The sequence below is a fragment of the Aethalodelphis obliquidens genome, unplaced genomic scaffold, assembly GCF_003676395.1.
Source record: "Aethalodelphis obliquidens isolate GAN/ISIS:26980383/991018 unplaced genomic scaffold, ASM367639v1 scaffold43, whole genome shotgun sequence".
Classification (NCBI taxonomy): Eukaryota; Metazoa; Chordata; class Mammalia; order Artiodactyla; family Delphinidae; genus Aethalodelphis; species Aethalodelphis obliquidens.
In genome coordinates, this window is record NW_020837987.1 from 14,073,575 (window position 1) to 14,207,286 (window position 133,712).

The window sequence follows — 133,712 nt, forward strand, 5'->3', positions numbered from 1 at the left end:
CAAAAGACAACAGGATAGAAAATGTAGAGTGCATTGCACTGAGTATTGTTTGGTATGATTTTTGTTTTGTTTATATATATAATATGCAGCTAAATATAGATATTAGGTTGGTCTGAAACGTATGGTGGGTCCAGTGAAGAAAACGTGAGGATTCAGTGACTCAAGCAATGGCATGGGCACACTCAGGGATAGAGATGATAGAAAGATAATGGAAAGATAGCTAGTCATTTGACCTGGGCTTCCTCCATAAATGATATACAATTATACAGTGGTACCAACCTTGAGGAGTTGTTATGAAAACTAAGTGAACCGAGCATTTAATGTCTGATGTGTAGCCAAGGGCTCAGAAAATGTTTGCTTATGGATGGCCAATAAGCACATGGAAGAATGCTCCGCATCATTAGTCATTGGAGAAATGCAAGCCAAACCACCATGAGGGACCTCCCTAGTGGCGCAGTGGTTAAGAATCCGCCTGCCAATGCAGGGGACACAGGTTCGATCCCTGGTCCAGGAAGATCCCACATGCCGAGGAGCAACTAAGCCCGTGCGCCACAACTACTGAGCCCACACTCTAGAGCCCGCAAGCCACAACTACTGAAGCCCATGTACCTCGAGCCCGTGCTCTGCAACAAGAGAAGCCACCGCAATGAGAAGCCCGCACACCACAATGAAGAGTAGCCCCCGCTCTCTGCAACTAGAGAAAGCCCATGCACAGCAACGAAGACCCAGCACAGCCAAAAATAAATAAATAAATAAATTTAAAATAACACACACACACACACACAAACCTATAGGCTAGATTTCGAGACCTCTACACATATTAACTCATTCTATTTTAACAGCAAATCTCTGAGGTAGGCACTATTATTATCCTCATTTTAAAGATGGGAAACTGAGGCCCAGAGAGGTTAAGTAACTCACCCAAGGTCACACAGCTGATGTGAACCCAGCATCTGGCTCCAGAGTCTATGCTCTGAAATAACACCTGGTTTTATTATTTATGATTGGAGTTGTTATGGAGAAGCAAAGTTGGGGATGAGAGGAGAAAAAGGGTGGGTGATACATGAGACCAAAGGAGGGCAGTCAGGCTCCCCTGCCCCGCCATTGACCTCCTGCCTGTCCCTGCAGGTAGCAGGGCTGAAAGGCCCCGTGCTTCGGCTGCAGGAACCTCTGGGTGTGCTGGCTATTGTGTGCCCGGAAGAGTGGCCCCTGCTTGCCTTCGTGTCTCTGCTGGCCCCTGCTCTGGCCCACGGCAACACTGTGGTCTTGGTGCCCAGCGGGGCCTGTCCCATCCCTGCCTTGGAGGTCTGCCAGGTACAGTCGCCTGCCTGCCTGCTGCTGCTCCCAGCAGCCTGTGGAGCAGCAGATGGATGAAAGATGCCCCAAGACCTGCAGGAGCTCAGCTCTCACCCCACCCCCTTGGTAACCATGGTAACCTGCATCCTGGCACAAAACCTTCACTCCTCATAGACCCAGTGACGGTTCTCTCCAGACTGTGAGCCTTCACCAGTCATGACCCCAGTTCCATTCCTTCCAGGACCCCCATGGCCACTCCCCATTTGCCCATTCTTCACCCTCCCCGACAGCCCTGGGGGTCTCTGACTCCCTCCCAACCCTGGGTGACCCACTGTCCCATCCCCTAGGATATGGCCACCTTGTTGCCAGGGGGCCTGGTGAATGTGGTGACAGGAGACCGGGACCACCTGACCCGCTGCCTGGCCTTGCACCAGGACATCCAGGCCCTGTGGTATTTCGGATCTGCCCAGGTACCTTTTGTTTGCCATCTCCAGTGTCTTAAACTTCACCAACAAACTCTTCCTTTTCTGGGGACATGGCTGCACCCCCTTAGAACACCCATTGCTAAGGAGGAGAAACTCCTTGGCAACCACGTTTTGAGATCCTGCCCCTTTACAGCCCTGGTTGCTAAGGAAGAGGATCTCTTTAGCAGCAAGGGCCTGAGATCCTGCCTAGCCCAAAGACCTAATCTCATTGGACAACCCATTGCTAAGGACCACACCCTAGCAACAGTGTCAGAAGCCTACAGTCCACCCTCTTAAATCTCCTGATGGTAACAGATGGGAACTCCTTGTTAACGATAACTTCGGGCCCCATTCCTTTGAGTGTGGCCTGTTAAAGGGGAAGAAGTTCCATAGGCGTAAAGGTCAACCTTGTTTCCCTCAGCATCTGGAAGGTTTGCTTTCTAGGAGCTGAACATTCTAGCCACAGAGCCTAGGCAAGCCTTCAGGCCCCTCCTCAATAATAGTCCTTGTTGCCAAGGAAGCAGCTGCTTAGCAACCAAGCCAATGGAAATGCTGACCACGCCCCCCCATCTCCCCACGCCAGGGCTCCCAGTTTGTGGAATGGGCCTCAGCAGGAAACCTCAAGCCCGTGTGGGTGAACAGAGGCTGCCCGCGGGCCTGGGATCAGGACGCCGAGGGGGCAGGCCCAGAGCTGGGGCTGCGGGCAGCACGGACCAAGGCCCTGTGGCTGCCCATGGGGGACTGATTGCCCAAGTGCCACACACTCTATCCTGGACAGAGGACAGATGGACCCCAACCGATGCCAGACGTCTGGAACATTCCTCTTATTATGGTTCCAATAAACTCTGACCAATCTTGGCTGTGCCTCTGAGGGGAGGAAGGGAGGAAATAGCAACTTCTGGGCTATTGAGGCCACTTCAGTTCTGAGGCTCAGCAGCCGCATGGGCTGGCGCCAGGACAACTCAGTGTCTGTGAAATAGATACAAGGGACTCTAAGAACCTTTGGACAGGGCCGCAGCGACTCTTGTCTCTTCTGGTCTTTTCTATCCAGTGGCTCCTGCTCCCTGGTTTTCTCTGCCTCTGCATTGCCTCAGGATCTGTGGTGTGCTGGTGAAAATAAAATACAGTAGCTCTCTGGAATAAAATAAAATCCATGGTTAAGTAACTTTAGCCAGTTCCATGGTGCTCCTACCACCGTGTCCGTTTCAAGCTCCAGATGATTGAACAACCGGCTGAAAATTCCTGAATTTTTAACAGTTCCCACGAGCCACCCCAGCATACCACTGTTTGAGAATTCTTTCTGATGCAAGGAACCCACACACACTAGCTTAGGATAAAAGGACATTTTCTGGAAAGCTACAGAGATATGGAAAATAGGGCAAGATACACAGCCGAGAACCCCAGGTCCTGAGAACCCGAATGCAAGCAGGAGCTGTATTCAGGTCCCATCTCAGTGGGTCATGTCATTTCTTGGGTCTTGTATCTGCCTGTCTGCTTCATTCCAGATCCTTCTAGCCATGTGACTTTAGGAAAGCTTCTTCACTCTTTTTTTTTTTTTTTTTTTTAATTTTATTTTTGGCTGTGTTGGGTCTTTGTTGCTGCGTGTGGGCTTTCTCTAGTTGCGGCGAGCAGGGTTACCCTTCGTTGCGGCGCGTGGGCTTCCCACTGCAGCGGCTTCTCTTGTTGCGGAGCACGGGCTGTAGGTGCACGGGCTTCAGTAGTTGTGGCTCGTGGGACCCAGAGCGCAGGCTCAGTAGTTGTGGCACACGGACCCAGGTGCTCCGCGGCATGTGGGATCTTCCCGGACCAGGGCTTGAACCTGTGTCCCCTGCATTGGCAGGTGGATTCTTAACCACTGCGCCACTAGGGAAGCCCTTCACCACTCTTAAGCCTCAGTTTCCTCATCTATAAATTGGGGCTAATAATTCCAACCTCACTGGGTAGATTCTGTGATGGTTACACAAAACATGCTGTTAATTAGAGGTTGATTTTGTCCTGGGGCAAATGAGAGCAGACAACCTCCTGTCAGTATTTGACTAAAGCTGGGCAGAAGAGATAACCTCTCCCAGTATCTGGACGTTTGGACAGGAAAGACACGGGAACGTCTTGGAGGAAAGTCCCTGGAAGGCTCTACTTCCTCTGGGGTTTGATAACTTCCCCCCAGATTCCATGGGCTGCCTCAGTGACCTTCCTGTTAGTCCTGTTGCTTTAACCAGCCAAAGCCAGCTACAGGAGGTCTCTATAGCCCCAACCCAGACCACAGAGGACACTTAGTGCCACATCCACAGGAGAAGAAATCTGATTGGCCAGACTGGGGTAGATGTCCACTTCTGGTCCAGTCTTCTCTGGCTTAGGGGCAGGAGCTCCTAGTTAAGGCAGCCATCCAGTTGGTCAACAAAAATCGGTTGAGTGCCTGCTGTGAGTGGGGCACTGTTGTAGGTGCTGGGGATGGCCATGAACAAGACAGAACTTAGCCTTGTGAGCTTGTGCAGTGGATGAGGGGTATATTCATTTCTTGTCAGTGCTGTGACAATGACCACAAAGTTAGTGGCTTAAATAAAACAATGCAAACATATCATCTTACAACTCTGGAGGTCAGAAGTCTGAAATGGGTCTCACTGAGCTAAAATTAAGGTGTCAGCAGGGGTTGGGAATTTGTCCCAAGGGCACTAGGGAGCCATAGAGGATCTGTGAGCAGAGGAGAGGTAGGCTTAGCTCTGGCTGAAAGACGCTGATGTAACCTAAGGTGACAGGTACAGTACTATAGCAGTGGTAGAAGTTCAGGGCACTCTGGGGGCCTGAAGAAGACACCTTTCCCAACTTGAGTGTGTGTGTGTGTGTCTGTGTATGAGGTGAAGGCGACAGAGATGGCAGGAATCTTCCCAAGGCAGGTGCCACTTCACTGAGTTTTTTTTTCCCCAGCCTTATCGGGATATAATTGACAGTTAAAAGTTGTATATATTTCAGTTCTACAATGTTATTTCTTAAGGTGTGCAACATGATAATTTAACATACATATGCACTGTGAAATGATTACCACAATCAAGTTAATTAACACATCCGTCACCTCACATACTTACCTTTTTTATTTGTGGTGAGAACACTGGAGATACACTCTCACGGGACTTCCCTGGTGGCGCAGTGGTTAAGACTCCGCCTGCGAATGTAGGGGACATGGGTTCCAGCCCTGGTCTGGGAAGATCCCACATGCCGCGGAGCAACTAAGCCCGTGCATCACAACTACCGAGCCCACGTGCCACAACTACTGAGCCCGCGTGCCTCGAGCCCGTGCTCCACAACAAGAGAAACCACAGCAGTGAGAAGCCGCCCACGCACCGCAGCGAAGAGTAGCTCTCACTTGCCACAGCTAGAGAAAGCCCGCACGCAGCAATGAAGACCCAACACAGCCAAAAATAAATAAATTACTTAAAAAAAAAATCCACTCAGCCACTTCCAAGTATACCATACAGTCTTGTTAAATACAGTCACCATGCCATGCATTAGATCCTCAGAACTCACTCATAGCTAAAAGTTTGTCTTTTCTGACCAACAACTCTCTGTTTCCCTGACCTCCCAGCTGCTGGCAGCCACCATTTTACTCTCTGGGTCTATTAATTTGCCTTTTTTAGATTCCCCATATGTGACACCATACAGTATTAGTCTTTGACTAATTTCACTTAGCATAATGTCCTCCAGGTTAATGGCAGGTTTTCCTTCTTTTTGTGGCCAAATAATATTCCACTGTGTGTATATACACACATCTTCTTTATCCATTAGCCAATGGACACTTTTTTTGTTGTTCTTTTGTTCTTGGCCGCGCTGCGTGGCTTGTGGGTTCTTAGTTCCCAGACCAGGGATTGAACCCACGCCCTCGGCAGTGAAGGCAGTGAAAGCGTGGAGTCCTAACCACTGGACCACCAGGGAATTCCCTCTAGTTGTTATTTTGCTAGGGATCTTCACACCTTTTTCCATAGTGGCTGTACCAGTTTACATTCCTCCTCACCCTCTCCAACACTTATCTGTGTCTTTTTGATAATAGCCATCCTAATAGGTGTGTGAGGTGATACCTCATTGTGGTTCTGATTTGCATTTCCCTGGTGATTAGTGATTGCACTGGGTCTTGAAGGACAATGAGGACCTAATTAGGTTAGAAAAGTGGTGGTGGGAGAGCATCCCTGGCAGAGGAAACAGCCAGTGCGGCCTTTGCACATGCTGTTTCCAGAGGTGAGAAACAGCTTTGAGGGAACTAGTGGTTTCAGTCGTGGCCCCCAAAAGATAATGTCCTAACCCCGGAACCTATGAATGTAACCTTATTTGGAAAAAGTCTTTGCAGATGTAATTAAGTCAAGGATCTCGAGATATCCTGGGTTATCCAAGTAGACCCTACATCTAAATACAAGTTCCCTTATAAGAGGCAAAAGAGGAGAAGACAGAAGAGGAAAAAGCCATGTGAAGTTGGAGACAGAAATTGAACTCAATTTCTAGCCTCCCTCCCCTTCCCTCGAGGTTGGAGGTGAGAGGTCGGTAAGTTAGACTTCTTCCTGTGCCTCCAAGCCCCAACCCTCTAATCACATGACTGGTTTTTCTGGTCCTGACCAGCCCCCATCCTGAGTCCCTCATTAGTGTAAACTCAGGTGTGGTCAGGGAGCGCCCCTCATCTATGAATAACAAAGACAAGCCTATCACCTGGAAGTTCCAAGGACTTAGAGTTTGTCTCCCAGGAAACAGCCGGAGACCAGATGCATTCTCCAATATACCACAACAATGCCGAAGGGGCCAGGATCCACTTGTTCATTCATTTAACAAATGTTGACCGAGCACTTGCCATGAGCCATGCACAGTTCTTGGTGCTGGAGATCCAGCAGGGTAAGCGGACACTCACCGTGGTCCTCCCAGAGCTGACGTCCTCATGGGGACAACTGACAATAAAGAAGAAAAGTAAACGGCAATGGTGTGTCAGAAGGTCATGAGTGGCGAGGGAGAGAGCAAAGCAGGGATGAGTGGGAGTGCTGGGAGCGGGGTGCAACTTGAAAAAGGGTGGTTGGGGAAGGCTTTGCCTTGTGTAGTTGAGCGAAGACCTGAATGAGATCAGGTTGAGCCATGTGGGTATCTGGGGGAAGGGCATTCCAGGCTGAGAGAACCACCAGTGCAAAGGCCCTGGGCCAGGAGCATGCCTGCCTTAGGCCAGCTTGGCTGGATTTGAGCGAGGAGAGAGGAGACAGGGGACAGGGCCAGATCCTGCAAGTCTGTCTAGGCCACAGTGAGGACTTGGACTTTTGTGGCAGGTACGGGGTTGGGCGGTGGCATTGGAGCAGAGGAGGGACGTGAGGGGACTTAGGTCTTCACAGGCTCCCTCTGGCTGCATGTGGAGAACAGGCTGTGGCAGGTGAGGGCTGAGGCAGGGAAGCTGATAAAGTGAGTAGGGAACAGTGATATTCAGGCAGGTGATGGTGGTGGCAGTGGGAGTGATGAGAGGTGGTCGGATTCTGGATACATTTTGATGGTCAGCCAACAACTTTGCTGACGGACTGGACTGTCAGCGGATAGTGAGAGGCAAACAGTCACAAGTCCCCTCCATGCCTTTGGGCCTGAACACCTGGAATGATGGAGCTGTCATTTACCTCGATGTGGAAGGTGACCGGGGTTTGGGGGCTGGGGCTGAGGTTTCAAGGCAAAGATGAAGGGCTCAGGGTGACCGCCTCCTGGCCCTGTGTGATTAGCTCTAGCTAGAGGCAGATCCATGTTGGAACCGCAGCTCCCCATTCACTGTGTCCCCCCCACCAGGGAACAACCCAACCTCAGCCCGCTTGAGCGGGAGTCCCACTGAGGCGCCCTTTGCGGCGTCAGCTGCCACTGTCACCACCAGGTGGCGCCCCTTGCACCAGCCCGATTTCCCCCCCCTCCCTGCTCACTATCTCCCCCCAATATTTCCTTTCACTTTCGATCTCTGGCTGTCACCCGGCGTGGCCCCTTCCACACCCAGCTGGGGCAAGCCTGGTGCGTGAGGAGAAAGGGGATCCTGGTCCCCGAAGGGCGGGTCCGGGATCCCCCTCTTGGGGCTGAGCGGAGAGGGGTGGGGGTCGGATTCCTGGGTCCCTGGCCCGGGGAGGGCTGCGGGCACCGGACGTCGGGGTTCTTAGAAGGAGAGATGAGGAGTTTTCACCATAACCGTGCTTCACGCAGGAAGCTCTATAGAGTAGGAGGCGGAAACTTAGCCACATCAAAGGACCGAGGGAGGGGCGGAGGGGCGGGGAGGGGGAGGGGCGGGGAGGTGAAGGGGCGGGAGGGGCGGGCAAGGAAGGGGCTGGGGTGCGGGGGTCCGAGACTCGCTCTTCTGTCCCTTCCAAGATCCGGCCACAGGCATGAGGGGCCCCGGGCCGAAATGATAGTGCTGGCGCCAGCCTGGAGCCCAACTGTGCGTATCCCTGGGGGTTAAGGTGGGGGAAAGGAAGAGCGGTGTCAGGATGGGCAGAGCTGAGAGGGGAGATGGACAGAGTTGGGGTGGACAGGGTGTGGGGAGATGGACAGGGGTGGGGAAGATGGACAGAGTTGGCAGGAGATGGACAGAGTTGCGGGGAGATGGACAGGGGTGGGGAAAGATGGGTAAGGGTCGGGGGAAGAAACAGGGAGGTGGGTACAAATGGTAAAGCTGGGACCCAGATCTAGGGAGAAACAAGAGAGATGAGCATGGAGGGGCAGAGGGATGGACAGAGATGAGAAAATTCTGGGCAGAAGTGAGCAGAAGTGGAGAGAGATGGGTCGAGGTGGGGAGATGGGGGGCAAAACAGATGGGGCAGAGGAGGGTGAAAACTGGTCAGCGCCCGACCAGAGGCAGAAAGAGATACAGGAAAGATGGTCAGAGGTGGGCACACAGGAGCCAAGAGGAGGAGGAGCTGAGAAGTGGAAGAGCTGGAAAGGAGAAAGAGGGAAGAGAGAAAAGGGGGCCGGAGGGGGCAGCCTCGACAAGGGAGGGGGCGGGGCGGGGCCAATGGAGGCCTCACCCCGCGCCGCCCGCAGACCTCGCTGCTGCTGCTGCTGCTGCTGCTGCTCAGCCCCCGCCTCCGCGGGGCCCCGGACTGCTCCTTCCCGCACAGCCCCATCTCCTCCACCTTCACCAGCACCATCGGCAAGCTGGTGAGCGTCCCTGCTCCAAATCTGAGGCCCAGGTTCTGTCTCTAGGCCTGAGTTCCCCCTGTCTAGGTCTCGGTGGGTGGCTCCCAGTCTCCACACTCTGGGTCCCCGGCTCCCCTCCCCCAAGTCCCTGCTCCCTTCTCTCTGGGTCCCTGTCCCCCTCTCTCCGGGTCCCCGCCCCCTCCGGGTCTCTGTACCCCTCTCTCTGGGTCCCCATCTCCCCACCCTGGGTCCCGCCCCCTTCTCTCTGGGCCGCTGTCCCCCCGTCCCCAGGTCCCCATAGCTCTCTTTCCTCCTGTCTGCAGCCAGGCCTGACTTTGTTTTCTCCCGCAGTCTGACTACCTGCTTCAAGATTACCCAGTCACTGTTGCCTCCAACCTGCAGGACGTGAGTCACAGATGGGAGGGGCCCGGGATGGAGGTGGGAAGGAGAGATTCAAGACTCACCACCCCTCAGGGAGCCAGGCTAGTGTGCTGACCCGGCCCCCTCCTCCCCTGGGACCCTGGAGTCCCGGCCCCCAGCCCCACTAGTCTAAGCCCCCTGCCCCCTCCGTCCACGAGACCCAGAGCCTGGGTGGTCTCTCCCCAGGACGAGCTCTGTGGGGCTTTCTGGCGTCTGGTCCTGGCCCAGCGCTGGATGGGACGGCTCAAGACTGTGGCTGGGTCCCAGATGGGGAAACTGCTGGAGGCTGTCAACACCGAGATACACTTCGTCACCTCATGTGCCTTCCAGGTCAGCCCTGAACTTGGGGAACAAGTGAGGGGAGCGTGATGCTTTCCTAGGGATTGGAAGCAAAGGTCTGCTAGGACTTACTGGAGATTTCCTTTGACCTGATCAGCCTGAGGGAGGTGGAGCTGGAAGCCCAGTCCTGCTGGGGTCCCTCAGTGCTGGGAAGTGACAATTCTCTAAGTACTGGAGGATGGCCAGGGGTCTGAGCCCAATGCACCAATTCTAAGTTTGTTTCTCAGGCCCTGTTGAAGGATATTGCTAAGGGGTTCTCACCCCTAGCAACCCGGAGAAGGAGGGGATCTAAACTCCCTCCTGATCCAGGTCTGACCGCATTGCTAAGGAGGCTTCCCCCTAGCAACCTGGGGGAGCAAGGCTCCAAACTCTCTGTGAGACCCAGGGCTTGCCCTTGACCTGAGGTGATGCTAGGGGTGATGCCGTGGTGACGTCTCCCTCCCCTGCCCCCAGCCCCTCCCCAGCTGTCTTCGCTTCGTCCAGGCCAACATCTCCCACCTCCTGCAGGACACTTCCCAGCAGCTGGTGGCCTTGAAGCCCTGGATCACGCGGCGGAATTTCTCCAGGTGCCTGGAGCTGCAGTGTCAGCCGGGTAAAGGTGCCCAGCGCCCCATAGCGCACCGCCCCACCCCCTCCTCTCCCACCTTCACTAGGCCCTCATGCCTTCCACTCAGGGCTCCCCAGACCCCACCGTGTTCCTATGGGCTGTGTGACTTTGGGCCTGTCATCCCCCTCTGGGCCCCAGTTTACCCATCTCTGAGAAGGGATTAACCAATCCTGCCTGTTTCTCTGAGGTAGCTGTATGCCATAGAAATAGAATGAGAGTCACACATTTAAGTGTAAATTTTCTTGTAGCCATGTTTAAAAAAAGTTAAAAAGAAAAAAGGTTAATTCACTTATTTTTCAGGATTCTTTTTTTTTTTTTGCGGTACGCGGGCCTCTCACTGCTGTGGCCTCTCCCATTGTGGAGCACAGGCTCTGGACGTGCAGGCTCAGCGGCCATGGCTCACTGGCCCAGCCGCTCCGCGGCATGTGGGATCTTCCCAGACCGGGGCACGAACCCGTGTCCCCTGCATCGGCAGGCGGACTCTCAACCACTGAGCCACCAGGGAAGCCCAGGATTCTTAATGTTTGTTATTTTTTAGCATATTATTGGTGGATTTATTTTTAAAACTTTTTTATGTTGGGATAATTACAGATTCAAAGGAAAGGGGCATAGAAACTGTACAGGGAGGTCCTGCACACCCTTCACCCAGCCTCCCCAGTGGTACCTTTTGCTTGGTAACATTAATTCTAGCACAATGTCAAAACCAGGAAATTGACATGGCTGCAATCCACAGAGTTTATTCAGAGTTTACCAGTTATATATGAGTGCATGCATGTGTATGTGTATTAGTTTGTTACAGCTGCTGTAACAAAGTACCACCAACCAGGTGATTGAAGCAGCAGCAGTTTATCTTCTTACAGTTGGGAAATTGAGGGGTGAGCAGGACCAGCTTCTTCTGAGGGCTGTGAGGGAAGGATCTGTTTCAGGTCTCTCTCCTTGGCTTCTAGATGGCCATTTTCATGTTCACATGGCACTCTCCCCCTATGCATATCTCTGTGTCTAGATTTCCCCTTCTTATAAGGATACCAGTAATATTGTATTAGGGTCCACCATTAACAACCTCATTTTAACTTGATCACCTCTTTGCAGACCTGATCTCCAAATAAGGGCACATTCCGAGGTACTGTGGGCTAGGATTTCATCGTATGAATTTTGAGGGACACATTCAACCCCTAAAAGAGAGAGTGTGTGTGTGTATGTATGTGTATCTATGTAATTTTTTCACACATGTAGCTTTGTGTAACCACATGTGAGTTTGTGCAACTAGATCTCATCCTAAAACTCCCATCCTAACCCCTGTCAGCCAGTAATCTGTTCTCTATAATGATGTTATTGAATTTATTATTATTATTATTTTTTTTTTTTTGGCTGTGCTACATGGCTTGTGGGATCTTTGTTCCCCAACCAGGGATCAAAGCCGTGCCACCTGCAGTGGAAGCGCATAGTCCTAACCACTGGACCGCCCGGGAATTCTGTGATGTTATTGAATTTATTTATTTATTTAGCGGAGCCTTAACCACTGGACCACCAGGGAAGTTCCTTGAATTTAATTCTCATAATTTTATAAATTTTAAAATAATATTTAAATCACAAATTTTGGGAGGGTGCACGCCCCGCAACTTGTGGGATTTTAGTTCCCTGATCAGGGATCGAACCACGGCCCTCGGCAGTGAGAGCTCAGAGTCCTAACCACTGGACTGCCAGGGAAGTCCCTAAACCAGAAATTTTACTAACTCAATATTTTTTATTTAACCCAATATATTTTAACCCAAAATAATATCATTTCAACACATAATATTTTTAAAAATTACTTCATGAGGTATTTCACATCCTTTTTTCCCTACTAAGTCTTTAAGAAGTGGTGTGTATTTTACACGGACAGCACATCTCAGTTCAGATTGGCCGCAGGTCACATATTTATTCGCCACGTGAGGCAAGTGGCCGCCATATTGGATGGGCCAGCCCTAAAGTTTCAAAGTGGGGAATTCCCTAGAGGTCCAGTGGTTAGGACTCCGAGCTTTTGCCGCCAACGGCACAGGTTCAGTCCCTGGTCAGGGAGCTAAGATCCTGCAAGCCACGTGGTGCGGCCAAAAAAAAAAAAGTTTCAAAGTGAAGTAACTTTATTGGAATATGACGAGAGGCCACGCCCTGTGAAAACTTAACTTGTTCAGTTTATTAAGGTTTCCTTTACGGCCAAGTATATAATCAGTTTTGTAACTGAACAAGGTCTCAGGAAAATAATAGTTTGTTTTGTTTTTTGGTACGATCAGGGTTGAATCAGTGTGTATATATTCTATCAACCTTATCTTGGTATTATTCAGAGACTTTCTGTCTTCGTTATATTTGTCTACAAGATGTGTCAAGTTCTGAGAGGGATGGTTAAAAACCTCCCGCTCTAGGGACTTGCCTGGCGGTCCAATGGTTAGGACTCCATGCTTCCACTGCAGGGGGGCACAGGTTCCATCCCTGGTCAGATCCCGCAAGCTGTGCAGGGGGTGGGGGTGGGGGGACATAAGAAAACCTCCCTCTCTAATTATATTCTTCTCAGTTTCTTCCTGCATTTCCAATCATTTAGTCATTTATATATATTTTTTTAATTTATTTATTTATTTATTTTTGGCTGCGTTGGGTCTTCATTGCTGCGCGCGGGCTTTCTCTAGTTGCGGCGAGCGGGAGCTACTCTTTGTTGCAGTGCGCGGGCTTCTCATTGCGGTGGCTTCTCCTGTTGCGGAGCACGGGCTCTAGGCGCATGGGCTTCAGTAGCTGTGGTGAGTGGGGTCAGTAGTTGTGGTGCATGGGCTTAGTTGCTCTGCGGCATGTGGGATCTTCCCGGACCAGGGATCGAAGCCATGTCCCCTGCATTGGCAGGCGGATTCTTAACCACTGTGCCACCAGAGAAGTCCTAGTCATTTATATTTAACGTTGTCATTTGTATTTACATGTATCACTAATCATTCATTCAACCAACCTTTATTAACCATCTCCCTGGCGCCTGGCATTGGAGACACAGCACAGAACAAGATCAAGTCCATGTCCATGGGAGGCTGACCTGCTAATCAAGGAGACAGACGATAAACATGTAAACATATAATTAATCAGGAAAGTGAGTGTAATGAGCCCCATGCAGGCAAATTAAAACAGGGTGATGGAATCATGGGCTGAGGTGGTTAGCTGGAAAGTCACTGAAAGTTGTGAAAAAGGGAACAGCCAGTGCAAAGGCCCTGAGGCAGAAACCTGCCTACCTGTTTAAGGAATCATGAGGAGGCCCCAGTGGCTGAGGCCAAGTAAGCAAAGGGGAGAAGGTGGGTGGTGAGGGTACAGAAGGAACAAAGGGGCCCAGATCAAGTGGGGCCTTGTGAGACATCATAGCTTCACACTTTGTATCTTTCATTGTTCTATATCTGTCCATTCATCCACTCAGATATTTACTTTATGTAAATTAAACTATTATTTAGTAAGCACTAAGTAGTAGGTTCTGGCAATAAGGCTCCTGTCACCCTCGTGTAGCTCATAGACTATTGGGGGAAGAAGAGAAATAAGCAAATCGATACATAAGCACTAGACACACATTTGTCCCTTTATAAAATAAAATGTAGGGAATTCCCTGGAGGTCCACTGGTTAGGACTTCCACACTTCCACTGGCAGGGGCCTGGGTTTGATCCCTGGTCGGGGAACTAAAATTCCACATGCCGTGTGGGCAAAAAGAAAAAAAAAGTACAATGATATATTTGAAATAAAAAGTTATTAATGGCTTTAAAAAATAAATAAAATTCAACCTTACTACATGCTAGACACTGTTCTAAGCACTTTCGGTATATTCATGCATTTAATCTTTGTGACAACCTTATGAAGTCGATACAATAATTATCCCCATTTTATGGATGAGGCGACTGAGGCCCAGAGAAGTCAGCAGCCCACCTGAGGTCACACAGCAGGACCAGACAGGCCTTTTTTTCCTTCCCTGGCCTGCCCCTTCTTCTCAGTCACCCAGCCTCCTCTCTCCTGGCAGACTCCTCCACCCTGCTGCCCCCAAGGAGTCCTGGGGCCTTGGGGGCCACATCCCTGCCGGCCCCGCAGGCCCCTCTTCTGCTTCTCTTGCTGCTGCTGCTGCTGCCCGTGGCCCTCCTGCTGCTGGCTGCTGCCTGGTGCCTGCACTGGCGAAGGAAGAGACAGAGGATGCCTTACCGTGGGGAGCGGGTGAGCCAGTGGGGTGGGCAGAGGGCGTGGCCGGAGTCAGCTGATCCTTTGGGGGCCATAGGTGCCCTGCCTGGAGCACTGACTCCTCAACAACCTGAGGACCCCGGACTTGGTGTTGGCGTGGGTGGCATGTGTGGTGGGGGCTGGGTGGGGAACTTGAGTAGGGAAGGGGTGGGTCAGTCTGCATGCAAGAAGACCCTTCTGGGGCCATGGAGGGGGACAGACCGGAACAGACAGCAGACTGGAGGCCAAAGAGGAGGCTGCTGGGCGAGGGTTCAGGGAGAGAGGACAAGGCCTGAGCCAGGGCCGGACCATGGGGACGGAGAGGAGGGGACGGGCAGAGTCAGGGGTCAGGGATCATCGGGAGGGATGGGGCTGGAGACTGACAGGCTTGGTGGGGGGTGCGAGGAAGGAGGAAGGGGAGGTGGCACAAGCAGAGGACGCTGGGTCTGGCCCAGTGGGGAACCTGGGGGGAAGAGGGAGATTCGGGAAAGACAGTGAGCTCAGTGGGGACCTGCAAGCATGAGGACACCGCCCACCCCGACCTCCAGGGAGGTATACAGGAGTCTACAAGCCAGGAGAGAGCGGCCTCCTGGAGCAGGCAGAGGGGACCGCCTCTGCAAAGCCCTCCTGGTGTGAAAAAGGTCAGAGGGATCTAACAAGAAACATCTGGCATCAATGGCTCACACGTAGAGTGCCTCAGTGTCTCAGGTCTTGCGCTGGAGCTTTCTACAGATTAAGTCACTTAATTGAGAAGCTGGTGCCATTATTATCCCCATTTCACAGAGGCGGAAACCAAGGCCCAGAGAGGTAAGTCATTTGCCAAAAGTCACACAGCTCATGAGTGACAGAGCCAAGATTTGACTCTGGGCCTTCTGATTCCGGCTTCTGTGCCTTTCACTCTTTTGCCTCAGTTTCCTTATCTGTACAAAAGACTCTAATAATAATCCTTCTACCATAGAGTTGTTGAGAGGTTAAGGGAAGTGACCACAAAAAACCCTTTGAGCAATGCTGTCCAAGGAAATAGAATATAAGCCACACCACACATGTGATTTTAAATTTTCTAGTATTTTTCTTTTTTTAAAGTAAAAATAAGCAGGTCAGTATAAAGAATATATTTTAGGGAATCCCCTGGTTGTCCAGTGGTTAGGACTCTATGCTTCCACTGCAGGGGGCACGGGTTTGATTCTTGGTTGGGGAACTAATATCCCGTAAGCCCAGTGGCGTGGTCAAAAAAAAAAGAATATATTTTATTTCACCCTGTGTATCCAAAATGTTGTCATCTCAACATGTAATCAATACTTTAAAAAATTATCAATGAGATATTTTTACATTCTTTTTTTCATACCAGGTCTTCAGAATGTAGTGTGTATGCACCACTCACAGCACATCTCAATGCATATGCCAAATTATCAGAAATATTTGATCAGTATTTAGATTCCATGAAATTTACAGTTGCATAAGTAGATTCGTATACTCAAGTTCTTTGAAACCTACAGAAGTTTTCCAATGACTAGATCACGGAACAATTTCTAAATTAAATGATCTTTCATGTCAGCATTTGTTTTGGGGAGTACTTTTTTTTTTTTGGCTGCATTGGGTCTTCGTTGCTATGCACGGGCTTTCTCTAGTTGTGGTGAGCAAGGGCTACTCTTTGTTGTGGTGCTGTGGTGCAAGGTCTTCTCATTGCAGAACACAGGCTCTAGAGTGCAGGCTCAGTATTTGTAGTGCACGAGCTTAATAGCTCTGCAGCATATGGGATCTTCCCAGACCAGGGCTCGAACCCTTGTCCCTTGCATTGGCAGGCAGACTCCTAACCACTGCGCCACCAGGGAAGTCCCGGGCAGTAATTTTTATTACAATTCTTTTTGAGATACAATTTTTTTTTTTTTTTTTTTTTGGCCACGCCTCGCAGGAGCTTCCCTGACCAGGGATTGAACCTGTGCCCCCTGCAGTGGAAGCTCAGAGTTTTAACCACTGGACCGCCAGGGAAGTCTGAGATACAACTTTTTTTTTAAAAACACATTTTCTATCTTTTTTTTTTTAAGTCTTTATTGAATTTGTTACAATATTGCTTCTGTTTTATGTTTTGGTTTTTTGGCCAGGAGGCATGTGGGATCTTAGCTCCCCGACCAGGGACCAGGGACCAGGGATCGAACCCGCATGCACTGCATTGGAAGGTGAAGTCTTAATCACTGGACCACCAGGGAAGTCCCTGAGATACAATTTTCAGTTGAGAAGTTTTCCTCCTACCCTTGTCCCTGTTCACACCCTGTTTTCCCACTCTCCCAATAACCACACTATTAGTTTAAGTTTAAATTAGGTAAAATGAAAAACTCAAGTGTCTCAGTTTTGCTGGCCACATTTAGAGTGCACAGTATTCACATGTGGCTGGTATCACAGCTGTCCTGGAGAGCGCAGATCTCTCATGGTTGCAGAGAGTTAGTTCTCTTGGCCAGCAATGCCCAAACACACAGTGAGCATTCAGGGTGAATGGAGTTGTTTTTGGCATTGAGACTGTGCCAAGCCCTGAGCTTGTTGCTTTCCTCTCCTCTGTCCATGGAGCCTCAAACAGCCCAGTGAGTCATCTATCATCCCATTTTACAGAGGAGGACACTGAGGCCCAGAGAGAGGAGTCACCTGCCCGAGGACACAGAGTCGGAAGTTGGAGGAAGTCAGCTAGAAACTGGTCCTTTCCTTGGCCACGTTGCTCCTGTCACTGTCTCCCCAGGATGGAGGCAACGCCAGCACCCAGCAGCAGCCCCGGCCTCACCCTCCCCACTCTGTACAAAGCCCTTGTCCCCAGGAAATTGTATATAAATCATCCTTTTCTACCAGCTCTGGCCAGGCCTGTCTGTGGATGGGACAGGGTGAGTGGATGGGGCAGTTTGGGTTTGGGTCTTGGTTTTTCAGTTAATGCAGTGTTTCATTCAATACCTATTCTCTGAGGCCTCCTGGGCCCCACGGCCAGTGCAGGTCAGGGCTGGGACCCACACGTGAGTGAGAACCAGCCCCACCCTCTCAGGGTTCCTGGTCCATGGGGGAGAAGACAGGGGCCCCAGAGAGCCCCAGTACAGGATGACACACGCTCTAATGGAGGTAGCATAGGCACTGTGGGAGCCCCGAGGATGTACCTGAGCCAGCCTGAGATAACAGGGAAGCTCTCTAGAGAGAAGGACTCAAGCCAGATTTTAGAAGGTGGGGGTGGAGGGAAGGGCATCCCAGTCAAGGGGAACCGCCAAAGCAAAGGCTTTGTCCAGAAAGTCCAGAAAGTGAGAAGCTCCTTTGGGGAACACTCAGGCATCTATAAGTCATTCCTTCATGCGTTAGATCTCATGGGGAAGACTAGCTCCACCTTTTTGACAGGTGAGGACACTGAGGCCCATACACGGCCAGGGATTTAGCCAGATCACAAGGAAGCCGGACAGGCACCGGAATCCAGATCTCTAAGCCTAGACTGAGCGCAAAAGGGCATGCCTCGTTGCCCGCTGTGGGCCTACACGTATTATCGCTTTAGGGGGTAAGAGCGCTTCTCCTCCAGCCTTCTCGCCCCCGTCCCACCGCAAACACAGCGGACAACTCGCGCGAGGATTACCAGCCCCTCCTAAATACAGCAACGGAGGCTGAACAGCCCCGCCCCCGCAGAGCCCCCTCCTGCCCCACGTGATCTCGCCCGGCACAGCCATGGCCGCCTAGGTTCGATAGAAACGATACTGATTGGACAGTCAAAAGACGACCCGCCTTCCAGTGGGCCTTTCTGCGCACGCGCACGGCACTCTGGCCCGTGAAAAGACGGAAAGCGGCCGTGTTGCGTCACTTCCTCCGCCCCTGTTTCAAGGGATAAGAAACCCTGCGGTTAAGGTTCCTTCTTTCCCAGGCGGCTGCCGAAGATGGCGGAGGGGCAGGTACAGGCTCTGCGCGGGCCGGGGCGGTGTGGGGCCGGGGTGGGGTCGAGACCGGACCGGGGTTGGACCTCTTTTCTCTCGTAAGTGTACTGTGGAACTTAAGATCGATAACTGAGCAAAACAGAAAGCTTTCGGGGTAAGAGGAACCCTAAACGGGTATATAAAGCGGTTTTTACGCTCTGGGCTGGCTAGAATGCGGCATCATTTTTCCCCCAGGGGGCAGTGATCGGGGCTTCCAGCACAAGAAAAGTTATTTTAAAACTAGGCCTGATTTACCTTGATCTTGGCCGGGTCTTGGCCGAATTGGGCCCGTGTGTCCTCAGCGGTGGGGAAGCACGCGGAAGGCAGCTGCGCGGCCAGGGGACGAAGAGAAGCCGAGGATTGGTCAAAATGGAGGGTACTTTCGCCCTGCCCAAAGCGCGGGTTGTTTCGGCCTCGTGGGAGTGCGTATTAGGGGTCTCCTGCAGCTGTGGGTATTTTAGCGCGAAATCTTAGCAGCGGGTCGAGAGAGCTCCTGCCTACAGGGCATGCAGGCGCGAGTTGCTCTTTTCCTTTCTCCTGGGGGTCGAGGAACTCTTTAAAGGTCTGCTGGTGCTGGAAACAGGATTGTAATGAAATGTTTACAGCAGTGGGATATCCTTTGTTCTTAACGATCTGGAGGTCCTCAAGGACGGCAGCAGAAACTTAACTCTGACTTGGCCCAGTCGTCTTTGGTAACCAATTAGATATAAAGGAGGGGATGGCTCTGGAAGGGGTGTACCTGTGATGGGTCTATGATTCCGGAAGGAAAACCACGTTTGGGGCCAGGCAAGTGGTAGAGTTCTCCGAACCTGTGTCCCTGCATTTACGGCTCCTGGTATAGTTTGCCTGGTATTTTGTGTAATTCAGCTCATTTATCATAGTGTTCCTGAGGCAGGTATTGGAGATTTGGAGGGTTTTGACCAAAGTCACATTGTCAGGAAGTCTGGTTTTAGGTTCTGTAGCCTTTTACACTGGCCTCCAACAATCATAACATGTATAGGAAGCCCTTGGTAAAGAGTTGGGACTTTTATTCTTGACAAGAAGTTGAGGATTGGCGTTTGAGCAGTTCGCGGGAGGATGCAAATCTAGTCAGTACCAGAGCCAGCCAGGGCTTTTGACTACCCTTCCTAGTTTCATCTGCTCTGAACCTTCATGCTAGAAAAACATCTTTGAGACCAGGACAGAATCAGATTCTGTCGAGATGCTAAGGTTTGTATCCAGATCACAGGTTCTTCTGCCTGGAGGATCAGTATTGCCAGTCTGGATTCAGATGGTAGCTCATTCGCTGACTGTCAGGCATAATCTGGGCATAAAGATTCTTGCCCTTCAAGCAGCTGAGATGTGAGGGGAGTCCTTGGGTATCTTACCCCACTCACTGAAATCCTGAGTCATTTGCTCTCTTGGCCTTCTCTGTATAGTGAGGCTTAGTTCCTAGTTCTGTGTCTCTTACTTGGTTCGCAGGCACCCTGGGAGGTAGGTGAAATGATCAGGTAGGGAGGAATGATTGTTTGAGGCGGGGCGTCAAAGCTGTGGGTGCCTCTGAGCCCTCTCAACCTACCTCCAACAGGTCCTGGTTCTCGATGGCCGAGGCCATCTCCTGGGCCGTCTGGCGGCCATCGTGGCTAAGCAGGTGCTTCTGGGTAAGTCTGCCCCCTGCCCACAGCTTCCCCAGACATGAGCCTCGAGGTCAGTGATGAGCAAAAATCACCATCTTTCGTTTGAGTCTGACGACCATGAGATCAACCCCATGCACCGCTCTGAGACCTGCCAGGCTCCTCCCCTCCTAGGTTGGGGGCTCTGGGCTCTGTCAGACTAACAAATTGAACTTAAGCACGAGTCCAGCTCCGCCGATTGCTGCTCTGTGACACGGGGCAGGAGACTCCGTGCCTTCCTTGTTCATTGTGGTCGGTTTGAGACGGAAGGAGCCTCCTTTCTGGGTCCTTAGCAGTAATTGGGCCTGCTTCCTAACCTTTGACCTCCTTGATTGTCTCATTTTCCATTCCCTCTAGGTCGAAAGGTGGTGGTTGTGCGCTGTGAGGGCATCAACATTTCTGGCAATTTCTATAGAAACAAGTGTGAGTGAGGGCCTGGGAGGAGGGCTGGAGAGGGTGGACCTCTGTGGGGCTCACACTTCACGGGCTCCTAAGCAGTCCCACCAGTGGGGGGAGGTCCTAGTCTGAGTTCCCAAACACGCCCTCGGAAGAAAGGTTGTGTGCTGCGTTGGAAGGAGTTACCATCTGCCTGAGGACTCTTGAGGCCTCACACACTCTCCCCTCTTGCCAGTGAAGTACCTGGCATTCCTCCGCAAGCGGATGAACACCAACCCCTCCCGTGGCCCCTACCACTTCCGAGCCCCCAGCCGCATCTTCTGGCGGACAGTGCGAGGTGAGCTGGGCCTGAGGACCACAGGGGCTGATGGGGCGGGTGGCCGGTGATGAAGACTTTTCCCACTCTTGTTCGAGTTTCCCAACCATGAGATGACTCCACATGCACTACCATCTGAGGCCGCCTGCCTGCCCGCCCGCCCAGGTGGGGCAGCGGGGTCCTCGCATGCCCCGCTGAGCAGGTCTGTTGTCCTCTGCCCACAGGCATGCTGCCCCACAAGACCAAGCGAGGCCAGGCCGCTCTGGACCGCCTCAAGGTGTTTGATGGGATCCCGCCACCCTATGACAAGGTGAGCAAGACCCATCTCCCTCAGCAGCATCTTTGTGTCTGGCGTCTGTGATGTTCTGCAGTTACCTACATTGTTTGATCCTCGTGAAAACAGCACTGGCTGAGACGCCAGCCCCAGCCAGCCTTCTTCCCTGTCTGTCCCTCACTCCAGGTCTCTAAGTCCCTCTTCTTCTCTAACAGAAAAAGCGGATGGTGGTTCCTGCCGCCCTTAAGGTTGTGCGTCTGAAGCCTACACGGAAGGTGAGTTCCGGGGTCTGCTGAATGATGCCTTGGGGTCCCAGGCTTCCTGGGGGGTGCACCTAGGGCCCTAAGACTGGCAGATGATGGTTTTTTCTCACGATGGTCTGCGGATGCCACTGTGGGCAGTGCCGATAATGCCAATGGCTCAGCTGATGCCAGGAGGAGCAGAGAGCGCTGCCAGGGGTAGCCGTGTCTCTTGAGCATGGGCTTGCTGAAAAGTTGTATGGCTAGACTGGGATCCTCTAGGACCGGATGTCAGCTCCCTTCCCCTAGTCACCCTGGCCTCGTCTTCTTACAGCTTCGTTTCTCCCTCTCCCCTCCCAGTTTGCCTACCTAGGGCGCCTGGCTCATGAGGTTGGCTGGAAGTACCAGGCAGTAACGGCTACACTGGAGGAGAAGAGAAAGGAGAAGGCCAAGATCCACTACCGGAAAAAGAAGCAGCTCATGGTGAGGGTGGGGCTGTGGCTGGAGGGGCACCACGTTTTCTGGGGCAGGGTCTGGGAGCTGATTACTCTTAACTTGGGTCTTAGTTGTGCCCTCAGAAGGCTCTGCCTAAGGCCCAGTGTGGGTGGCCCCCTGGGATAAGGGCAGTCCTAGGGAGCAGCCACTAACCACCACCTGTCACCTTGACCCCACAGAGGCTACGGAAGCAGGCCGAAAAGAACATAGAGAAGAAAATCGACCGATTCACAGAGGTCCTCAAGACCCATGGATTCTTAGTCTGAGCCCAATAAAATTGACTGTTTCTTCTTCATGCTTGGCCTGGCCTGCCCTTCCTCCATCGCCACCCTAGGATGTGGGGGACCCCAGGGGCTGCCATCCAGGTGCCACAGGCAGCCTGGGGCTTAGAAGACTGGGTATAGCAAAGGCGCCTTAGCCACTGCTGTTTAAGAAAGGCCTTTTTAAAAGCGTAGACATTTGTAAGGGCTGTGCAGGCAGAATTTGCCTGTGACCTATTCATTCATGAGAGTTTTAGGACATGGACAGTTCGAACAACCAGTGCTGTTGCAATACTGGCAAAAGTGAGTTGGAAGACTTAATTGGAAGGGCCACTCACATCGCTTACAGGGAGTCTGTTTAAGCTTCCCACATGGTCAGGTACTATACTCTGCAGCTGTTAGGATGTGAGAGAATGCTTGGGCAGCACGAGTCTGGGGTTCTAAAAGGTGTTTATGGGGCTTCCCTGGTGGCGCAGAGGTTAAGAGTCCGCCTGCCGATGCAGGGGACACGGGTTCGTGCCCCGGGCTGGGCCCGTGAGCCATGGCCGCTGAGCCTGCACGTCTGGAGCCTGTGCTCCACAACAGGAGAGGCCACAACAGTGAGAGGCCCGTGTACCGCCAAAAAAAAAAAAAAACTTCTAAAAGGTGTTATGGAAGGGAAGTATGGCCCAAGGGGTCACAGGCATTGCCCTTGTGTCTTCCCTATATTTTGTGATCCAAAACTAATAAATTATTTTTAAAGAAGTTTGGCGTCTTTGCAGTGTGTGTCTGCCATAGAGGCAGGCCCAGGGGAGCAAGGCCCTCGGTGGATGGGAGGCTTTGAAGAATAAAACTGGCTGTGCTCTTTCTGCAGATGATGGATTAGAAACTGCCTTTCGTGGAGGAGTTGGCCTTTGTAGAGACTGACATGCCAAGGAATTTGAGGTGCCTATGAGATTGGTATTTACGACCTGTAGAGCCTGGTGTTGCCCAGTTTGCATAAAGTTGTCTTCCCTAATTCAGCTGCAAAGTATGGAATTGCCACCATTCTCTAAAACTGGTTCCTCACTGTGGGGCATGTGGTCTCTTCCAGTCTGCCACGCCAGGCCACGCTTAATGTGAAGAAATGGACAAGAAAAACACTCTGTAAATGGTGGTTAGGCATTAGAGAAAGTGGGATTTGAAAGCTCTTGGTGCTTTGTAAGATTAAAACTAGGCTGGTCAGATCTGCCAGGGTGAGTCCCTGAAAGGGTAAACATTAGGGTACCCAGCCCTGGACAGTCACCCTTGGTCACCTCTCAATACTTGACCCAGGTGGGCCCCCATCCCCATCTTACTGATGAGAGTTATATGCAGTCAGCAGTGTCAGCCAGGATGACACTCAGGGGTCTGGTGTGACGAAGGTACGCACATCTGTACTGGGAAGAAAGCTAGATTTGTGCTGCCCTTGGGACTGGTAGGCAATACTTGCTAGTTGGTTCACGGGGCAGATCATAACTTGGTGCACTGTGCCATTCTCTCTTGCTTAATCTCCAAAATGTCTAATATACCACAGTGGCTTAAATTTTCTCTAAGAAAATCATTTTGCAAGTGGGTGCCCTACCCCTCCTGGGGCTCCTGCTCACCAGCAGAGCTGCCTACAGAAGCAATTGAAAACCAGAGTTTAAGTCTTAAGTTTAACAGGACTGCATGTAAAAGCACAATATAATCCCCTGGAAACCACAATCCCTTATATTTGGCTTAAAAATGTAAAACTTGCCACTTCTAAAGACACCCACCATTAAAGAGATGAAGACAGGTCAGACTGGGAGAAGTTATTTGCATATCATCTCTTGCAGGACTTGAATGCCAAATATATAGAAAAACTCTTTAAAACTCAGTAACAAAGAGAGAACCAAATAAAACCGGCCAAAACATGAAAACACGTTTCACCAAAGAAGATACACAAATGCCAATAAATACACGAGAAGATGCTCCTCATTCCTCAGAATGCAAATGAAATCTCCAGGCATAACCTTAATCATTCCTGCGGAACAAGTACAGGGAATCAGAACCTCTGGGCCAACAGAATGAACGTTTCCAAAGCTCCAGTTCCATCTTGCCCAACTGCCCACAACCAAAGCACCCTCCAACAGAACGTGACGTGCCAGTCCCAGGTCAGCCTCATCTCCTGGTCTGTGGGTGGGGTGCAGGGATAACGTCTTGTTTTAATAGACATTTCTGTGCTCACTGGGGAGGGCGAGGGTCTCCAGGTCTCCTAGCTTTTGGATTTCTGTTGTGAAATGCTAGTAAATGTCTGAAATCTGGCAGAGACAGGGAAATACGCCCTCAAGTGGTAACTAGAGTTGGCTGAAGTTTATTATTGGGCACCAAAGCTGTTCACACTGCAGTTAAAAAAATCGATGTGGTGGGTTGTAAGTAGCCTTAAAATGATAATGAAATTGAGGGGCTTCCCTGGTGGTCCAGCGGTTAAGACTCCACGCTCCCAATGCAGGGGGCCGGGTTCGATCCCTGGTCAGGGAACTAGATTGCGCATGCCGCAACTAAAAAGAGAAGGATCCTGCATGTCACAACTAAGACCTGGCCAAGCCAAATAAATAATAATTTAAATAATAGTGATGATAATGAAACTGAATAGAAATGAAAAGGAAAAAAATCAGTGTATTACAGAAAGGAAAGGAGAGAGGTAAAAGACTTAAACATTAGAAAAGAGGCAGAGAGAAAGGCAGAGGAGGGTGAGAGAGAGGTGTGTGTGTTTGGTCACAATGCAAAATGCATTTCCTACTGTGGGTTGTGATCAAAAATGTCTAGGAAGCTAAGGACCTAAACACCTCCAGTTCGCCCTCACCCCTTCAGAGTGAAGCAGTATTTCTTTTCTTTACTCTTCCCTTATCAAAATCTCACCAGCTGCTCTGAGCAATTTGCAAAATATTGACCATTTAAGACACCAGACAGGAACTCATACCTAATCTCACCACCTGGAGATGTAAACCACCAGGGCAATATCATGCATTTCCTTCCAGGCTTTTTTCTAAGTTAGAAACTTTTATGCAGACTTTTATAGGTAACTTTTGTACATAGTTTAGCACACATTGTAGACAGCAACTCCGGGTCCTGCTTTTTTTTTTTTTTTTAACTAAATATCATAAATTCTTTCTAAGTCATTCAAAAACTCCAGAACTTACTTTTTCTTCAAAAAATAAATTATAAAGCTACTACAAGGTCACTGGGGGGAAGACATAGCAGGTTCTAAAATGAAAAGTCCCTCAATGCTACCCCAGAGGGACTGAAACAATGATAATTAAAAATGTATCATTCATCACCTATATGTGGAATCTAAAATATGACACAGATGAACTTATGAAACAGAAACAGACTCACAGATATAGAGAACAAATGTGGTTGCTATGCGGGGCTGGGGGGGAGGGATAGATTGGGAGTTTGGGATTAGCAGATGCCAACTATTACATATATAGCCTGGGAAAGCAAGGTCCTACTGTGTAGCACAGGGAACTATATTCAATATCCTGTGATAAACCATAATGGAAAAGAATGAAAATGTATATATATGTATAACCGAATCACTTTGCTGTACAGCAGAAATTAACAACATTGTAAATCAACTATACTTCCATAAAATAAATTTTAAAAAATGTTCAAAATTCACAAAGCTATTAAGTGTAAAAGAAATTTAAATAATTAAACTTCAAATGATTTTTTGTAAGTTTGTAGCATTTATATTTCTGAAGTTATTACAACTTAAAAGACATCATATATATTACATATACATATATATGCAACCAGCCTTTGCTGTCTAGAAGGGCATTTTTTTTTTTTTTTTTTTTGCGGTACGCGGGCCTCTCACTGTTGTGGCATCTCCCACCGTGGAGCACAGGCTCTGGATGCGCAGTCTCAGTGGCCATGGCTCACAGGCCCAGCCGCTCCGCGGCATGTGGGATCTTCCCAGACCGGGACACGAACCCGTGTCACCTGCATCGGCAGGCAGACTCAACCACTGTGCCACCAGGGAAGCCCTATAAGGGCATTTTTTATGTTGATAAAAAATATTCTAAATCTTCGCTGTTCAATATGCAAGCCACTAGCCACATGTGATTACTGAGCATTTGCAATAGGAATAGAATGAGTGAAAAATTGAATTTTAAATGTTATTCAATTTAAATAACCACATGTAACTAATGGCTGTTACTGGACAATGTAGTCTATAATACCTAAAAAGATAAGCCACAACTATATCATGTAATAAGCTTTAAAAAATGCATTAAACAACAAGGACCTACTGTATAGTACAGGGAACTGTATTCAATATCCTGTGATAAACCATAATGGAAAAGAATATGAAAAAGAAATATATATGTAAAAAAAATGCAGTCGTCCTATAGATTGTCCATAAACATTTGAATAAATGGGTCATGCCGTGCCTCTTGTTCTGCACTTTGCTTTGTCCACATACAAATTCAACAGAGGGTAGAATATTTTGGAAGACACATTGGCAGATGATAACAGGGTGACAGCAATTGCTTCTGCAGAGGGAAACTGGGTGCACGTGTCCGGGGAGAACAGTGAGGGAAAGAGTCATCTTTCACAATTTACTTTGTACTTTTAGAATTTTGCACCATGTGCATGAAATCCCTATTCAGAAGTCATCGCAAATTTAAAGATTAAAAAGTGAAACGTGTCTGGCAGCGTTTTCATTTCCGGATTGGTTGACTTACCTCATGTTTATTACGTGCTTGCAGAATGGTCCACGATCAAGCTATGCCAGGATTTACCCATCTGCCTATAAGTGGACATTTTGGTTTATCTAATTCTCCATTCATTTGGTCAGTTATTCAACAAGGACAAACTGAGCACCTACTATGTGACTATCACCAGAAGCCCTGGAGAACAAGGGCAACGAAAATTCCTGCCCTCATTTTAGTGAGGAAGAGGAAACAAAGGATAAATAAGAAAGCATGAAAGGGGAGGGGGCAAGGGGAGTTTGGAATTAACATATGCACACTACATAAAATAGGTAAATGACTAGGTCCTACAGTATAGCACAGGCAACTATACTCAATATCTTGTAATAACATAATGGAAAAGAATCTGAAAAAGAATATATATACATTTATATGTATAACTAAATCACTTTGCTGTACACCTGAAGCTAACACATTGTAAATCAACTATACTTCAATTTTTTTTTAAATTGGAGAAAAATCAAAAGAATAATATTTTGTGACCTGTGTAGAAGTTTGTTGGGAGCACACATTTTATGTTCTAAATGCAATGCTTAAAAAAGTCTTTACTAGGGAATTCCCTGGTTGTCCAGTGGTTAGGACTCTGTGCTTCCACTGCCATGGGAACTAAGATGACACAAGCTGCATGGTGTGGCCAAAAAAAAAAAAAAAAAAAAGTCTTTGCTAGACTCATAAGTGAAAAAGACAAAACTCATGTCTTCTTCTGGTACATTTATGGTTTCATTCCCCAAACCCACCTAAATTTTATCCTTACACATCAGAAATTTACTTTGGTATACAGTAGGTGGTAGAGATCCAACTTTATTTTTTTTTCAGATGGTTGCACACTTGTCCTAACACGAAATCACTGAATATTCTGTACATTCCCCAAAGGTTTTATTATTTATTTATTTATTGTGATAGGTAAGAAGTGGATTTATTTAGAGAGAACCACACTCTGTGGAGTTAAGAGCGCTGGGAAATTTTAGACCAAGACTTAACTAAGGAAAGAGGCATAAGACACCTATCCGTGCCAAGGTCTGGAGTTTGAAATCTCCCAACAAGGTGCAAGTCAGTTAGAGTGTGGACAGCTGCCAGGGTTGGTTTGAGACACCGGGTTCTTGCCACCACTGCCCAGAAGGGGGCCGGGTACCAAGTAGGTGCTCATTAAGTGTGAAGTGACTGTAAAAAGGACTCAAAGCTTCCTTCTTTAAAGGTTAGTGACTAAGAACGCTGGAGCCAGACTGCCCAGGTTCAATTCCCACCTCTGCCTCTCATTTTCTGCGAAACCTGGAGCAACTAATGCCTCAGTTTCCCCATCTGCAAAATGGGAATAGTAACCGAACCATCCTTAGATTGTTAGCACAATGCCAGGCACATGGCAACTGCTCTGTTAGATTTTGCTTGACAAGAATTTAAAAAACAATAAATTAGTATTCAGTTATAGACGTGCACTGACAAACGCAGCAGATACTAGCTCCATGTAGCTATTTATATTTAAATCGAATAAAATTAAAGTTAGGGCCTTTCTCACCTTCTGGGATGGCCCACACTCTGTCTGTGGAATATGTTTCTCTCTAAATAAATCCACTTCTTACCTAAAAAAAAAAAAAAAGTTAAAAATTCAGGTCCTCAGTCGCACGCACCCCACTTCCAGTGCCAGTGACTACTGTGTTGGACAGCGCAGACACAGAACATTTCATCACAGCGGAAACTACTATTAGACAGCGCTGTTACAATCAGCAGAAGGCCTTTTTATTTTTTTAATTTAATTTAATTTTTTCACGAAACCATTGTCTGGGGATGAAATGGCCCATAGAGGAAAACAACGTTCACTAAACTGCACAAAACTCGTGGGTAGTGCCCGCTCCTCACAAAGATGGCGGCGCCGCAGAGCATGCATGCTCCTAAGACTTTCCGGTCTCCGGTCCTGCAAAAAGATGGCCGCCGCCACAGCCCGTTTAAACCCTGAGCGGACACAGCCACACTGTCCGCAAACCCCACGTGGTCCCACTCCCCGCAGAAACAAGGCCGCCTCCCGCCAACTCTCGCGATAACAAGGCTGGCCACTCTTTCCCACCGTGACCTACCGCGACGGCGCGCAAAGATGGCCAAAGAGTCTCGCGAGACAGTGTCTGTCGCTTCCCGCCCCTCTGCCATGAACGTCATGGCAGCGTCCGTGCGGTCTCCGAATCGCGTGCTTGGGTAGGGCAGTCCGTCAATCAGAGTCTCGCCAAGGCTCCGCCTCAAATCGGGTTACCCTGCCCCTTTTTCGTCACTTCCTCTCTAGCTTCTGTGCAATCGATAAGGAAACCGGGACGCCGTCGCGGCTTTCCTTTTTTCAGGCGGCCGGGAAGATGGCGGACATTCAGGTTCGGGCTCGGGGCTGACGCAGACCTAGCGGGGCCCGGGCTTCAGGGGCGTGTCCTGGAGAGCGGGAGTCCGCGCCCCAGTTTGGGGGTTAATTCTGGGCGTCCTCGATTTCCCAGGGAAATTCGGGCAGAGGGCGCGTGTCTTGGCATTAATCTCGATTGGCGCCTCCTAAATCTTAGGAACTCCGCATTTAGGGTGTAATTAAGCCTCAAGCTTTTTAGGAGTTATCTTTTTTAAAACTCAAGGTTTACAGAGTGTTTTTCTGGAGGCCTTAGGCTGTAGGGTTAATCCTGTGAGAACTGAGTCCTAAGGGCTACTCCAGGGAGCCCATCGTTTTGGTATTTAATTTTGGAGCCCCATGTAATTAATAAGGAGTGACTCCTGGGTGGGTATCTTTGTGTCTTGGAGAATAATTCTTGCTGAAGGGTGTCCAGGGTGTTAGAGGGATGGTTCTGTATCTTTGGGTTTTAAGGGGTGAATTCTGCAGGCGGTGGAAGGTGTTTGACCGTAAATACCGACGTAACCCCGGGTTTAGAGTTGAGTCTGGGTTAGGGGTAAATTTGGGTGAGTGCAGCGTTTGGGGAGTTAAATACTGCAGAGGATGAGATCTGGGGGGTTTGTGAAGCTTTCCAGACCAGGTTGCTGCCTGCTGCAAGCTTACCAGCTTCCACCTCATCCCTGTAGACTGAGCGTGCGTACCAAAAGCAGCCGACCATCTTTCAAAATAAGAAGAGGGTTCTGCTTGGAGAAACTGGCAAGGAGAAGCTCCCGCGATACTACAAGAACATTGGTTTGGGCTTCAAGACACCGAAGGAGGTATGGGGATCCTCAGAAGAAAGGAGGAGATCCCTGTTTCCCTGCACGTGTGCCCAAACTGAGTTGCCCTATCCGCATCTGAGTGGCTGTTGCTGGGGCTGCTGGGAAACGTAGTTTTGTGTCTACAGGGAGGCCACACCCCTGTTCTTTTCAGGAACTACCATTTAGGGCTCGCTAATCCTCCTTATCCCTTCAGGCCATCGAGGGCACCTACATTGACAAGAAATGCCCTTTTACTGGTAATGTCTCCATCCGAGGGCGAATCCTGTCTGGTAAGTGAGGACCTCTGGGGGCTTGGGTTCAGATTCCCGGGTCTGAGGGAGGAGGGGCTGGGGACGCTGAGACCCCGGGGTCCTGGGTGAGGAAGGGGTTGGCAGACTCCTGGTTATGGCGGGCACTGGCAGGTGATGTCTGTTATTTTCACGATGGTCTTCAGATGCCCACCGCAGGCACTGCTGAGAAAGCAGTTGGCACAGCTGATGCCAGGAGCAGGGCTTCTTGGGAACCCTGCTCAGCGGCCCCCGATTCCCAGCATGCCCTGGGCTGCCCATGGCTCCCTTCCGTATGGGGCCTGACCCGGGATCTGCCACTTCCCCCCAGGTGTGGTGACCAAAATGAAGATGCAGAGGACCATTGTCATCCGCCGAGACTACCTGCACTACATCCGGAAGTACAACCGCTTCGAGAAGCGCCACAAGAACATGTCTGTGCACCTTTCCCCCTGCTTCAGGTGAGCACGGTGGCCCCAGGTAGCCCCGCTGAGCTGCCCTCCCAGGCAGAGAGGAGGGGGTGGGCTGCACAAGAATCTGGGTGGCTTGGGATGTGCTTTGGCCGTTAACAGGACGCCCTGGCTGCCGTGTGAAGGTAGTCAGCTGTTGGGGGCGGGGGCGGTTAGTGAGGGGACCCTGTATCACCATCTTTGGGAGCCTCCCGTTCTCTGCAAAATGGAGGTGCTAGTTGGAGGTCTTCTGTCCTGGAAGGGTAGGAGCATTCTCTGCATGGCATTGAGCTTGGCGCCTTTCATAGTTATTGCTCATTAAATAACGACAGGGCGGCGTGCAGTGCAGATGGAACTGGAAATAGCAGCTTGGTTGGGGTTTGGAGGAGCCAAAGGTGACAGGTCTCCACCTGGAGACAGTCAGGTACCTTTAGGGCCTGCTTGGGGCAGAGTCCCTCTGACATGGTGCTGCTCACCCCCACAGGGACGTCCAGATTGGTGACATTGTCACAGTGGGCGAGTGCCGGCCCCTGAGCAAGACGGTGCGCTTCAACGTGCTCAAGGTCACCAAGGCTGCCGGCACCAAGAAGCAGTTCCAGAAGTTCTGAGACCAGACCCCTGCCCACTGCCCCAAACAAAATAAAAGTTATTTTCCCAGTCACGGGCCAGGTTCCGTATCCATGCCCTTATCAGAGGGAGGGCGTGTCCCTGGGAATTAAGTGGGGTTGATGTAAAAGATGGGGCTGTTTTTCATTCTTTGGGGGCGTAAGGATGGGGACCAAATCCTGCTTCCTGCCCTCTCGTCTCTGGGTGAAGACAACCTGTAGCAAGATGCTGCCCCTCTCTGGTCTTTTGGTCCTGGTCAGCTTTTGGTGTCGGAGTACCTAATGCCTTCTACTTGGTGTTGAGCTCCTCCTGCAAGTCTCTGGGGAGGAAGTGAGTGAGGGTGGAGGTTCCTGGGTTCTCTAGACTCTGGGCCCTTTCTGGCCTCCGAGGGGACGGTAAGGAAGAAGTAGTGGCCCTCTGGGCTTTGCTGGGGGTCAGCATGTGTTGGGTGTGCTTGAGGAGTACACAGCTGCGCGGTTCGGAACTATGAGGGTCTTGACTTCAACCTGGGACTGTACCCTGACAGGGAAGGAGTGGGGCAGGGAAGCAAGGCACCCGCCCTCCTGCATGCTCCACAGTCCCCTCCTAGGTGGGCACCATGCCTGTTTGCAGATGAGCAAACTCATCTAAGGGGGCAAGTTCTCTGCCTGGGGTCCCCCAAGGAGTAGCTGAGCTCCACGTGTCAGATTATGGACATTTTCTTTGCCTAAGAATGCAAGTAAGGAAATTAGCCTTTAAGATAAGTCGCTTAGTAAGGCCAGCCAGCAGTGCGGGGCTGCAGGCTGCTCAGAAATGGATAGGAAGTCCGTGGAGGTGGGACTGATCTGGGACAGACCAAGTGGGGTGGCCTTGGGTGAGGAGAGAAATTGGAGATGGGGAGAAAGGGGACAGAGCCAGGCAAATGAAGGGGAAGGGATTTCTGACAGGGCAGGACATGGTGACCTTGACTGCCAGGGAAAAAACCTGGGAGATGGAGAGAGCTTAACAGCTGGTAATGGCAGGAAGGCTTTCTGTTAGAAGCAGAGAAAAATGGGGAAAGGAAGAGGGAACTTGAGTGTCAGATACAGAGATCAGGAGAGAGATTTGGGACAGAGCCCTCAGCTGGACACCGAACAGGGACAGAAACCACAGCCCAGGGACAGACTCAGATTCCAGAGGCAGAGATGGGCCTGGAGAACATGACAAAGAGGCACGCGTGGGGTGGGTGGCAGGTGCGGACAGAATGAGAAACACCACAGAGAGGGACCCAGGAACTTGGGGATCTGAAGCAGAGACCCTCACCAGAGCCACAGCTGGGCAGAGATGGAGGCATAGGCAGAAGGGAAGTGCCGGAGTCGCCCCGCTGCCTTCACCCCTGGGGGCCTGGCGCTGCTGGGTCCCCAGGTCCCTGACCCCCATGCCTGTACCAGGGACTGAGGCACACACTGGTACAAGGGTTGGGAGACAGGGCCGTGAGGAGAGAGGAGCCGCCGCTGCTGCCTCCCAGGACTTGGCCTCTGGACCGGCCCGGGGGCTCCTTTTTACCCAGGCCTGGCGAGGGCGGGGGTTCCTGCCAGAGGAAGCGGGGGCCGCGTCAAAGAGGGCAGGAAGGGGCAGGGACGGGTCAGAGGGGGGCACCGCCCTGAGGTTCAGCCTGCACGCCTGCCCCACCCAGTGCTGGAGGGATAGAGACCCTGAGGAGGGGGACTGGGACCCGGGGGCGGGGGGACAGAGCTGCGGAGAGGGAACAGAGACCCAGCGGGGGATCTGAGGCCACTCCAGGAGCCCACACCCACAGGTGTTTCCGTTTGGGGCGGGGCCGCCGTGTTTACAAAAACAACAGCCCAGCTCCCCTGCTTCCTCCCACGCGGCGGGTTCCTGGGCGTCTCCTCGGCACCCCATCATCAGGCTACCTAGTGTCGGTGACCGTGTGCCTGGTGGGGACACCCGACAGGCTTCCTGGTGGGTCAGCTCACAAACTCCAAGGAGAAGGCTCCCCGGGCTGTACCAGTTCTCTGGCCTGATGAGTGGGAGAGGACTTTACCTGCCTTTCTTAGAGAACTGTGACAGCTAGAGATTCAACTCCTAGGCCCAGGTCACAGCCTCAGAGCTTCCCCTCTGCCTACCTGCCCGCCCCCATCCTCACTCTGCCTGCACCCCTGACTTGCGCCCTCCTGCCTTTGCACTGGCTGTGCCCTCTGCCCCGAGGAACCTCTAACACCAGGCTTCCACCTGGCTCCCTCCCTCATCCCTTAATCTCTAATTCTCACCAACCTCTTTCCACTTGGAGAACCTCCAACCCTCCCAATCTCCCTTCCCTGCTTGAATGTCTTACATAGACAGGAAAACCCGTTTATGGCATATTTGCTGTACAAATCCTGTATGATATGGCACGTTTATTTGTTTACCTGTTGGCCCCTGGAATACAAACTCCAAGAAGACACGGAATCTCTGCAGCCCCAGCGCCTGGGACAGATTGCAGGTGCTCCAAACATGTTTAGTTGAGTGAATTGATTGATTTATTTGTTTGTTTAGTTTTGGCTGCACCATTCCCTGACCAGGGATCAAACCCAGGCCCTTGACAGTGAGAGCGCGGAGTCCTAGCCACTGGACCGCCAGGTAACTCCCGGAGTGAGTCCATTTAAAGTTAAATCCTCACGTTCTCACAGGCCAGGCCAGGACCGCCAGGTAACTCCCGGAGTGAGTCCATTTAAAGTTAAATCCTCACGTTCTCACAGGCCAGGCTTGACCAAAAACTGGGTTCACCTCTTGGTGGGTGTCGAGTCAAAAGACACACAGAGCGAAACATCAGGAGAACGAAGGATTTATTACCTGCGGCAAGTAAGGAGAACACCGGGGATCTTTCCCAAAGCAGTACCTCTCCAACAGCAAAACTGGGGAAGTTTTAAGCTAAGACGACATGCATATTCATGAGGGGGCTGGAGCAGAGAATTCAGCACAGAATTGGGGCAAAGGTCGCCAGGGTCCAAGCTTTAGTTGATTGAAGTCAGGAGGGTCAACGTTTTTCTGTCCTTCACCTGGCTGGGGGCCTTAGTTCCTGAAGAGCTCAAAAACTGTATCAGACTGTTCTGTACATCCCTTGAGGAGGAATTAGGACTCTGATTATTGTTGAACTATTGTTTCTTTGACTGCTTTTCCTTTTCTCTTTGTTCCCTAACTTCCCTTAAGATCAAGGATTACTGAGACCTGTTCAAGGGCAAGCATTGCAGCCAGGCTTAGATCACAAAACGGCTTAAGCCAGAATGGCTTCTCTTATGTCAAGAAAGCCACTCCTGGTTCTTTTTTTCCGGGGACCCCCTAACCTATCTGTTTACACTAGGTCTCAAGGCATGGAGTAACCGGAAGCAGTGAACATGCTGAGAAACCTCCAAATGTAAGCATTAAGCCTGCGGGCTCTGTTCCAGATTCTAGCCCTGCTGTCATTAGCTGCATGACCTTGGGACCTTGGGCTTGACTCCCCCGAGAACCACAGAGCTTCAGTTTCCTAATCTGTAAAATCTTGCCTCCCTGCCCCATTGGGAGGATGAAATATGCTCACCTGTGTTGTTTGCGGTAGAACTAGTTCCAGTAAGTGATACTTCTTAGGGAAGTGATTATGTCGCATTCCTGAGCCTATTGTTAGAACAAAGCCCAGTGATGTCTTGGTGTAGCAGGCCCTGAGTCCCTTTGGACAGGCCCAAGGACAAGAGTCTTTGGCAGGTAGCCCCAGAGGTATTAAATGGTTGTGGAACCCTGGGTCTACTATAGCAAATCCTAGTGGTTTGTCATGGGATCTTGAGACTATTTTAGCATGCTCCTGGAATATTCTATCGTATGCCTCTTACAGGAGGCCCCAGTGGCCATTTTGCAGGGAAATTAGCTCCAAGCGCAATTTCATAGCAGGGTCCTGGCTTATGATGACAGCGGGTGTCAGGCCTGTTACATGAAAACAGGGCAGATATTGGTTATATCATAATGTATCATGGCCTCACATCTGTCACAGCAGACCACAGGATTGTTCTACTGTAGTCATACTGGCGAGCGTCACTGCAGCCCCCTGCAGTATTACAGCAGGACGTAGTAATGATGAATTATAGTGGGACCTCAGGGTCTTGTAGCAGGTTCTGTTGGCGGTTGCGACACCCAGGTTGTATGAGAGCTGGCGCGTGAGTACTATGTGTGGAGCGGGCACCAGGATTCATTTAACTGGCCCTGAGGTCTGTGAGTGGAGTCTAGGGAAAGGGGATCGGAGCAGGTTCATATGTTTGAGCAGCCCTGCTGCTATATTTTAACACTGCCCTGAGCGCATCAAGGGAAAACCCTGGGGTCTCACATTATGGGAAGTCCCAGCTCCCAGACCCACGGATTGTTTCAGGGGTGAATATAGATTCAGATTCTGCTAGAACATTCTAACAGGATACCAAGGCCGTTCTAGAAAAGTTATAGGGACATATTAAACCAGCCCAGGGTCATTCATTGTTGGCTTCATTCATTCTGCTAATGTTTCCTGTGCTGGCCCCTGGGGATGCAAGAGTGAGCAAGACAGATCCAGGGCCTGGTGTCTGCGAGCCTACCATCAAGTGCACCGCTGGGGACCTTAACAGCATCCTGAGGTGGGGGGGCAGTATGGGGAACAGGTTATTACTATGCTCTACTATGTGCCTTGTGCCAAACCTGTGAGTCATTAAAGCCTCTCTACCAAAGTAGGTACGATTATTATCCCATTTCACAGATAAAGAAACTGAGGCTCAGAGAAGCCCACCTGGAAGAGGCAGGATTTGGTCTTGAACTCAGGTGTGATTGCTTCCTGGGGTCAGTAGGGGGCACTACAGTGCAGGTGCAGAGAGGAGGGGCGGATGTTAAGGTGGTGATTCAGGGAGAAAGCTTGGAGCTGCCAGGGGCAGTCCCCAGGGACCAAGGCGGCTTCATGGGTGAGCGCTCCACGCTGTTCAAGCAGTTGTTCCAAAGGGACCCGCGCTTGGTTAGTTTTGAAGTCGGAACAAAGGGCCCCACGTTTTCATTTATCACTGGGCCCTGCACATTAGTAATTGTCCTGCTGGGGCTTTCTATTGCTTTATGATGGGCCCCTGAGGACATGATAGTAGGCCCCCAGGGAATCTAAAGGGCATAGGCGGAGGGACTTCCCTGGTGGTCCAGTGGTTAGGACTCGGTGCTTTCACTGTCATGGCCCAGGTTCAATCCCTTCAAGCTGCATGGCGCGTGCCACACCTCCCAAAAGAAAAAAAGGGGGGAGGTGTAGGCAGGGATCATTAGAGCATAGGACCCTGGGGATAAGACAGGAGACAGCCAACAGATGCTGTAAATGGTCCCTGAAGACATAGCAGGACTCCAGGATACTTAGCAGGGATTCCCAGTGGGTATTAAGGGACCTTGAGGGCTTTTTCTTTTGTAGCAGGAAGGAGGGACATTATGGGGAATGTTCAGGCCGACCTCTGAGAGGCCTCATGGCTAAACCCTGAGACCGTTCTAACAGGAGGGAGAGGAGGTCAGAATGGGGACTTTACAGCAGGGGCACGGGAGGGCACCTTCCATGACCTTGACCGTGGTAGGCTGAATAAGGATCCCTCAAAGATGTCTGTGCCCTAATCCTCCAAAACCTGTGATTATGTGACCTTGTATGATAAAAGGGACTTTGCAGATGTGATTAAATTCAGGATGCAGAGATGATCTTGGATTATCCAGGTGGGACCAATGTCATCACAAGGGTCCTTATAAGAGGGAGGCAGAGGATCAGAGTCAGAGAGTTGTAAGGAGGACCACAGAAGTCAGAGAGGAGAGAAGGTGCTGGCTTTGAAGATGGAGGAAGGGGCCACAAGCCAAGGAATGCAGGCGACCTCTAGCAGCTGGAAAAGGCAAAGAAATGGATTCTTCCCTGGAGCCTCCAGAAGGAATAGTCTTGCGGACCCATTTTAGATGTCTGACCTCCAGAACTGTAAGAACATGTTTGTGTTATTTGAAGCCACTAAGTCTGTGGTGATGGGTTACAGCAGCCATAAGACACTAATACAACATTCTAGACCCACTGTGGATGGCCACTGATGCAGGATCCCAGGACGCATGGATAAAAGCCTGTGGGAATTTTCCCAGAGCGCCATAGAACACAGAATAGCAGGCCCTTGGTATGTTCTAGCAGGACCCTAAAGACTTCCTGGTGGGACTTCCCTGGCGGTCCAGTGGTTAAGACTCCAAGCTTCCACTGCAGGGGGCATGGGTTCAATCCCTGGTCGGGGAACTGAGATCTGGCATGCTGCACAGCGTGACCCCAAAAAACACACTTCATGGTAAGGCTAGAGGCATTCTAATAGGGTCCTGGCAGGGCCCCTAGGGCTTAGAGAGGACACCCCAAGTTCATTTTGGTGACCCTCAAGGCCACATGAGGGAAGACTAGACATATTTTAGCAGGATCCAGGGGACCTTCTGAGCATGCAGTGGGAGTATTGCAGGATCCTGGGGACGTGTTAACAGGAACCAAAGGACTTTTTGGCAGGACAGGTAGATTAGGGGTCCTGAGAGGTGTTGAAGTGACACCAATGGGACATTGTAGTAGGATTGAGGACACCTAGAGGAACTACCCAGGGCTGGGTAAAGCAGGAGCTGCAGAGGGATGTGAGCATCACAGATGGACCTGGGACCACTGGCAAGGCCCCCAGGGGCAATGTACTTGGGTCCTGGGAGCATAGTGACAGGAACCCAAGGGCTTGTCATCAGGGCTCTGGTGGCATTATTTTAGGGTCCTAGGCAATAGAGGAGAATCCTACAGGCTGTGTGAGCCATTGGAGTAGGACTCAGGGTATCAAAAGGGGATACACAGAGCGTGTAGCAGGACCTGAGGGCCCTTTTTTTAAAAACTATTTTTAAATTTTTATTTTATTTATTTATTTTTAATTTTATTTATTTATTTATTTACTTTGGCTGCATTGGGTCTTCGTTGCTGCGCACAGGCTTTCTCTAGTTGTGGTGAGCGGGGGCTACTCTCACTGCGGTGGCTTCTCTTGTTGCAGAGCACGGGCTCAGTAGTTGTGGCTTGCGGGCTGTATAGCGCAGGCTCAGTAGCTGTGGCACACGGGCTTAGTTGCTCCGCGGCATGTAGGATCTTCCTGCACCAGGGCTCAAACCCATGTCGCCTGCATTGGCAGGGGGATTCTTAACCACCGCGCCACCAGGGAAGTCCTTTTTTTTATTCTTAGGTCGCACCAGGCAGCTTGTGGGATTCCCCAACCAGGGATCCACCCCGGGCCACGGCAGTGAAAGCGCAGAGTCCTAACCACTGGACTGCCAGGGAATTCCCTGAGGGTCCTTTTTTAGTGGGGTCTCGGGATGAGGGAGCAGCAATCCATCTGGATGAGGGGCCGCAACAGCAAGTTCCTGGGAAATGCGGAAAGTTTCTTGCCTGGTAGGGATGTTATAGAATGTCCTAGAGCGTCTGTCTAATTGTTTCTGTTTTTCTTTTCTTTTCTTTTTTTTTTTTTTTTTTTGGTGGCATTGGGTCTTTGTTGCTCTGCCTGGACTTTCTCTAGTTGCGGAGAGGGGGGCTACTCTTCATTGAGGTGCACAGGCTTCTCACTGCGGTGGCTTCTCTTGTTGCGGAGCACGGGCTCTATGTATGTGGGCTTCAGTAGTTGTGGCACGTGGGCTCAGTAGTTGTGGCCCACGGGCTTATTTGCTCCACAGCATGTGGAATCTTCCCGGACCAGGGATGGAACCCGTGTCCCCTGCATTGTTGGGCGGATTCTTAACCACTGCACCACCAGGGAAGTCCCTGTTTCTATTTTTCTATCTGTCTGTCTATCTGTCTACCTGCCTACCTACCTATTTGTCCGTCTGTTTTGTCTGTCTGTCTCTATTTTTCTAGCATCCATCTGTCCGTCGGTCTGTCTGACTGCCTGCCTACCAACCTATCTGCCTATTTTTCTATCTATCATCTATCTACCTCCTTACCTACCTACCTATCTATCCATCTCTCTGTGTCTATCTGTCTTTCATGGGGAGGTTCTGGATAGGGCAGGGCCTGGTGAGAGATAGTAATAGAGAGAACCCAGGAGTGGGCCTGGGGAGCCCCGCTCAGCTTTCTGACAGAACCTGAAGGATTCGCTCAGGTTCGGCAGCAGGGAGCGAGCCTGGGGCTGAGGGCACTTTGTGGCCGTTCCTGAGTGGGTCACAGCAATTGTTCTGCGAGGGCTCAGGACTGATTTAGCAGGATTCAGGGATGGCGTGGCCAACTCTGTGGGATGTTGGTGTAGCCTCCTGAAGGCTCTATCACTGGGTCTCAGGATACTATCTGGGACCCAAGGAGCTTGGGGGTGGGAGCCTGAGATTTTCAGAGACCCAGGGGCATGGTAGTGGCCTCTGGTGATGGTCCAGGAGAACTCCAGGGACATCAGCGTTAAAATTAGTTATATCAATTAACAGAGGAATGGTTAAAGAAGATGCTGTACATATATACAATGGAATATTACACAGCCGTTAAAAAGAATGAAATAATGCCACATGCAACATGGATGGACCTAGAGATTGTCATACTGAGTGAAGTAAGTCAGACAGAGAAAGAGAAATATGGTATGATATCTCTTACAGGCAGAATCTAAAAATAAATGATACAAGTGAACTTATTTACAAAACAGAATCAGACTCACAGACTTAGGTTACCAGGGGGGAAGGGTGGGGGGAAGGGACAGTTAGGGAGTGTGGGATTGAAATGTACACACTGCTTTATTTAAAATGGATAACCAGGGACTTCTCTGGTGGCGAAGCGGTCCAAGGAACATCAGAGTAGGGTCCTGAGGGCCTTTAAAATGAGAGCCCAGGGGCTGGAATGGTGCTCCGGAGACAGCTGGATCCCAAGGGACGTAGAGGTGATGGTTGGGCATGGCAAGTTCCCCAAGGTATTTTAGGACTCATGGGACATGAAAGCGGGATCCTTCAGCATCAGGGTGGATCTTAGTGGATATTCTAGCAGGACCCAGGGAGAGTCATGAAATGAACAGAGGTCCCTCACTTAGTTGAACATAGATTTACCATCTGTCATCGTTTAACACATGTGTCAACTTGGCTGGGCCACAGTGCCCGGTTGTTTGGTCCAACATTACTCTGGATGTTTCTGTGAGGGTGTTTGGGATGAGATTTACACAGAAATCAGCGGGCTCTGAGTAAAGCCGACCACTCTTCAAAATGTGGGTGGGCCTCATCCAATCAGTTGAAGGTGGAAAACTCCCCTCCCCCCAGCAAGCAAAGGGGAACTCTGAGAGCAGACTGCCTTTGGATTTCATCTGCAAGATGAACTCTTCTTGGTTTTCCAGACTGCCTGCCTTTAGACTTGAAATGTAACTCTTTCCAGAGTCCCCAGCCTGCCGGCCATCCCTATCAGATTTTGAACTCACCAAGTCTCCACAATCACGTGCGCCAATTCCTTATACCAAGTCTCTTTATATATGTGTGTATATATATATATCCTGTTGATTCTGTTCCTCCAGAAAACCCTGACTAATACATCATATGACCACCTAGCAAGTCCACTCCTGGGTATATACCCAAAAGAATTGAATACAGCTATGCAAAAACAAAACAAAACAAAAAACTTGTACACAAATGTTCACAGCAGCATTATTCACAATAGCCAAACAGTGGAAATAACCTAAATGTCCGTCAGTTGATGAATGAATGAATGAAATGTGGTCAGTCCCTACAATAGAATACTATCCACCTGATGAATTGGGAGATTGGGATTGACATATATACACTAATATATACAAAATAGGTAACTAATAAGAACCTGCTGTATAAAAAATAAAGTAAAATTCAAAAAAAAAAAAAAAAAACTATCCCCCCATAAGAAGGAACGAAGTCCTGGTACAGGCTACCATGTGGATAAATCTTGAAAACAATCTTCTGGGGCATTCCCTGGCCATCCAGTGGTTAGGGCTCCGTGCTTTCACTGAGATCTTCCACAAGCCTTGCAGAGCGACCAAAAACAAACAAAAACAGTATGCTAAATGAAAAGCCAGACACAAAATGCCACAATATTGTAGGATTCCATTCATCTGAAACGTCCAGAATAGGCAAAATCCATAGAGAGAGAAAGTAAATTTGTGGTTGCCAGGGGCTGGGGGGAGCAGGGGCCCCTTAACGTCTCTAGGGTCCCCTTTGGGGTGATGAAAAAGTTCTGGAACTAGATAGCGGTGATGGTTGCACAACATTGTGAATGCACGAAATGTAACCAATAGTAACTCCTTTGTTTTGTGCACTTTACCACAGTAAAACAAATGAATGGGAGCATTATAGCAGGAGTGTGGGCTGCCGGTGGGTGGTTGGAGGGTGCCCCGAAGCATGATAGAGTATACTGGGTCTGTGCGTTATTAAGGTCATATCAGAAGATATTAAAGAACTGCAGGCGCACTTTAAGGGGCCCCTTGGGGGAGGGGTTGGAAGGAGGAAGTGTGGAAGTATCTGGAGGACTTTTATCACAGCAGGAGCTAGTGACGGGCGTTGGGGGTGGTGGGGATAGACAGCGACCTAAGAAGGGGACGCACACAGACCTCCCAGTTTGGGACTCCGATAATGTTGATTCCCAACTTCGTCATGAATTTGCTGGGTGGCTGACACCCTCAAGATAAGAAAAGCAACAGAGAGAGAGAAAAAAAAAAAAAAAGACACAAGTTTCTAGAGAGAGGCAGAGACCAACACTCAGGCTGGGCCCAGGGCCCGGGGTGTGCCCTGCAGCTGGGGGGCGGGGTTGGATATTCCTGGAGTCGAGGAGCCGTCTCCGGACAGGATGTGAGAGAGGAACTGGGGTCTCTAGTCACGGGAGCCAGCTGGGGCCGCAGGAGGGAAGGGATCGTGGCTGCCGTGAGCAGAGCTGGGGCCCAAGACCGAGGGTGGAGAGGGCCGGGCGCCCGGACTCCAGGGTCTCAGGGAGGAGGGAGCCGGGGATCTGGACTTTGGGGTTTGAGGGAGGAGGGGCGCGGGGGGGGGGGGCCGGGACCCGCGGGTCTGAGGGAGGAGGAGGAGGCGGGGCCGAACTCCGAGCGAGGACTCTCAGCCTATCCAGGCTCTGTAACTAATTAACCAGCTCGGATCCAATTACGGGGTGAAAGTTCATCGAGGAGGAGGGCCTTGTTGTCATCCTCCGGGATCGAACCCCTCCACCCGCAGTTGCTGGCGCGCGGGGTGGCCGAGGGGAGCCGAGCGGGAGCTGGGGGAGGGAGGGAGGGGCGGGGCGGGGGTCCGGAGGAGTCACGCGCCCGCTCCCGCCCCAGGTCTCCCATTGAGGATGCGGGTCCGCCGGCCTCAGCCCTGGGGGCTCGGTCTGCTGCTCGTCCTCCTGCCTGGGACGTTGAGTGCAGGTGAGGGGGCTCGGGGGGGCGCCGGGGCTGCCGCGGACGAGGGAGGTGACGCCCTCCGGGAAAAGAGCAAAGGAAGCGAAATCTGTGGTCCCACTCGAGCCAGGCGCTTCCTTCTTTGCCTCATTTGACTTCGTTTCTCACGATCTCCTCCCTCTGGCGGTGTGTCTGGGAAACACCTGTCCCCTTCTTACTGGGTCTCTGTCCCTCTCTCCGGGTCTGGCCCTCCTCTCAGGTTCCGACCCCTCTATCTGCGGTGGGGTCTTTTCTCTCTCGGGGTGTCTGTCCTGCTCCCATCTAGGTACCCCGGCCCATCTGCTCTCTTCACCTGTCTCTCCGGCAGAGAGCCATCGCTCCCTCCTGTACCACTTCACGGCCGTGTCCGCCCCCGCCTCGGGGACTCCTGCCTTCTGGGTGTCGGGCTGGCTGGGTCCACAGCAGTACCTGAGCTACAATAACCTGCGGGCTGAGGCTGAGCCCTACGGCGCTTGGGTCTGGGAAAGCCAGGTGTCCTGGTATTGGGAGAAAGAGACCACAGACCTGAGGAGCAAGGAGAAGCTCTTCCTCGAAGCTCTCCAAGTTTTAGGGGAAGGAGGTGAGCCTGGAACTCCTGAGTCTGAGGATGGACGGTGCTGGGGCCTGGATCCTGGGTCTGAGGGAGGAGGGGACCAAGGCCCCTGCTCCTGGGCCCTGCTCATCTGTGTTTGGGCATCCCAGGTCCCTACACCCTGCAGGGCCTGTTGGGCTGTGAGTTGGGCCCTGACAATGTCTCGGTGCCTGTGGCCAAGTTTGCCCTGAATGGCGAGGAGTTCATGATGTTTGACCCCAAGCTGGGCACCTGGGATGGGGACTGGCCTGAGTCCCAGACCATCAGTATCAAGTGGACGCAGCAGCCCGAGGCAGTCAACAAGGAGAAGACCTTCCTGCTCTACTCCTGCCCCCACCGGCTGCTGGGGCATCTGGAGAGGGGCCGAGGCAACCTGGAGTGGAAGGGTGAGCAACCCCGCTGAGAGTCCTGACGCCCACGGACCCCTTCATCCCCACAGCCCTGCCCAAGGCCTCATCTTCTTCCCCAGCCTCTCCTCCCCAGCCTCCAGGCTTCAGTCTACCCCGCTTTCCTGCAATCATGTCCCAGAGGGTCTTTCTCCACCCCAAGCTGCCCCTGCCCCTCTCCTGCACGCGGCCCTCCTGTGGCTCCTAGAGCCCTTGGGGCACAGCTCAGGCCCCTCAGCCGGGCATTGAGACGCCATGTGGCATGGCCTCTGTCCCTCTCCTCAGCCTCACGTTTCTCCATCTGCTCCATTTGGCCAGACAGAATCACCCGGAGCCCCTTCAGCTCACACCAGGCCTCCCATTTCTTCACCTTTGCCAGTTGCACTGGTGCCGGATGCCACCGGTGTCAGGTTCCACTCTGGCCCATGAGGCTTTCGCTTGCCTCTTTTGGACACCCACAAGATCTTGTGTGACCTCTGTTACACACAGCGTATGTCACTCTGAGCTATAATTACACACACGGCAGGGGAACTTAAGGGCTGTAGTTACAGCTGTCTTGTCCTCAGCCTCCCCCACAGTGCAATTCCTACTTCCATCTCGGCCCTCAATGTAGGCAGTCCTCCACCTAGCAGCCAGAATAATGTTTTAAAAACAAAAATGAACTCCCATCCCACCAGTGCTTAAAACTGTCCCATAGATCCCCACTAGTCTTAGACTAAAATCCAGATTCTGTTCCAAGGCCTGCAAGCTCCTCATGGTCTGGCTGCCTTCCACCACTGTAATTTCACAATACGCCCAACAACAGTGGCCTTCTCCCTTTCCTCCAATATGTCAGGTTCTTTCCTTCCTCAGGGCCTTTGCATCTGCTGTTCGCTCTGCTTTTGATTCTCTTCCTTGGGATCCAACCATGATTGGGTCCTTCTCATGCTTGAGGTTTGACCTTGGATGTCAGCTCTTCAGCAGGGCCCTCCCTGACCACCCTGGCTAGGAAGTACCATCCCACCCCCATTATTATCTCTCATGCCACTGTTTTGTCCATTCATTCATTATAGCATCTTTCTTTTTTTTGTTTTGTTTTGCTTTTTATTGAGGTGTGACTTACTTACCTAAAATACACGGCTCAATTAATTTTTTAACTTTAAAAAAAAACACATTTATTTATTTATTTGGCTGTGCTGGGTCTTAGTTGCGGCACGAGGGATCTTTAGTTGTGGCATGCGGGATCTAGTTCCCTGACCAGGGATCGAACCCGGGTCCCCTGCCTTGGGAGCATGGAGTCTTCACCACTGGACCACCAGGGTAGTCCCCTCAATTAATTAATTTTTTATTTTGGCCGTGCTGCACGGCCTGTGGGATTCTATTTCCCCAACCAGGTATCGAACCTGTGCTGGACGGCAAAGGAAGTCCCTCTCTTCCTTTCTTTCTTTTTTTTTTTGTCTCTCTCTTCTAGTCCACTGATTATTGGACTGAAATTCAGCCAATACCTCACTCTCTTGATTAATGTAGCTTTATAGAAAGTTTTGATATCTAGCAGTTAAGTTCTTCAGTTTTATTGCCTTGATTATGCCATGTCATTTGCATCTCCAGATACATTTCTGCTTGTCAATTTCTGCCAAAAATTCTGTTGGGATTTCAATAGTGATTGAGTTGTATCTATAGATTAGTTTGGGGAGAATTGACACCTTAACAATATTAAGTTTTCGAATCCATGAATACAGTATATCCCTCTACTTGTTTAGATATCCTTTATTTTCTCTCCGTAATATTTTGTAGTTTTCAGTGTAGAGGTCTTACACCCCTTTGGCTAGATTTTTTTCCCTAAGTATTAGACATTTTTTGATGCTTCTGTAAATGGTAATTCTAAAAATTTCATTTTCTTATAGTTTGTAGTTTATAGAAATACTATTGGTTTATAGAAATACTATTGAGTTTTATATATTTTCCTTGTATTTAGAAACTTTGCTGAATTCACTTACTGCTATTAATTTTTCCTAGATTCTTTCGGATCATGTCATATTTGACATGTTTTATTTATTTTCTTTTCTAGTTTTAGTAAATTTTATTTATTTTTCTTATCTTAGGATCCCCAGTACAATGTTGAATAGAGTGGTGATAATGAACATCTTGTAGTCTCAAACTCACAGGGAAAGCATTCAGCGTTTTACTATTAAGTATTATGTTAGTTATAGATTTTTATGTTGATGCCCTTTGATGAATTAAGGAAGTTTCCTCCAACTCCTAGTTTGCTAAGAGTTTTCTTTTCTTTCAGTTTAAAAAATATATAAATTTATTTATTTATTTGTTTTTATTTTTGGCTGTGTTGGGTCTTCGTTGCTGTGCGCGGGCTTTCTCTAGTTGCGGTGAGCGGAGGCTACTCTTCGTTGTGGTGCGTGGGCTTCTCATTGCGGTGGCTTCTCTTGTTGCAGAGCATGGCCTCTAGGCACATAGGCTTCAGTAGTTGTGGCTCACGGGCTCTAGAGCACAGGCTCAGGAGTTGTAGCGCAAGGGCTCAGTTGCTCCGTGGCATGTGGCATCTTCCCGGGCCAGGGATCGAACCCGTGTCACCTGCATTGGCAGGAGGATTCTTAACCACTGCGCCATCAGGGAAGCCCTCAGTATTTTTTTCTTTAATAGATCTTTATTGGAGTATAATTGCTTCACAATACTGTGTTAGTTCCTATTGCACAACAAAGTGAATCAGCCATATGCATACACATGTTCCCATATCCCCTCCCTCTTGAGCCTCCCTCCATCCTTCCTGTCCCACCCCTCTAGGTCATCGCAAAGCACTGAGCTGAGCCGATCTCCCTGTGCTATGCTGCTACTTCCCACCAGCCAACTATTTTACATTCGGTAGTGTATATATGTCATGTTACTCTCACTTTGCCCCAGTTTGCCCCTCCCACCCCAAGTCCTCAAGTTCATTTTCTATGTCTACCTCTTTATTCCTGCCCTGCAATTAGGTTCATCGCTACCATTTTTTTTTTTTTTTTAGATTCCATATATATGTGTTAGCATACGGTATTTGTTTTTCTCTTTCTGACTTACTTCACTCTGTATGCCGGACTCTAGGTCCATCCGCCTCACTTCAAATAACTCGATTTCGTTTCTTTCTATGGCTGAGTAATATTCCATTGTATACATGTGCCGCATCTTCTTTATCCATTCATCTGTCGATGGACATTTAGGTTGGTTCCATGTCCTGGCTACTGTAAGTAGTGCTGCAATGAACGTTGTGGTACATTGTCTCTTTTTGAATTATGGTTTTTTCAGGGTATATGCTCAGTAGTGGGATTGCTGGGTCATATGGTAGTTCTATTTTCAGTGTTTTAAGGAACCTCCATACTGTTCTCCATAGTGGCTGTATCAATTTACATTCCCACCCCAACAGTACAGGAGGGTTCCCTTTTCACCACACCCTCTCCAGCATTTATTGTTTCCAGATTTTTTAATAATGGCCATTCTGACTGGGCGTGAGGTGATACCTCACTGTAGTTTTGATTTGCATTTCTCTAATGATTGGTGATGTTGAGCATCTTTTCATGTGTCTCTTGGCCATCTGTATGTCTTCCTTGGTGAAATGTCTATTTAGGTCTTCTGCCCATTTTCTAAGAGTTTTTTTGTCTTATTTTTTTATTTTGAATGGTGCTGAATTTTATCAAGTGACCATTTGCTTTGTCCCTTTTATTCTAACGTAGTGAGTTGTATTAGCTGACTTTCAAATGTTAAACCAACCTTGAATTCCTGGAATAAACTTCACTTGATCATAATGTGTTATCCTTTATATAAGTTGCTTGATTCTATTTTCTAATATTTTTAGAGACTTTGAGTGTATTTACATGAGTGATATTGGCCTTAAATTCCCTTTCTTGTTATGTCCTTGTGAGGTTTTGTTATTAAGGTACATTGGCTTCATAAAATGTGCTGGGAATGGTTTCTTCTTTTGCTGTTCCCTGGAAAAATTTGTGTAAGAGTGGTATATTTCCGGCTTCCCTGGTGACGCAGCGGTTGAGAGTCCGCCTGCCGATGCAGGGGACACGGGTTCGTGCCCCAGTCCGGGAAGATCCCACATGCCACAGAGCGGGTAGGCCCGTGAGCCATGGCCGCTGAGCCTGCGCATCCGGAGCCTGTGCTCCGCAACGGGAGAGGCCACAACAGTGAGAGGCCCGCGACCGAAAAAAAAAAAAAAAAGTGGTATATTTCTTCCTTAGTTGTTTTGTATAGTTCATTAATTATGTCATCCAGACCTGGATTTTTTTTTTTAAAGAAGGTTGTTCTATTTATTTATTTATTTTTAAAATATTTATTTTATTTATTTATTTGGTTGTGCTGGGTCTTAGTTGGGAAGAACTCTTGGTTGTGGCATACATATGGGATCGATTTCCCTGACCAGGGATCAAACCCGGGGCCCCTGCATTGGGAGCGCAGAGTCTTAACCACTGCGCCACTAGGGAAGGCCTTGGACCTGGAATTTTATTTGTAGAAAAGTTTTAAATTATTGATTAAAAATTTTAAATAGTTACAGGATTACTATTCAATTGTAAAACTTCTTTTTGTGTCAGTTTGAGAAGGTTGTGTTTCTCAGGAATTTGTCCAGGTCATTTAAATTTCAAATGCGCTGGCATGAATTTTTTTTTTTTTTTTTTTTTTTGTGGTACACGGGCCTCTCACTGTTGTGGCCTCTCCTGCTGCGGAGCACAGGCTCTGGACGCGCAGGCTCAGCGGCCATGGCTCACGGGCCCAGCCGCTCCGTGGCATGTGGGATCCTCCCGGACCAGGGCACGAACCCGTGTCCCCAGCATCGGCAGGCAGACTCTCAACCACTGCGCCACCAGGGAAGCCCATGAAATTTTTCATATCCTCTTACTATCTTTTCTTTCTTTTTTTGGCTGTGTTGGGTTTTCGTTGCTGCACACGGGCTTTCTCCTGTTGTAGCAAGCGAGGGCTACTCTTCATTGTGGTGCGCGGGTTTCTCATTGCGGTGGCTCCTCTTGTTGCAGAGCATGGGCTCTAGGTACGTGGGCTTCAGTAGTTGCAACACGCGGGCTCAGTAGTTGAGGCACACGGGCCCAAGAGCGGGCAGGCTCAGTAGTTGTGGCTCGCGGGCTCTAGAATGCAGGCTCAGTAATTGTGGCACATGGGTTTAGTTGCTCCGTGGCATGCAGGATCTTCCCGGACCAGGGATCGAACCCATGTCCCATGCATTGGCAGATGGATTCTTAACCACTGCGCCACCAGGGAAGTCCCTCTCTTACTATCTTTTGAATGACTGTTGGGTCTGTCTTATTTTCCCTCATCACACTTTCATAAACTCTTTCCATTTTATTTACATGTACACAAATAATCGTCTCTCTCCCCTCATTAGAACACAAGCTCCATGAGTACAGGGACTTTTGTCTGTCTTGTTCACTGCTGTATCCCCAGTGCCTAGAAGAGTGCCGGGCACATCACATGGTAGATGCTCAGTATGTGTCATTGTAGGAAGGACTGGGTGAGAGATGGATACCCTCATGGTGGACAGGTTGGGTCTCTGTACCCCTGGGAAGGCCCTTCCCCCTTTACCATTATATTCTCTAGGCTCAGGAAGTCGCAGGTCACGTGGTGGGGCCTCCTGGATAGAGTGGAAGGAATCGAGTCCTCTCTATGTCCCTCTCCAACCCTGGGCCTGGCCTTGGGGGTTCATGGGCCTGGGACTTAGGCCTGTCTGCCTCTTTGTCTGCAGAGCCACCCTCCATGCGCCTGAAGGCCCGACCGGGCAGCCCTGGCTTTTCTGTGCTCACCTGCAGCGCCTTCTCCTTCTACCCACCTGAGCTGCAGCTGCGATTCTTACGGAATGGGATGGCAGCTGGCTCTGGTGAGGGTGACATTGGCCCCAACGGCGATGGCTCCTTCCACGCCTGGTCATCACTGACAGTCAAGAGTGGCGACGAGCACCACTACTGCTGCGTGGTGCAGCATGCAGGGCTGGCCCAGCCCCTCACTGTGGAGCTGGGTGAGGTCCCGCTGGGGGTGATGCTCCCTGCTTCTGGTTGCCTTTTCTCCCTCTACTGCAGCAGTCCTTCCTGAGTCTGACCACCTTCCACTCCACTGCTGCTAGTTCTTCTTGCGTCTGACTGTTTTCTGCCTCACCACTGCCAATTCTTCCAAAGCCTGACAGCCTTTTGTCCTGTGTTGCTTGCCTCCCCAAGTCTGAGTGCCTTTCATCCTGCTGCTGCTGGCCTCATTGAGTCGGGCCACCCATTAACCACTATGGAAAGTCCTCCCTAAGTCTGACCACCTTCCGTCCTGCTGCTGCTAGTCTTCATGGAGTCTGACCATTCGTTGTCTGCTGCTGCCAATCCTCTATGAGTCTGATGTTCTACTGCTCTGTGCCCACCCCTCCTCTCCAATTTGGAACACCACCCACCCTGCTGCTACAGGTCTCTTGACCAGAGTGACTGAGACCCCTCTTGCTATGGCTGGTTCTTACATACAACCTGGGGGCTTTCTAGACCTAGAACATCATGTGAGTGGCCTTTCCACTCCCCCAAAACTTGGTGCTGGGATCTCTGAGCTTGGGAGGGACTGAGAACCCCCAGTCCCCTGTCCTGACTCAGATGTGCTGGAGGGTCCATTAAATATATCACAACATTCTCTGGCTGCAGAATCACCAGCCAAGTCCTCGGTGCCAGTGGTTGGAATCGTCATCGGCTTCTTACTGCTCATGACAGTGGCTGCAGGAGGAGCTCTTCTGTGGAGGAGGATGAGGAAGGGGCTGCCAGGTGTGGGACAGGAAGAGGGAAGTGCCTCAGAGAGAGGGACAGAGATCCCCCAAAAAGAGGGAGACACATTCCTGGGGGGACAGAGGTCTAGACAGAGAGGGACAGAGACCCAGAGAGTGGTGGGGACAGAAAACTGGAGGGGTGAAACAGAGACTCAGAGCGTATAGAAACCCACAGGGTAAGACAGAGACTGAGAAACACATGCGCGCGCACACACACACACACACACACACACACACACACACACACACACACGGGGGAGGGGAAGTCAGAGACCCAGAGGATTTCAAAGATTCTAATCTCTCCCCCTTCCCTCTTTCCTCAGACCCTTGGATCTCTTTCCGTGGGGACGATGTAGGGGCCCTCCTACCCACTCCTGGCCTGTCCAAGGAAGCTGAATCTTAGGATATAAATGCATTCGCAGAGACTGCGGATCGTCCCCCATCCTGGCTGCTACCAGCTAATGTAGTCAGGTCCTTTTCATGCTGTGAGACCTCCTGGAATCCTGGTATTTCTGAGCCTCCAGAAGGAGCCCGATGTCTGCCCTCTGAATTTCTCCTTCTGTGGCCTGCCTCAGTTTCCCCTCCTGATATATATGGCTCTCTTCCACCTCCACATATAACATGGGTTTGGGCCCGAATCATTGTGTTCTCATCGTTTCAACTTTTTAGGAAATTGTGGGGGGAATAAATGGTGTAAGCCTTGGGCTTCAAATCTCTCCTGAGGCTAATTTGTTGCCATAGTGGAATCTACGAATTTTATATACCAAGTCATATATTTTTTTTTTTTTTCAAGTCATATATTTTTAATAAATTTCACAAATAATTACTGGATGTTTGTGCCCGGCATTTTGAGGAATTCTTGGCTTGGAGTCTGACCTGACTCCTTGGAGGAACGGAAGAGTTATTCCCTCCTTGAGGGAAAGGAAAGCCTCCTCAGGCTTCTTGCTTCCCTTCCTTCCTAAAACTTGCGGACAAAGGGGAAGATAAAACTACACCTCCCGTGAGGCTTTGGAGCTAGAACAACTGCAGGTGGTCGGGCACGGCGCCCCGACGCCTGCCGGGAGTTGTAGTTCCCCCGGCCGTGTCACTCCGGTGTTGCCCACCCCGCCAGCCCTGGGAAGGGGCGGGGCGAACCTCAAGGGGCTGCTCTTTCCTTTGTGGACGTGGCGAGGGGCGCCCTTGGCCCGCCCAGCTCTCATCGGCCCCGCCCCATGAGGCCCTCAAGAGCGCTCATTGGTAGGAGGGCGGGCCTCTGCGCTGCAGGAGGCGGGGCCTGGCTGGAGAGCAGCCAAATTGGGCATCTTTTTGGAGAACTCGGAGTGGAATTTAGAGAGCGAAGTGAAGCTGCCTGACCGGGTAAAGGGAGGCGGGGGCGGCTGCCCTGCCCAGCGAGGACGGTTCGGGTCCACTTGGGTGGAGGATTGGGGACCAAGCTGAAAGCGATGCCCGGGGGCCTGCATGATTTCTTTCTGGCCACGACCCCGCCCTGAACTATGCTTGGGAATTGCGCCACGTCTCCCGCTTGAATCCTCCCCACTTGCGGCCCTGGTACGCCTCTGGGACTTCCTCAGAGGATTCGGTCCCCACAGCTGGCTTAACCTCAGAGAACCCCGCCTCCCTTCTCCCCTTCCTGTCCCTTCTTGAGCTCAAAACTTTGCAGCCAGCTACCAACTCTCTGTCCTGTCCTAGGCTCCCCCATCCCCATCCTCCTGTCTCGTCTCTGTCCTGTTCTCTGTGACCCCTGACTCCTAGCCTCCACCACTCCTCAGGGACTGATGATGTGGCAACCGTCACTTCTGCTGCTGCTGTTGCTGCTCAGGCGCGGAGCCCAGGGAAAGCCATCCCCTGACGCCGGCCCTCATGGCCAGGGGAGGGTGCACCACGCGGCCCCCCTGAGCGAGGCCACTCATGATGACGCTCACGGGAACTTCCAATATGATCATGAGGCTTTTCTGGGACGAGAAGTGGCCAAGGAATTCGACCAACTCACCCCAGAGGAAAGCCAAGCCCGTCTGGGGTAGGAGAGAGATGGAGGGGGAGGAGAATTCAGGGTTGTAATTTTAAAGAGGGAGGAGGTCAGGGGAGGCCTCGATGAGAGGGTAATATATGAGACACGTGGGTGTATGGGGGAATAGCATTCCAGGCAGAGGGAACTGTAAGTGCAAAGGCCCTGAAGCAGAATCGGGCCTGATGTGCCTGATGTGTCTGAAGAACAGTGAGACCTATGTGACTGGAATCCAGTGAGTGGAGGGAGAGAGTAGAAGGTAGTGGCAGAGAGAACAAAGGGGTCAGGTTGTGCAGGGCCTTTGGGGCCACAGTGAAGTTTTAAGCTTTTCTCTGAGTGAGATAAGGGCTGTGGGATGGCTCTGAGCAGAAGGAGGACGTGAGCTGACTTAGGCTTTAACAGGATCCCTCTGGTTGCCATGCAGGGCACAGACTATAGCGAGCAAGAAGCAGGGAGCCCAGTGAGGAAGTGACTGCAGTCTTCCAGGTGGGAGAGAAGAGACTAGGGTCACCAGATTCAGGGTGGAGATAGCGGTGGTGGCCAGGTCTGCTGGCTGGGATATTGTGCACGGATGGGGTTGGGTGTAGAAAGGACGGGGGAGGAAAGGCAGTGATAGACTTACACATAATACAATGCCTGGAGCTGTTCAAAGTGTTTTACGAGACTTAAGTCGTTTAATCCCCACATGGATTATGAGGTATGTTCTGTTATTTATCCCCATTTTACAGAGGGGGAAACTAAGGCACAGACAGGGTAAGTGACTTGCCCACGGTCACACAGCCAGCAAGAAGAGGTGGCAGGATTTGAACCTAAATGTCTGGCTCTAGAGCCCAAACTCTTAACCACCGCTGGAACCTCAGGGTAGCCGGACCCCTACGAAACAGAGCAGAGACAGCCTAGCGCGGGAGGAAGGGATCAGCGACCTGGGCAGGGCCATCTCAAATTCAATGCTGGGGACTGGTTTGCGGGGATTTCGGGACGGTGACAGGAAGAAGGGCTCCACATGGCCTGTGTTAGCGCTCGGGCGAGAACACAGACCAATGACGGGGCATTGCCAGGGGAGAGGGATGGGACCTGGGAGCCGAGAGGCGTGGCTCGAGAGACGGGGCATGAGGTGGGGGCCTAAAAGGGCTTGACATGTGACATGGAGGTGTACAGGATCAGGCTGGAGCACGGGGAGGAACGGGTGGAAGCCGAGCCTGCAGTGTTGGGGCTGATGGTTGGGGCAAAGCCTGATAACGGCTGGGAAAGACTAGAGAAAAGGGGCGAGTCGCAGCATACCTCGGGGCTGCAGGGATACGGGCCTGAAATTGACGCTCGCAGCCCGGGAGGGGGCCGAGCAGAGGCCGGGGCTAGAGGGGCTAGAGGTTCTGAAGACTGGCAGAGCCAGGGGAAGGGGGCGGGGCCTGAGACGGCAAGAGGTCTGGAGAGTCTGTAGCCGTGGCAATCGGAGTTCAGAGTGAGTCTTGGGACAGGGAATCTGCGGGCGAGGCGCACGGTGTGACTCCCTGCCCCCTGCCCCCCTCCCCAGCTCGTTCAAGCTAGAGATGGAGCACGTGCAGGCCAGAGTGGAGAGTGGGACCCTGGATTGTCATAGGTCCTTTCCCCAAGCGAGCGTGTCGTGGACCGCAGTGCCAGCCACAGGCCCGCCGCGTCTCGGAAAGGGCGTTATTGCCTCTGGGAGCGGACCCTGGATTAAGGGGGGGCAGAGCCCTGAGGAGGGCGTGGTACCGGGATTGACAGGCGCCTCCTCCCAATTTGCTGGCGACTCAGGGACAACATTTTCAGCCCTATGTGGGGGGTGTGTCTCGAGTTCCTGGAAGAAGGCGGGACCCGGGGGTCGGCGGGGCCCGAGACTGACGTGTGCCCCGCCCCGGCTCGCAGGCGCATCGTGGACCGCATGGACCGCGCCGGGGACGGGGACGGCTGGGTGTCGCTGGCCGAGCTCCGCGCGTGGATCGCACACACGCAGCAGCGGCACATACGGGACTCAGTGAGCGCAGCCTGGAACACGTACGACACAGACCGCGACGGGCGTGTGGGTTGGGAGGAGCTGCGCAACGCCACCTACGGCCACTACGAGCCGGGTACGCGAACCGACCCCTGCTCCCCACACACACCATGACCCGGACCTTTTTGACACCTTCATACTGAGAACGTTAAGCCCGTTAACCAGATTCATGACCTTTGACCTCCGACCCTTGACCAGGGTCTACCCACTTCTAGAACCCCATCACCCTGAAACCCCCAACCCTTTATCTCTGGTTTCTCATTCTGACATCCACTGGGGATCTTCAGATCCTTGACCAGGGACATCTACCTCCTAAGCCCTATCGGCCTGACCTTTGATCTCTGACCTCTCATCCTGAGAGCCCCAAGCCATTTATTCCTCCTCTGCCTCTGGATTCCCTCCTCTCCAACCCCATGCCCCAGTCCTCGGCCCCCCACGGCTCTTATCCACTCCCTCCTGGACCCTCAACCCAGCCTCCGCCTCCAGCCTGTCCCTCGCATACACCCAGAGGGATCTTTCCACACTCAGAGCTGACCTTGACCTTCCCCTGCTCACAGCCCCCCATGGCTCCCCAGGGTCCCCAGGAGAGAGTCTTAGCTCCTCAGCCCAGTCTCACCCAACCATCCACCATCGTTTTTCTGCATTTTCTGCCCCAGCTAAATGGATCTTCTGCAGTTTCCCTGAACTCACAGTGCTCTTCAAACCTCTACTGCACATACTGTTCCCTTTGTTGAAAATGTCCTTCCCCTCCTCTGTGTCCAGCAAGCTGAGTCAGTATACTGCACCAGAGCGTGACTTCGGGGCCCAGTGGGCCAGTATCAACTCAAAGTCCATCCTTCCTGGCTGCGTGACCTTGGGCAAGTTATTTCCTCTCTCTGACAGTCAGCTTTCTCCTTCATAAAGTAAGAATAAATGAAAAAAAGGAATTCCCTGGAGGTCCAATGGTTAGGGCTTCGTGCTTTCACTGCCAACCGTGCGGGTTCAACTCCTGGTCGGGGAACTAAGATCCTACAAGCCGCTCGGTGCAGCCAAAAAAAAACCCCCAACAACAACTACTACAAAATAACTCATTTTGCTTGCTTTTTGTGAGAATTAATTGCAATTTTGTAGATAAAGAGCTTAGCACATAATAAGCTCTCACTACAAGGTAGCTACTATTAATTATTATTATTTCGGTGGAGGTCTCCCTGCCCTGACTCCCCAGAGTTAGATTCCTTTGTCTTTTTTTTTTTTTTTTTAAATTTTTGGCCACACCCTGCTTCATGTGGAACCTCAGTTCCCAGACCAGGGATTGAACCCGAGTCCCCTGCATTGGAAGGTGGAGTCTTAACCACTGGACCACCAGGGAAGTCTCAGATCCCTTTGTCTTAAAGCACATCCTACCAAGATCCCTCCTTCCCCAGGTGAAGAATTTCACGATGTGGAGGACGCAGAGACCTACAAGAAGATGCTGGCTCGGGACGAGCGGCGTTTCCGGGTGGCTGACCAGGATGGGGACTCAATGGCCACTCGGGAAGAGCTGACGGCCTTTTTGCATCCTGAGGAGTTCCCTCACATGCGGGACATCGTGATTGCTGTGAGTGGGGGCCTGAGGAACGCTGCTTCCCACCTCCCTCCCGGGACCCAGGCTTCTGATGCCAGGACTAGCCTCCCAGCACTTACCTTCGGGGCTCCAGTGCCCACCCTTCAACCCCCCAGTATCTAATCTCTCCTGATCTGGCCTCCCCCTTTCTGTGCTCACATCTGGGGTCCAGGCACCCAGCCTGCCTTCAGAAAACCACATCCCCCAGCAGTGCCTTAGATAGCCCCCATCCTGGCTGAACCCCAGGAAAATCCCAACCCCAGACATGGAGTGTCCACTCTGAGGCCATTCCTGCTGGCCCCCCATCTTCTGTTACTTTATATATATATATATATATATATATATATACTTTTTTTTTTTTGTCAACTCTGTCTCTATTTTAGAGTGGCAGGATTTTTTTCTCTTCTCTCTTTTCTTTTTTTTTCCATTAGACTTTAATTGCTAGAGCCATTTTAGGTTCACAGCAAAATTGAGTGGAAACTCCAGAGATTTCTCCTGTACCCCCTGCCCATGCCAGGTGTAGTTAACTTCTTCCACCCAGTGGGGTTTCAGTACCTATAAGACAGCTCAAAGGACATGGCTCAGAATATTATCTATAGCCCTTGAAGAGGAACTAAAGGGTCCGTGACTATGCTTAATGACTAAACTAATAATATTTTGTTCTGTTTGACTGTTTTCCTTTGTTTCTGCATTTTCTCAGCCCTGATGCCTCTTTCTCCCCAGGAAACCCTGGAGGATCTGGACAAGAACAAAGACGGCTATGTGCAAGTGGACGAGTACATCGGTGAGTGGGACCTGATTCTCTTCCCAAGGAGGCCTGTCCTCTCCCAAGCATGGGTGGCAGCTGATATATATCAGCCATTAGAGGGAAGGCTCTCTGAAGTGGGGCAGGGTTGCTGCCTGGGTCCATCCATCCACCCAACATTTACTGAGTATCCACTGTGGGCCAGGCCTAAGGAACATTTACTGAGCACATATATTTCCTGGGCCCAACAAATCTTTATCAAACACCCTTTGTGTGCCAGGCTCAGGAAACATTTATTGAGTCCCTTCTGTTTGCCAGACCGCAAAAGCATTTATCAAGCACCTACTGTGTGCCGGGCCAGGAAACATTTATCAAGCACCTACTGCATGTTGGTGGTCGAGGATAGAGCAGAGAATATCACAGAGAAGGTCCGTTCCTGGGAAAGTGTGGAGTTTCTACAAAATCAGGGCTCAGGAGCTGTGTTTGGTTGGGATAGGATGTCAGGGAAATTGTCTTGAGCCTGCATTTACACAGCAAATCCTGCATCTCCTGTTATTCAGGATGTCGGGGAGCCCTCAAGACACCCCCCAGTTCCCCATTGGTTCTGCCTCTGTCCCTGTCCTCAGGGGTACAAAGAATTTGGTTGAAGGGAGGCTATTAAACGTGGAAGTCTTTAAAGTTTGAAAACATTGCTTTATAGAATGCTTTTATGGAACAAACCCATAGGCAAGACATTTCAATTTAAGCATCATTTATTTTTTTCTGTCTTCGAGGAAGATAGAAGTCTCTCTCTCTCTTTTTGGTCAGAAAGAACTCCAGGGACTTCCCTGGCAGTCCAGTGGTTAGGACTCGGTGCCTTCACTGCCATGGCCACAGGTTCAGTTCCTGGTCGGGGAACTAAGATCTCGTAAGACGCACAGCATGGCAAAAAAAAAAAAAAAAAGACGTAAGACCATTAAAAAAAAAAAAAAAAGCAAGGCTGAAGGCTAAGTGGGTAATTGTGTGCCTGGCACACCTGTTCCATCTTTGAGGCCATCCCTCCCTGTGACAGCCCCCTGGCCTGGCCCCGGAGAAGAGGAAGGCATTCTGTTCTCATTATGGTGGCTTTGTGTCTGGTATAAAAAGACTTGTCAGGTTGTAATGTCTTCCAAATGTATCTGTGGGCCCTTGGGGTGAAGAGCTTTTCAAACATTTACAAATAATTGCAACAAAGGAGAGGCTCCTAGCATCTCCAGGGATGTTCTGGGTGTGGTGAGCTGTTCAAAGTGTGGCTATAGAGGATCTCCCACTATGGGTGCCTCCTATGTGCCAGGCACTGCACCACACAGAGCACACTCTGTCTCATGCGTGTGTCGATCAAATGGATGGATGATTCAATCAATCACGTGACCAATCAATGAAGCCAATTTCACCTGCAGCATAATGATCACCTGCAAGTCGGGTTTGTTATCAATTCCGTTTAACAGAAGAGGAAACTGAGGTGAAGGAAAGTGAAGTGGGTGGTCCAAGGTTCCGGGCTCCAGGAGTGTCAGGGCCAGGCTGGGAGGCCCCAGGAGCTGCCCCTGATGTCGCCCCCTCTCACCCCCCAACCCCAGCGGATCTGTACTCGGCAGAGCCCGGGGAGGAGGAGCCAGCCTGGGTGCAGACGGAGCGGGAACAGTTCCGGGACTTCCGCGATCTGAACAAGGACGGGAAGCTGGATGGGAGTGAGGTGGGCCACTGGGTGCTGCCCCCTGCCCAGGACCAGCCGCTGGTGGAGGCCAACCACTTGCTGCACGAGAGTGACACAGACAAGGTGCAGGGGCGCAGGGGGATGATGCTGGCCCGGTGGGCAGAAATGACCAAAACGTGGGCCTGGGACTTCGGGGTCCCTATTTGGCTGGAGAAAGAAAGAGGGACAAAGATGGAGGTGGGGAGGGAGAAAAGCAGGAACAGAGACCCAGGGAGAGGGGGACGGAGACCATGGGAGCCATACTTGGCTCCAGGGAGGAGTCTCACAGGCAGGGCCCCGTGGCATCCCGCTGACCTCTGACCCCCTCTCAGGACGGGCGTCTGAGCAAGGCTGAGATCCTGGACAACTGGAACATGTTCGTGGGCAGCCAGGCCACCAACTATGGCGAGGACCTGACACGTCACCACGATGAGCTCTGAGCCCCAGCGTGCCCACTGCAGCCTTGTCGCCCCATGGGCTGACCCGCAGAAGGGCCCCAGTGGCCAGGGCCCCCTGTCCAGCCCTGAAGGTTGTAGACACAGCCTCCGGTGTCCCCCTGCTCCTGGGCTCTCATGGACCCACAGGGTCAACTTCTCTCCCTGAGACATCGCAGCCCCCCCAGATCCCCCCAAGGGCTCACAGACCCAAAGTGAGGGACCATCCACTTCTCACTGGCAGAGTCTCCCCGCCCAGACCAAGGCCCCCTACGCCAAGCTCAGTCTGTAAGAGCCTCCACTAACCCCCAGCTCCGAATCTGAGCCTCACACCACAGAGACGAGAAACACTCCCCCAGGTGCCCCGAACTTGCCCCCAGCACTTGCCCAAAGGATGCCTCCTCTCTGCCAGGGAAGCAATAAAATCAGTGCTGGGGCCCCATCTGTGTGTCTCCCTGAGGGGGTAACAGGGGCCTTGGGGGCTGTGGCTGGGAGAGGAACATGCTGGGAGTTGGGGGGCTGTGGGCTGAAGGAGGGGACAAGGCATTTGAAGAGGGAGCTCTGGGGGTTGGGCAGGGTTTGAGGTCGTCCCTGGAAACAAAAAATAAAACTAGAGGGCAGAAGACCTAAATAGACATTTCTCCAAAGAAGACATTCAGTGGCCAACAGGCACATGAAAAGATGCTCAGCATCACTAATTATTGGAGAAATGCAAATCAAAACCACAATGAGGTACCACCTCATGCTACCAGTCAGAATGGCCATCATTAAAAAGTCCACAAATAATAAATGCTGGAGGGGGTGTGGAGAGAAGGGAACCTTCCTACACAGCTGGTGTGAATGCAAATTGGTGCAGCCAATGGAAAAGAGTATGGAGGTGCCTCAAAAAACTAAAAATAGAACTACCATATGATCCAGCAATCCCACTCCTGGGCATGTAACCGGAGAAAACTAATTCGAAAAGATACATGCACCCCAATGTTCATTACAGCACTATTTACAACAGCCAAGACATGGAAACAACCTAAATGTCCATCGACAGATGAATGGATAAAGAAGATGAGGTACATATATACAATGGAAGACTACCCAGTCATAAAAAAGAATGAAATAATGCCATTTGCAGCGACATGGATGGACCCAGAGATTATCATACTAAGTGATCTAAGCCAAAGACAAATATTATATTATCTCACTTATATGTGAAATCTAAAAAATTATACAAATGAACTTATTTACAAAACAGAAACAGACCCACAGACACAGAAAACAATCTTATGGTTACCAAAGGGGAAAGTGGGGGGAGGGATAAATTAGGAGTTTGGGATTAGCAGATACACAGTACTATATATAAAATAGATGAACAACAAGGACCTACTGTATAGCACAGGGAACTATAGTCAGTATCTTATAATGACCTATAATGGAAAAGAACCTGAAAAAGAATATATATACAGCTGGATCACTTTGCTGTACACCAGAAACTAACACAACATTGTAAACCAACTATACTTCCAAAAAAAAAAAGTGAACCCTAATATGTCTATACACTTTAGCTAATAATGATGTATCAATACTGATTTACCAATTATAACAGTGCCACACTAGTGCAAGATGTTAATAGTAGGGAAAACTGGGAACTCTCTACCTTCCACTCATTTTGTAATAGGGAAGAACTTTCGTATTCTATTACAAGTTAATCACTAAAGGGATTTTGCCTTTAAGCTTAAATCATACATAATAACCCATCTCGGGGAACCCTGCCTCCCAGGTGACGAGCATTAAGCTAAAACACCTTTGTTTAGCTCAAGGGAAACCTCCTGACCAGGCCCACCTGTGAATGGCTGAGGGAAGGAAGAAATTAACACCTCCGGAGTCTGACCCGGAACCAGGACTTTCTCTCTCCCCTTTTAGTATAAAAGGAGCCTGAATTCTAACTCGGGGAAGATGGTTCTTTGAGATGCTGGTGCACCATCTTCTCAGTATGCTGGCTTTGTGAATGAAGTCACTATTCTTTGCCCCAAGGACTCATCTCTGGATTTATTGGCCTGACGTGGGGCAAGTAGTACCAATTTTTGCAAAGCCTGCCGGGAGCCTTGCAGCAGCTCATGGCCAACCAGCCCCGGTTGGGGAATTTTCGGGTAAGGCCCTAGCAGCTGCCGGGACCGCTTGTCCTGAGGATCTTACCTTCAAAATTCCCCAAAGCAGCACCAGCTGACCCATCGCTTGGCAGTGGGAGCAAGAAATTGACCTGTGGGAGCCGACAGGCTCCATACAGCAGGGTAAGTAGTTCTGGTGTGTACAGCCGGAAACTTTTTCCTCCACTGGGGGCTTTTTCCTCCGGAATAAGCCCGTTTGTTTTGTATTTGAGCGGGGGTACCCTGTTGGAGAGAGGCAATAACAGCTGGACTTTTCCCCGATTTGTGAACGGGATCGTTTGTTTCTTTGGATGCTGGCGTTTGTGTGCACTGTTTGTGTTTTGTTTGTCTTGTATTTCTGTCTTTAAAAATTGGGGAATGGGGCTTCCCTGGTGGCGCAGTGGTTGAGAGTCCCCCTGCCGATGCAGGGGACACGGGTTCGTGCCCCAGTCCGGGAAGATCCCACATGCCGCGGAGCGGCTGGGCCCGTGAGCCATGGCCGCTGAGCCTGCGCGTCCGGAGCCTGTGCTCTGCAACGGGAGAGGCCACAGCAGTGAGAGGCCCGCGTACCGCAAAAAAAAAAAAAAAATTGGGGAATGTTTCTACTATCCCTAAAGAAAGTCCTCTGGGGTGTATTTTGGGTAGGTGATCTGATTACAGCTATTAATCCATGACTGAGAGGAAGATGATATTTCATGGTAACAATGTGTGGCCACAGTACCTGTTAAGATCTCCATGAGAGGGCTAGGGAGGGTTATCTTGGGACCCTGTGCCCCATGTAACGTCACCCTTGCTGTGGTGTTAATTCCGTTGCCTGCAGTCTCCTGTGTTGTTGGTCTGGATCCAACAGCTCTCCAAGGAGTCGCATTGCGTGAGGGTTGAGTTGATGGCTCTTGTGATATGTAAAATCCCGTGACCAAACTTGAGGGTTTATTTAGGTTTTTGTTTGTTGTTAGGGGTTTTTCATTTCATTTTGTTTTGGTACCATTTTTTCATTTACAGATTGATGTCAAATGAAGGAAAGGAACACAGACACACACACACACAAACACCTGTCTGTTCTTGTCCAGAAGTGGGACATTCCCAGGGAGAAGAGAAAGGTTCCACTTGGTTCCTAAAATCACTGAGAGGCCCATCCCAGAATTCAGCCTGGTTGGTGGAGGCCAAGGCCAACAGGCATCCTTTTAATGGTTAGAGATGCTTCCTCGCTATTTATGGTTTTATGGTTGCCTTTGAATGGCTCTGTGGTTATTCTGTGGAGAAACAGGGAAGAATGATGAAATCCTCTAGGTGCAAGTATTTGTGCTACTACATTAGGGGGGGAAAAGTCAGACAGTTGTCACTTTATGGTAATAATAAACCCAAGGGAACATCTGTCGTACAGCAAGAAAAGGAGTGAGGGGGACTCAACCCAAAGGAACCTGCCCTACCGAAGATCAGCAAATAGACTTTACTCAAATGCTTCAAGCTGCAGGAAATTTCAGATACCTGCTGATGTTTGTGGACACGTTCAGAATGGGTGGAAGCATATCCCACCTGGACAGAAAAAGCCTCTGCAGTGGTGAAAGCTCTCCTTAAGGATATTATTCCCCGATTAGATTGTCTTACACCCTTCAAAGTGACACTGGACCTGCTTTTGTCTCCAGTATAACCAAACAGGTATCTAAAGCCCTGCAAATTAATTGGAAAGTCCATTCCTCCTGGAGACCACAATAAACAGGGAAAAACCCAGAAAATGAATCATACATTAACAAGAAGCATTGCTAAAATATGTCAAGAGACTAATTTAACTTGGGATAAGACCTTGACAGTAACTGTTTTGTTTTATCCGGAGTTTATAATTGTTATCTGTGGGAGGGTTAGAATTTTAATCCAAGTGTGACTCAAAGCTTTTAATTATAAACATGATGACATACTGCCCCCTAGTGGCGGACTGTGGAGAATTGGTTTAGGAAGGAGTAGGGCAAATTTGTAGCTCTCTGAGGGCTGCATGTTTGAAAACATTTTTTTTTAAATCAAAATAATACTCATACATAGCAACAAATTATTTTTATGGAGAAACTTATGATAAATAGCTGCTCAGCACCCTGTCACTCTTAGTGTCTCTCCCCAGGTTTTTTTTTTTTTTTTAATCTTTTGCACATTTTAAATTTTGGCAATATACTCGTAGGATACAAAATTCTAAATACATATGATGATACTAAAACCAAAGCCTTCCTTCCACTAAGGTCGCCTCTTCTGGCAGCCAGTGTTTTTCTCAGGGAGAATTTACACAGAATTAAGCAAAAAATGCACAACTTGTTTTACTTTTAATGGAAATGATAGCAGATAATAACCTTTCTTGTTTCTCTTAATGCTTTTTTTTTTTTTTTTTTTTTTGCGGTACGCGGGCCTCTCACTGTTGTGGTCTCTCCCGTTGCGGAGCACAGGCTCCGGACGCGCAGGCTCAGCCGCCATGGCTCACGGGCCCAGCCGCTCCGCGGCATGTGGGATCTTCCCGGACCGGGGCACGAACCCATGTCCCCTGCATCGGCAGGCGGACTCTCAACCACTGTGCCACCAGGGAAGCCCTATTGCAGTGAATTTAAGGACATTTTTATGGGAGAATAACATATGAATAGAAAAGTGTACAACTCAAGTGTTCAGCAACATTAATTTTCAGACTGCATGCACACACTTGTAACTAGTACTCAGATGAAGAAAGAGAACACTATCAGCCCCCAGGAGGACGCAGACATCACCTCCCCAGGGATAACTACTACCCCGATTTCAAAGGATACTTTCGCCTATTTATTTAGAGAAGTAGAAGCACGCTGTGTGCACTCAGGTGTTGGGCAGAGTGGTCCTTTTCGTTGCTGTATAGCACTCCACTGGGAATGGCCCACAGGTCACGCATTCTGCTGTTGATAAAATTGGGTCATTTCCAGTAAGTGGCTATGACAAGCAGAGGTGCTGTGAACATTCTAGTTTGTGTTTTGTTGAGCCTGTTTGTATGTGTGTTGGTTGCAGAGGTCAGAGTAAGATTGCCAGGTCATGCAGTCACCATTCTTTAGTTTTACTACATGTTGCCAAATCGTTTCCCCAGTTTCCATGCCTACCAGCATAGTAAAGAAAATTCTAGTTTCTCCACGTGCTTATTGAGAACTTTGGGAACTTTGGAACTGTTTCTGCTTTTAGTTCTCTGGTGACCCCTGACACCTCCAGATCAGTGATGGAATCCACCGGCTTCTGAGAGCCAGCCTGGGAGCAGCAGTCAGGTGGGGTCTCTTGACGATGTCAGATCTTCTGATTTTTAAAACATTGAGTTATAACTCGTCTACTAGAAAATTATTAACCCTTTGAAATGTACGATTCAGTGATCTTTAAATTTACGAGGTTGTGTATCCATAACCATCATCTGATCCCGGAACATTTTCATCACCCCAACAACAAACCAGGACTGACTGACTTTCTTTTCCTTTCTTTCTCTTTCTCTTTCTTTTTTCTTTTCTTTCTTTCCTTCCTTCCTTCCTTCCTTCCTCTCTCTTTCTTTCTCTCTTTATTTATCTGGCTGCACCATGTGGCATGTGGAATGTTAGTTCCCTGACCAGGGATCAAACCCATGCCCCCACTGTAGTGGAAATGCAGAGTCCAGGGAAGTGTGGAGTCTTAACCACTGGACCGCCAGGGAAGTCCCAAACCAGGACTTTAATTAGTCACTCCCCAATTCCCTCCTCCCTCTGGCCCCTGACAACCAATAATTTACTTTTCATCTCTATGAACTTGTCTATTCTGGACATTTTATATAACAGGAGTCATACAATATGTGACCTTTCATCTGGCTTTTTTTTTTTTTTTTTTTGCGGTACGCGGGCCTCTCACTGCTGTGGCCTCTCCCGTTGCGGAGCACAGGCTCCGGACGCGCAGGCCCAGTGGCCATGGCTCATGGGCCCAGCCGCTCCGTGGCATGTGGGATCCTCCCAGACCAGGGCATGAACCCATGTCCCCTGCATCGGCAGGGGAACTCTCAACCGCTGCGCCACCAGGGAAGCCCCTCATCTGGCTTTTTACTTAGCATGATGTTTTCAAGGCCCACGTTTTAGCGTGGATCAGAATTCCATTCCTTTTTATGGCTGAATAATATTCCATTGTATGTCTCTAGCACATTTTGTTTATCCACTCATCAGTTGATGGACATCAACTGGGTTGATGGGTTGTTTCTACACCATTAGTGCTGCCAGGATCATTCATGTAGAAGTTTTTGCATGAACATGTTTTTAATTTTCTTGGGATCCCTAAGCTGATTTTTTTAAGAGAAATGGAAATCTACTCACACAAAATGCCCCGCCCCTTTTCTGCATTTTTAATTCATATAAAGTCCACTCTCTTTGGTGAATTTTCACAAATCATCTTCATACAACCATCACCACAGTTAAGATTAGAACAGATCCATCCCCCCTCCTCAAACTCTTGTTAACCCTCCTTGTAGTCAATCCCTCCCCCACCCCTGGACACCAAGGATTTGCTCCCTGTTTATATAGTTTTCGCTTTCCAGAAAAGTCTCCCCAATTTAAAAATCTCAACAAGTAATTACAGTTGTCCTAAAGTACTGTTGGTGGCTGGTTGAGGCTGGAGCCACCAGTGGGCACACCCCACCAAGCCCCACCAGGCCCATTTCTTGCTCTGAACATCATCTATTTTTAAATATTTATTTATTTATTTTTGGCTGCGTTGGGTCTTTGTTGCTGCGCACGGGCTTTCTCTAGTTGCAGAGAGCGGGGGCTACTCTTCGTTGCGGTGCGCAGGCTTCTCATTGCAATGGCTTTTCTTGTTGAGGAGCACGGGTTCTAGGCATGCGGGCTTTAGTAGTTGTGGCACGCAGGCTTAGCTGCTCCACGGCATGTGGGATCTTCCCGGGCCAGGGCTCGAACCCGTGTCCCCTGCATTGGCAGGCGGATTCCTAACCACTGCGCCACCAGGGAAGCCCCTTTGCTCTGAACTCTAGACCAGTGTCTAAGGAACCTCTGTTGAGAAAACACAAAATTTGTCTCCACTTCCCATCCCTCCCTTCTCCTGCCACAGCTTCAGCTGTGGTCTGACTCTTGCTTCCTCTCCTTGTTACCTTTGAAATCTTAGAGGAAACCTATGGCTTAGAGTGAGGACCTTGACTCACACCCCACCCCTCCCCGCAAAGAGTGTCTCAAAGGGCCTGTGAACTAAAGAGTGGCATTTAGGCTCCTTGTGGAAATCCAGAATTTCCCATCTTGCACCTTTAAATCTTTATTTGGGGTGGGGAGTGGTCTGTACCACACATAAACAGGATCCTTGGGGCGGGGGGACTGAGAGAAAAGACTCGGGGTGGTTGAGAGCTCTTAAGAGGACGGGGATTGGGGGTGTTTAGAGAAGGAGGGAAGATCTCTATCATTCTCGGTAAAGGGATGGGGTGGGAGCTTGCCAAGGTGGAGAGGTCTGTGGGTGGCAGTGTGGGAAACCTAGGGGAGGAAGGGTGCAAAGGATGTGGAGGAGGGCAAGACTGAATGAGGCGGGTGCAGGTATCTGGAGGTGGCTGACCTCTGGGGAACCTGGGCTCAGCTATGGCCTTGAGCAGTGTGACTTTGGGCAAGTTGTCTTCTCAGCCTTGGTGGGCTGTTCTGCAAAATGGGTACAAGCATCCTCCCAAGACAATGGGACTGGGAGCCCAAGAGTGGGGCGTGAAGGCTCTTAGGGACCAAGGGAAGGGTCTAGAAGCGTCTGAGGGAGGAACTGCTGGGTTTCCGGGGCTCCCCAGGGTGCAAGGATGACCCACCCTCCTGCTAACACCTTTCCCTGCGGCCGGATGCACCAACTGGTCCTGTACCAGACAGGGGCTTGCCCAGCACTCAAGGACACGCTGAATCTCGCCTGGGCATTGAATGAGAAGACCTCTTACCAAAATGAAAAGGTAGAGACTGTTCAATGAACAGAACAGTACTTGCATGGAAATCTCACTTTGGTTGAAAAAACTCATGTGAGAAAGACCTGGAAGGACAGGACCTGGGTATCGCTCAGAGAGTCAGGACTTTTAAGACCTTATTTTTGCAATCTTTGCTTGACTGTATGCTCTGGTTCTCCACACTGCACAGGGTCTGCTTTTGTGATTCAATGGTTATTAAAAACATAGCTTTAAAGCCCACCCCTGCCCTCCTAGTCAAGTCTGAGCTCCAGGCAGGTCCACTAGGCCTGGGTGCTCTGAACTCCTCCCTCGTCACACCTGCCAAGTGCTGCCTCCGGGACTTTGCACTTGCGGTTTCCTCTTCCTCTTCACCCTCCAGGTGGTGGGGGAGGGAGTGTTCCTGACTGCCTTCTCTAGACAGGGTGCCGGCTGTTCGCTTTCTCAGTCACACATAGCACTTCATTTCCTTTGCGTGTCTTATCCAACTTTACCACGGGAGACGCCGCGTTCCGGGTCGCCTCCTGGGCTTCAAATTTGGTTTAACTCAAAAGAAAGTGCGGGGATTTCTACAGTCCGTTAAAGTGGCGCCCTCCTGTGGTCGCGGCCCAGACTCCGACCTCTGGCCACTCAACCCATTTAAAGCTGTGCGTTTGCATTCGATTCAGATATTACTCTTAACGTGAGACCACAATCAAATATTTTTAGCCCACGCTTTCAAAGCGCAGTCATTCCTGAGCTCACGCTGTCACCGGGCTCTGGTGCGGTGAATGACGGCGCCACACGGCCTGTTGCGTCCAACAAGCCCATTTATTTGGTTTACCGCGCGCTCAGGCCTGCATCACCGGCCGGGACTTCTCGGCCTGCAGCTTCACTCCGGAGCCCGCGAAGCCCGTGCCGCCCTAGAGGAGGAGGAGGAGAGGCGGCGGGGAGCTGGGGTGCCGCGGGGGTTCCCTGGCCCGCGAGGTTAGGTTGGGCCCCGCTCCCTTAGTGGGGCGGGGCCTCGGTAAGGGGGCGGGCCCTCTGGAAGCAGGTCGGGGTTACCGGAAGGCTAGGGGACAGGGAGGAGGGGTGCCACTCACCCGCTGCAGCACGATGATGTCGCGGTCCGTGAGCTTCTCTCCGGTCACGGGGTCCACCATGTCCTTGCGAATCAGCTTCTCCACGCACTCCACGGTGACCACGGCCCCACTGCAGTGAGGGTGAGTGTGGGGCACGACGATCAGAGGCCCCGCCCCAAAGAGAGAGCAGAACCCCAAGCCCGCCCCGTCCCACAGGTCCCCAGGCTGTCCCCCAGGTGACTCACGAGGGCCGCAGGACGGCGCACGGTGTGGCGTTGCTCAGGCTGTCGCGGGTCACGGCACACACGTAGCGCTCGCTGCGTGTGATGAGCCCCACGCGGTCCACGGAGCTGTCAAGCGGCGTGAAGCGCACGGGCGTCAGGTCGGACATGCGCAGCGGCTTCCCGGACATGGGGCAGGTCACAACGCGCGACTGGGGAGCAGGAGGGGGGCCGAGTCAACAGGCGGGGCTCGAGCCAGGCGGAGGGAGGATGGGGGTCCCTGTGAGGGAAGATGGGGGCCCTCAGGACCCTGGCCCTCTCTGGCAAAGCGGGCACACACAGGCGCTTGCTGGAGTAGGGGGCTCACCGGCTTCTCCAGCTTGGTGGCCTTGGCCTCGGGGGTCAGCGATGGGATCCAGAAGCTGGGCAGCGCTTTGTCCTTGTCCTTGCCTGTGGGGCCCGCACTGGACCCGGGTCTGGCATCATCTGCAGGGGGGAGAGGGGTTCGGACGCAACCAGGGAGGCACCTGGCCCCGCGGGAGCCCCACCCACTTGCATGTCCACTTCTCTCTCACCTGGGCAGTCCCCGGAGGCGGCCTTGGGCGTGAAGGGGTTGAGGGGCCGGCTCACGATGGCCGCCTCCTTCTCCAGGAAGCCCCGCACCTGGTCCTGCGCGGCCGCCCGCCGCAGCCCCTTCTGCTCCTCACGCCGGGCGCCCCGCTGCTTCTCGTAGGCCTGCGGGCAGCCAGGCAGGAGCGAGCTAGGCATCCTCCTGTGGCTTGTGAGTTTGGGGCACCCTAGGTGGGGGCTGGGGTGCCTCCTTGAATTTAAAGGTGGGTGAACCGGAACCCATACAGGGGAGGTTCCTGGCAGAGGCTCTGTTTGGTGGAGGCTGGTGACTGCCTGGGTGTGAATGTTTAATCGGCTGCACAGTTATCCATGGTGTGCCTCTGCTGCCTTTCCCTGTCCCTTCACCAACTGTAGGACAGTTAAGCCATTTCCACTTTAGCTGGTTTGGGACTCGGTGGTCAACAGCTTGGCTGAAGCGGGACTGCCAGAGCTCAAACCCTGCCTTTGTCACTGATTAGCTCTGTGGCCTCCAGTAAGCACGGTGACCTATCCTGGCCTCAGTTTCTTCATCCGTAAAACGGGCTGACAATGGTGACCTACCTCGGAGGCTCACTGGGAGGGTTACACAGGAGGATTTTTTAAAACACTTAGCACCTGGCCTGGCACATAGTAAGTGCTCAATAAATGTAATTTGGGGCCATATGTTATTAATTATACAGTATATCTTATCACTTATCTATTATACAGTCCATACAGTGTAGACTCTGTCCCTGCCCTCAACGGCCCGAGTTCCAGGATAGCAGGGAGCAGAGAAGGTTTATGGAGCCATGAAGGCTCAGGCAGTGTGAGGGCAAGAGGAGACACTGCTCCGGCCACCGAGTGAGCAGGGAGGGAACGCTGACGCTGACTGATGCTCGGGAGGGCTTCCGATGTGGGCTGCATGATGAGGCGGCCACCAGGCTGGGTGGAGGACCTGGGCAGAGGGGAAGCCACGCACTCCAGACCAAAAGCTCAACAAGAACCTGGCCCCCAGTGCTTCCTGAGCTCTGGAAAAGCCGGCAGGACAAGGAGGGAGACAGGGTCCCTCCTAGCCACAAAATGAGCTCAGCAATGGAAGGTGGGCCTGGCTCCAAGAAAATGCCTAAGAAGTTCTTATCTGTGAGCATTTCCCGCATGCCCTGCAGTGCCCTCTAGTTTGGACCTGTCAGCCCATTTTAGAGACAATAAAACTGAGGCCCAAGGAGATGAGCTGGCATCCACTCATTTACCAAGTATGTCCCGAGAACCTAGGGCCTTGGGGTGGGTGAGAGCCCCGCTCCCTGCCCCTGGGGCCTGTATCAGACAGCCACAGGTAGAGTCACAACTGTGACAAGTGCCAAAGAAGAGGTGACAGGGGCAGGCCCTCAGGGCCCTGGACTAGCAAGAGGCCAGAGGAGGCAACACCTGGGCTGAAATCTGGAGAACGAGAAGAATTTAACCAGAAGTGGGAGGGGATGGTGTGCCCGGCAGAGGGAACAGCACAGGAGAGGCCTGGGCGGGGAGGAATTTAGATGGGAGGCCCAGCATCAAAACCACCTACCCACGCCTGCACCCCCTTCTCCCAGCCCAACCACCTTCATCTGCCGGGCGATCTCCTTCTTCTGGTGCAAAATGTACTCTAGGATTGCCTCCCGCTCATACAGGTAGCCATCGGGGCTGCAAAGAGAGGAGGGGATGAGAAAACACGGGCCTGGCCCAGGCCACATGGCCAGAGATTGACAGTCACCTGCTGAACATCAGCTCCCTGCCCAGGGCAACCACTAAGCGTCTTCTAGGCAACTGCTCACTCAGGGCTCGGCTCAGCTCTCTGAGGTGACCGCACTGTTTTAACTCTCCCGGCTTTATAATGTCCTCTGATGCGCAGGCAAAATCTCGCACTGTAAACGGTCAGCTCAGCAGGCCTGGGCTGTGCAAACCCTGCACATTCCAACCAAAGCACTGGCTCCTGGGAGGGCACCTCTAGGCCTTGGAATGTCCTGCCTGTTAAGAGTGTCTCTGTTTGCCTGGGAGGTTGGGACCATGTGGTGTGAGCTGGACCTCTGGAGGGGCTGAAGACCAAGGTCAGCCAGGCCTAGGTGACTAACCTCCAATAAAAACCCTGGACGCCAAGGCTGGAGCGAGCTTCCTGGTGGGTAGTAACTGCTGCTGCGAAAATTAAGCGCTTTCCTGCGACTCCACTGAGAGAGACAAAGGAAGCTTGTGCCTGGTCTCTCTGGGACTCTGCCCCGTGTGTCTTTTCCCACTGCTGATTTTATTTATTTAAAAAATTTTGGGGGGGCTTCCCTGGTGGCGCAGTGGTTAAGCATCTGCCTGCCAATGCAGGGGACACGGGTTCGAGCCCTGGTCCGGGAAGATCCCACAGGCCGTGGAGCAACTAAGCCCGTGCGCTACAACTACTGAGCCTGCGCTCTAGAGCCCACGAGCTACAACTACTGAGCCCGTGTGCCACTACTGAAACCCGTGCACCTAGAGCCCATGATCCACAACAAGAGAAGCCACCGCAGTGAGAAGCCTGCATACCACAACGAAGAGTAGCCCCCACTCGCCGCAACTAGAGAAAGCCCGCGCGCAGCAACAAAGACCCAATGCAGCCATAAATAAATAAATAAATTTATTTAAAAAAAAAATTTTTTTGGCCGTGCCACGCAGCATGTGGGATCTTTTATTTTATTTATTTTTGGCTGCGTTGGGTCTTCATTGCTGCGCACGGGCTTTCTCTAGTTGCGGCGAGCGGCGGCTACTCTTCGTTGCAGTGGGCGGGCTTCTCATTGCAGTGGCTTCTCTTGTTGCGGAGCATGGGCTCTAGGTGCGTGGGCTTCAGTAGTTGTGGCTCATGGGCTCTAGAGCACAGGCTCAGTAGTTGTGGCGCACGGGTTTAGTTGCTCTGTGCTATGTGGGATCTTCCCGGACTGGGGATCAAGCCCGTGTCCCCTGTATTGGCAGGCGGATTCTTAACCACTGTGCCACCAGGGAAGCCCGGCATGTGGGATCTTAGTTCCCCGACCAGGGATCAAACCCACGCCCCCTGCACTGGAAGCTCGGAGTCTTAACCACTGGACTGCCTGGGAAACCACCCCCATTGCTGGTTTTAATCTGTAACCTTTTGCTGTCATAAGCTGTCATTTGAGGATAACTGCTTTGCTGAGTTCTGTGTGTTCTTCTAGTGAACCACTGAACCTCCCGGTGGCCTCGGGGACCCTGAACCACGATCTACTTTCATCGCGATGTCTACAAAATGGACCAGTAATTGAGCACATATTTAGTCAGTGGACTAAGTACCTTCTACCCATTATCTCGCTGAAGCCTTTGCCAGACGCTAAGAGGTAGGTAACAGTAAGCACTCCACACGTGAGCTGTTATTATGGGCTAGCAACTTTCCAGGAGCCCTACCCTCTATTGTGAATGTATTCTTTTCCACACCCCATGAAGCGTACTAGGATCATGCCCATGTCTCAGAGGAGAACACTGAGGCTGCGGGAGGGTAGGTGGCTTGCCAGGGCGCCCTGGCTGTGCAGCCCCCTCCTGGCGATTCCCTTGCCCTCATCACCCTGACCCGCCCACCCGCGTTCCCAGCTTACGTAACAACAGGGTCGTGGCACGGCTGCAGAGAGAGGCAGCAGCAATCGAAGTCCTTGACGGCATCCCGGCTCAGTCGAATGTTCTGGGTGCCGTAGCCTGAGGCCGCTGGGGACAGAGAGAGGCAGAGGGATGGAGAGGCAGGAGATGTGCCCTTCTCCAAACCCGGAGAGAAAGGCACAGAGAGGACTCCGAGGTAGGGGGACTCAGAGAACAGGCAGTCAAGAGCTTGGGCTGTGTGTCTGCGTTGGGGACAGGGCTGCACAACCCACAGGAAGGCGTTCATCCCCAGAGGGTAAGTGACAGACAGGCCCTGTCCCTGAGGCAGCTCGGGGAAGAGGCTCGTAACTGACTCCCCTCGGGCCTTCTGGCTCTGTGACCAAGCTCAAGCGTCTGTACCTCTCTGGGCCTCAGTTTCCGCCTCTGGAATATGGCCTGACAACAGTGATTCCTTCCTCAGTGGGTGTTTGGGAGGCTTAGCAGGGAAGGCACTTAACGCAGTGCCCACGACAAGGCAGGGAGAAGGTTGCTGGCTCACGTGGGCTGTTACGTTTCCGGTCATGACCATCAGTCACGTGGCTGTTACTTACACGGTCGGGGGAAAGACACATGCCCAGAGAGCACAACCAGAGGAGCAAAGTAACATGGGGACTTCAGGGTCCATTTGCCCCCTCCCCCAAACCCAGTACCTGTGTCCTTCTTCTTCTCATGGTAGGTGTAGACGGCCCCCGCTGTGCAGTTCTTGCCGTGGCGTGTCATCCTGGGGGGTAAGGAAGGGGCAGCTGCAGGGCTGTGTGACCAGAGGGGGCCCACGCAGAGAGGACTGGACCTTTCTGGCCCCCGATCTGATCTGACGGGAAAGCTGGGAGTGGGGCAGGGGAAGAGAGTTTTGCACACGTTAAATGGTTAAGAAATGCCTATACCTCCCCAAAACAAATATGGCACTCAACCCTGAAAAAGACCTGAAGTTTGCTTGTGGAAGTGGTGTCGGAAGGGGTACACGTTGTGAGCTACGGTGAGGTGGTGGAAGGAGGGTTATCTGATGGAAAGTTCTAGCACCAGATGTGATCGGTGGGGCTCGTAACACGAATGGGGAACTGAAGCGCCCAGTAGATGTTCTGGATGTGTTGAGCGTGTGCTCTGTGTATGCCTACACGCTCATTTCAACCAAGCGCACCTGGCTTCATTTAGGTGCAACATGCCTTATGTTCAAATTGTTCCCTAATGTATCCATCGCACTGGAATAAATCTCGAGTTTTCAAAACAAGTGTTAGAGCAGAACTGACTGTACACGGAACGCTGGCAAGTCAACAAGAAAAACCCAGCTTACCCCAAGAGGAAAATGAGCTGAGGATACGAAGAGGCGATTTACAGAAACAGCTCAAAGACTAACAGGTAGATGGAGAGATGCCTCAAATTCTCCTCACAGGAAAACCACAGTGAGACATCATTTTAAATCTATCACTAGGCTGGCGGGCGAAGCTTTGAGAGCTGGATAAGATAGCTGGATAGGGTGAGGGTGGGTGATAGGAATCCCCTCAGGTGATGCTGGGGGAACACAGGCTGGTGGTACTTCAGCAAAGTGAGTGCAGGCGATTCTGCACTTGGGCGTATGTGCCCCAAAGGCGACAGCACTAGGGAGCATGTGTGAGGATGTTCATAGTGGTGTTATTTATACTGGAGGGGAGTCAAAGGCAACTGAATATCCCGCCCTCGTGGAATGGATAGTGACTGCCCCTCATGGAGACCACCCAGCAGTGAGATGCAACTGACCAGGTGTGTACAGAGCATCGTGGGTGACTTTTTTTCTTTTGGCAGTGCCATGCAGCTTGTGGGATCTTAGTTTCCCAACCAGGGATTGAACCCTCACCCTCGGCAGTGAAAGCGCGGAGTCCTAACCACCAGACCAACAGGGAATTCCTGTGGGTGGATCTTAAAAACACAATGCTGGGTGAAAAAAGTAAGAAATAAAACAATCTGCACATGAACAAAATGATACATTTTAAACACCTGCAAACAAAAGATGACGCCTATAAGAATGATTGCCCATGTAGCGGAGGGGACTGACTGGGGGATAAATAAGAATAAATGGAACAAGAAGGAGGGGGTTATATGGATCAAAGGAATAAGACCGGCCTGGGCCTGAGTCCGAGGTTGGCCCCCTGCTGGCTGTGACTCTGGACTTGTGATTTCCTCTCTGAGTCCTTTGGTAAGAAGTGGGGAGAACCACAGGATCGAGTTGACACGACTGGATTGCTGTGTGGACTAAATGAGGTCATACTCAGAGCATGGCACATGGAATGTTCAGGAAATACTCTCTCTGGCTCTGTGGCTGAAAGGAGGATCCAGAAGGTGGGGGAGGGAGGCACAACCAGGAGCACCCACAATGTAAAGGCAACTTCATCTTATTTCCCGGTTCCGGATGCTTTCAGAAACTTGCCTTTCACTTTCAAAACTCAAACACCTCTCCTTGAGCTACAGATCTCGCACTCCCCCTACTGGCATCTTCCTCCCAGAAACCCATTTTTTGTTTTGTAGGTATATTTACGTAGAATACATGCACAGACCTTAAGGATGCAGCTTGATACGTTTTGACAGTTGCATACACCCTCGTAACTACCCGCCCCAATCGAGATGCGGAACATTTCTATCACCCCAGCCGCGGCCACTGTGCTGATTGCAGAAGGTAACCTTAGTGAAACACCCCAACTCCACCCACCGCCCCTCCTCCAGCTTCCCCTCACCCCCAGCTTTGGAGCAAGTCCAGCACCTGCTGCCACCCAGCTCACCTGCCATCCCCCTCCTCCGCCCTGGCCCCATGGCTTCCGCCCCAGCTCCCCCTCCCCACTGGCACTCATGAAGGTCGAGTTCACCTCCTCAGGGACAAATTCCCCACTCTATTCTTAGTTGTCAACTGCTTTGACCCTCTGCGGTATTTGGCACTGGGCTGCTTGTCTTGTAGCCAAGTTCTTTGGCTTTGTGGACCGGGACATTTTCCCTCTGAGAGAGAGAGGAACCGCTATAGATGGAGCATTTCATTATTTTGCCAGGCGGTCATGGGAATAATCCCAAGGGACACTGCTTGACCCCTGACCCCCAGGCCAACTCTCAATCATCCAACCTCAGCCACCCTCTGAGGTCCGTCCCACCCCCATCTCCACTTTGGAGAGGGGCAAACTGAGGCACAGAAGTGAAGCCATTTGCCTAGGGCAGTGGTTCTCAAAGGAAGGTCCAGGGACCCCAGGGGTCCCTAAGATAGTTTCAGGGAGTCCACAAAACTATTTTTGTAATACTAAATCATGTTTGGGACTTCCCTGGTGGTCCAGTGGCTAAGACTCTGTGCTCTTGATGAAGGGGGCATGGGTTCGATCCCCGGTCAGGGAACTAGATCCCACACGCATGCCGCAACTAAGAGTTCGCATGCTCCAACCAAAGATCCTGCGTGCCGCAACGAAGACCCCACGTGCTCCAACTAAGACCCAGCGCAGCCAAATAAATAAATAAATAGAAAGAGAGCGCTCTAAAAATAAATAAATAAAACAAATGCGTTTGCCTTTGTTCCTCTCCTTCTCTCAAGTGTCTACTGGGGTTTTCCAGAGGCTGTGTGACTTGTGCTTGTGCACCCTTGGGTTTTAAAAATGTCTGTTATATTATGCGGAGTGAACAGAGCCAGGTAGAAAAGGCCACGTGTTGTTGATTCCATTTATATGAAAGGTCCAGAATGGGCAGATCCACAGAGACAGAAAGCAGATTGGTGGTTGCCACAGGCTGGGAGAAGGGGGGACCGGGGGCGGGGGCGTGCAGTGGCTGCTAAGGGGTATGGGGTTTCTTTCTGCAGTGATGAAAATGTCCTGAGATCAGAAAATGGTGATGGTTGCAAAAACAGTGATTGTACGGAAAACCACGAATTGTATACTTTAAATGGGTGAGTTTTGTGTCACGTGAATTATATCTCAATCAAGGCAGTTTCATGCCTGTTTTCCTTTCGCATATGGCAAATCGCTTTTTCTTTCGGCCATGCAGCGAGGCTTGCAGGATCTTACTTCCCTGACCAGGGATCGAACCCAGGCCCTCAGCAGTGAAAGTGCCGAGTCCTAACCACTGGACTGCCGGGGGAATTCCCCTGATATGGCAAATGCTGATAGACAGAACTCCCACAGACAAAAGCTTTTTGGAGTCCTTGATGACTTTTAAGGTGCTGAGACCAAAAAGCTTGAGAACTGCTGACTAGGGTTGACCAGGGGCCAGCAGCTCTATTGTCTCCCCAGTGAGGAAAACCTCAAAAGAGAAAACAGAACTACTACCATCTCACGTCACTAGCTTTTCAGAGAGGCCACGTCCAAAGTAACATCAGCTGTTATATATCCTCCTTCCCATTTTACAGAGGAGAAAACAGGCTCATGAAGTCCCCCAGCTGGGAAGCGGCAACAGAGCCAGACTCGAACCCAGGCAGCCGGGCTCTGGAGCCTCACCCTTAACCATGTGACAGCTGCAGTCCTCCTGGGGAGGTTACAATCCAAGAATAAAGGCCAACTCATTCCCGTTCTCCTACAAAGTCTTCAAAATCCAGAGTCTAGTCCACTCTCTCAACACATCTCAATTCAGACACGAAAGTTTCATTGCAGAAACTTGTCCTGTATTTCGGGTTCATAAAATTTACAGGAGCAAATGTACATTCACACGCCCTGCTTGTGCCAAACGTACTTAAAAGTTTTCCAGGAATTGAATCCAGTATCGGTGCTTGAATTTAAATTAATTTAAATGAAATGATTAAAAAACACAGTCCCTCGGGGGCACTAGCCACATATCAAAGTGCCCCACAGCTTCTGGGGACTCGTGGCTACTGTGTTTAAAAAACATGACCACAATACCATTAATGCATTAATAATCCCTTCACATCCTTTACTATCCAGCTGGTATTCAAGTCTCCCTTATTCTCTCCCGACTGTCTTTTTCTGCAGTTGATTCGTCTGAATCCCGAATCTCTTGGGATCAGAGAACCCTCTGAGAACTAAAGGATGCTACGAGCCCCCTCCCTTTAATAGCGAGGGTCACGCGGATGCTGCAGGCCGTCCCAGGCGGGCGGAGACCTGTGTTAAAGGAACCCAAAGGGTCGATTACACTCGAGGAAATCACAGACACAAACAGGATGTGTTGGAAGCAGGAAAGAGGGAGCTCCCTAAGAGCAAAAGCGAGGGTCTGAGATGTTCTATGAATAATGACTGGTATTTATTTAAGAGGTTTGGTGAACCTGGCCCTGTTCTAAGTATTTTATACATATTAACTCCACCAGACGCCACAACCCAAGCAGTTGCTACAAACAAGGAAACAGAGGCAGGGAGAAGGTGCCCAAGGTCATGCAGCCGGGGTCTGACCCAGGCATGAGTCTGTGGCCTTCACCACCCCTGATGCTGTAGCCTCAGGCACTGTGCTGACTTTCACGGTGGAGTGGGGCAGCTCCTGTAACCCTGGACCTTCCCCCTGGAAATCCCGTCCCCTTCCTCCTCCCAGGCTCCATCAGGAGTCGCCTCTTCTGGGAAGCCTGAGTTAGGCATTCCTGGTGCTCTGACAATGCCCTGATTTCCATCCATTATAGCTGCCACCGCTCAGAATTTCTCCCCCCAGACTAGAAGCCCCTAGAGGCGGGGGCTGGGTTGGACTCCAGGATGGGTCCTGGCACTGCATGGCACCTGGGGGGCACAGAGATGTCAGATAGGATGATAACCACTTCCAACCCTACGGCCGGGAGAGGTGTGTAATCAATGAATGAATCATCCATCCAATCAATATAAAAGCACTACAGGAATAGAAATGACCATCACATCCTTCCAACACTTATGCACCAGGCCCTGGGTGAAGCGCTTCACAGTTCTGAACGCATTCGGTCCTCGGGATAACCTGCGAGGTAGGTTCTCCCCATTTTAGAGGTGAGAAAACAGAGGCCCAGAGGGATTAACTGGTCTCTTCCTCAGTCTGTTCCTTGACAGAGGAGCCCTGGTGAGCTTTTCAAAAGGGAGTTTAGATCACGTCACTCTCTTCTACGGCTCCTTGGATGTGGCTCAAGGTGAAAAACAGCTTGGATAAAGAAATGTGGGAGGAATGAAAGAATTGGAAAGCCACCATTTTGCAACCCCTGATGACATAACTGATTCACTAAGGCACCTGATGGCAACTGGACATCCGCAGGGTGCTGATACTTGCTAGTAGAAAGGAGAAAAACATAGCTTTACAACGGCGTGTCTGTGCTGTTCCTACCTGTATCAGTCAGCTAGGACTGCCAAAACAAAATGCCATAGGCTGGGTGGCTTACACAACAGACGATGATTTTCTCACAGTTCTGGAGGCCAGGAGTCTGAGATCAGGGCGCCACCCTGGCTGGGTTTTGGTGAGGCCTCTCCTCCTGGCTTGCAGATGGCTGGCCACCTTCTGGCTGTGTCCTCACAGGGCGGAGAGAGTGCTTGCTCTCTGGTATCTCCTGCTCTTCTAAGGACACCAACCCCATGGATTAGGACCCCACTCTTATGACCTCATTTAACACTAATTACTTCGGGAAAGGTCCTATCTCCAGATAGTCATATTGGAGATATAAGATTTCGGGTGGGGTTGGGGACAAACGTTAAGTCTGTAAACACTACCTGAAGGCCCCATCAATCTCACCGTCCCTAAAAGTGGGACAGCCAGGTGTGCAGCTAGCAGCGCTGAAGCCCCCATGCCAAGATGCCTGAAGCTAAATTAATCAAGGCTTTCCATTTAATTTCCTGATTCCAGGAAGCCAGAGGCTAGAGCAGGGATCTGCCAGACAAGGCTAGAGAGTAACGATTTTCACCTCTGTGGGCCACCTGCCCCTGTCATAACTACTCAACTCTGCCCTTGTATGGCAAAGCATCCATGGACACTATGTAACTGAGTGGCCATGGCCGTGTTCCAATAAAACTTCTTGTATGGACACTGGTATCTGAATCACATATCACAAAATATTCTTCTTCTTTTGATTTTTTCCAATTTGTAAAATATTGAAGTATAGTTGATTTACAGGATTGTGTTAGTTTAAGGTGTACAGCAAAGTGATTCCTATATATATTCTTTTTCAGATTCTTTTCCCTTATAGGGTATTACAAAATATTGAGTATAGTTCTCTGTGAGATACAGTGGATCCTTGTTGGTTACGGTCTTTTCCAATTATTGAAAAATGTTAAAAACCATTCTTGGTTTGCAAGCTGTACCAAAACAGGTGGTGGTAGCCAATCATCTGTCTGACAAAGGAATTGTATCTAGAATATATAAGAAATTTACAACCCAATAATAAAAAGACAAATAACCCAATTTAAAAATGGGCAAAGGATCAAAACAGACATTTCTCCAAAGAGGATATATAAATGGCCAATAAGCACATGAAAAAAATGTTCCACATCATTAATCATGAAGGAAATGCGGTCAAAACAGCAGTGAGGGACTTCCCCGGTGGTCCAGCGATTAAGACTTCGCCTTCCAATGCAAGGGGTGCGGGTTTGTTCCCTGGTCCAGGAGCGAACATCCCACATGCCTCATGACTCGTGGCCAAAAGAACAAAACATAAAACAGAAGCGGGGCTTCCCTGGTGGCGCAGTGGTTAAGAATCCGCCTGCCAATGCAGTGGACATGGGTTCAAGCCCTGGTCCGGGAAGATCCCACGTGCCACGGAGCAACTAAGCCCATGCGCCACTACTACTGAGTGTATGCTCTAGAGCCGGCGAGCCACAACTACTGAGCCCGTGTGCCACAACTAATGAAGCCCACATGCCTAGAGCCCGTGCTCCGCAACAAGAGAAGCCACCACAATGAGAAGCCCGTACACCGCAATGAAGAGTAGCCCCTGCTCCCAGCAACCAGAGAAAGCCCGCGCACAGCAATGAAGACCCAACACAGCCAAAAATAAATAAATAAATTTAAAAGAAAAAGAAAAAAAGCAGAAGCAATACTGTAACAAATTAAATAAAGACTTTAAAAAGGGTCCCCATTGAAAAAATCTTAAAAAAAACAAAAACAAGAAAGAGCAGTGAGATACTACTTCACACCCACAGAATAACTACAGTCAAAAAGTCAGACGATGGACTTCCCTGGCAGTCCGGTGGTTAAGACTCCGCTCATCCACTGCAGGGGACACAGGTTCGATCCCCGGTCAGGGAAGATCTCGCATGCCACTCGGCATGGCCAAAAAAAAAAAAGTTGGATCATAACAAGTGTGGAGAAATTGAAACACTCAGACACTGAGGGTGGGAATGCAAAATGAAGTAGCCACTTTGGAAAACTCTGGCAGTTCCTCAGAAGGCTAAACACAGAGTTACCATTTGATTCAGCAATTCCACCGCCAAAAGAAATGAAAACTTATGTCCACACTAAATCTTGTACACAAGTGCAAGCAGCACATTCACAATAGCCAAAAAGTGGAAACAACACAAATGTCCATTGACTGACGCGTGGATAAACAAAATATGGTATATCTCATACAAAGGGATATTATTTAGCTTTAAAAAGAAGTACTGATACATGCTACAAAATGGAGGAACCTTGACAACATTATGCTAAGTGAAAGAAACCAGACAGGAAAAAGATTCCATTGATGTGAAAAGTCCACATTAGGTTAATCCATAGAGAGAGGGTGTGGCAATTGGGGAGGGGGGTGCAGCGGGAATAATGGAGGAATAAGTGAAAGGCCATCACCATTTCAAAGAAGCAAAAAGACAAGTTCAGATGGTGGGATGATAACGGAATAACTGATCCAGTTTCTTCAATGAATCAATTGCCAAGGAAAAAAACAGGGTGGGGTGGAGGTGAGGCTGTTTGAAATTAAGAGCAACTTAAGAGACATAACAATGACTTGAATGGATTCTGATTCAAAAAAGTGAAACTTCTTTTTTTAAAGGCATTTTTTCAGAAAGAGAATTTGCTTGTGGACCAAGTAATAGGTAATATTAGGGTTGCTCTTGTAAGTGTAATAGTATTGTGGTCATGGAGGAAAATGTCCCTGCTTTTTTGTGTGCGTGTGTGCTTTTTAAAAATTAAAATTTTTAAAAAAAGTTTAAGTATAGTTAATTTACAATGTTGTAAAAATGTCTCTGTTTTTTACACATGTATCCTGAGGTATTTACGGGTGAAATGTCACGATGGATAGAATTTGCCTTATATATTTAATCTTAAAAAAATACCCAGCCAATATGTCAAAAAATATTAATAATTGGTAACTCTGGGCGATAGGGATTCTTCTATTATTCTCTCACTTTTATATAAGTCGGAACATTTTCATAATAAAACATAATAAAATATTAAAGTGAAATTGCTCTAAGGACCCATCAAGACCCGAGTTCACACCGACTCAGCAACACCATCAGGAGGTGAACCCAGGACTGCCTGACCCCAAAGCTCCACACAGGAAAACGTTAACCCAACAGCTACTCCGAGAGGGAAGCGGCTGTCAAAAGGGTGCAGGGAGGCCGCGGCAGGCGACTGCACAATCCTTCTCCGCCCTCCGCATCACAGTCTGGGAAACGGAGGCCTGGAAAGGGGTGCTTCTTCCTCAACTCTCACTCATTAGACCCCTAGGAGTCCCAGTCTCCTCTTTCCCCTGGGATTCCCGGCCCATCCGTCTGCAGTGGAACTAAAACTCTACTGAGAACTGCCGGCTGAAGGTTTGGCTACCTCCAGGGAGGTAGTCCGGCTTCAAACCTGGGGCGCCTAGAGTGCTCTATTAAGGATTGCCAGGAAGTCAGGAATTCAAAATCCTGTCCTAGCTCCCTCAGGAGCCCAAGACTCTTGCCCACCGGAAGGCGATCTCACTAACACTAGCCTTCCACCGCCTGGAACTCACCTCACGAACGACTCCTCCCTCGTCGGTAGCTACTTCAACTGTACTCCTACACCGGAAAGGAGCGCTGTTTTCCCTCTCCGCTCCGCTCACTTCCGGCCGGCAGAAGAGACCGGAAGTAGATCTGCCCCTATTTGCGGAGGTATCTCTTCTGGCTTGGTAAGTGCTCCCTTCTTCTCTTCCTTCCTCCGGAAACGTGAGTGGCAAGTCGAAGGTTCCGGTCAGTGAAACTGGCGTGAATAGAGGGCGTGCTTAGTATATACTAGGCGTTTCCCTGGGCGGGCGCTTTGCATCTCCCTAAGCCTGTGTTTAAGGGCTAATCACTTCGCCCAGAGATTGTAAAGTCCGCTTACCAAAGCCTATCATCCACTTTTCTGCTGCAAAATAAGAGACAATAGAGAAGGGACAACTCCTCTGTCCCCACTTTATAAATGGAGCAGTTGAGAAATCGGAAGTCAGAGCCGTTCTCAGGAAGCAGGAATTTACTACGGCATACCCACCTACCCCCAGGGACCAACGCACAAGTTTCCCGCCAGTTTCTAGATACCTAGATATCTGGAGACCTAGCTGTTTATTTCCCTAGCTCTGTCTGGCGAGCTCTCTGGGGGGAAATTGGATAGGAGGGAAGGGGGCGCCTAACCAACTCCCTAAGTGCCCCACGGTGTCGGAGACCCTGGCCTCCCTGTGGGGCTCTGGACCTTAGACCCTTAATCATAAGGTCCCTTTAAATACTTTGTCCCTTACCTGAGTCCCGCCCAGGGCAGGTAATCGCAAACCCCGCCCCTCTGGCCAGAAACCGGGATTTTGCCGACTATAGTTAACAAGGTAACCCCTCCTTCCTCTCCCCTCCCTTCTCCCCTGTCCCCCTTCACAGCTGGCTGCAGCTGGCCGAGGAGGCCCTGATTAAGGAGGAGGGGACAGTGCTCACAAGTCTAGGCAGGTAAGTGAATGTCCCTGGAGGCAGAGCTTGGCTTGGGGACCCTGGCTACCTGGCTCCCTGCTCTTCTGGGACCCAGAGGTTGGGGCCCCCAAACCCAGGAGTCCAGGACCGCTGCCCCCTCCCCCAGCTCCTGGACCCCAGGATACAGGCCTCTGGTTTTACCTCTTCTGTAATCGTTGATTCTGTGGCTGAATGTGGCAATGGGCACAGAGAGGTGGATATACATGGAAATTACCAGGAAGAAGGAATCCCTATCAATGGACATGTTTATGAGCTCCTACTTTGTGCCAAAACCCATGCTGGGGGCTGCAGACACAGCAGAAAAAAAGATAAAACTCCTGGCTCTGGTTTCTGGAGGGACACTGCCTTTGCTGAAATCCTGCCTCTGAATCTTGCAAACTTTATGAACTTGGGCAAGTTCTTTTACTTCTCTGCGTCTCAGTTTCCTCCTGTATCAAACGGAGATAATAATAGCACCGTGGTGAAAATGAAACTGAGTTGATAGAGGTAAATGACCTTGAATAGTGCCTGGTCCAGGATACAGGCCACGTAAGTGTCTGCTATTATTATAATTCCTGGACCACAGGGTCTGGGCAGGGAGACCTGGCCTCATTCTCCAGGAGCTGAGGCACTTCTCACCTAACCACATTAGTGTCCACAAAATATGAGGAGCCACCGCTCTGTGCTGCTGCTGTACCTGGGACTGACCACCTGCCTGGACACCTCACCCAGTGGGGAGCAAGACCAAGGTGAGCGTTTGCAGGAAGAGCTGGAGTCCAGGCACAAACATCCACCTTCCTCTGGCCCAGGAAAAACCCTGCCTGCAGTTGCCTCCTCCCCCAGGACCCCATAGCTCTTCATCCCCTTAAGTTCTGGCTCCTTCATGTCCCCAGTCCTAGGAACCCTCCATTTTTCTGTCTCTTATGTCTTTTGGGTCCAGAAGTCTTCCTGGACTCCCCAGAGGCCCAGAGCTTCCTGGGCAGCCGTAGGCGGATTCCACGAGCCAATCACTGGGACCTGGAGCTGTTCACGCCAGGGAACCTGGAACGGGAGTGTCAAGAGGAGAGGTGTTCCTGGGAAGAGGCGCGGGAGTATTTTGAGGACAATACTCTGACGGTGAGGCCCTGGGGTCCCCGGAGTCCCTCTGTCTTCTCCAGGACCTGGGCTGGGGGGGAGGGTCCTGCCCCTCAGCTCCCTCTCCCCTCGTGCCTCAGAGATCATCAGGGCGGGCTGGTTTGGGGGTAGAATCTCCCAGCTGATGCCTCCTTTCTGCCTTCTCTCCTTCTGCCCATTCAAGGAGCGCTTTTGGGAGAACTACATCTACAATGGCAGAGGAGGTGAGTCGGGGGAGCCCTCATTCTGTGCAACTAAGGCAGCTCCTTTCTGTGGCGGCTGAACGAACATCCCCCAGCCCGATCTCACCCCCTCCATGTTCCATGCTCCTGAGTTCCTGGATGGGGTTGGTAAAGAAATCCCCTCCTCTGAGACTAGAGCCCTTGCCCGAGGAACCCACCACACCTTATTCGGAATAGGTCCCATGTCCCCAGGAAGGAGGACAGTTGGAAGGAGAAGCTACAGCCTCAGGCTCAGAGGCCCTGGCCCACCTGAGCCCCTCTTTGGAGTCCAGAGCCCCAGCCCCTTCTGCAGCTTGGTTGCTAGGGGGTTGCTCCCTAGCAACGGGTCTGGGCTAGGCCAATTGGTGGAAGCCTGTCTGTCCTCACCTGCCCGATCAGCCCAGCCCCAACCCCTCCTCTGAGTTCTGAGGCCCCATCGTGGCTGCAGCCTTGTTGCTAAGAGGGGGCTGCTCCTTAGCAACAAAGCCTGGCCAGGCTGGACCAAGGAAGACAGCAGCACTCACTACCTGGTTGGCTTCCCCTCCCCCACAACCCCATCCTGGCTTCAGCCTGGTTGCTAAGGAGGCCTTCTTCCTAGCAACCACACCTAGCCAAGCTCAGGACCCAAGGCCTCCTGCCCACAGGAGGACCCCCCTCCAGGCACAGGGCATCTCACCCCTGAGTGGCCTGGTTGCTAGGGGTGTTTCCACCTTAGCAACAGGCCCTAAGTCTGGGCTGAAGTCCTCACATTGGTTGCTAGGGGAGGTAACTGCTTTGCTACAGGCCTATCAAGGCCTGTTGGCTTCTCGAGTCCACCTGAAACATGTCGGAATCAGGAAGGCCGTCCCCCACCCCCCGCTTCTTCGTGCAGCTTTTTGCTAAGAGGGCTAAAAGCCTGAGGTTTACTGTTTGAGGAAAGTCCCCCCTGCCCAGTGCTAAAGGGAGTTTCCCCAGCAGCAAGACCTAGCAAGGCCTCACAAAGCCAGGGTCCTCCCTGTGCCCCACCCCCCTTTTCCTCAGACATGAAGCTTTGATTGCTAAAGCCGCTTCACCTTGGCCAAGGGTCCCCATGAGTTCTAAACACCAGCGGTCTGTTTTTGAGGGGATGTCCCTACATTCCTCCTTCATAGATAAATTGTTCCTTGCCTTCTGGTAAGGCCTTGCCCCTCCTTAGCCTGGTTGGTAAAAGGTATTGCATTCCAGAGGGCACGGGGTTGCTAGATAAAATACAAGACAGCTCCCCCCACAGCCCAGTTAAATGTGAATTTCAAATACACAGGAATAATTTTTTAGTATATCTCATATATTCCATGGGACATACTTATACTAAAAAATTAGAATTCCCTGGCAGTCCAGTGGTTAGGACTCCGTGCTTCCACTGCAGGGGGCATGGACGGGTCCGATCCCTGGTCGGGTAACTAAGATCCTGCATGACGTCTGCGGTGGCCAAAAAAAAAGAAATTCACTGTTTATGTCAAATTCACATTTAACTGGGTATCCTCATTATTATTTGCTAAATCTGGCAATGCTCAATATGGGGGTTCAGAGAGTTGGCTGTCTGAACTCCCTACCCTAAGTAAGCATGTCACCTGCAATCTTAGGAGGGTTCTCTCTCCTCTCAGAGAGACAATTGTCCTATTTTCTAGTCTCAGATGAGGTTATCCCAGGCCCTTTCTGCATTTAATTCATTGCATTTTTTGCAACCTATTAGGGGTTATTATTCCCATTTTACAGAGCAGGAAATGGAGGCTCACAGAAATGAGTGAGGTGAGTTGCCTGAGTTCACACAGCTAGGAAGTGGCCCCAGCTCTGCCTTCTTGGCCAGTCGTCTTCCCTCAGGGGAAATCTGGAAAGGTTTCCCCTACCTCAGGGGAAGGTATCTGGATGTTGGAGAGGGTGACAGCCCCTGACGCTGTGCCCTCCTCCCCCCCACAGGACGTGGACGAGGGGACGTAGCAAGCATGGCTGTGGGGCTGACAGTGGGCATCCTGCTCATGGTCCTGGCCAGCCTGGGAGCCTTTTGGTATCTGCATTGCCGTCAGAAACGAGGCCAGCAGCCCAGTCCTCAAGAGTAAGGGGGATTTGGGGAGGAGGGGCTGGGGAGCAGGGAAGGGAGGAAGGGTCAACCTAAGGAGATGGGCCAGATTGGGGGCGGTTGGGCGCTGCTGAAAGATCTGAGGAGACCGTCATGTGGAGAGTGAGTCTGCGAGATTCTGTGTCCAGTTGTGGCATCTCTCTGACTATATCCACAGCACCTGGCACAAAGTAGGAACTCATTCAATATTTGCTGCCTGGCTGTCTTTGCAGTACCCGTTTTATGTGTGATTATCATTCTGTGGGTATTATATCTGGTGAGGCTGCAGCCTGTGGTCTGTGGGTGTCTGTGGGATGTCAGTTTCCGTGGTGACAAGGTGTAGCTGTGTTTGTGTGTGCCTATGTCAGTTGTCTAGGTGTGTCTCTCTCAGTGGCAGGGTCGAAGAGAGGGCTTGAGCATAGTCTTGAAGTATAGTGGGTCTAAAGGTTTCTAGGAAGGGTTTATTGTTAAGAGTGGATCTGGCAAATTTGTGGCTGAGTGTATCTCTGTTGTTTCTGTCTGTTTCTTGTGTGTGTCTGCCTGCCTCTCTGCAGGGCTGCGTCTTTCTCCACGACTCTCTGCTTGTATCTGGAGCACATGTGTCTGTGAACGAGTCTGTCTCAGCAGTTGTTGATTTCTGTGGCTGCCTGTCCCTGTGCATCTATCTGCCTGTCACTTCGAAGTGCTTTTCTGTGTGTAGAGTCAGGTTGAAGGTGACTCTTTTTCCTTGGTCCATCTCCCTTCCACCTCTGTCTCCCCACCACCCTCAGTGTCTCTGTCTCCCTACCTCTTTCCTCCTTCTCCCAAGGCTCTCTATCCTGCTAACAGTGCACCTTCTTGTCCCCAGGGCCGAGCTCATCAGTCCCCTGAGCTCTCTGAGTCCGCCGACGCCCCTGCCTCCACCCCCACCCCCAGGCCTCCCCACCTACGAGCAGGCGCTGGCGGCCTCTGGGGTGCACGACGCACCACCGCCCCCCTACGCCAGGTATGGGGCTGGGCTTCTGCCTGGGGGCGGGGCGCAGAGGGGAGGGCACTGCCGGAGGAGGGGCGCGGGCTTAGGGGCGGGATTTGGAATTTTGAGCTTATTATCCGGGGCGAGGCTTGGAGGGCGGGGGCGTGGCCTGAAGAGTGTGAGTGTGTGTGTGTGTGTGTGTGTGTGTGTGTGTGTGTAGTATTATAGGTGTGTTTGTGTGTGTGTAGTATTATAGGGGTGTGTGTGTGTGTAGTATTATAGGGGTAGGGGTGTGTGTGTGTGTGTGTGTAGTATTATGGGGGGTGGGTCTTGTACCCAGAGGATAGGCTGAGACACCCAGGGTGGGTCGGAGTGGTCTTGGTTGAGGGGGCAAAAACAGCCGGGCCTTTGACTCCCCACTGTGCCCCTCTCCTTGCAGCCTCTGGAGGCCGCGCTGAAGAGCTGTTTCGAGCTGTTTCGGAGTCGGGGTTCTCCGAACCGTGCCCCAGATTCACACCGGATTCCGGAAACCCCCAGGCCTCTTAAACTCCGGAGCTGAGCTTGGAGGGGTGATGGCAGTAGGGATCGTCCAGCCCGAGGCCTACCCTAACACACGTGTTTCCGCCGCCTACGGATACACGCAAGTTCCCGGGCAACGTGTTCCCGCGTCCCGGCGCCTCGCAGGCCCCCACGCTCTCCTAATGGTGGGGGTACCCACCAGCCCCGCCCCCGGGATAGGCGTGCGTGGAAACTCCGACTCAGGCGCGCAGTGCCTCGCAGACTCGCGTGTGAGTAGGTGTGACACGGCCATCTCCCTCAGTGTCACGGGCCACGGACAGGCAGAGCCCCGCCTGTGTACACGCGTGTTTTCGTGTGCTCCCCGTGCGCGCACGGGGGCACTCTGCAATCCAGGGAAAGGGTGGGGGGCATATTTGCAAGCGTGCTTGGTTGGGGGCAGGCGCACACTGCACCTGGGGGACTGGAGTTGAGCTCTTTCCCTAAATAAAAACCCTTTGGAAAAGAGACCCAAAAGAGTGAAATAATGCAAAAAAAAAAAACAAATAAACTGAACCGCGTTCCCGGGCGCGACTGCGCACGGCAGAGCTGGCTTTCTGTACAAACGCTGCGCCCTACACCCTCAGGCCCTGCTAACGCTCTGTGTCTGCCTCGCTCTTTTTTTTTTTTTTTTCATTTGCACGGGATTGTGGGAGGAAGCGGAGCGCAGCCAGACACCCCGCCGCCCGCCCCCCCTTCCCCTCCCCCCTCCCCCAGCCGCCTTGTGCAAAGATGGCTGCACCGTGAGCGCAGAGGAGGAGGAGGCGGCGGCGGCGGCGGCGATAGAGCGAGCACCCAGCGCCCGCACCCACCCCGGGGCCGCCCGGGACGCCCCCTCCGGAGCGCGCGCCCCCCCTTCTCTCCTGCAAGCGCCGGGGCAAAGGCGGAGACAGCCGGGTCCCTCCTCCCCCCCTTTCCCTCCAGGGGGAACCCCCCTTCCCCCTTCGTTGGCTCGTCGGCTGCACCCCCTCCCTTGCCCGCCCCTCCGCCCCTCCGCCCTCCGCCCCTCCGCCCCTGTCCCCTCCCTCCCCCGCCCGGGGCCTTCCCGGGCCTTCGGCGGCTGCAAAGAGAAAGAGAGAGAGAGAGAGGGAGAGAGGGAGAGAGGGAAGGGAAAAAAAAGCAACAGCGGAGGGAGCGGCGGCGGAGGAGAGCGCGCGCGCGCCCCCCTCCCTCCCTCCCTCCCTCCCCCTCCCCCCAATTTCCACCGCGGCCAATTCATGGACAGGAACTACCCCAGCGCCGGCTTCGGGGACCCGCTCGGCGCCGGGGCGGGATGGAGTTACGAGAGGTCAGCGAAAGCTAGGTAAGGAGCCGGGGGTGGCCTGGAGGAAGGGGCCAAGAGGTGGGGGCCCAGCCCGGCCGGGCCCGCCCGGCTACGCTTGCATCGCAAACTCCCCTCCGGCTTGCAAGGGAGCGGCCTTCCTCGGTTTGCAACAACGCCGCCGCCCCAGTTTGCAAATTGCAAACTCCGCCAAAGCCAGCTCCGGCATGCAAAGGGAGAGATGCCGCGGAAAAATGAGGGTGCAAAACAATTTCAGACGGAAAGGCCTTGGGAAGGTGGGAGGGACTGGCGAAGCAAGGCCTGGATTTCCCCCCATCCTTGGATTCCCGGTTTGCTGACCCCTCCCCCTCGCGCCCTAGGTTCTGCTCTTGCAAAGGTGGGAAGGAAAAGAGAATTAGAACGCAGACCTGGGGGGCGCGGCCCCCCCTCAGGTCCTATTGTTCCGGGACTGCGCGAGGCCGCGCTACTCGGGGGGCCCCCCCAGAAATTCCGCGCGCTGAGTGGGCACGGGGCCCCGCCCCCTTCCTAAGCTGGGGTTTTGTGTAAGGTGGGGGTCCTGGCATCTGAGACACGCCCCCTTGAGCTCCCCCACCCTCAAAGACAGAATCCTAGTTGATGGCGAGGAGTGGAGTGTTTGACCTCTTGAGTCTGGGCCATGGATTGGGGCCGTTGCATAGGAAGATTAGGCTGTTTCCCGGGTGTGTGGTTGTGTGTGTGAGCGTGGGCCCAGTGCGTTATGTAGCTGGCAGCCTTTTCACCTGCGAACCTGCCCCTTTCCTGCTGTTTGTGTCACACCCTCACTCTTCACCTGCCCCCGAATCCCCCTCCCCCTATACACCTGGGTCTCCCAGCTTGGCTGGGCATGACCCCACGTGTGTTAGTATTCTCCATGTGGGACTCCTCGCTCTGTATCTTTCCACACAGTGAGTTGGATACTGGTTTGCACACAGACCTGGCTTTGCATGCCCCCATGCATTTGAACCTCAACCCGGGGGGATGGACGGTGTTCATGTGCACACTTGTGCCTGGTACTTTGCAGGAGTCCTATCCTCTGCCCACCTCCCATCCCTGCCCTTTGGGGAACAGTCTGTCTCCTGCTCCTGACTCGGTTTGCACCACCCCTGAGGTTCAGGGCCTCTGTGTTCCCATGTGTCTGAAGAAGAGGGGGCATCCCTTGGCCCCAGGGCCTTGTGTCACCTGCGGGGTGGGGGCTGTGGAAGCAGGTCCACATTTTCAACTTAAGGCACTTTCTCTGGCTCTTCACCCTCTCTGTGTCCTCCCTGTGCATGTCTGTGTTTGTAAATGTGAGGCTATCTGGGCTCTATTTACTGGGGCTCGAGTGGGGACCATTTCTGTGGCTCTTTAGTTGGGCACTCCGATTCCCTTGTCTTCTTTCCTTTAGGGCCCAAGGTTCCTTAGGATAGCCCCCAGTCAGCTGGAAGATTCTCCCCAACTCCCCAGGGGATTTGCTGAGTTCCCTTCTCCGAGGGTAGCTTCGGAGGATACCCTAACATCTCCTTCTTCCTCCCAGCTTGGTCTATGGCAGCTCCAGGACCTCGCACCCCGAGACGGACATCTTACACCGCCAGGCCTACGCGGCCCCCCACCCACTGCAAAGCTATGCCACCAACCACCACCCGGCAGGTACGGCCCCTGTCCCGCCCTGCCTGGCCCTCCCTCCGAAGCAAATGATTGGCTGCTGAAAGTTACAACCTTCCTAATTGGCTGTGCTCTCCGTTCTGGCCCGCCTCTTGCTACTTCTCCTCTGATTGGTTGTTCTGAGGCTGCTTAATTTCACGCCGGATTCGTCTGCCCCTGTTTCTGGCCCCGCCTCTTTTGTTCCAATTGGTCCCGTCGTCTCAGCCCCCAAATCCCACCTTCTCTTCCAGGCTTTTCCGCCTCTCCAGCCCACCCCAATCCCTTCCCTCTGGGTCTGCTCATCCTCTTGGTTCTCGGAACTCTTTCTTCCTGATTCCCTTTCTTCCTGATTGGCTCCGATTCTTTGGACCTCCCCTTTCTTCCTTAGATTTGCCCACTGCCTTATTCTTTTCCTGTGGCCCTGCCTCTAGTGCCTCGGATTGGTTCCCTTCCTTTGATCCTGCCGCTCTCCTTCCTAGATGGATCAGCAACGGGGCTGTTGTCCAATTTGACCCTTGACCCTCTTGGTTGGCTCCTTCCCTTTATTCCTCCCTCTCTGTCTCTTTTTTTTTTTTTTTTAAATCTGGATCCTCTCACTTTGACTCAACCCCTTTTGCCTTGTTCTCTGGTTCTTCTCAGTGGCTGCAGTCATCCCATCCCTTCCCCTTTCTTGCTAGAATTGCCTAATCCTTTGGCCTCCCTTGGACCATAAGGACGCTCTGTGTTTTGCTCCCATTTTCTTCATGTATGGATTTTTCTACTCCTTTGTCTACTTTTCCCCTCCTGGGCTCCCTGCCCTTATGATTGCATCGTACCCCATCCTGCTTATTGTTTCCTTAACTTGTCTTTGCCTCCTTTCTCCTCTTTGAATCTGCCCCTTCTCTCCAACCCCTTCTCCTGACCCAACTTGCCTTTGGCCTGCTCCTTTTCCTTTTCCACCTTGCCCTATCCCCCACCTAGCTGACTCTACCCCCCCAACCCTCACCAGGCCTCTCTGGACTCTTCGACACCGGCCTCCATCACGCAGGCTCAGCAGGGCCCGACGCCTCCGTCATGAACCTCATCTCGGCCCTGGAGTCCCGGGGCCCCCAGCCTGGTCCCTCTGCCTCTTCTCTCCTCTCCCAATTCCGCAGTCCTTCCTGGCAAACAGGTAAGGCCATTGCCAGTCCAGGAGGGCCAGGGTGGGGCTGGCTTGTGGTCAACTCTGACCTGTGGTCTCCTTCCTCATCCCCAGCCATGCACACGCCAGGCCCCACGGAGCTCTTCATCTCAGGCGCCCTGCCGGGTTCCAGCACCTTTCCATCCTCCTCTGCCCTGTCGGCCTATCAGCACCCGGCTTCCTTTGGCAGCCGTCCCTTCCCAGTACCCTCTTCCCTCAGCCTCCAGGACCCTCCATTTAGTCCCCCAGCTAATGGGCTCTTGTCCCCTCATGACGTGCTGCACCTGAAGCCCTCGCAGGCACCCACGGTGCCCTCCTCGCTAGGCTTTGAGCGCCTGGCGGGGGGTGGTGTCCTGGGGCCCGCTGGTCTCGGCCCAGCCCAAACCCCTCCTTACCGCCCAGGCCCCCCAGATCCACCCCCACCTCCCCGCCACCTCCCAACTCAGTTCAACCTGCTGGCCTCCTCTTCCGCTGCTGCTGCCGCTGCCGCCGAGCAATCCTCTCCCCAGCTCTACAACTTCTCGGGTGCCGCCCCCGGCCCACCGCCACCCGAGCGGGCCCTGCCCCGCCAGGACACCGTCATCAAGCACTACCAGCGGCCAGCCAGTGCCCAGCCCCCCCCACCACCAGCCCACGCCCTCCAGCACTACCTGAGCTGCGGAGGCAGCTACGCCTCCATGGGCCACCGGGCCAACTTGGCCTGCAGCCCCCTGGGCGGTGGGGAGCCCTCCCCGGGCGCTGGCGAGCCTAGCAAGGCTGGGCCCAGTGGAGCCACGGCCGGGGCATCGGGCCGGGCTGCGGGCCCCGAGGCAGCTGGAGGAGGTGGGGCGGCGGGTGGCGGTGGAGGTTACCGCCCCATCATTCAGTCGCCTGGTTACAAGACGGGCAAAGGTGGTTATGGGGCAGCTGCGGGCGGTGCCAACAGGCCCCCACCACCCCGTTCGACTGCCACGCCCAAATGCCAGAGCCTGGGTGGGCCAGCAGCAGCCTACGCCACTGGCAAGGCCTCTGGGGCTGGGGGGGCGGGAGGCCAGGCCTATTCCCCTGGTCAGCCCCAAGGGCTTCTAGGACCCCAGGCCTATGGGCAAGGGTTTGGAGGGGGTCAAGCGCAGGACTTGAGCAAAGGCCCTAGCTACTCAGGTGGGCCCCAGCAGCCCCCTAGTGGTCCCCCGCCTCCTGGCCTAGCCACATGTCAGAGCTATTCCCCAGACCAGCTGCAGGGGCAGCTATATGGGGTGCAGGGTGAGCCGTACCCAGGGCCAGCTGCCCACTCCCAGGGGCTGCCCACAGCCAGCCCCTCGCTCAGCTACAGTACTGGCCATTCCCCAGCACTCTCGGGCCATGGAGGTGGTTGGGGGCCCAGCTCCCTGGGGGGCGGCGGAGAGGCCAGCCCTTCTCACATCATCCGCCCGCTGCAGTCGCCTCCGGCCCCCGGCCGCCCGCCTGGAGTTGGCTCTCCAGGAGCTCCTGGCAAATACCTGAGCTCTGTCCTGGCCTCAGCCCCATTCCTGGCACCCCCAGGAGCCGGCAGCTATGCCGCCGGAGCAGGTGGCTACAAGGGCAAGGGGGATGGCTCAGAGCTGCTGGCGGGCCCCGGCGGGCCTCCCGCTGAGCGCACCGAGGATGAAGAATTCCTCATCCAGCACCTCCTGCAGGCGCCCAGCCCCCCGAGGACCTCAGGGGCAGATGGCCTGGTGGGCGAAGATGGGGCGGCGGATGCCTCCAAGGGACTTGGGAGTGGCGGGGCTGGGGGTCCCCCGGGCACACCCTACGAGCTGGCCAAGGAAGACCCACAGAGGTACCATCTGCAGAGCGTCATCCGCACCAGCGCCAGCCTTGATGAGGGTGCCACGGCGGCCCTGGAGCTGGGCCTGGGGAGGCTGAAGGAGAAGAAGAAAGGGCCAGAACGGGGTGGCGAGACCCCCGAGGGGCTGGCCACCTCAGTTGTCCACTATGGGGCAGGTGCCAAGGAGCTGGGGGCCTTCCTCCAAAAGAGCCCTCCACCCCCAGCTCCCACGGCCCAGTCTGCCCAGCCTGCCCCCCACGGCCTCCTCCTAGAGGCCGGGGGCCCTGACCTCCCACTGGTGCTGCCTCCCCCTCCCCCCCAGCTGCTCCCCTCGGTCCTCAGCCATGCTCCCAGCCCCTCTTCCAGTGCTCCCAAAGTTGGCGTCCATCTCCTTGAGCCGGCCGCCCGTGATGGGGCACCCCAGCCTCCCCCCCCGCCCCCCCCCACCTCCACCACCCATGCCCCTCCAGCTCGAGGCCCACCTCCGCGGCCATGGCCTGGAGCCGGGTGCCCCCAGCCCCCGCCTGCGACCCGAGGAGAGCCTGGAGCCACCCGGCACCATGCAAGAATTGCTTGGGGCCCTGGAGCCGCTGCCACCTGGGCCTGGTGACACTGGTGTGGGCCCACCTAACGCCGAGGGCAAGGATCCCTCGGGGGCCTACCGCAGCCCTAGCCCACAAGGCACCAAGGCCCCCCGCTTTGTGCCACTCACCTCCATCTGCTTCCCTGACTCCCTGCTGCAAGACGAGGAGCGCAGCTTCTTCCCCACCATGGAGGAGATGTTTGGCGGCGGCCCCGCAGATGACTATGGAAAGGCTGGGCCACCCGAGGACGAGGGCGATCCCAAGGCGGGGCCTGGGCCGCCTCCGGGCCCCCCTGCCTATGATCCCTATGGGCCCTACTGCCCCAGTCGGGCGTCCGGAGCCGGTCCCGAGACTCCAGGCCTGGGCCTGGATCCCAGCAAGCCGCCTGAGCTGCCCTCCACCGTCAACGCCGAGCCTCTGGGCCTGATCCAGAGTGGGCCCCACCAGGCGGCCCCCCCGCCCCCGCCTCCCCCCCCGCCGCCGCCACCCCCTGCCTCGGAGCCCAAGGGAGGCCTGACCTCGCCCATCTTCTGCTCTACCAAGCCAAAGAAGCTGCTTAAGACGTCCTCCTTCCACCTGCTGCGGCGCCGTGACCCGCCTTTCCAGACGCCCAAGAAGCTGTACGCCCAGGAGTACGAGTTCGAGGCCGACGAGGACAAGGCCGATGTGCCTGCTGACATCCGCCTCAACCCCCGGCGCCTGCCTGACCTGGTGTCCAGCTGCCGCTCCCGTCCGGCGCTCTCACCGCTGGGCGACATTGACTTCTGTCCACCCAACCCTGGCCCCGATGGCCCCCGGCGCCGTGGCCGCAAGCCCACCAAGGCCAAGCGTGATGGGCCGCCCCGGCCCCGGGGGAGACCCCGGATTCGCCCACTGGAGGTCCCCACCACCGCCGGGCCAGCCTTGGCCTCCACACCTACTGATGGGGCCAAGAAACCCCGGGGCCGGGGCCGGGGTCGAGGCAGGAAGGCTGAGGAGGGCCCTCGGCTGGAGCCCCTGAAACCACTGAAGGTGAGGGGGAGCGAAACCCTGACGCTGGAGGGTTGGGACCACGTTTGAGGTTCTTGGGCACGGTAGGGGATGTGGTTCATCTTCCTAACACCCACGAGGAAATGAATCCGAGGGCTGGAATTTCAGGGTTCCACTGTTGCAGGGGTCTGAGAATTGAAACTTTTGTCTACAGGGAGGCGGGGGTTAGTGCTTGTATTCTTAGGTTCTAGATCCTGCAGGACTATTGATCAGGGGTCCTGGATTCCTGGGTCTTGTGGGAGGAGGGTCCGTGAGTAATGAGGGAGGGACCCCAGTCCTGTCATTCTGGAATCTGAGCAGAGGGGTCCGCAGGCATGAATTCTAGGATTCTACAGGCTGACGCTCTGAGAATTTGAACTTTAGGGTCTTAACTGGGGAGAGGGCTGGGGCCCCAGACCCCTGGGTCTGAGGGAGGAGGGGGCTTGGGGCCCTGGGCTTGTGGGCCCTGACTCCCCACTGCCCCCATATCTAGATCAAGCTATCTGTGCCCAAGGCCGGCGAGGGTCTGGGAGCGTCATCGGGCGATGCCGTGTCAGGAGTTGACCACAACAGCCTGGACTCCAGCCTCACTCGGGAGAAGATCGAGGCCAAGATCAAGGAGGTGGAGGAGAAGCAGCCCGAGATGAAGTCCGGCTTCATGGCCTCGTTCCTGGACTTTCTCAAGTCAGGCAAGCGCCATCCGCCGCTCTACCAGGCTGGCCTGACACCCCCGCTCAGCCCCCCGAAGAGCGCGCCGCCCTCCGTGCCGGCCCGGGGCCTGCCTCCCCAGCCCCCCGCCGCGCCTGCCGTGCCACAGCCCCCACCCGCCGGCGCCTTCGGGCTGGGGGGTGCGCTGGAGGCCGCCGAGAGCGAGGGCTTGGGGCTCGGCTGCCCTTCGCCCTGCAAGCGGCTGGACGAGGAGCTAAAACGGAACCTCGAGACCCTGCCCTCCTTCTCGTCGGACGAGGAAGACTCTGTCGCCAAGAACCGGGACCTGCAGGAGAGCATCTCCTCGGCCATCTCCGCCCTCGATGACCCGCCACTGGCCGGGCCTAAGGACACCTCCACTGCGGACGGGCCCCCCCTGGCTACTGAGGCTGCAGTCCCCGGGCCACCCCCTCTCCCGGGGCTCCCTAGTGCCAGCAGCAGTGGCACGCCTGGTGAGCTCTGGGAAGGTGGTCTGGGGGCGGGGCAGGGGTTTCCCGACATTCAGGTCACCAGGTCTGGTTGTGTAGATCAGGCACTGTTCACAGTGCAGGTGATTGACAGAGATATGCCTGTTTATGGAGGGTAACCTCTTACTTAAGGGCAAGCCTTTTGAGAAAGGGGCGTCTTTTTCTAATCCGCCCACAGGTGCTAAGTGGACTGGCGGGGGCCCGAAGGTGGGCAGTGGAGAACACTGGGGGACAGGGCAGGCTATAAGTGATGGGGACAGGTGGGTGACAGGGATGGAGAGAGCTTTTAAAACTGATGGGGGACACGGGACCTGAGAAGGGCTCTAGGAGTTAGGGATGTGTAATAAAGGACAGAAAAGGGTCTGGGGGGCAGAGAGAGACTTGGGAGGGTTGTTTAAAGAGAAACGTGACTAGTTTCAGCAATGACTAGTCAGATCTCGTGGGGGGCCATCGGGAAAGGCTGGGGGTACAGTCAGGTCTGGATGGTGTTCTGTCCTGAGAGGAGGGTTGGACAAAATTTGAGGGGCTTTGATGGGGGGGGAACAGAGGCATTGGGGGAAGAAAGAGGTGGCATTTGGAGGAAGGCATTTGGAGCAGTTAATGAGGAGGCTTGGGAGCTCACAGGAGTCTTAAGGGATGAAGTCTTCTGGAAGGTGGTAGAAAGATGGGCAGTGGGGAGCGAGACAGTGAGAGGCCGAAGGGAAGCACCAGGGAAGAGAGGAGAAACAGTGGAGGGTGCTAAGCAGAGTGCCTGGATCTGCCGTAACGGGAGAGAGCATGGGGGGGCGAGGGAGCCTTGGAAGGGTCAGGAAGGCTCATATCTTGGAAAGACCCAGGGATGGAGCAAAAGCAGTCTGGGGAGTCAGAAGATCTCAAGGCGTTAGAGGAGGAATGTTACAAAATCTCGCGGGGAGTTAGCGTAGCAGGAAGGAGAGGGTGTTGCCGATCCCGAGAGTGGAGAGCAGGCTGAGGAAAGGAAAGGGGAGAGCTTGGGTGGAGGAGTCTGAGACCTCTGAGCGGGAAAAGAGGAGGTGGAAGCACAGGAGCGGTTGAGGAACTGGGAGGAACATTGAGGAATGGGAGGTAAGCGTCAGGCTGGGGCTCCAAAGCAACAAAGAGACATTTCAGGACTAAAATGGACATTGTGGTTGGGAGACAGTTTCAGGGGCTCAGAGTAGCCACTGGGGCTGGGAAGGGGTCTCAGGGAGGGAGTCAGGTGTGGCACAGTGGCGACTGGGGAGCTGAGTGGCAATAAGGGGCAGAGGGCTTGTTGGCTCAGGGAGGGACATTCAGGGACAAGAGAAGAGGTGATGGGATGGTGAATGGTATTTGGGGACTAGGAGGTAGGGCAGGGCCAGGAGCTTTGTAGGCACTAGACTGGGGAGCAGAGCGGGGGTTGTTGATGGGACCATAGAGGCCTCCTGGCCATTGTGGTGGGGACACGGAGCAATGATACTGGGATGCAGAGTTGCACTAAGACACAAAGGGGGTCTTTGGAGGCTGGGGAAAGATGGGGAGGACCAGAGCGGCATGTCTGGGTAGGAAAGTTTATTAGGACCTTGGAGAGAGAAGTTAAAGGGTCCTGGGCTTCTGGTAGGTGTCTGGGGACAGGGGTGGGTATTGAAGGTCAGGGAGGGGTCAGACAGGAGCTTTGCAGGAGGAGGAAGGTCAGCAGAAGAGGAATAAAAAGTGGAGTTGGAGGGGGATTGGGGGCAGAAATGGATGCTAGGTGAAGACCTCAGTTTGGTCAGGAGGGATGTTGGGGTGCAGGACGGGAAGAGGGCTGTGTTGAGACCCCCCAGAATGGGCTGGGAGGCCTTTCACTGGAAGCAGATAAACAGGTCTGGGGGGTCGGGGTTGAGCGGGGCTCCAGCCCTGATGCCCGTCTCGCCCCCAGAGCCCCCGCTGCTGGAGGAGAAGCCCCCGCCCTCGCCGCCCCCTGCCCCGACACCCCAGCCGCCGCCCCCACCGCCGGCCCTGCCCTCGCCACCCCCTCTGGTGGCCCCCACGCCCAGCTCGCCGCCCCCACCGCCCGTGCCAGTCCCACCGGCCCTGCCCTCGCCGCCTGCCCCGCCGCCCCTGCCCACCGCAACCCCTGCGCCCCCTCTGGAGGAGCCTGCCGCCCCGTCCCCCGATGACCCCGAGCCGCCGGACGCCCGGCCCCTGCACCTGGCCAAGAAGCAGGAGACCGCGGCCGTGTGCGGGGAAACGGACGAGGAGGCTGGCGAGAGCGGCGGGGAGGGCATCTTCCGGGAGCGCGACGAGTTCGTCATCCGCGCCGAGGACATCCCTTCCCTCAAGGTGAGTATCCTGTCGTGTCGGACAACTGGGCCCAATGCTTTGGTCACTGGAGCGTTTATCGAGCGCCTGTTGGATGACAGGCCCAGTGCTGGGGGCTGCAGGTACAGTGATGGCTGAGGCAGCCCATCTCATCCTCCTGAGTTGACAATCATGGGGCTGATAGAGGAGGCCAGCTGGACCCCCGCAGAGGACTTGCACGCTTCTGAGATGCTATTTGGGTGTGTGTGTGTGTCACCGATAAATAAGGTAAACCCATTGTTAGCATTTATTGCAGGTATTTTTGCTGTGGGTGCTAGAGTTATACTAAGGGGCAAAGCCGGTGAGGAGGGTCTGATCTTAGGGAACTTCTAACACGAGCCAAGGGGTGCTTTAAAGGCAACTTGTGCCTTGTAGGTGGAAAGCTGAGGTATTGACGTGACATACCTACGAAAAGGCACACATACAACGTGCAGATGTAGTAGCCAGTGGTTTGGGAATGCTTGTGTGTCAGGCCACATCTTAAACACTTTATGTTGGGACCTCCCTAGCGGTCCAGTGGTTAAGAATCCGCCCTTCCACTGCAGGGGACACGGGTTCAATCCCTGGTCAGGGAACTAAGATCCTTCATGCCATGCGGTGTGGCCGAAAAAAAACAAGCACATTATGTGCACCAGCGCATTTACTACTTCAGTTATTCTACACAGGGGTGGACACACTATGCCCCCCCCGCCCCCCCTCCAGCCCCCTGCCTGTTCTTATAAATAAAGTTTTATTGGCACATAGCCCCACCCACTCATTTACATACCAGCTATGGCTGCTTTCTCCGTCCACTAGCAGAGTGGAGTAGTTGCAACAGAGCTTAGCTGATCCACAAAGCCAAAAATATTTCTTGTCTGTCCTTTTACGGAAAAAGCGTACTGATCTTCGCTGTACTTTGTTCATTGGACAGGTAGTTGGATCAGAGGATTGATATAAGTGCTTGACAAGGGTAGGTGACATCAGACGCCCGTGTAGTGTTTCTCACAGGGCATGAGGTAGAGCGAGTACTCGGTAGGGCTCACAGGGCATGAGGTAGAGCGAGTACTCAGTAGGTCAGCAAGCCATTATCACCTTGATGGTGACGCCAAGGGCTAAGGCCATTCTTCGTGTTAGTTACTGTCACTGACTGGGTAGCAACTAGGGGGCAGGAACCATGTTTGGTCCTGGATGTATGTTAACACATTTAATTTCTTTCTTTTTTTTTAAAGATTTTGCTTTTCTTTTTTGATGTGGACCATTTTAAATTTTTTTATTTATTTTTGGCTGCGTTGGGTCTCTGCTGCTGCGTGCGGGCTTCCTCTAGTTGTGGTGAGCGGGGGCTGCTCTTCGTAGCGGTGCGCGGGCTTCTCATTGCGGTGGCTTCTCAACTGTTGAGCACAGGCTCAACAGTTGTGGCGCACAGGCTTAGTTGCTCTGCGGCATGTGGGATCTTCCTGGACCAGGGCTCAAACCCGTGTCCCCTGCATTGGCAGGCAGATTCTTAACCATTGCGGCACCAGGGAAGCCCTAACGTGTTTAATTTCATCTTGGGTGTTGTTTCTTCTAAGTTACAGATGAAAACATTGTGGGGTGAATTCATTATAAGGATAGTGCATATTATTATACTTTTATTTTGTCTGTAGCTCGCAGCTCGTGGGATCTTAGTTCTCCAATCAGGGATTGAACCCAGGACCATGGCAGTGAGAGTGCCAAGTCCTAACCACTGGACTGCCAGGAAATTCCCTATCATACTTCATTATTAAGTGTGTTTTGCGAGAGGAACTTAGTGTGCTTTTTCCTATGTTACTTTCAATCTATTTTTTAAAAAATACTTTATTTATCTATTATTTGGCTGCGCCAGGTCTTAGTTGCGGCATGCAGGATCTTCGTTGTGGCACGCGGGATCCTTTTTTTAGTTGCGGCATGTGAGCTCTTAGTTGCGGCATGTGGGATCTAGTTCCCTGACCCGGGATCGAACCTGGGCCCCCTGCGTTGGGAGCACGAAGTCTTAACCACTGGACCGCCTGGGAAGTCCCTTCAATCTATTTTATTGTGGGAAAAGTAGAGCAAATACAGTAACAGGGCTGTGTGTATCCATCACTCAGCTTTCGCCATTATCACCTCCTGGTTGGTTCTCCTTGCTTTCCACCCTGTCACATTCTGTGCTGTCCGCCCCAGCTCACCAATCCCAGACTGTATCTTTTCATTGTTACTTTGTCATCTTCGCAGTATGATATGATAGAAGAGAACATTCACAAGAGATATGTAAGTTGTCAAAGCAGAATGGTAGAGTGAAGGCTTACTTCTCCACTCCTCATCCAGCTACCAGAACAATCCCAATGCCTTGAGTCTCAGTATCCCTCCCTGGCTAATCCTCCCTTCTCCCTCATAGTTGTACTCACTCTACTAGTGCCCTGTGTACGTTATTTCATTTTAACTTCAAGACTTCTGAGGCTCTTTGGCCATCAGTCTGGAACAGGCGAGGGAGGTGTCAAACGAACAGCAGTGACAGGAACGGCTACCAGCTCTCAGGGGATAGGATTTGGGGCACATCATATTCAGAATTTAGTTTAATCGTGGTAACCGATACATGTCACGAAGTTTATCATTTTAACTATTTTTAAGTGTACAGTTCAGTGGCATTAAGTACATTCACGTTGTTGAGCAAACCTTCGCCACCACCTGTAAGTTTTATCTTTGTAATCTCCTTTCTTTATAGGGATTACTATCCCCCTTTTACAGAGAAGGGAACTGAGGCTCAGAGGATTAAAGTAGGCTTTCCAGGCTTTCACAGCTTGGGACCCACACCCAGTTCTACTGGCCCTGGGAGCCCACGCTCTCAGCACCAGAGTCAGCCACTCTGTGTATATTCCACCAAACATCGATAGTGCTGCTGGGCGCCCAGTACTGGGCCAAATGAACAGGGCTCTGGGGTGGGGACCCTGACTGTCCCCAGTTTACAGATGAGGAAGTTCACGTTCAGGGAGAGGGAATCATTTGGCTGATGGGTGCCAAGCCGGGATTAGAGCCAGGGCCATCTGATACCACCTCCCAGCTGGCATGGGGCAGGGGAGGGGGCCAGGCAAGGACTCAGATGCTTAAAATACAACACGGGTATGTGTTCTGATAGGGGACTCACAGCCCCAGGATTGAGCCACTCAGGCAGATGAGGACTCATTCGTGTGTCAGGAGTCAGGGCAGGCTGGCAGCATGGTTATTATGGGCCCAGCTTTGGCGTTAATCTGATTGGCTTGAATCTCTGCCACTTCCGAGCTGGACTAGTGTTGACCCTTCCTGAGCCTCAGTTTCCTCATCTGTAAAATGGGGGCTGATGCCGTTAGTACCCCCTTCGTACAACGTGAGCACTCAGGCTTTACGGCTTGTCCAGTACTCTGACTGTGGGTGGCATGCAGAAAGTGCTCTATAAACTTTGTTTCTATTATTCAGTGATCTTGGGCAGATCTCTAGCGCAGAGTTTGGCAAACTTTTTTTTTTGTAAAGGGCCAGATGGTAAATATTTTAGGCTTTGCAAGCTCCGTAAGGTCTCTATCATGTATTCTTGGGTTTTTGTTTTTTGTTTTGTTTTGCTTTTTCACACTCCTTTAGAAATGTCGAAACCATTCTTAGTTCATAGCTCTATAAAAATGGGCCACAGGTCATAGTTTGTTCTAGAACAATGGCAGCCCGATAGAAGCATCATATGAGCCACGTACAGCATTTTAAACGTTCTTGCATCCACACTTTTGAAAAGTTAAAAAATGAGTGAGGTTAGTTGTAGGGATGTATTTTCTTTAACTTAGCATGTCTAAAATGTCATTTTAACATGTGGTCAATATAGAAAACGTTAATGAGATGTTTTATCTTCTCTCTTGCTTACCAAGTCTTTGAAATCCAGTGTGTATTTTACACTCATAGAACATGTTGATGCAAATGAGCTGCATTTTAAATGCTCAAGAGGCACATATGGGGAGGGGCTGCTGAATTGGACAGTGTAGGGTTAGCCCCCTCTCTGCTTCAGCCTCCCCACCTGGAAAATGGGAGTGATAATATTAACTCCCAGTCCTTGGAGATGTGGAAGGTTTATCAGGATGTAAATTCTGAGCATATAAGTTTGTTGGATGGAGAAAAGTATGGGGAGAGCAGGTCACGCAGAGAGAACAGTCTGTGCAAAAGCCCTGTGGTGAGGCAGGTTTATGTGATGGGTAGGGAGAGATGCAAGGGGTTGAGTGACTGGACAGTGAGCGCCGAGCCTGGGAAGGTGGGCAGGGTCCAGACCATCCTGTGGTGAGATCAGTGGGTGCCTGCTTGAGAATCTGCTCTGGGTTATCTGGCTGCTTCGAGGGCCCTGGCCAGCAGGGAGGTAGCTGGGGAAGTGTTCAGTCCTGATGACAGTCTGTCCACTGCCTTAGTTCTGTTACACTGACTCCCCTGTGTCTGATCCTGCAGCCTTCTCCTTAACACCAGGCTGGGTGCTTCTAGCTTACTTACTCACATCCTGCTACTTACTGCCCTTGTCTCAGCTTGTCACAATTCAGATTCCCAGAAGAGAATCTGATTGGCCCAGCACAGCATTTTGGGTCAGGATGGGGTTCGTATTATGCCTGTTGATTGGCTACCCCTTGTCAGGTCTCCTCCAATCAGCTGTGGCTTCCACTGAATGGGTGTTATGGGTGGGGCAACTTCCCACCAAGTGGAAGTGGGTGTGGTCAGTGACATGACTGACATGAGGAGAGGCAGGAAAGACGTGGCTTTGGGACTAAGTGACCCTGGTTGGGGAGCAGGCAAGGACGATGATGCCAGGGCCTGATGACTGGTGGATAGTGGGGATTCTGGGAGGAAGAGTGGTTTGGGGAAAGAAGCCAAGCCCAATTGGGATGTGGTGAGTCAAGGGCCCCACGTCCAGCTAGAGAAACAGCTGGATCCTTAGAGGAGGAAGATCGGCAGTGGGAAGAGACATAGGAGGGGGTGCCCTCCCCTGGCTGGGGGAGGGGGTGCTCTGATGGATTTTTCAGAAACTTCTGAGAACTGGAACAGGGAACATTATATCCACAGTGAGAGGGAAAAAGACACCCCTAGGGGGGCGCCCTGCATGTGCAGAAACCTGGAGGTCAGAAAGTCTGGGGCTTGTCTGCTGAGCTTTGAGGGTCTGGATGACCTGCTGGGCAGGGGTAGGAGAAAGGAAAGGAGACTGAGGCAAAGTCTCTATGCCAGGCTGTGGAATCTGCATTGGGGGCCCTGGAAGGTTTTGGAGCAGGGCAGGATATGTAAATGAGCTTTTCAGTCCTTGAAAAGGATTTGAAACGGACTTTTCAATCCTTGGGCCTCTGACCTGGTTCCCTGAGGAGCCAGGAGGGAGGATTGAGAACCATGGTATCCTGGAGGAAGGCACTTGGGATTGACATGCCCATATCCCTGTCTCATCCTGCCTCACTCTTGTCCAGTGAAATTTCAGCCAAGAACCTTTGTGGACCTCATGTTCATCAGGTTATTCTAACTCCTTTCTGTTCCCCTGGCTGATCTGCAGGATATGAAAAATTGTGGATGTAGAAGCATTTGACCAAAAACCAAGAATAGATAGCCGGTACTTGGCACTCAGGCTCCAGTGCTGCAGCTGCTGCCAGTGGCAGACATCACTAATCAATCCCAGCACTTGCTCCTGCTGAGCCTAGTGCTCAGGGCAGCCGTGATCAGTTAGCTGGAGTTACCTGAATCCTGTTTATCACTTGACTATGGATTCTTTATTTTACTTATTTATTTTTTAAAAATATTTAATTTACTTTTGGCTGCATCGGGTCTTAGTTGCGGCATGTAGGATCTTCCGTTACTGCGCTCAGGCTCCTCTCTAGTTGTGGCGTGCGGGCTCAGTAGTTGGGGCATGCGGGCTTAGTTGCCCCGCGGCATGTGGGATCTTAATTCCTCTACCAGGGATCGAACCTGCATCCCCTGCACTGGAAGGCGGATTCTTAACCACTGGACCACCAGGGAAGTCCCAACTATGGATTCTTTAAATGCAAGGGCTTGTCCCTCATTCATCTCTGGGTTATCACAAAGCTCGGTGCATATTTCCCACTATGTTCTTATTATTTACTTATCTGTGCCTGTCAGTTGCTTTTTTCTAGAGCCACAGCTGTCACACACTTTACCTGGCAGTCCCTGGTCATCACCCAACCCCCTCACGGAAGATACATTCCTTCCTGGACTCATTTAGGTATCACTTCTTCGAGGAAGCATTCTTGGATTCAGACTGAGTCCAGAGTCCTTCTTCTAGGCTTCTGGGGCACCTGCTGTTAGCACATTTATTACTTGTGCTGTTATTTTTTTGTGCCTGTGTCTGGTCCCCTGCTAGTCCCCTTACTCCCTGAGATCAGATGCTGGGTCTGACATCCTTTGGTTCCCGGTGCCTAGCTGGGGCACACAAGCCTTGGGGTGGGGATGGGGGTCTGAGTGTGCTGAGGGAAGTTGAGATCGGGGAGCCTTTGTGTCACTGTCCTTCCCTGCTGTGGACAGGCTGATGAAATAAATGGTCTCAGGTAACCCGTCACCTGTTTATTCTTAGCACAAGGCACAACCTCACCCTGTTCTGTTTATTTGCTTGTCTGTCTTATTACCTCTGTAATGAAATCCCCAAGAAAGGCTTTGTCGATCTCGTTCACCACCAAACTGTGGGGCCCAACACTGTATCTAGAAGATGGTGGGTGGATGAGTGCTCAGATTTTGTCATTTCTTGGAGTCATGCGGATGGCTTGTGCCATCACACTGTATAGCTATAATAACTAAAACTTTGTAGCCCAGAATGAATGGCCTATTTGCAGCAACATGGATGGACCTAGAGATTATCATACTAAGCGAAGTAAGTCAGAAAGAGAAAGATAAATGCCATATGATATCACTTATATCAGGAATCTAAAATACGACACAAATGAACATATCCACGAAACAGGAACAGACTCACAGACATAGAGAACAGACTTGTGGTTGCCAAGGGCGAGGAGCCGGTGGGGAGGGAAGGATTGGGAGTTTGGGATTAGCAGATGCAAATTAGTATATATAGGATGGATAAACAGCAAGGTCTATACTGTGTACTATACTATACATACTATACTATACTACACTATATAACACAGTGAACTATAGTGAATATTCTGAGATAAACAACACTGGAAAAGAATGTGAAAAAGAATATATATATGTATAACTGAGTCATTTTGCTGTACAGCAGAAATTAACACAACATTGTAAATCAACTATACTTCAGTAAAATTAAAAAAAAAAAACAAAAAAAAACAACCAACAGCATGAACAGCCTGATTGAGAGTATAGACGGTTCCCTGATGGTTCAGTTTAGGATTTTTAAACTTTATGATGGTGCAAAAGCGATACGCATTTGAAATTTGAGTTTTGTTCTTTTCCTGGGCTAGTGATATGCGCTACGATACTCTCTTGTGATGCTGGGCACTGGCAGCGAGCAGCAAGCCACCAGCTCCTGGTCAGCCACGCAGTTAATCGCAAGGGTAAACAACTGATACACTTACAACCCTCCTGTCCCCAGACAACTGTTCTGTTTTTTACTTTCAGTACAGTATTCAATAAATTACGTGAGATACTCCATACTTTATTTTTAAAGATGGGCTTTGTTTTAGATGACTTTGCCCAACTGCAGGCTAATGTAAGTGTTCTGAGCACGTTTAAGGTAGGCTGGACTAAGCTATGATGTCTTTAGGGGTATTCAATGCATTTTTGACTTAGGATATGTTCAACTTACGATGGGTTTATTGGGATGGAACCCCATGGTAAGTTGAGGAAGCTTTGCATCCCCAAATCTAAGAACCTCAGACAGCCAGAAGATACCTGTCAGCTGGAAGTTCGCTGATGCTTGTTAATGATGATGCCTTTTCTCTAAGGGAGTGTAGAGGGAGGACAGAGGGCCAGGAATTGGGATTGGGAAGGGCAGGCATGGGGGTTGACCCTGCGGGCCTTACTGTGCCCCTCCTCAGCTGGCGTTGCAGACGGGGCGCGAGCCTCCACCCATCTGGCGAGTCCAGAAGGCACTGCTGCAGAAATTCACTCCGGAGATCAAGGACGGGCAGCGGCAGTTTTGTGCCACCAGTAATGTGAGCCTGCAGAGGGGAGCGAGGGCTTGAGGGCCCCTGGGTGGGGTGTGTGGAAGCCACTGTCCCCCTCACACGATTCGGATTCACCTTGGGTCCAAGATGTGTCCAGAGCGGGGGGGTCTCCACCTCCTGGCAGGCTCTGGGTGGTTGCCATGGTGGGCCAGGGCAGGGGTGGGAGTCTTGGGTGTTGGGCTGCCTAGCTGGGGCGGAGGAAGGAGTTCCTCATGTGCTTCTTTTCCTCCATAGTATTTGGGGTATTTTGGGGACGCCAAAAACCGGTACCAGCGCCTTTACGTCAAGTTTCTGGAAAACGTCAACAAGAAGGATTACGTGAGGGTCTGTGCTCGGAAACCCTGGCACCGGCCCCCAGTGCCTGTCAGGTACCAGGGGGGCCGGGGGTCAGGTGGTGGGCAGGGCCAACAGGCATGGGGTGAATCATACAAGGAAATTTACGTAACACAAAATTAACCATTTTAAAGTACACAATGCTTAGAAACAGAGTCGGGGAGGGGGTGCAGAGACCCAGAGAGTGGGGCCCCCAGAGAGAGGGGGACAGAGACCAGCTCAGCAAAGTTCTGTGCTTAGAGCTACGGGCTAGGCGGTGGGGGCGGGGGTACCCCAAGGAGGAGAATTGGGGTTTCAGGGGGTGCTGACTGCAGTCCCATCTATGTCCCCTTCCAGACGCTCTGGTCAGGCCAAGGGCCCCGCATCTGCTGGGGGCAGCTCTGCACCTCCCCCCAAGGCCCTGGCACCGCCTCCTAAGCCTGAGACCCCTGACAAGACGACATCCGAGAAGCCCCCAGAGCAGACACCTGAGACGGCCGTGCCTGAGCCCCCTGCCCCTGAGAAGCCATCCCTGCCTCGGCCCATGGAGAAGGAGAAAGAGAAGGAGAAAGAGAGGGCCACGCGTGGGGAACGGCCACTGCGGGGTGAGCGGGGCACGGGCGGCCGGCAGATTCGGCCAGATCGGAGCCTCACCACGGGACAGCCCGCCACCTCCCGGCTGCCCAAGTCCCGGCCCACCAAGGTGAAGGCTGAGCCGCCCCCCAAGAAGAGGAAGAAGTGGCTGAAGGAGGCGGCAGGCAACGCCTCGGTGGGCGGGGGCCCACCAGGCAGCTCCTCGGACTCAGAGTCATCCCCCGGGGCTCCCAGTGAGGATGGTAAGGCCATCGGCAGCCGTAGGGCTGGTGGTAGGGAGGCGACTCTGTGGCTTTCAGAAGGAGGCATGGATGGGGGCTATCCAGAGGGCTCCAGGTAGCATCAGCAAACAGTCACAGTAGTAATAAGTAAGTTAAAAGTAATAGCAGTAGCTAACAGCTGTATAGCACCTAACCACGTGACAGGCTGTCTTGTAAGTGCTTCACAGATGTTAACTTGTTTGAGTTTTTCACTGTGGTCCTAGGAAGTAGATACCAATATTATCCTCAAATACAGGTGAGGAGACTGAGACACCAAGAGAGTGCAGCACAGCTGGGATGTGACATCCCACCTGAGTTGGAATGCAGCCGGTGGAGCATCGTGCTCTGTTCTTCAACACTGCACTGTTCTGTCTCAGAATAGGCAGTTTCTGAAGGCTGAGGAGGATTGGGGACCAGCATCTATCGTGGGGACCCAGACATAGTGGTGTTCCCTGTGACTCCCTGCGTGACTCCAGGAAAGGGGCAACACCTCTTTACACCACAGTGACCTCACCTGTAAAATGGGTTAATAATGAAGTAAAAATGGGTATTCACAGAAAAGCACATAGGAGGGTACTAGCCTGTAGTGGGCACCAGGTGGGAGCTCCATTGCTTAGAATGATGTCTGGTTTATGATGACAGTAACAACCATAACAATATATGTAACATATGTAAAATAAATATAACAGCTGACTTTTATTGAGTGCTTACTTAAGTACCAGGCATCATTTTAAGCATGTTACACATTGGCTTATTTTATCTTTACATAAACCCTGTGAGGTAGGTGCTGTAAAATGATCCTCATTTTATTTTTTATTATATTTTTCGGGGTTTTTTGTTTTTTTTTTGTTTTTTTTTAAATTTTATTTATTTTTTTATCCTCATTTTAAAGATGAGAGATCTGAGGCCCTGGGAGGTGACATGACTTGCTCAAGGTCACATACTCTTTCAGGTGTAGTGCAGGGATAGCTGTTGTAACAGAGGCTAGTCAAATGAGAGAGTCGGAATTATCTTTTCATCAAAGCCCTGATGAAGTTGGGGAGTTCTGATTAAGTGCCAGATCTGGGAATGGCCCACATCCTATCTTCTCTTATCCCATTGGCCGGAACTAGTCACTTGGCTACAGCTAACTGCAAGGGAGCCTGGGAAATGTAGTCTTTTAACTGGGCAGGTGGCTCAATCTGGCCAGGTGGAAGCAGTTAATGCTGAGTCAGGGGAAGGTGCTGGCAAGGGAGGAGCTTTACAAAAGGCCCAGGTTTGCAGGTTCTTTTTCTTTTTCTTCAACAAGTTTATAGCTCTAATTCACATACCACGTAGCTCACCTAATTAAAACCCATAGTCCTCTGGCTTTTAGTATAGTCAGCGTTGTGCATCTCCCTGGCAGTCAAGCTTAGAACATTTTCATCACCCCAAAAGGAGACCCTGCTTCCTTTGGCCACCACTCCCCTTTCTCCCCACCCTCATCCCTAAGCAGCCAGTAATTTACTATTTCTATAGATTTGACCATTGTGGACATTTCACCTAAGGGATATCATACGTACAGTGTGCAGTCCTTTGGGACTGGCATCTTTGCTTAGCATAATGTTTTTGAGGTTATCCATGTTGTGGTGTGTATCAGTACTTCATTCTTTTTATTTTCTAATTGAAGTATAGTTGATTTACAATATATTAGTTTCAGGTGTACACCATAGTGATTCAATATATTTATAGATTATACTCCATTTAAGGTTCTTATAAAATATTATCTATGTTTCCTATGCTGTACAATATATTCTTGTAGCTTACTTATTATTATACATAGTTGTTTGCAGTACCTCATTCCTTTTTTATGGCTGAATACTATTCCATTGCTTGGATATACCACATTTTGTTTATCCATGGACTAGCTTGATGGACATTTGGGTTGTCTCCACTTTTTTGGCTGATGCTGCTATGAACATATGTGGACAGCCCAGAATTTTCTGAGCCTATGAAATGGGAGAAACTAAACTCTGCACTCTTAGGGAAGCAATTCCCCCGCCAAGGGTCAGTATCTTTCTTTGGTCCTGGGTCTCTCTCTGTTCACCCCATTTGACCAGGAGCCCCTCCTGGGCAGGATGAGCCTGACTCAACGTCTGGATGCCCTGAAGGTTCCGCCCAGACCAGGAGGTCTCAGAACCAGCCCTCCTGCTGGTCCAAGACTGATGATCCTCCATGTGCTAGAACCTGATGTCTCTCCTTTCTTAGATGCACAATGAAAGTTCTAGAAAGAGGCTGCAGTGATGTTCCCTCTCCCCCTTCCTTTAGTTCACTCTCATCTGGCTTCCTCAGCCCCTTTCTGCAGGTGTTAATTGAGCACATACTATGTGCCATGAACTGAGGGTTCCAGCAGTAAACAGAAAAGACAAAAACATGTATCCTCGTGGGAGCTTACAGTCTCAGCGGGGGAGTTAATCAGATAAATATGTTATGTAATAGAACACAAAACAATATGAAAAGTCATCAGTGTAAGGCTGGGTCGGATTAAAGGCAGTAGAGAAAAATAAATCCAGTAAAGAGGATCCAGGCGGGATCCTGGGTGATATTTGCGGGGGAAGGGGGAGTTGCAGAAGGCTTCTGGAAGTGACATTGGAGCAGAGATCCGAATGCAACAGGGTTGGGGTGGTGTGACTTTGGGAGAGAGAACATTATGGACTGGGTATGTCTGAGGATCAGGAAAGAGGCCAGCAGCTGGAGGAAGTGAGGCCAGAGAAGGAACAGGAGCACAGCTTGGAGAGACAAGGGTCCTGGGGCTTTGTGGCCCCACTGGCAGGATTTTATCACGAGTGAGACAGGAGCCTTAGGAGGGTTCAGGCAGAGGCTTGATGGGGTCTGACTCCCACGGCTAAATGGTCACTCTGGCCTCTTGAAACAGCTGTCAGCAAGGACCGTCCATGTGGGTAAATCAAGTGGACATTTCTCATGCCTTTTCCTAAAGGATGTTTTGGGGTCTTCCCACACGTGGCCCTCCTGCTTCTCTTTTCTCCCTGATGCTCCTTCTTGAGTTTCTGGTGGCTGTCCCTCCAGTCCCATCCTTGGAGAATTCCCTGGTGGTCCAGTAGTTAGAACTCAGCGCTTTCACTGCCAGGGCCTGTGTTTGATCCCTGGTCAGGGTACTACGATCCCCCAAGCCACGTGGCACGGACCAAAAAAAAAAAAAAAAAGAGTCCCGTCCTTGGCCTCATTGTTTGGCGTTCCATATCTCTCACTTGGCAAGCTCCCACAAATTCCGTGAGCCTCAGACTCATTTCTTCTCCCTGCCACCTTCCAGGCCTACGCCCCAGCAACTCCCTCCTTCCAGACCCACCGAGCTGGTCCTAGCTTCTCTATCTCGGACACAGCCCCACTGGCAACCAAGTCACCAGGCCAGACCTTCCCTCACCTCTGCTGCAAGGAAGCCCCCAGCCCTACCCCTCCGGCCCTGACTGCCCCCATCCCCTCTGCTCCTTCCCACAGCCCTAGCTCAGATGCTGGCCCTCCTGCCCCTCAATCTATGTATCCTGATCCTCCAGTCCTGGCCCAGCCTCATCCTTTCTCATCTGGTCCATTGCCCTGGCCTCTGGTCTCATCCCTCTGATCCATCCCCTGGCCTTGGAGTGGTCTCTCTCCACTTACCTTCGCCCGTCCCTGCTCATAGCTCTCCCATGGCTCCCTAGTACCCCTCCCTAAAAAAGGCCCTCCCCTTTCTACCTCGTCTCAGAGGCCTCACATGGTCTGGCCTGCCCTGACTTGTGCAGTCTCAGCTCCCATCTCCTTCCTCAGTCTTGCCTTTTGTGACCTGATCTCTCAGACCTGATTCACTGGTTTGGAAACCAACTCTGCTGCTTCTTTAGACTTTACTGAAGCTACACTAAACTAATCAAACACAGTGGTCACCGGCCTGGAATACTCTTTCCTATCACTCAAGGCTCAGCGTGTGTGTGACCTTTAATAGCCTTCCCTGACTTGCCAGGCTGAGCTCATTACGGTACCTGTGATTCACCGTTAGAGTATATTGTCCTGGTGTTGGGGAGTCTTCCCCAGTGGACGTGGACCTCACTGAGGGTAGGGATTTCTCTCCTGGTCCCTGGAGCTTAGAATACTGTCTGCCACACAGGCGGCCTTGGAGAAAGTTGGAATGATGGGCCATGTCTCCCTTTCTTCCCCCAGAGCGGGCAGTACCTGGGCGTCTGCTGAAGACCCGGGCGATGCGGGAGATGTACCGGAGCTATGTGGAGATGCTGGTGAGCACGGCACTCGACCCGGATATGATCCAGGCCCTGGAGGACACACATGGTGAGCAGAGGCTTGGGGGCCCAGAGCCCCCTACCCCTCCTTTGCCTCCCATACATCGTGAGGCTGCATCTCTTCTGATACCCTGTCTTGCCTTTCAGACGAGCTGTACCTCCCGCCCATGCGGAAGATCGATGGCCTCCTGAATGAGCACAAGAAGAAAGTCCTAAAGCGGCTGTCGCTGAGCCCAGCCCTGCAGGTGCGTGGGGGGGCTTGGCCTGCGGCGTCTGGGGCCCAGAGCTCAGGCACAGAGGAGACATGTGCATGTCAGCCACTGCGCTGGTCCCCAGAGCATCAGGCCCTGGAAGGGCAATCGTTGGAAGGGTCGGGCTTGGCCAGGAGAGTAGTGGAGGCCGGGCTGTCTGGAGGGAGTCTCTGGGTTCCCAGCAGTCCTGCAAGCACAGATGGAGGCGAGCTGGGATCGCGTGGCGGGGTCATTGTCAAGGTCTGGGATGGGCTGCTAGGCAGGCCCAGCAGAGCGTGGTTGTGGAGTACAAGTTTGGGGACAAAAGGTGGACTAGGGCCTGGACCCAGGGCTCGCTCTGGGGCAGAGCGTTGAGTGGATTTTTTTTTTTTTTGTAGAATAGAGTTTTTATTTTTTTAATAAATTTATTTATTTTATTTATTTATTTTTGGCTGTGTTGGGTCTTCGTTGCTGCACGCGGGCTTTCTCTAGTTGCGGCGAGCTGGGACTACTCTTCGTTGTGGCTCGCGAGCTTCTCATTGCGGTGGCTTCTCTTGTTGCAGAGCACGGGCTCTAGGTGTACGGGCTTCAATAGTTGTGGTGCGCGGGCTCGGTAGTTGTGGCTCACGGGCTCTAGAGCGCAGGCTCAGTAGTTGTGGCGCACGGGCTTAGTTGCTCTGCGGCATGTGGGATCTTCCCGGACCAGGGCTCCAACCCGTGTCCCCTGCATTGGCAGGTGGATTCTTGTTTTGTTTTTTGTTTTTTTTTTTTTTTTTTTTTGCGGTACGCGGGCCTCTCACTGCTGTGGCCTCTCCCGTTGCGGACCACAGGCTCCGGACGCGCAGGCTCAGCGGCCATGGCTCACGGGCCCAGCCGCTCCGCGGCATGTGGGATCCTCCCGCACCGGGGCACGAACCCGTGTCTCCTGCATCGGCAGGTGGACTCTCAACCACTGCGCCACCAGGGAAGCCCGGCAGGTGGATTCTTAACCACTGCACCACCAGGGAAGTCCCCGTTGAGTGGATTCTGATGGCTTCTCTGTCGACGTAATTCAGGCTCTTCGAATCTCAGGCTCGAATCCGAAGTCATCTATGTAATTTCCCTTCTGGGATGGGATATCACGGTGGCTCCGAGAATTCTGGGAGAGAACATTAACTTGGTTTTGAGAATTCTGATGGAGATGTTAATGTGGTGCTGAGAACTGGGGCGGAAGGGGGGGTAAAATGTTAGGATGGCTCAGAATTCTGGAATGGATTTTAGGCCAGCTCTGAAAATTCTTGCTGGGATGTTAGTCTGACTATGAAAACATGGGATAAAACGTTAATCTGGTTCTGGAATTCTTCGTGGGATGTTAGGATGCCTCTGAGAATCTTGGGATTGACTGTTCATCTGGCTCTGAGAAGGGGGGTAGGATATTACGCTGGAGTTAGGAATTCCACTGTAATGGGAATTACCTGGTGGTCCAGTGATTAGGACTCCGCATTTTCAATGCCGAGGGCGCGGGTTTGATCCCTGGTCGGTGAACTAGGATCCCACAAGCCGCGTCGTGTGCCAACCCCCTCCCAAAAAAAAAAAAAAAAAAATTCCACTGTAGAACATTAGGATAGGTCTGAGCATTATGGGGTGGAATATGAGTCTGGTATTGTAATTCTGGGATGGACGTTAGCCTGGCTCTAGGGATTCTGGATTTCAGGTTGACTCTTAGAATTTTTGTAGGAGGTGATGGTGGCTCTGGAATCCTGGGCAGGATGTTAGGTGTCTCGGAGAATCTTGGGCCGAGCCACAAAACACATTATAAGGGTCACCAGACAGGCCTAGGCTTCCCCTGGCCTTTGAGGAAACCGAGACTCCCAAGTGTCTTTCCTGATCTGCAGTTTCCTGGGGGAAACTGAGGCGTCTGATCACATGGGATCTGAGAACTGGGGGGTGGGTCTGGGGTGTGCGGGTCCAGGGAGGTCCCCCTGACCCCTCGGATTCCCGCAGGACGCCCTGCACACGTTCCCCCAGCTGCAAGTGGAGCAGAGTGGGGAGGGTTCCCCAGAGGAGGGGGCCGTGCGTCTGCGGCCGGCCGGGGAGCCCTACAACCGCAAGACGCTCAGCAAGCTCAAGAGGAGCGTGGTCAGAGCCCAGGTGCGGCGGAGCCCGGGAGGGGCGGGGCGCGGGGGCGGGGCCGCCCGGCGCTGAGCGGGGAAGCTGAGGCTTCTCCGCTTCACCTGCCCAGGAGTTCAAGGTTGAGCTGGACAAGTCGGGATACTACACGCTCTACCATTCACTCCACCACTATAAGTACCACACCTTCCTGCGCTGCCGGGACCAGGTGAGCCCACCCACGCCCCGCACGGGTCACCCTGGGATTCAAGCCATCGCAGGCTCCCCCCTGGACCCAGGAGTCCAGCTCCCAGCCCCCCTCTCCCTGGGACACTGATCCCTAGGCCCCCAGCCTCCTCCCACCCCAGCTCCATGTTTAACCCCCCTGCAGACCCTGGCCATCGAGGGCGGCGCTGAGGACCTGGGCCAAGAGGAGGTGGTCCAGCAGTGCATGCGGAACCAGCCATGGCTGGAACAGCTGTTTGACTCCTTCAGCGACCTGCTGGCCCAAGCACAGGCCCACAGCCGCTGTGGGTGACCCCACCCTGGCTTGGGGGGGCCACCTCCTCCATAAACCGAGAATTGGGACAGAACTGTGCCCTCAGGAGCTAACCCCTGGGCCCCATCGCTGGGGTGGGGTGGGGGGGGTCATTGGTCAGGGTGTGTCCATGCTGCCCCCACAGGACAGGGTTCAAAGTTCGACTCCCCCCATCTCCCAAGCCCTCTCCACTCCCTCCCATTCCTCCCACTGTCCGGTGTACAGAGAAATTATTTATATATATGTATAAATGTCTATTTAGTAACAGTTTCCCTCCCCCACCTTGCCCCAATCCCCCCTCCCTGGCATAGCCCCAGCCCCCTCCACCTTGTACATAATGTATAGGAAAAGTCTATGTATGGTTGAGGGGGGCGGGGCGGCTTCGGAGAGCTGGGGGACCCCTTCCCCCCAATCCCCCCCTCACAGGCCAAGATCTTTGCTAAAGGCCATTCCCTCCCCAGGGCATTTGGTGTCGGGTGGGAGGGGGAAAACACATCTTGTTAATTATTTTTAATCTTATTTATTGTAGATACCTAGGGCAGGGGGCTGGGGAGGTGGAGGGGGGAGAAGGGTCCCCTCTCTTTGCCCCTCCCACTCCTTTTCTACTGCGATTTGTCTGTGTCTGCCCCCCTCCGCCCCCATCCCATTGTCATCTGGATGTGGTTCTATTTTTTATCGGTCTCTTCTCCCCTCCTCCCTCTCTCTAACCCCTCTGCTCCCGTCTCCCCACCACCCTTTGTCTCTTGCTCTTTCTTGGGCTTCTGTACAACTCAACTTGTATACACTGTGTACACACAACCAGCCAAACGAAAACCCGACGGCAAACACTTTATCGGCTGGCTGGAGTGCCTCTGTCCTGCGGCATGTTGGGGGGCCAGGGGGTGGCATGGGCAGAAGGTCTGGATTCTGGAGCCCTGGGATGTGGTTGGGCTGGGGTCATTGTATCCATTGTGTCTTGCTGTGTAACAAATCAGCCCACCCCAAAACTTAATAACTTGAAAACAACAAACAGTTACCATCATCGGGTTTCTGAGGGTCAGGAATTTGGGAGCAGGTTAGCTGGGTGGTACTGGCCTGAGGTCAGTCGTGAGGGTGCAGTCATCATGGATTTGACTGGGGTTGAAGGATGTACTTTTAAGGTGGCTGTTGGCTGGAGGCCTCAGTTACTTGCCATGTGGACCGTGCCATAGGTGGCGGTGGCTTGAGAGTCTTCCAGACATGGCAGCTGCTTCCCCCAGAGTGAGTGAGTGAGGGGAGAGAGCAAGGAGGAAGCCACTCAATCTTTATGTCCTAATCTCGGCCATTGTACACCATTGCTTCTGCCATACTCTTCATTAGAGGAGGGTCATTAAGCCCAGCATACACTCGAGGGGAATCAAGGTCTGCTTCGTGAAGGGAAAAGAATATGAATTTGGGGGTGTATTTTTAAACCAGTACAGGCAGTGATGGGTGTTGGGAGTTAAGCAGCTTTCTCTTGGCTCCCTGAGATAGGCTTGAGGGTGGGTCTCTGTTCTCAAACCGTGAAACTACCAGGTCACGAGTGGATTGGCATTTTAGAGGTCGGCCTGCAGAGTTGAATGTGGATTTCTGTCTTCTCATGCCTTCTTAGAGTCCTTGAAGAGCTTGTGGAGATGCAGACTCGTGGGCTGTTTCTCAGCTCTATTGAGTCAGAACCCATTTTTTAATAAAATCCTGGGAGGATTCTACCATACATTCAAGTTTGAGGAACAATGTTCTAGAATAAGGGTGTTAAAAATTTGGAGGTTGGGAATTACCTGGTGGTCCAATGGTTAGGACTTGGTGCTTTCACTGCAGTGGCCTGGGTTCAATCCCTGGTTGGGAAACTAAGATCCTCAAGCTACACAGTGCAGTCAAAAAAGAAAGTGTGGAGGTCAACTGGCAGTCTACTAGAACCCAGCCTGTAAGGTAGTGAGTAAGCCCTTGTTCTAGAGTCTGGACACATCCTCAAAGATAGACCATTGGTACTCTTTTTTTGCAGTACTCGGGCCTCACACTGTTGTGGCCTCTCCCGTTGCGGAGCACAGGCTCCAGACGCTCCGTGGCATGTGGGATGTGGGATCTTCCCGGACCGGGGCACGAACCCGTGTCCCCTGCATCGGCAGGCAGACTCTCAACTACTGCGCCACCGGGGAAGCCCACCATTGGTATTCTTGAACTCTGGACTTGGCATTGAAGATGGCTGGTCAGTAGGTAAAGACCAAACATGAGATTTAAGGGTGGATCATCAGGGACTTCCCTGGTGGTGCAGTGGTTAAGACTCCACACTCCCAATGCAGGGGGCTCAGGTTCGATCCCTGGTCAGGGAACTAGATCCCACATGCATGCCGCAACTGAGAGTTTGCATGCCACAACTAAGGAGCGGGCAAGTTGCACAACTAAGACCCAGTGCAACCAAGTAAATATTAAAAAAAAAAGGGAGTGGATCATCAGCGTTCTAGATTCTCTTCTGGGTGAAACTGAGGAAGAACCCCTGTTCTAGAACCTTGGATATTGGCTAGACCATGACCAATGTTATCAATTCTAGAGCCCTGGTTTTACAGGTCAGAGGAGTGATAGTAGCATTTGAGGACCACAAGAGAGTGAATGATGGGCCATTCACTTTCTAGAGTAAAGATGAGTCATTAACGTCCTTGAACTCTGGCTTGTAGCACATCACGAATGCATCCTCTGAGAGGGAGTGGCATGTTCAAGTCTCTGGACTGGGATGTTATATTGGAGCCAAAGATTCCAGGATTGTCCCAGGTTTGAGATCCAGGGCAGAAATTGGATAATGTGCTCAGGAAGTGACTTGTGGGGACAATATCATCCCTTTGGGGACAGAATAACCTTGTGGTTGGCCTTTGGAATTCAGTTTACCAAATTTGAATCTCAGCTCCAGCACTGACCAGACGAGTTGGATGACAGCTTCTGTCGTCAGCTTTGTCATCTGTAAAATGGGCTTTTGTCAAGACAAAGGAAAACAATTCGTTTGAAGTGCTGTTCAACGCTTAGCTGCTGTTACCCAGAGCAGGAGACCCTGGGGGGCTTGGTGGAGGTCCAAGAGATGGCAGGAGGGGGGAGAGGCAGAGGACGACAAAGATGGATAAAGAGAGGGACATTAAAATCCCAAGAGACTTGGAATTTTGACAAGCACTGCCAGGCCCAGGGGAGGGCAGGAACCAGAGACTCGCAGGCGTACACGTAACCTAGGGAGATGCCAACGGGGCCATCCCAGCCTTTTTGCTGTTGTCTGATGAGCTTTGGCATGGTGGTGACTGCAAACCTTCCAAAAATGGCCCGCCAGCTGTCATGTGGGTTTTGTATGTGTGCCTTTTTTAGGGGCAAGCGGTAGCTTTCGTCACCTCCTCAGAGTGCCTCTAGGTCCTCTGAGAAATGGGGTGTCCCGGCCAAGAACTTAGCCCCATTAGACAGTGCAGAAAAGACTCAGGCCTTCTGCTTGTGGCATGTCAGCGGTGGGACCCTGGGGAGAGAGAAGTTGGCCTGGGACTCGCTGGTTCCTGTTGAGAGCTCCTCACCCCTGGCTGGGGCTTAGGTAGAGATGTCAGATCTTATCTGGGAGCTGATAAAAAAAAACATCCCCATCCCACAGGGGAGGGCCCCCACTGTACAGAGCTTCTGGGGGCGGTGGGTGGAGGGTGAACACGGAGCACAATGTAGCTGAGCCACGCTTATTCCCAGGGCGGAAGGTTGAACCCAGGCCAAGGATTCTGCGATAATGAAACCCGGAAAGGGATATTTAGCTAATCATTGTTCTAATCTGGAATACAGAGGGACATTCATGGTTCTGGGGCAGGAGAACAGTGGGGCCTCCGTCATTGCTCCTGGGCATTTAGTATGTCCCAGGCGCTGCTTTCATTTTCTAGTTGCAGATCGGGCTCCTAAAGGCCTCTGGCTCTGGGAAGTGGCTCTGTGGTCAGCCCCTCTTTACAGATGAGAAGACTGAGACACACCTGCCCAAAGGCACTCAGATGGGAGGGGGCAGCGCCAGATTTGAACCCAGGCAGCCTGCTGCTGCGGCCACGCAGGGTCATTGTCTACCCTAGAACCAGAAAGCGGGTTCTGGGGTGGGTGTGAAGGGAATATTTTGGGATCGAGGCCCGGAGATTCTGTTGGGACTAAGCAGATGTAGGGGTGTGGGAGCAGATCATTGACTGATGACAGTTATAAGGTGGAGGCCAGAGTTCCGGGGCACGGGGACATCTTGGTTGAGATTTCTGGCCTGGTGTGTCGAGTAGGTGTTGGAGCTCAAAGGTGGCCTGTCAGATGGGCCTGGAAGATAGGGGAGTGGTGGTCTCCAGTTCCGGCTCCAGCCTTCCAGGTTAGCAACTAGAGTACAGAATTGGGGGCCCTGATTCTCAAATTGAAGTGTGTTGTCACCTTATCTGCGGTGGCCTTAAGATGCCCTACATTTCAGGCCCCCCCAGGAGAGAGGCTCAAATGGGGTGCGTCCACACCGGCCTCCAGTTAAATTCAGGGTTTAGACTCAGATGTCAGCCCAACTGAGAACTTTCTGGAACAGAACTTGCCGGTCGGCTGCTTGGATACCAGCCCACCTGTCCCTTCTCCCTCTTGCAGCCAAAACGTCTTTCTCAATATACATTGGAGGTGGGAAGCAGGTGGGCAGGGTTTGTAGCAGTTGCTGCCTGTCTCCAAGATCCCAAAACCTCCTAGAACACCACTGTCCCATAGACCTTTCGGCAATAATGAGAATGTTGTATACTTGCCCTGCCCATTCGGGGAGCTGCTAAGCCACATGTGAATACTGAGCTCTTGAAATGTGGCTAGTGTGATTCAGGAACCGAGTTTTAAAATTTTATTTAAGTTAAATTTAAATAGCCACATGTAGCTTCCGGCTGCCAGACTGAAAGGTGCAGTTCTAGAGCTTTCCGGGGGGGGGGGGGAGGGGAATGTTTTTTTCAGACGTTAGTACTTCGGGCTGCATGTGGAATCTTAAGTTTCCCCACCAGGGATCGAACCTGCGACCCCTGCAGTGGAAGCGCGGAGTCTTAACCGCTGGACTGTCAGGGAAGTCCTCCTCAAATGTTAATCTTCATCCCAACAAAATGCCCACAAAAACAGAAAAGGGTGCAGTCGTGCTGTTGGAGTGGAAGTGGGGGTTCAGACGCCTAGCTTGGCTTGTTCTGTATATCCCCCGTCCCTCCCCAAGCAAAGGGTCCAATGGTTCTCGGCGGATGGTGGTCCGTGGAGAGAGACTTTAGCGTGTCTGCGCAGCCCGAGTTCACCCACCTCCCCTGCCCTTTTCCCTTTTTAAAAAGCACCTCCTGACCTTGGCAGTGACGTTTATTTCTCTGGGGGAGGGGAGTTATATACAGCAGTGACCCGGATGCCCGGGAGCCCTCACCCTGGGGCTCGGGTGGGGGAAGGAGGCGGTGGCAGAAGGCACACAGTGGTGATGGCCCCTGGAGGAGGCCAGGAATCACGGGTGGGAGTGTAGTGTTCCTGGGAGACCCAGATGGGGAAAGAAGCTCGGCGAGGGCGGCTGGTCCCGAGAGCTCGTGCCGGTTGCTCCTCTCCCGTCCCTACAGGAGGACGCAGGGGCAACCCCCGTCCTTCTTCCTGGGGGCGCTGGGAGGGCAGGGCGGGAGCTCTTGTTCCTGGTACTTCCTGCGGGAAGAGGCTGGTGAGTTTGGGCCGCAGGGAGGGGGGTGGTGGAGGACGACGGCAAGGGCGCACTGCTCACCGGACGGCCCGCACCAGCTGCTCGAAGGCCTCGTCCACATTGAGGCGCAGTTTGGCTGAGGCCTCGAAGTAGGCCACGTGGTGGGAGGCGCTGAAGGTGGAGGCTTCAGATCGGGGGACCTGGGGCGTGGGACACGGAGGAGTCAGGTCCCTGCTTTCAAGGCTGGTCCCAGGGACTTCCCTGGTGGTCCAGTGGTTAAGGCTCCTCGCTCTCAATGCAGGGGGCCCAGGTTCCATCCCTGGTGGGGGAACTAAGGTCCCACATGCCGCCTGGTGCCACCCAAAAGGCTGGTCCCAGCTGGGGGAGGCAGAAAGACACACTGTGTGCTCTAACTGGGGTTACATACAGTGAGGGCCCAAGAGAAGAGGAAAACGTCCAGGAAGGTCCTGGCGGAGATGCCCAGGGGGTTAGCTGGGCGCCATCTAAGTAAGGAATCGGGGAAGGCTCCAGAGACCTTCTCCTGCAACCGAGTTGTCAGAGAAACAGAAAAGTCAGGGTGTTCCCAGCAGAGGCCCAAGCAAAGTCCCAAAGGGTGGAAATCCCCAAAGGCTTAATCGAAAAGACGAGTTCTGTGTGAAAATCACAGAGTCTGTGTGTATAGGGAAATGGTGAGAACAGAGAAAGGAAAGGACAAGATCATGGAGAGCATCAAAGGCCAGGTGGCAGAGCTGGGGTGCTGGGGAGCCATGGGAGGGCTGTGAGCAGGGGAGGGGCAGCCAGAGTGAGAGGTTGACTGGCGGGGAGAAACAGGAGGCTGAGGCCAGGGTCCAGGTAGGAACAAGAGGAGGGGACAGGACAGAACATTGGGGCTGGTTGACCCTGGGGGAGGTGCCCTTTTTTTCCATCCAGCTACCTCTCCTGAGAACGCCTGTGTGCAACGCTGTGGACTCAGAAGGTCCAAGGTGGGGCAACACGTCTAGTGGGGTGTGTGACGGTGGACCGAGGGAGCCAGAGGAGGATCCTGACATGAGGAGTCTCAGGAGGTGCACCAGAAGGAGCCTCCCAGACTGAGATGAGGTCCAGTCGTTCGCGGCGGGGGGTGGGGGGTGGGGGTGGGTGTCCCAGACCTGGCGCTGTGTCTCCAGATCTGCCTTGTTCCCGACCAACACGATGGGGAAGTCATCTCGGTCCTTGACTCGGAGGATCTGCGTGAAGAGCTTGCCCACCTCGTTGAAACTGCGGATGAAGCCAGAGGTCCAGACAGCTGCTCACCCCCAGTGCCCCCCCTGCTCCCTACCCCCCGTCACTCTCACCTCTGCCGGTCATTAATGGCAAACACCAGCAGGAAGCCATGGCCGGCGCGCATGTACTGTTCCCGCATAGCACCGAACTCCTCCTGGCCAGCAGTGTCCAGAACTGCAGGGAGGGGAGAGGGGCCTCTGTGGGGACGAGGGTCCCTCCAGCCACCCACCTCCCCCCAAGCCTTCAGCCCTGCCACTCCCCCTCCCACCATCTCCCCTGCCGTCCTCACTGTCTAGCCGGGCTGGGACGCCATCCACCATGCAGATCTTCGTGTAGGAGTCTTCAATAGTGGGGTCGTAGTCAGACACGAAGTAAGACTGGTGGGGTGGGAAGAGGACACCTTTACTGCAGTGTCCCAGCAGAGGTGATGTAGCCCTGCCTCTGAGCCCCGACTTTCTCGGCCCCCCTCCTTCTGGGTCTCTTCCCCTCTTTTGAGTCTGTCTCCCTCTCTCTGGGTTTCTGTCCCTTCCCATGGCCCTCCCCAGGCTCCTGTCTCTGTCTCGTGGTCCTGTTTTTCTGGTATAAAGTACATTCCCCACATCATGATTACAATCCTGGCTATGTGGCATTGAACGAATCACTTCCCCTCTCTGAACCTCAGTTTTCTCATTTGGAAAATGAGGATAAAAATAGCACTAGGCTTAATCCACTGTTTGTGAGATTCAGGGAAAATCCCTGTTCAGTATTTAATATATCCCCTGGGCATAGTAGTTGCTCAGTTATTGAGAGCCACTGTTGCCCAGAATACCTTGCTGTCTATAGCTCTCCCTCCTCCTCCTCCTCTTTCTCTTCCCTCTTTTTTTTTCTTCTTCTTCCTCCTTCTCCTCCTCCCCCTCCCCCTCCTCCTCTTCGGGCAGCTTCCAGTGTCTCCTCCCAGGGGAAGGTCCCGGTTCCAATCCGGCTGCGGAGAAGCTGCCCCGCCCGCAGGCCGGGCCCCTCCCTTCCTGCCCGCCTCCAGCCAGGCTTTGGGCCAGCTTTGGGTCTGCCCCTGGGTGCAAGGGGCCCAGGGCTGGGGCATTTCTTTACACAGACAGGGGCTCCCTTGCAGGTGCTGGCTGGGGTCTCTTGAGCGGGGGGGCCTCTGCGGTAGCATCTCAGTAGCGGACACCTTTCTAGGGTTTTTCTGAGGTGGGAGGATTTCCCTCGGGAATGGGGTGGAAGTTTCCTGGGCAGGGGTGGATTCTCAGGAGAGAAGTGATGACTTGGCAGCTGGGGGTCTGCAGGCTGCATCCTGCCTGTTAGCGGGGGTGCTTGGCCCTGGGGGGATTAGGGGTGTATCTGCAAAATACATCAGGAGAAGCTCAGGGGTGAAAACTGGGGCCTTGGGAGCATTTGGGAGGTTTGTCATAGACTATAGAGTCTAGAGAATCTTAAAGACCCTGAGATACATTTAAGATATCAGAGAAACTCCCAAGGAGCAGGTCTTTCTAGGGGTGTCAAGAATCTGGGGACTTACTCCATGGAGATGATTTGGGGGCTAGCCAGAGTTTCAGAGAGGGGCTCGGGGAATCGGAGTGGAGGAAAACTCAAGATGGAGGAGTGGTGGGTTTTCCTTGGGGAAGGGTGGGGGTCTGGGTCTGGTGAGATAGGGGAACCCCAGAACTTGGGGTCTTAGAGTTCTCTGGAATGGCCAAGGGGCAGGATCTTTTTGAAACCTCTCAGGTCTGAGGGTGCCTCTCTCTGGACTGGGTGGTCCTAGACGGGCCTCAGGGGCAAAGCCTGGGCATAATTTCCAGTTTCTGGGGGAGGTCCCTGGGGGAGATTCCAGACTGAGGGAATCTCAAGGGCATCGGGCACAGGCATGGTCTCAGGTTCTGGGTAGCTCAGAGGGGAAGTTTGGGTCTGCGATTTGGGGGAGATGGTGCTCAAGGTTGGGGGAAGGCGGCACCTAGGGGGGTGGGGGCCCATGAGAGTGCTTAGGGTCTGGATGGGGTGACTCTTCTGGATTTAGAGTGCTCCCAGGAGGCACCCACGGTCAGATCAGTAGGGAAGCGGGGTCTTGGGTACTGGGGGTAGGGGTGGTGGGTCTCAAGATACAAGTACAGGAGGAATGTCCCTCATGTAGTGGGTGGAGGCCCTGAGGGGCTCAGGGTCACATCTGAGGGGGACTTTTTTAAGATTAGAAGGCCTCACAGGAGGGTTTCAGTGATGGATCGAGGGGAAACCGGGGTCTCAGGGATCCCGCAAAGGGCTCAGTTCTGGGTCCCGGGGGCACCCCCCCGGGGTGAGGGCCCACTACCTGGATGAACTGGATGGTCAGCGCGCTCTTGCCCACGCCGCCGCCGCCCACGACCACCAGCTTGTGTGTCTCGCTGGGTGGGGGGTCCCCGGGCCCCGGCCCCCCGCCCCGGGGCCGCCCCCGCCCTGTCCCGGACGCCGCCCCGCTGCTCATGTCGCCACCGCTGCCGCTGCCGCCGCTACCGCCTGGGGGGGAGCCGGGCGGGGCCTAGGGGCGGGCCACGCTAATAAGGCTACTGCATAATCATGAACTCCAGCAAGAAGGGCTAGTATCTCGGGACACTTAAGAAGGAGGCAAGGCCAGGGAAAAGGAGGAGCTATGATAATAAGAGTAGGGGAACGGCGTTCGCTGAGAAGGGGAATTCCAAATGGGGCGGGGACACGCTAATAAGAGAACTGGGCTCACCCCGAGCGGCGCCACGCGCTCTCGGCTGGCCGGCCGTCTGGGGGCGGGGATATGCTAATAAGCTCTCATTCTCTCTTCCCGATGGGTCGGGAAGATAGCTCGGGGTGGGGCTATGCAAATGAGGAACCCCGTGATGCAGTTTCTCAGGGCACCATCTCCGAGGCCTTGTTCCAGTAGGCGGAGCTCGCGGACTCGCGCGCGGCCGTATATAGGCGCGCTCCGAGAAAGTAGCAAGTCCTGAGGGGTAGCTCAACCTCCGTCCTGGGATCCTAGCCAAGCTCCCAACGCGGGCGTCTGGGCTGGATGCTGCAGGCTCCGCCCGCTAAGGGACCCAGGTTTCCGGTTCCCGCTGTCCCAGCCAAGCGGAAGACAGACTGGGAGGGAAGATGGGGCCCTGGAGGGGGGACAGTGGGTAACTGGGCAGGGAGGGGCCGTGAGATCACTGCATTCCTAATCCATGAGCCAGTTCGCCCAAGCCGGGATGCCTGGATTATGCCTGGTCTAGGGTCAGGATTTCTGGGTCTTGAAGGAGGAGGAAGCTGAGAGCCCAGACCCCTAGGAATACCTAGGAGAGAATAGGGCTGGAAGCTTGGACTCCTGGGTCCCCAGAAGGAGGGGACCTGGAGGTCCTTACTACTAGGTTCGGTAAAGGAGGGAAGCTGAGGGCCCAGACTCTTGGATCCAGAGGTTGGAGAGGCTGGGGACCCAAAATTCTGGATCCGAGGGAGTTAGGATGGGGAACCCGAACACTCGGGTTAGTGTAAGGTAGTTTGTTTGAGACCAGGAATGGTCTGAGGATGGCTTGAGGGCCCGACTCCTGGATTTAACAGGAAGGAGGGCTCGGCTTCTGAGTCCCAGGGAGGAGGGAAATGTGAGTCCGGACTCCTCTGTTCTGAGTGAGAGGAATCGGAATTTGGACTTTTTCTGTCCTAAATGAGGAGGATGCTGTAGGGCTGCGCTCCTTGGTTCTAAATTTAGAGAGAAATTGGTATCGGGATTCTGGGATCCCTAGAATGTGGGCGGGGCAACTCCCAGCCTGTCCTGTGTTGTTTTTTTTTTTTTTCCTACGGCCCACTTCTTGGAACTACAACTCCCTCGCATCTGTCACGCTGACCGCTCTTTCCGTCACTTCCTTTTCCGCCGCTCTTTCCGCGCGCGTGCTGGGTACTTTGGGGCCTAATCGCGGCCTACCGCAACCCCGCCCACTTCACCCCTCACCCCGCTTGCTGTCCCCGCGCAGCGGAGGCGACGCGCGGACTACGCCTCCCGGCGTGCGTCGCGCGCACCCGGCCTATGTGTCCTATTGGTTGCTGGGAAACTGAGTCCGGAGCCTTCCCACCAGCCTTCACGGCACCGTGCTCGATACTTGAAGTCCCGGCAAGCTCGGCGGTGTTTTAGCTCCACCCCTCTCCTCCCTCTGCTCGCGAGCCCCGCCCCAGCCCGCCCCGCCCCGCGCCGGGGCCGGAGCCGCAGCCCGAGCGGCGGGGTAAGATGGCGGCGGCGGTCCGGGCCGCGGGGCTCGGGCCTATCGGGGTGGGCGGGGCGGAGTCGCGTCGCTAGTTGTCCCGGGGTCCTCCCGGCACGCCGCAGGGCCTAGAGGGCTTAGCGGGTCGGCCTCGGGCCTGGTAGCGGCGGCGGCGCCTGGCGCCGAGCGGAGGGCCTTCTGAAGGCCCCGGGACGCGTCTGTGGTCCCGGGGGGCATCTACGGGGCGTCCCCGAGAGGATTGGGGGCGTCCACAGGGCCTGGACTGAGACTGAAGCCTGCCTTCCATCATATAGCTGGCTTGGGTCATTTTTGTAGGCACTGTTGATCGTCTTTATGAGCTGACCGGAGGCTAGGGTCTGTTTAGAGGGTTCTGGGGCCATCTTGAGATCTTGAGATATGTCCCGGGGTGAAGGTGATCTGCAAGAGCTGGGGAGTATCTGCAGAGCCAACTATAGCGCCTAGGGTATGTCTGTTAGGGCTGGGAAGTGTCTACATGTGCTGACCTGAGGATGCGGTTCACCTACAGGGGTCTGGGGCCATATAGCTGGGCCTGGAAGAACTGTTCCAGGGATAGGAAGTCTTTTATAGATACCCAGAGGAGCGGGATGTACCCACGAAGGGAGAGAGGCAAATACTGAGATGTTCTGAGAGGCCTGGATGGGTCTCCAGCTGTCTGGGGAGTGTCTAGTCTGGGTGACAGGAGGCTGGGGGCAGTTAGAAGAACCTGGAACCATCTAGGTGGCTTTGAGTGTGACTGCAAATTCGAATGCCTTTGGGGGGGCCATATAATTGCATGGAGAATAAGACAATGAAGAGTATTGGAAAATTTGCCCAGCTGTATTGTACTTGCCCTTAGAAAGTAATTCAAATGCACAATGTTGAAAAATTCTGCGTGGCCCTGGGGCTACAGAGAGAGTTAGAATTAGTCCTCCTTGGTCTGGGAAAGTCTATAGGATCGTCTAGACTCCTCTAGTGCTGTGATTTTCAAACTCTTTTGACCTTGATCTACAGTGAGAAATACATTTTTTCATTGAGACCCAGTGTACACCGTCATATGAATTTCATACCCAAGTCCCATTAATTAGTATTTTCATTTACTTGTGATGTATTGTGAAGAATCTTCTACTGTGTTCGATTTGCTTTGATAACAAGCTATTTGTAAAGCACTGAACTGCTATCAAGTTTATAGTTTGGGAAACTGATCTAGAGGGACCTAGCAGCGTCTGCAGAGGCTTCTCAGGTATAAAAGACCTAAGGAGCCGGGGGTGTGTCTGCAAATCCCGGGGCATGTGTGAATGGGCAAGGGAGGATGTTCATTCTACAGAGGGTTTGGGGCTCTGTGGGTCTGTAGTCAGCACATCTTGATTAAGCTTCTCTTATGTGACAGCGCTGTTCTACATAGCGTGTGCTCCCCCCACCCCCACCCAGGTGCCGAAGAGCAGCGCCAGGGCTGGGAACTGTCCAGAGGGGCTTATCAGAGTGAGAGTTGTCTGTGGGAGTTCGGGAAGGAACTGCAGGCTCTTAGAGAGCCAGGAGGCAGCATGGGAGAGCTTTCTGAAAATCTGGTACGAGGGAGACCAGGGCCGAGATCTTTTTTTTTTTTTTTTGGCAGGTATGCAACCGAGGGTGTAGGGGAGACCGAAGTAGGGGAAACCTGGGCGTTAAAGGCCGATGATAGGGCTTCCCTGGTGGTGCAGTGGTTGAGAGTCCGCCTGCTGACGCAGGGGACACGGGTTCGTGCCCCGGTCCGGGAAGATCCCACGTGCCGCGGAGCGGCTGGGCCCGTGAGCCATGGCCGGTGAGCCTGCGCGTCCGGAGCCTGTGCTCCGAAACGGGAGAGGCCCGTGTACCGCAAAAAATATTGTTACTCTGTATATAGCCCATGATAATTATTGTTACTCTGTATTGTTACTCTGTGTCAGGAGTCTGTCTCCTTTCAATTCTCACAGGCTTTCTCTGACTTAGATACTCCTATTGGGCCCACTTAGAGCTAAGCACACGGCGTTGAGGGTTAGGGGTTTTGAAGCTTTCTAGGAACTGTGGGACCAGATATTTATTGTCTTCAGAGTAGGAGACTTGACAGTTGCAGGGAAGCCTATAGCTGAAATCTTCGTATTTTCTGAAGCCCTAATCAAAATCCCCATCAGTCTGAAGAGTGATTTTTCACCTTCTGTATAACCTAAGAATTTCTGTGACATGGCAAAGCCTTGCGCCGCACTTCCACACAAGGGGCAGACAGGTGATCGGAGGGTGCTCCCTGCGGCGTCTAGTGGACAGCATTCCTGAAGTTTGTGTTTTCGTTTTCAAAGTGGCGTACTGGTTTTGTAGCTCATTCTATTATAGCTCCATCCTCTGTGTGTAAATACATTTTGTTGGGTCCCTCACCATCGAGGAGAATCGATGCTTTAGGAAGTGGCGTGGTGTTTGAGGCGCACCCAGCACACTGGCACGTATCTCGGTTTGGGAAAGGTGGGTTTATGAGACATCGGGGCAGTGTTTGAAATCACAACTCAACAGAAAAGAGTCTTGGCTCCCATGAAGGCAGGCTCCCGTGAGGTCTTAAAGGGGGAAGGTGCGGGAACTGGGGAGGGGTGTGTGGAAATAGGCCGGGAAGGCCTCCCTTTGGCAGAGGAGGCAACAAATTCAGACAAGGGAAGAGGGTTGCTCCAGTCCCTCTAGTGTCTGCACTGGGCCTGGTACTTGCCCGGGCCTGGGATGCGGTGGAGGAGAGGAGGGATGCTGAAGGGGATACAGTGTTGGAGGCCCCTGAGGTCTTCATGTCCATCCTCTCCTTCCGCCACCTGGCACCACTGTGCCCTGCCCACCAGCCTCTACTCCAGACTCTCCCCCGCCTCCACCACCAGGTGACCATGGAGGAAGAAGATGAGTCTCGAGGGAAGACAGAGGAGTCAGGCGAGGATCGGGGTGACGGTCCGCCAGACAGAGACCCTACGCTTTCTCCTTCTGCTTTTATCTTGGTGAGGCAGCCAGACGCCTGGGGCCGAGGGAGGGAGGGGCTGGGAGTCCAGATTCCAGGGCCCTGACTCCTGGACCCTTGGGAAAGGAGGGGTTGGGGGGCCAGGACTCTTGGCCTGTCTGTAGGGTTTGAGTCTGGTTGTAGGGGTGTCTGGAATGGCTGTCTCCCAGCAGCAGAGCTTGTGACCTTCCGCATGCATCCCCTGACTGCTCTTTCTTTCCATCCCCTTCACCCTCACTTTTCCTTCAGCGGGCCATTCAGCAGGCTGTGGGAAGTTCCCTGCAGGGGGACCTGCCAAATGATAAAGGTATGACAGCTTCTGGTTCTTCCCAGCCCCCTGCCCCATCTCTGCATTCTTTCTCCTAATCTCATTCATATACGCTTTCCCGAGGCCTCCTGGGTGCCATCCTTGTGCTGGCACAGGGAGCCCAAGATGGGTTGGACTCTGTGGCCGTCTTGGAGGGGCTCACAGTCTGGCAGAGGGGAGACGCAGTCCCAGCACAGAGGTAGCCCGAGGCACCGTGAGAGGGCAGGAGGCCCAGCTAAGCTGGTGTGGAGGGAGATGGGGTCCAGGAAGGCTTCAGTGAGGAGGTGACAGGGGACCTGTGTCTCTAAGGCTGTTGAGCATTGTCTGGTGAAGAGGAAAGCCTGATAGGTGGGGGCGGCACCAGCAGGCACACAGCACAGGGACCACGTTGCTGGACCGAGTTGTGGGTCTTTGGGGCTGGTGGGCAGAGGATGTTGGTGGGAAGGGAAGCAGGATTGCTCCATGGGGACTGGGTCACAGCAAGGCTTAAAGGCCAAGCTGACTTGTCTGGACTTCATCCTGAGGGTGGCTGGGAGGACAAATGGGTGAGAGAGTTGGTGCCTCAAAAGGGTGTTGGGAAGTCCTTCTGGGACCCAGGTTGGGAAGCGGTTGGATGGAGGCCGGGAGAGTAGGCAGGAGCTTGGTTCCTTTGTCAAGAGCTAGGCAGGCTCTTTTTCCTCTGCCAAGCAAGGTCTCTGCAACTAGTCCCCTGTCTCCAAACCCCATGCAAATCTCTCTCCAGATGGTTCTCGGTGTCATGGCCTTCGATGGAGGCGCTGTCGGAGCCCACGTTCAGAGCCCCGTTCCCAGGAATCAGGGGGGACTGACACGGCTTCTGTGAGTAAGAAGAGGGGGCTAGGGACCTGGACTTCTGGGGCTGGGGGAGGAAGCTCACTGGGGCCTGGATCCCTGAAATGGGGAAATGGAGTTGGGGACCCAGGCTTCTGTGTCTGGGGTGCTGATTGGGGGCAGTGTTGGAGGCTCTGAGGCCTGGTCCCTTGGGTCCTGGAGGCAGTCAGGTTGAGGAGTCAGTTGGATCCTCGTGTTCTCATGGGGTCTCAGATGTCTGGGTTACTGAGAGCTTAGGGCCTGTGTGGGCCCTCACACAAGCAGGGACAGGGTGGAGCCCCTCCTGGCCTATTCCAGGTGTTGGACGTGGCTGCCGATGGCCTCCTCGCGGGGCTGGTGAGCATCCTGGATCCCCCGGATACCTGGGTTCCCAGCCACCTGGACCTGCGGCCTGGCGAGTGAGTATCTGGGCAGCTGGAGTGGGAGAGGCCCCTGTCGTGGGAGTCGGATGCACCTCTGAGGCTCACTCATCCCCTGTCTTGCAGAAGTGAGGACATGCTGGAGCTGGTGGCCGAGGTCCGAATTGGGGACAGGGATCCAGTCCCCCTTCCTGTACCCAGCCTGCTGCCCCGTGTCAGGGCCTGGAGGACGGGCAAAACGGGTATGTGGGACCAGGGCTGAGTTGGCAGGCAGTCAGCCTCGGCGTCGCGTGAGCGTTAGCTGTTGTTGGTAGTAGTAGCGGTGCTGAGTACGTCATTTAGACAAAATCTGTACTGTCATGTCTTTCTCCCGTTAGACTTAAGTAAAGGTTGTATGCACGTGCAGATGTAATTAAAGTTAAAACTGATGTGAGAGCTACCATGTGGGAGCAGTTAGCGTGCGTCCGGGGCTTCTGAATATCAGTGTAACTGCGTTAGGAATTCGTCTCCCCAGGACGGGGGACTGTCAGCATCTCCGACTCCAGGAAGAGAAGAGTCTGAAAGAGGGAAGTCTCTTGCTCGAGGTGGCACAGCCAGTTGCTTAGTGGTGGCCCTGAGCCCGGGGCCTTCTGTGTGTAAAGTGCAAGTTTTTGACTTCTGCGATGTGCACCTGCCCGAGGGAGAGTCTGCTCCCTAGCCCTGCTGCACACGGTGGTAAGCCCCTGAGCAGTGTAGAGCAGAGGGTCTCAAACTCGAAAGGGCATCAGAATCACCACGGAGGACTTGTTAATCCACAGGTCACTAGGCCCATCCCCAGGGTTTCTGATGCAGCAGGCCTGGAGTTGGTAGGGCCCGGGAATTTGCATTTCTAACTAACTCACCAGTGATGCTGCTGCAGATCCCCTGGGACCCTGATGAGAACCCTGGGTTTAGACTTCCCTTCTGCCACGTAATATCTGGGGAGGGGTGGAGGGGAGAGGAAGACGTAGCAGAAGGTCAGCGACGAGCAACTGTTCTGCCAGAGGCTTGCACACCCTCTGAACCAGTTCACGTTTTCCTTGTCCTTTTTTTTTTTTAAGATTTAACTTTATGTATTTTTGGCTGTGTCGGGTCTACACTGCTGCGCGTGGGCTTTCTCTAGCTGTGGCAAGCAGGGGGCCACTCTTCACTGCAGTGGTGGCTTCTCCTGTTGGTGGAGCACCGGCTCTAGGCGCGTGGGCTTCAGTAATTGTGGCTCACGGGCTCTAGAGCGCAGGCTCAGTAGCTGTGGTGCATGGGCTTAGTTGCTCTGCGGCATGTGGGATCTTCCTGTACCAGGGCTCGAACCCGTGTCCCCTGCATTGGCAGGAGGATTCTTAACCACTGCGCCACCAGGGAAGTCCCATCCTCGTCCTTTCTTTTTTCTCACAGATCTGGGGTGACTTACTTATTCTTTAGGCTCAGGGGACATGGTGCCTGGGGCCTACCATGCTCTTAGGGGGCCGCCACACTCTTAGGGGCCCACAAAAGTATTTTCATTTCTTTTATTATTTTTTTAAATTTTACTTATTTATTTGGCCGCACCGCATGGCTTGTGGGATCTCAGTTCCCCAACCAGGGATTGAACCGGGCCTCAACAGTGAAAGCCCAGAATCCTAACGACTAGGCCACCAGGGAACTCCCTCTTCATTTCTTTTAAAACCAGAAGCCATAGGGGATAAGTAAACAAGTGAGTGGGACAGGGTTCCAATCAAATGTTATTTACAAAAACAGGTGATGTGTGGGATTTGGCCCTTGGGCTTTAAGTGCTATCCGTAGCTGTGTCTGGAACCTAATAGCTGTTTTCAGCAGGACTCTGGGGTTATGTTTTGGGTTTTTGTTGTTGTTGTTGTTTTAAAATATTTATTTATTTTGGCTGTGCCAGGTCTTAGTTGTGGCGTGCGGGATTTTTTTTTTTTTTTTTTTTTTTTTTAGTTGCAGCATGAGGACTCTTAGTTGCGGCATGTATATGGGATATAGTTCCTCGACCAGGGATCAAACCCGGGCCCCCTGCATTGGGAGCACGGAGTCTTACCCACTGGACCACCAGGGAAGTCCCTGTGTTTTGTTTTCTTATTCCAAGTGTTTTTTGGTCTTCGTTTGGAAAATACTAAGAACGCAAGAAGAACTCACCCATAGTCCTTTAAAAAAAACTATTTATAAGGAAGCGGATGTCTCGAGTTTGCAGACTGCTACGATCTGCAGACGTGGTTTTTGCCTCAGGTGGTGGTAATAACAGCCCGGGTAGTCAGAGTTCGTGCTCAGCAAGTCCTTGAAGGCAGGGATTTTTGTCTCTTGTTTGCGGTTCTGTTCTATACCCCAAGCCGCGTCTGTCAGATTGATGATGAGAAAAAATGTGTTGAATGAATGAGCAAACTCCCCTTTTATAGATGAGGAAACCAAGGCAGACAGCAGTTGAGTTGCTTGCCCTCGGGCATATTGCGGGAGAGGGCTGGAGCCTGGGATCCGGGTGGGGAGGTGGCTCTGGTGCTGCCTTCTTAGCCCCGGGCTTCCCTGGCATTGTTCATGTGACCATGCCGGCGTCCTTGCTGGGGCAGGATCCTGGCAGTTACATGTGGTTGAGAGAGTGGCCTCCAGACTCTGATGTGTGTGTCTGAATCCTGGCCCCGTCATCCGCCCCGGGGGCAGCCTCGATCAGTTGTCTCCACATGTGTGACTTGTGGTGCTGAGACCGTGGAGTGCTTCGAAAGCAAGGTCTCGGGAGGGCGGACAAAATAACGGAGGACAGCACGATGCCTGGCCCGGTCAGTGAT

The 133,712-nt window shown here is 52.5% G+C and overlaps 11 protein-coding genes, 1 long non-coding RNA gene and 5 other non-coding genes across 51 annotated transcripts in view; 15 read left to right on the forward strand and 2 right to left on the reverse strand.

The window, feature by feature from the left end:
• The window catches only part of ALDH16A1 (aldehyde dehydrogenase 16 family member A1), a 13,438-nt gene extending 10,513 nt beyond the window's left edge, over nucleotides 1–2,925 (forward strand). Inside the window, exons 15-17 of the mRNA XM_027080197.1 lie at nucleotides 1,129–1,314; nucleotides 1,644–1,766; nucleotides 2,344–2,925. Of these exons, the coding sequence (XP_026935998.1) occupies nucleotides 1,129–1,314; nucleotides 1,644–1,766; nucleotides 2,344–2,505 (471 nt within the window). The 3' untranslated portion in view covers nucleotides 2,506–2,925. The remainder of the gene's footprint in view (nucleotides 1–1,128; nucleotides 1,315–1,643; nucleotides 1,767–2,343) is intronic.
• Nucleotides 2,926–5,606: 2,681 nt separating this feature from the next.
• FLT3LG (fms related receptor tyrosine kinase 3 ligand) lies at nucleotides 5,607–18,201 on the forward strand. 15 transcript variants are annotated; one of them, XM_027080208.1, is made up of 9 exons: nucleotides 7,678–7,956; nucleotides 8,109–8,175; nucleotides 8,778–8,894; nucleotides 9,225–9,278; nucleotides 9,480–9,623; nucleotides 10,086–10,198; nucleotides 14,250–14,437; nucleotides 14,989–15,247; nucleotides 17,045–17,172. In XM_027080208.1, exons 2-9 carry the CDS (start codon nucleotides 8,143–8,145, stop codon nucleotides 17,055–17,057), a joined length of 921 nt encoding a protein of 306 aa, XP_026936009.1. In that variant the 5' UTR covers nucleotides 7,678–7,956; nucleotides 8,109–8,142; the 3' UTR covers nucleotides 17,058–17,172. The 15 variants fall into 15 exon arrangements, with proteins under 15 accessions (XP_026936007.1, XP_026936006.1, XP_026936009.1 ...); XM_027080206.1 differs by lacking the exons at nucleotides 7,678–7,956; nucleotides 14,989–15,247 and adding an exon at nucleotides 5,607–6,626 and having other exon boundaries at nucleotides 17,045–18,185; XM_027080205.1 differs by lacking the exons at nucleotides 7,678–7,956; nucleotides 14,989–15,247 and adding an exon at nucleotides 6,673–7,394 and having other exon boundaries at nucleotides 17,045–18,185.
• Nucleotides 18,202–18,256: 55 nt separating this feature from the next.
• On the forward strand, nucleotides 18,257–22,030 carry RPL13A (ribosomal protein L13a). Its single transcript, XM_027080218.1, has 8 exons — nucleotides 18,257–18,342; nucleotides 19,931–20,003; nucleotides 20,373–20,438; nucleotides 20,647–20,748; nucleotides 20,952–21,037; nucleotides 21,217–21,276; nucleotides 21,601–21,723; nucleotides 21,915–22,030. The coding sequence occupies exons 1-8, from the start codon at nucleotides 18,328–18,330 to the stop codon at nucleotides 21,999–22,001; spliced, it is 612 nt and encodes a 203-aa protein (XP_026936019.1). The 5' UTR covers nucleotides 18,257–18,327; the 3' UTR covers nucleotides 22,002–22,030.
• LOC113606293 (small nucleolar RNA Z195/SNORD33/SNORD32 family) lies at nucleotides 20,047–20,130 on the forward strand. Its single transcript, XR_003427481.1, has one exon. It is a non-coding gene; the product is annotated as a small nucleolar RNA Z195/SNORD33/SNORD32 family (small nucleolar RNA).
• On the forward strand, nucleotides 20,788–20,872 carry LOC113606292 (small nucleolar RNA Z195/SNORD33/SNORD32 family). The gene has a single exon (XR_003427480.1). It is a non-coding gene; the product is annotated as a small nucleolar RNA Z195/SNORD33/SNORD32 family (small nucleolar RNA).
• On the forward strand, nucleotides 21,077–21,147 carry LOC113606295 (small nucleolar RNA SNORD34). The gene has a single exon (XR_003427482.1). It is a non-coding gene; the product is annotated as a small nucleolar RNA SNORD34 (small nucleolar RNA).
• LOC113606297 (small nucleolar RNA SNORD35) lies at nucleotides 21,352–21,438 on the forward strand. Its single transcript, XR_003427484.1, has one exon. It is a non-coding gene; the product is annotated as a small nucleolar RNA SNORD35 (small nucleolar RNA).
• Nucleotides 22,031–28,963: 6,933 nt separating the features above from the next.
• Nucleotides 28,964–31,281, forward strand: RPS11 (ribosomal protein S11). The gene is made up of 5 exons (XM_027080229.1): nucleotides 28,964–29,085; nucleotides 29,771–29,902; nucleotides 30,099–30,174; nucleotides 30,503–30,632; nucleotides 31,105–31,281. The coding sequence occupies exons 1-5, from the start codon at nucleotides 29,071–29,073 to the stop codon at nucleotides 31,226–31,228; spliced, it is 477 nt and encodes a 158-aa protein (XP_026936030.1). The 5' UTR covers nucleotides 28,964–29,070; the 3' UTR covers nucleotides 31,229–31,281.
• On the forward strand, nucleotides 30,302–30,391 carry LOC113606298 (small nucleolar RNA SNORD35). Its single transcript, XR_003427485.1, has one exon. It is a non-coding gene; the product is annotated as a small nucleolar RNA SNORD35 (small nucleolar RNA).
• A 10,519-nt stretch (nucleotides 31,282–41,800) lies between the features above and the next one.
• On the forward strand, nucleotides 41,801–51,149 carry FCGRT (Fc gamma receptor and transporter). Of its 7 annotated transcripts, none has more exons than XM_027080219.1 (7): nucleotides 41,801–42,068; nucleotides 42,479–42,565; nucleotides 42,798–43,157; nucleotides 43,280–43,555; nucleotides 49,278–49,547; nucleotides 50,200–50,316; nucleotides 50,642–51,149. In XM_027080219.1, exons 2-7 carry the CDS (start codon nucleotides 42,493–42,495, stop codon nucleotides 50,719–50,721), a joined length of 1,176 nt encoding a protein of 391 aa, XP_026936020.1. In that variant the 5' UTR covers nucleotides 41,801–42,068; nucleotides 42,479–42,492; the 3' UTR covers nucleotides 50,722–51,149. The 7 variants fall into 7 exon arrangements, with proteins under 7 accessions (XP_026936020.1, XP_026936022.1, XP_026936024.1 ...); XM_027080221.1 differs by having other exon boundaries at nucleotides 41,953–42,068; nucleotides 42,864–43,157; XM_027080223.1 differs by having other exon boundaries at nucleotides 41,958–42,068; nucleotides 42,906–43,157.
• A 118-nt stretch (nucleotides 51,150–51,267) lies between these two features.
• Nucleotides 51,268–59,248, forward strand: RCN3 (reticulocalbin 3). Of its 3 annotated transcripts, none has more exons than XM_027080228.1 (7): nucleotides 51,268–51,674; nucleotides 52,088–52,335; nucleotides 54,208–54,410; nucleotides 55,738–55,910; nucleotides 56,640–56,700; nucleotides 58,257–58,456; nucleotides 58,705–59,248. In XM_027080228.1, exons 2-7 carry the CDS (start codon nucleotides 52,094–52,096, stop codon nucleotides 58,810–58,812), a joined length of 987 nt encoding a protein of 328 aa, XP_026936029.1. In that variant the 5' UTR covers nucleotides 51,268–51,674; nucleotides 52,088–52,093; the 3' UTR covers nucleotides 58,813–59,248. The 3 variants fall into 3 exon arrangements, with proteins under 3 accessions (XP_026936029.1, XP_026936028.1, XP_026936027.1); XM_027080227.1 differs by lacking the exon at nucleotides 51,268–51,674 and adding an exon at nucleotides 51,710–51,866 and having other exon boundaries at nucleotides 58,275–58,456; XM_027080226.1 differs by lacking the exon at nucleotides 51,268–51,674 and adding an exon at nucleotides 51,714–51,866.
• A 7,727-nt stretch (nucleotides 59,249–66,975) lies between these two features.
• NOSIP (nitric oxide synthase interacting protein) lies at nucleotides 66,976–82,292 on the reverse strand. Of its 2 annotated transcripts, none has more exons than XM_027080251.1 (9): nucleotides 82,164–82,292; nucleotides 73,009–73,181; nucleotides 72,322–72,427; nucleotides 70,318–70,399; nucleotides 68,710–68,869; nucleotides 68,502–68,620; nucleotides 68,159–68,346; nucleotides 67,935–68,043; nucleotides 66,976–67,754 (listed from the first exon to the last, which is right to left on the reverse strand). In XM_027080251.1, the coding sequence occupies exons 2-9, from the start codon at nucleotides 73,076–73,078 to the stop codon at nucleotides 67,683–67,685; spliced, it is 906 nt and encodes a 301-aa protein (XP_026936052.1). In that variant the 5' UTR covers nucleotides 73,079–73,181; nucleotides 82,164–82,292; the 3' UTR covers nucleotides 66,976–67,682. The 2 variants fall into 2 exon arrangements, with proteins under 2 accessions (XP_026936052.1, XP_026936053.1); XM_027080252.1 differs by lacking the exon at nucleotides 82,164–82,292 and adding an exon at nucleotides 78,630–79,333.
• Nucleotides 82,293–82,508: 216 nt separating this feature from the next.
• On the forward strand, nucleotides 82,509–88,483 carry PRRG2 (proline rich and Gla domain 2). The gene is made up of 7 exons (XM_027080259.1): nucleotides 82,509–83,100; nucleotides 83,753–83,849; nucleotides 84,041–84,216; nucleotides 84,398–84,437; nucleotides 86,370–86,505; nucleotides 87,356–87,493; nucleotides 87,900–88,483. Exons 2-7 carry the CDS (start codon nucleotides 83,765–83,767, stop codon nucleotides 87,916–87,918), a joined length of 594 nt encoding a protein of 197 aa, XP_026936060.1. The 5' UTR covers nucleotides 82,509–83,100; nucleotides 83,753–83,764; the 3' UTR covers nucleotides 87,919–88,483.
• A 724-nt stretch (nucleotides 88,484–89,207) lies between these two features.
• PRR12 (proline rich 12) lies at nucleotides 89,208–116,166 on the forward strand. The gene is given in 15 exon segments (XM_027080230.1): nucleotides 89,208–89,318; nucleotides 90,829–90,941; nucleotides 91,924–92,085; nucleotides 92,170–94,316; nucleotides 94,318–95,475; nucleotides 95,966–96,632; nucleotides 98,545–98,948; nucleotides 106,940–107,056; nucleotides 107,303–107,436; nucleotides 107,738–108,216; nucleotides 112,402–112,527; nucleotides 112,626–112,723; nucleotides 114,692–114,838; nucleotides 114,930–115,025; nucleotides 115,188–116,166. Coding segments are annotated over 15 exon segments (6,081 nt in total). The 5' UTR covers nucleotides 89,208–89,232; the 3' UTR covers nucleotides 115,335–116,166.
• On the forward strand, nucleotides 113,390–114,032 carry LOC113606186 (uncharacterized). Its single transcript, XR_003427464.1, has 2 exons — nucleotides 113,390–113,444; nucleotides 113,686–114,032. It is a non-coding gene; the product is annotated as an uncharacterized LOC113606186 (long non-coding RNA).
• A 4,472-nt stretch (nucleotides 116,167–120,638) lies between the features above and the next one.
• On the reverse strand, nucleotides 120,639–124,705 carry RRAS (RAS related). Of its 2 annotated transcripts, none has more exons than XM_027080254.1 (6): nucleotides 124,538–124,705; nucleotides 122,528–122,615; nucleotides 122,310–122,412; nucleotides 122,124–122,232; nucleotides 121,057–121,175; nucleotides 120,639–120,980 (listed from the first exon to the last, which is right to left on the reverse strand). In XM_027080254.1, the coding sequence occupies exons 1-6, from the start codon at nucleotides 124,688–124,690 to the stop codon at nucleotides 120,896–120,898; spliced, it is 657 nt and encodes a 218-aa protein (XP_026936055.1). In that variant the 5' UTR covers nucleotides 124,691–124,705; the 3' UTR covers nucleotides 120,639–120,895. The 2 variants fall into 2 exon arrangements, with proteins under 2 accessions (XP_026936055.1, XP_026936054.1); XM_027080253.1 differs by lacking the exon at nucleotides 124,538–124,705 and adding an exon at nucleotides 123,047–123,068.
• Nucleotides 124,706–124,946: 241 nt separating this feature from the next.
• Nucleotides 124,947–133,712, forward strand: part of SCAF1 (SR-related CTD associated factor 1) — a 15,649-nt gene continuing 6,883 nt past the window's right edge. Inside the window, exons 1-6 of one of the 11 annotated variants that reach the window (XM_027080239.1) lie at nucleotides 124,947–126,428; nucleotides 129,293–129,406; nucleotides 129,655–129,712; nucleotides 130,455–130,549; nucleotides 130,859–130,959; nucleotides 131,047–131,162. In XM_027080239.1, coding sequence (XP_026936040.1) covers nucleotides 129,299–129,406; nucleotides 129,655–129,712; nucleotides 130,455–130,549; nucleotides 130,859–130,959; nucleotides 131,047–131,162 — 478 coding nt within the window. In that variant the 5' untranslated portion in view covers nucleotides 124,947–126,428; nucleotides 129,293–129,298. Of the gene's footprint in view, nucleotides 126,429–126,477; nucleotides 129,407–129,654; nucleotides 129,713–130,454; nucleotides 130,550–130,825; nucleotides 130,960–131,046; nucleotides 131,163–132,928 lie in introns of those variants that run through there. The other 10 variants (XM_027080235.1, XM_027080236.1, XM_027080237.1 and 7 more) reach the window with 10 other exon arrangements.

Excerpts from the sequence above, each read along its gene's own strand:
- RCN3 (XM_027080226.1), top strand. The coding sequence starts at position 51,777 with ATGATTTCTTTCTGGCCACGACCCCGCCCTGAACTATGCTTGGGAATT. Across the intron at positions 55,911-56,639 it reads TGCGGGACATCGTGATTGCT|GAAACCCTGGAGGATCTGGA; the intron begins GTGAGTGGGGGC and ends CTTTCTCCCCAG. Across the intron at positions 56,701-58,256 it reads GCAAGTGGACGAGTACATCG|CGGATCTGTACTCGGCAGAG; the intron begins GTGAGTGGGACC and ends CCCCAACCCCAG.
- RPL13A (XM_027080218.1), top strand. Across the intron at positions 21,277-21,600 it reads GTCTGAAGCCTACACGGAAG|TTTGCCTACCTAGGGCGCCT; the intron begins GTGAGTTCCGGG and ends CTCCCCTCCCAG. Across the intron at positions 21,724-21,914 it reads GGAAAAAGAAGCAGCTCATG|AGGCTACGGAAGCAGGCCGA; the intron begins GTGAGGGTGGGG and ends TTGACCCCACAG.
- PRRG2 (XM_027080259.1), top strand. The coding sequence starts at position 83,765 with ATGAGGAGCCACCGCTCTGTGCTGCTGCTGTACCTGGGACTGACCACC. Across the intron at positions 83,850-84,040 it reads CAGTGGGGAGCAAGACCAAG|AAGTCTTCCTGGACTCCCCA; the intron begins GTGAGCGTTTGC and ends TTTTGGGTCCAG. Across the intron at positions 84,217-84,397 it reads TTGAGGACAATACTCTGACG|GAGCGCTTTTGGGAGAACTA; the intron begins GTGAGGCCCTGG and ends TGCCCATTCAAG.
- RPS11 (XM_027080229.1), top strand. Across the intron at positions 29,903-30,098 it reads GCTTCAAGACACCGAAGGAG|GCCATCGAGGGCACCTACAT; the intron begins GTATGGGGATCC and ends TTATCCCTTCAG. Across the intron at positions 30,175-30,502 it reads CCGAGGGCGAATCCTGTCTG|GTGTGGTGACCAAAATGAAG; the intron begins GTAAGTGAGGAC and ends ACTTCCCCCCAG.
- FCGRT (XM_027080219.1), top strand. The coding sequence starts at position 42,493 with ATGCGGGTCCGCCGGCCTCAGCCCTGGGGGCTCGGTCTGCTGCTCGTC. Across the intron at positions 43,556-49,277 it reads AGGCAACCTGGAGTGGAAGG|AGCCACCCTCCATGCGCCTG; the intron begins GTGAGCAACCCC and ends CTTTGTCTGCAG. Across the intron at positions 49,548-50,199 it reads GCCCCTCACTGTGGAGCTGG|AATCACCAGCCAAGTCCTCG; the intron begins GTGAGGTCCCGC and ends CTCTGGCTGCAG.
- FLT3LG (XM_027080206.1), top strand. The coding sequence starts at position 8,143 with ATGATAGTGCTGGCGCCAGCCTGGAGCCCAACT. Across the intron at positions 10,199-14,249 it reads ACGCGGCGGAATTTCTCCAG|ACTCCTCCACCCTGCTGCCC; the intron begins GTGCCTGGAGCT and ends CTCTCCTGGCAG. Across the intron at positions 14,438-17,044 it reads TGCCTTACCGTGGGGAGCGG|AGGAGGACACTGAGGCCCAG; the intron begins GTGAGCCAGTGG and ends CCCATTTTACAG.
- RRAS (XM_027080254.1), bottom strand. The coding sequence starts at position 124,690 with ATGAGCAGCGGGGCGGCGTCCGGGACAGGGCGGGGGCGGCCCCGGGGC. Across the intron at positions 122,233-122,309 it reads GCCATTAATGACCGGCAGAG|TTTCAACGAGGTGGGCAAGC; the intron begins GTGAGAGTGACG and ends CTTCATCCGCAG. Across the intron at positions 121,176-122,123 it reads ATCTGGAGACACAGCGCCAG|GTCCCCCGATCTGAAGCCTC; the intron begins GTCTGGGACACC and ends CCCACGCCCCAG.
- NOSIP (XM_027080251.1), bottom strand. The coding sequence starts at position 73,078 with ATGACACGCCACGGCAAGAACTGCACAGCGGGGGCCGTCTACACCTAC. Across the intron at positions 70,400-72,321 it reads TGCCACGACCCTGTTGTTAC|CCCCGATGGCTACCTGTATG; the intron begins GTAAGCTGGGAA and ends CTCTCTTTGCAG. Across the intron at positions 68,044-68,158 it reads TGCGCCGTCCTGCGGCCCTC|TGGGGCCGTGGTCACCGTGG; the intron begins GTGAGTCACCTG and ends CCCTCACTGCAG.